Raw genomic sequence first — 121,896 nt, forward strand, 5'->3', positions numbered from 1 at the left:
GTGATGGGGTACTACTGGCGGGACTGCCGATAAACAATGCGGCCCCCCAGATTGATTGTGGACATTTTGTGGCCCTCACCATATACAAAGTTGCCCACCCCTGGCCTAGATGCAGAAAAAGCTTTCGACAGTGTAAGCTGGATATTTCTATATAAAGTATTGGAAAAATTTGGATTAGACAAAAACGCTATGAAAACAATTAGGGCATTATATCAAGAACCGACGGCTAGGATTAAGGTAAATGGTAGTTTGATGGACCGGATTAAACTAGAGAGAGCTACCAGATAGGGTTGTTGTCTTTCGCCGATGCTCTTCGATGTATTCATCGAACCACTGGCTCAACTAATTAGACAGACCAAAGACATCAAAGGGGTGGAGATAAGGGGAACAGAACATAAATTGGGACTGTTCGCAGATGACGTGATAGTGTATATGAGGCAACCAGACACAAGCTTTCCGACACTGATGGATTTACTGACAGAATATGGATACTACTCAGGATAGACTCAACATGACAAAGACACAGACTTTAGCACTGAACTACACGCCAACAATAGAGATCAAAGAAAAATACTAAATTAAATGGGACATGGACAGGATCAAGTACATAGGGGTGAACATTACAAGAGGGATGGAGGGGTTATATGATGCAAACTATACACAGATCAATCAGAAAATCAAGAGACCTAGAAAGATGGACAGTAATGCCCCTAGATTTCAGCTCAAGGATCGAAATCATTAAGATGAACATGTTACTATACCTATTTCAGTCTCTACCTATATTAATACCACAAAAACAATTCAGGGAATGGGACACAGATATCAAGATTCATATGGGGGGGGGGGGGAAGGCCAAGGATCAGATATGTGACTCTACAACTACCAAAGGAAAAAGGAGGGATGGCAGTACCCAGTTTAGAAAGCTATTACTATGCCGCACAGCTTAAAACAGTAGCATGCTGGTGCAATGTGAATTATGAAGCCAAATGGAAAGATATAGAAACCAAAAGAGAGGGATTCAAAGTGGAGGCACTGATAGGAGATAGGGAGCTGTTCAGAAGACAGGAACAACTACTAGACCCAATTACCAAATTCACTATAAACATATGGAACACAATAGTAAAGAAATACAAGCTAGAAAAAGAATCCAAGATACTGAGATGGATAACACACGACAACAAATTCAAACCAGGGATAGAAGACCATGGGTTTAAAAGATGGGAACGGGGGGGATAACGGCAATATGTACAATGATAGAAGGAGGGGAGATGCAGACTACAAAAATTGAAAGAAAGATTCGGACTAGAGAATAGGGACCACTTTAGATATTTACAGATTAGAGACTACTATAACAAGGAAATAAAGCAAGACAGATACAAAGAACAGAATGGGGTAATTAAGATAATGGTAAAATCATACAAAGGAAGGAAGGGAAGGGTGATATCAGCACTATATCAGGCAATAATGGACAGTAAGGGAAATACAACATTGTATATAAAAGAAAACTGGGAGAAAGAGTTAGAAATAGAGATAACAGAGGAATGGTATAACACATGTAAGACACAACAATCAACCACAGGATCAAGGATATGGAGGGAGTTTGGGTGGAAAAACATAATTAGATTATTTATAACACCAGAAATACAGGGCAATTACACACCAGCAAAGAAACTATGTTGGAGGGAGTGTGGACAAGAAATAGAGAACCACACACACATATTCTGGAGATGTCAGAAAATAAGGCACTACTGGGAAGAGATAGGAGCAGGGCTTGACATTAACTTTTTGGCTCACTAGCCACTGTGGCTAGTGGTTTTCCAAAGTCACTAGCCACTCAGCATTTTCACCAGCCAAAAATCACCACACTAAATAATTTTTTCATCAATACGTTCCCATTTTATAGTATCATGTTCCACCATGAATGCATGAAAGGAGGGGGGGGGGGGGGGCGGGGGACGTCGTTTCTGATTATTGATTACCAATAACGGCATTCGTTATTGTAGCATCATACACTGATCAGCTGGTTGGCTAATGCTAACAAGGCCTGATCAGCATGAAATCTACGTGAAATCGTTCTTACCTGTGGCCGGTTGGATCCCAAAAAGGATTTCCCAGTTATTTATCGCCATCTGGTAGATCGTTATGTCCATTGGCTGATGCTATATTCCTTTACTGCATACTGAATTCGGCATCGCAAAAGGTATTCCATGCGATCTGATGAAGGCATAGCTTCAGGCTAATAGAAAAAGTAGGCCTGAATGAATTTTTTTTACATCCGGTCTGAAAACAAGGAGTACTCCATTCTCGAGACAGCACCACTACCAGGATCTGGCCGGTAATGCACTTTTCCGAATTGTTGTAGGAGTTGTAGTATTATGTAGTATCACTTGGATTGACTTAATTATTGCCGATGCCTTTTGTAGACTACAATGTATTTTTTTTTTTACCCACCACAGCCGAATTCTACCAGCATTTGGCGGGTGGCGGGTGTTAATGTCAAGCCCTGGATAGGAGAGATAATAAATGAAATAATAGGATACGAAATACCCTAGGAAGGCCAAGTGTTGTATCTGGGGAACCTATCACAGGAAGGAATTCAAGGGGAAGACAAATACTTGATTAAGATACTAATAGTGGCAGCCAAAAAAGCTTTAACTAAACTGTGGTACAGGGTAGAAGCGCCGACGAAGAACCAATGGATAGATAGTAGAGGGGATACAGGAAATGGAGAGAATCACACATCTGCTGAGGCTGCAAGAAGAGAAGTTTGAATTGAAATGGGAAAAGTGGGAATATAGGAGGGGAAGGAACGTATATGTGGAAATGTATTGTCTAGAGCAGGGGTAGGCAACCCTAGGCACGCGTGCCTGCATAGGCACGCGGGGGCATTTGCATAGGCACAGGGGGCAGCAGTAAAAAAAAAAAAAAAAAAAAAAAAAGTACAATATTTTTTTTTTTTTTTTTCTGAGATATTATAGTGAAATATTTTGCACTGTTGTCGCATTTATCTTGTTGAAATCCTCCCACAGGTTCTTTTTACTACCACATATTTAATTGAGACCCTTTATTTGTTTATTATTTCAATTTAGCTGGAAATACATTGCTACATCATTCAGTAACATTTGCAGAGCCTTATAACAAAAACATTATTACGGTCACCATTGTGACCAGTGGGATTAATCAACAATTTTTATTATTTATTTTTCTATTTCATTGAACATTGCACATGTTAAAAGCCATTTTTTTTTACTCAAAATGTGAGTATTACCAAGTCAACTTGTGTTCTTAAAACAATGTCAATAAACATAGTTTTATTAGGTTGAAATAATGTGGTTGTGTACTTATTTTTCTGATAACTTATTATGGATTGAAAACTGAAAACCTTAAACCTTAAAAACTGAACTCAATATTTTTAAGTTCTGGTAACTTATTATTATTATTTTTTTACAGTGTAGTCTTGCGATCAATCAAAACTTATTTACACGATATACCTCACATTCACCCTCCATTCACATCCTGGTGTTCTCCTGGTGTTCTCCATTAGGCCTGTAGGTGGAGCTATGACAGCACACGTACAGTACACACACCGATGGTGTGTGATGTGTCAAAAAATGAATGGGCAAATGTGAGTGAAATGGTCGCACTGTATGCAGCTGTTTGTCTGCATTGCATCCCCCCCCCCCCCCCCCCCCAACTCAGATTTAGGGTTGATACAACCATCATAATAATATTGTTAATAATAACAATAACAATAATGATGTAATAATGTAAAAAGTATCATTAAAAATACCTGATTATCAGAAAAAAAATTACGATGCATGGAATATTGTTGAGGCACACTAGTTACAACTATATTTCAAACAGGCACTCCATGTCAAAAAGGTTGCTGACCCCTGGTCTAGAGTGACTATGTATGTAAAAAATGTAAATAAAAACGTAAGTAAATATTTTTTTTAAAAACTCAAGAAACTTTTCCTGACAAGCGGCCAACGAGTTTTCACGGCGTGAGAGGGACGAGGATGGTGATGATGAGTCCAAGACAATAAACGCCCGCTTTATAAAGAAACCGACCTGTGTCCGTGTATCGTTGGGGAGAGAGCTACATATATATTTTGTATGATCTCTTTTTACTACACAGTTCTGTATATCTGCTTTGTCATAAATGTCATGATGAATTGAAAATGGGGGACCCCGATGTAAACAAGACAAACATATTTTTCTGGTCTGCATCCTCTTAGCAGTTTGTTTTGTATTGAGCCGTACTGTATTGTACTCATTCTGCAATCTGTTAATAAAGTTTTCAATCAATCAATAAATCAATCAATCAAAGTGGCTAGGCTCCCTGGCCGCAAACTAACACCGGCTAGCCACTGTAGCTAACACAGATAAAACGTTAGCTAGAGAACAGAGATCACACCCAGTCAGGGAGAGCTAGCTAACGGTTAAGTCAACGGTTAAGTCACACTAAAAGCGTGATTTCTTTCCATAGCCTTTGTTTGCGAAGACGCTCTCTGATTGGCTAGCCCGCGTACAGCGAAGACCCTCTCTGATTGGTTTAGCTCCAAAGGGCTCTGGGATAGAAATGTCCGAATTGTACATATATATTCTCTGCTTCGAAGTGGTTATGCTTTGGCCCTCTTTCGAAGTGGGTTATGCTTAGAGTTAGAGTTAGGGTTAGCGGCCAGCTCTCTCACCTCTCTACCACCACCTCTAGTTTGACCAACTCGACTCCCACCACAGAGCTAGCCTTCCTCACCTCACCTCAAGAACAGCTTGCTCTGTCCTTTCCTGTAGAGGGCCTCTGTGTTGTCCGACCAGTCTAATGTGTTGTTCAGGTGTACTCCTCACAGGCAAGGTTGTCATTCAAAAGTATTTCTACCTGGGATTTTGTATCTTGGATCGAGCTTCTTCACCAGTCGCTTAAAGCCCTCCTTTTTGACCATTTGGATTGGCATCATATCCTTTCACTCCACCGTTTGCCTTTCCTGCCATGTGGACTGCCCACCTGCGAGTGCTCCAGCTATGCTTGGCTAAGTTAGCGACTTTTGCCTTCTTTTGTGCTGCACATCACCAGCTGCTAAACTCTCATCACACTACTTCAGACTCTCCCCCATACTCACATGTGCTTGTTGTTTTGTGCAACATGCTTGTTGTGTTTCCACCTTTTAGCCATAACCGTTTCCTTATTAGTGTGCTTTGTTTGAGGTGTGATCTCTTGTAGCCAAACCACTTCCAAATGACCGAAGTATTAGCATAAATGAATGGAAGCAGATGCGGGCCACTAGCCTATTTTAAAACAGTTTTTGGCCAACATCTAGGCTATTTGGTCCGTATCAGCTTCCATTTATTTGTGCTAAACTAGTTTTCTACTGAACACACAGAGAGGACATTGGTATCTATCTTCTTGTCTGACTCTGGAGAAGACAGTAAGTGTATTTCCCATAATGTTGGCGTGTTCCTTTTATGCTGTTGTGAAAGGAGGACATTTAATTGGATAAAACGTACCAACTGCATCTTGAGTGCTCGGCCCATAGAAACTTAGCTAGTTCTAGTAAGTCACGTCTCCTGTTTGCAGAGAAGATAACCACTTCGAAGCAGAGAATATTATGTACAAGGCGGAAGAGACCCTTCGGAGCTAAACCAATCAGAGAGGGTCTTCGCTGTACACGGGCTAGCCAATCAGAGAGCGTCTTCGCAAACAAAGGCTACGGAAAAAAATCGCGCACAACAAACCGGCACAGAGGGAAAAACAACACAATGGGGACGAACAACGCATATATACATGTTTCGATTCCACCCGTTGTGGACAGAAGCACGGATATATCCGTGGCAAGTTGTTTTGGCTTTTATTCCATTTTAAAACTCTTCAGAGTTGTGGGATATTTTCAATGTTTTAGCTCATTTTGATTTAAATTGTATAATTTTAAAATGTTTTACCATGGTATGTTTGGTATCCTTTTTTTCAGCACAGCCTCACATATATGACCTGACAGTTAGTTTTCATACTGTATATACTGTATACTGTATAATGTACAACACAAAATCGGATTGAGAAAATGTGTTCTTTTTACTATGAACCAATGCAAACATATTCAATCAAGCATATAAAACAGTGGAAATGCACCCTCAGGTAGCATATTTACATAAACAAAAGAGAACAGAACAGAATTCAATTTACAAAGCATTATTTTCTCCATACACAGGTAATAAACACAGACGAAATTTTGATTCTCAACTGGAAATTATCACCAGCATGCTTTTTTTTTTTTTTTTCAAAAAGTCAGTAAAGTCAGTAAAAAAAAGTTTTACAGTAAAAAAGTAAAAAATAAGTAAAGTGGAATATTCAATATACATAGCACACATATGACTAGAGTGCAGTCATATAGAGTGCAGGATGCCTGAGGCGGATCCTAAAAAAATAAATACACTACACGTGTGTGTGTGTGTGTGTGTGTGTGTGTGTGTGTGTGTGTGTGTGTGTGTGTGTGTGTGTGTGTGTGTGTGTGTGTGTGTGTGTGTGTGTGTGTGTGTGTGTGTGTGTGTGTGTGTGTGTGTGTGTGAGACACTGCTCAATTGTGCCACGCAGTAAAACAGTTTCTGTCTATAATGAGACAGAGGGTGACATCGCAGCTCTTCATGCTCATTTCACCATTGATACCATGGAGACCCTGTGTATCAACACGAATAAATATGTTGCACTAAACATTGCAATGGGGAATATTCCATTCTGTATATATTGCGTACAAAGTCTGCAAACCTAGTAATAATAAAAAAAGCAATAAACATCCATAATAAGTCTCTCACCTGTCTGGGTCATTTCTTGACCTGGACCGGGCTTGGGCACGCCCTGCCCCCCTAGATGTCCCAGGCAAATCATTGCTGTAGACAATGACATGTAAAAATACATTATTTTCAACTTTTATGAACAGTTATAACTAAACAAAAGCACTAATAATAATAATACGTCTCTCACCTGTCTTGGTTAGCCCTCCTCATATATCATGTACATTAATCATGTACACCTATCATGTACATTTATCATGCACACTTATCATGTACACTTATCATGTACACTTATCCTGTACACTTATCATGTACATTCATCATGTACATTTATAATGTACACATAGCATGTACACTTGTCATGTACATTCATCATGTATCATGTACATTTATAATGTACACTTAGCATGTACACTTGTCATGTGCATTCATCATGTACACTTATCATGTGCAAGCCTTTCTTTGCAAACCCAACAAGTACAGTAAGAGTGTGACTGACTAAACAAAAGCAATAAATGTCCAAAATAAGTGTCTTTACCTCTCGTTGTTGTCATCTACAAAAGATGGATCGTCAACATCTGAATCATCTGAAGATTGGCACAGAGCAGACACGCTCACCTCATGTTAGCACCGGATAGCTACTACTAAAACTACTACTACTACTACTACTACTACTACTACTACTACTACTACTACTACTACTACTACTACTAGTACTACTACTACTACTACTACTACTACTACTACTACTACTACTACTACTACTACTGCTACTACTACTACTACTACTACTACTACTACTATTACTGCTACTACTACTGCTACTACTACTGTTATAAGTCGAACTACTAAAGCAAAAGTTTTACTGGCTGGAAAAACGTGTGTTCCTTCTACTGTTCTTTTCTCACAGTCAACTTCCGCCTCTCTCTGCACTTCCGTCCAGTTCTTTCCATTTGATTCTAGCACAAGAAATGGCCAAGATATTGATAAAAATGCAACACCTGTCAAATTAAATCTGGCACATTTTACGCATGCGTAAAAGTTTATTTAGCATCGAATTGAAATGAAAAACCTGGAAAAAGACTACAATTCCGAGCAGACCACGTCAAACAATTGACGTCATTCTATCGCGCCCGCGATATCAGCGTCGCCGTAGTTTTAATAACCTATTCAAGGTCGCCGAGCGCCACTGCAGATGTACCCTACCCTTTGAATTCGCCAACGTGCAATACCGGCCAGATCCTCTTAGGGGCGCTATCGCGATAATAGTGTTCCCTGTGGCAGACGTTTTTTTTTTTTTTTTTTATCTCTAATGTAGTTTTCTACTCATCTAAAGCGATAGCTATTGTCTGTTGCACGGGATACGTTTTGGATTGCGGATTTCACTATGCAATAAGGGAATTTATCATCAGCCAATGGACATATCGATCTACCAGATGGTGATCGATAACGGGGAAATGCTCAGGGGGATCCAACCGGCTCATGGTAAGATCTTTTTCACGTAAATTACATGCTGATCAAAGCTTGTTATGATACTCAACCAGCCGACCAGCGTATGTGGCTACTTAGACGAACACGGTTATTGGTAATCAATCATCAGAAACGACGTCCCCCACCCACCCCCTTTCATGCATACATGCTTGAGGATCATACCGATCATATGCAGTTTGAGTTTTAACTGTAGCTTTTGTATAACGGAAATGCCATTGGATATAACGTTAATAGCAATTAGCCCTTTATCTCGCCTTCCAGGAAATATACTAGACCAAATGCCGTATAACGCTTATATTCACGGCGCTATAAAATGAGAACGTATTGATGAAAAAATTATTTGAGAGAAGAGACGGTATCCCACCAGAAATGTACCTCTCTTGTTGGGACATAATTGGACCCTTATTACTAAATATGATTTTATACTCAGTCAAGGAGGGGAACTTCCATAAGAACGACAATATTGCACTCATAACAGTACTCCTTAAAAAAGACAAAGACCCCACCGAGTGCGGTAGTTATAGACCCTTAAGCCTCCTCGGAACCGATATCAAACTGTACTCTAAGGTATTAGCCATCAGATTACAAAAGCATATGACGTCTTTAGTTCATCCGGACCAAACTGGCTTCATTAGAGGCCGCTTGATCACTGATAACATAAGACGATTACTGCACGTACTAGATGCTGACAAGGACGACACCACGCCTAAGGCGATGCTGTCCCTGGATGCAATGAAAGCTTTTGACAGGTTGGAATGGTCGTATCTATGGGCAGTATTAGAAAGGATGGGGTTAGGTAAAGGTTTCATTGATATGATTAAAGTATTATACAAAGACCCATCGGCCATGATTACAACAGGTATAATCACATCCGGAATCTTTCCGGTATCACGCTCATCTAGACAGGGTTGCCCTCTTAGTCCCGGACTATTCGATCTATCATTAGAGCCTTTAGCACAATATATAAGACAATCCCAATCCATAGAACCAATCGTAATCAAGGGCACACAACATAAAATTAGTTTATATGCGGACGACGTAATACTGTTCATGCAAAACCCCAACACCACATTGCCTCATCTGCTCAAGTTGATTGAGGACTTTGGAGATTTATCGGGATTTAAGATAAATTGGCCGAAGTCGGCTTTCCTTCCACTTAACGCCCCTGCAAAAAGAAACATAACCCTCCCAGAAGAGATACCTATGGTAAAACACTTTAGATGTTTGGGAGTGGAAATATTCCCCACCATAAGACAAACGGTGAAGCACAATTACATAAAAATCCAAAACAAAATCAAAGACGACCTTGACAGGTGGTCAAAACTTAAAAACTCAGTACAGGCACGGATATCAATAGTTAAGATGGACGTACTACCTAGAATCAACTTCTTCAGCTCAATGCTACCGTTACCCCCTCCAGAGGGTTACTGGAAAAAATTACACTCCTCCACATACACATTTATTTGGAATAACAAACCACCACGTATAAATCCACGTATCCTCCACCTCAGACATTGACCCTATACCTACAGCTTTCTTCAAACGGGTATTTAATAGTGTTTCAAGTCCTGTGCTAGATATCATAAACACTTCCCTTAGGACTGGTATTTTCCCGGATGCCTTTAAAACAGCAGTTGTAAAGCCATTACTAAAAAAACCTAACTTGGATAGTAATGAAATGGCAAATTATCGTCCAATATCCAACCTACCATTCATTAGTAAAGTACTTGAAAAGATAGTTTCAGTTCAAATAAATTCCTTTCTTGAAGAAAACAACATCTTAGAAGAATTTCAGTCAGGATTCAGAAAATATCATAGCACTGAAACTGCCCTCACCAAAATAATAAGTGACCTCAGACTAAACTCTGACGAGAATAAGATCTCCATCCTTATCCTGTTAGATCTCAGTGCAGCATTTGATACAATCGATCACGATATTCTAATCGATCGTCTTGAAAACCATGTCGGTTTCTCAGAACATGTGCTGGGCTGGTTTAAAACATACATCAGAGGGAGGAAATTCTATGTTAAACTAGGAGATCACATGTCTGATATATACGACAACAACTATGGAGTTGCACAAGGGAGTTGCTTAGGTCCTTTACTCTTCTCCCTTTACATGTTACCGCTGGGTGATATCATCAGAGAACATAATGTAGATTTCCATAGCTATGCGGATGATACACAACTGTACATATCTGCTGAACCAAATGCTACAGCGATTAGCTCCATTACAGACTGCTTACTGGCAATAAATAAATAAATGGATGAGTAAGAACTTCCTGAAACTAAACGAGAACAAAACTGAAATTCTAATTATCGGCTCCAAAACTAGAAAAGAAACATTAATAAAGAACCTGGGGGGACTAACCCCTTGGATCAAATCTGAGGTCACTAGTCTTGGGGTTATCATAGATTCAGAACTGAACTTCAATTCTCATATTAGCAAAGTGACGAAAACATCGTTCTTCCATCTCAGAAATATAGCAAAAGTACGACCATTTATTAATCAGAACGATGCTGAGAAGCTAATTCATGCATTCATATCTAGCCGGTTAGACTACTATAATGCACTTTTCACAGGTCTCCCTAAGAAAACCACAGAGAGGCTTCAGCTAATCCAAAACTCTGCAGCCCGACTGCTAACTAGAACCAAAAGGAGAGAGCACATTAGTCCAGTCTTAGCTGCTTTACACTGGCTTCTTGTAACATTTAGAATTGACTTTAAGGTCCTTCTCCTTACATACAAAGCTCTAAATGGACAGGGACCTAGCTACATCGCCAACACTCTAATAAATTACACACCAGCAAGAACACTGCGATCATCAGCTGCTGGACTACTAGAGGCTCCCAGAAGCAGTCAAAAGAGGATAGGTAATGCAGCCTTTATCAACTATGCCCCAAAACTATGGAACAAACTACCCCAAAACATCAGGGAAGCCAACTCGTTAGACATCTTTAAAAGACAGCTTAAAACCTATCTCTTTGCTCAGGCATTTCACTGATAGATATCTGCTACCACCTAGTGGCAAGAGGAAACATCAGGGATATCCTGACACAACTTGTATTTACCTGCACTATTCTTACCCTGCCTACTCTTATACACTGCCTATCAAATTCATGTGTCAGTTATTGCACTTTTTACTTCTTACTGATGACTATTTTTAAACTGAATAATTTTAAACTATTTTTATTATTTGCTAGATCCAAATGTGAAACACTGTGATTATTTGTTCATGCAATAGGTCCCACTATTTAGTATGGGTTCGAGTCCCTGTGATCTAATATCACTAAAGTTACAGTGTGGGTTCGAGTCCCTGTGATCTAGTATCACTAAAGTTACAGTGTGGGTTCGAGTCCCTGTGATCTAGTATCACTAAAGTTACAGTGTGGGTTCGAGTCCCTGTGATCTAGTATCACTAAAGTTACAGTGTGGGTTAGAGTCCCTGTGATCTAGTATCACTAAAGTTACAGTGTGGGTTCGAGTCCCTGTGATCTAGTATCACTAAAGTTACAGTGTGGGTTCGAGTCCCTGTGATCTAGTATCACTAAAGTTACAGTGTGGGTTCGTGTCCCTGTGATCTAATATCACTAAAGTTACAGCAATATGTACTGGGAAGTATGTTGGGAATTACAGGAGTATTACTGAATAGAGAGCCTATTAGGATGCTAGATCCAAATGTGAAACACTGTGATTTGCCATATCTTGCTATGCTCGCTCATGCCTGTATTTTTTATGTCCGTTCTATTTTATAATTTGTTTACTATTTTTAAACTGAATCATTTTAAACTATTTTTACTATTTGTGTTACTGAAAACTGTAAGCGGAGAGCCTATTGGGATGCTAGATCCTAATGTGAAACACTGTGATTCTACCTGTCTATCTTTTTATGCTCGCTTATGCCTGTATTTTTTACTGTTGTGAAGCACTTTGAACTGCAACCTCTGTATGAAAAGTGCTATACAAATAAAGTTATTATTTATTATTATAAAAAGATCCACCGCACAGAGAAACAAAGCAGATGGTGGTATGGCATTTCCAGATTTTTTCCACTATTTTAAGGCGTACACTTTAAGACCATTGACAACATGGTTTGATCCCCAAGCATTAGTATCCTGGAGAAATTTTGAAGAAAATATAGTAGCTCCACATAGACTGAAGGACATAGCATACACTAAAATACAAAATTATCAATTAAGCAATGCGAACGGAAATTTGGCCCCATAATTACTCATGCGATCCGGATATGGCGTGAAACAAAAAAAATATTCTAACCCACATAAATGGCATAATCATACTCCCTTATTCAATAACAATGCACTCTTGATTGGAAAACGACCTATAAGATTCCCTATATGGGAAAAGCAAGGCATACACTCATTAGGTGATGTTTTCAACAAACAAGGTTTTTGTAGTTATGAAGAAATACGCAAAAAATGTAATCTCACCGAGTCCACACATTATTTTTACGCACAGTTATTGTTATGTTTGAAGTCTCACAGTGTTCCATTAAAGATACCAATTGTACACCACAGATACCACAAATTCTTCTATGAAAGAGACTTTGAGAGGTTTTGTTTCAGATTTGTATCATCAATTACTAACGTCCTCATATGAAACCCTCCACCTAGACTCAGTCTGGAGGAGGGATATACCAGACCTGGAAAGAGATTTTGACTGGCAAGAAGCCTGGGCAAATGTTCGATTTACATCAAGGAACCCGGACCATCAACAAATCAATCTTAACTATATTCACAGGACATACTTGACTCCTATAAGACTGAACAGAATGGGTCTTAAACAAGACTACAAATGCTCCTTATGTACAAATGATGACGAGGGGACATTTATGCACATGTACTGGGACTGCCCACCAGTTAAGATATTCTGGAAAGAGGTGACCCAGCAATTATCAAATCTCTTAACTCTGAATATACCTGTACACCCCTCTGTATTACTGCTGAATGATGTTTTTGAGTGTGCAGTACATCCACAGCTAAAGAGATTGGTTTTATCGGGTATCACAGTGGCTAAAAAGCTGATAGCATCACGATGGTTCCAACCGGAAAAAATGTGCCGAAAGGTCTGTATTATTACATATCTCGAAGTGATTTATCAAGAAATATCTACAGCAAGAATTTTGGGTCTCAATGAATCCAAAATGACAATGTGGTTAGAAGTGGTGGAGAGAATAAAAGCTATCATATAATGGTAGTGTCTGGTTAGGAGCGAGGGATAATGGATGGATATCCAATGGGGGGTCCGGGAGGGGGGGGGGTAGGAGCTGGAGCATATGTGTGTAGGGTATTAGATAGCAGGTATTAGGGGTATATCCTGTATAAGTCATTTAACTAAATGGTGATTTCATTGGATGTGCACTGTTAATAATGCTTGTATATCTTATCGTGTGTTGTCATGTTTGTTTATGTCTGTTTAAAAAATAATAAAAAGATTAAATACAAAAATGAGAACGTATTGATGAAAAAATTATTTCTTTAATCCATTTTGAAGGGACGGTTTATGGTCCCAATTGACAATGAGAATGGACAGATAGCAATACTATAAAGTATAGATTTAGCTCTACAAACAGCCCCAAGTCTGTTTACATTTGCCGGTCCTCTAGAGATTTATTAGACGCCTCCCAATGGCCCTGAATGTGTTAAGGGGAGGATATCACAAAAAGCAGGATTGTCTGAAGAACGGACAGGTTCAGAAATAACACTGACTCTAGAATATCCCCAAATAACCAGTGAACAAACAGCATTTCTCACCATCAATGTCCTCGATCATCATATCTCTCGATACCTGTCAACCCTCCCGTTTTTCCCGGGATTCTCCCGTATTTCAATCTTCTCTCCCACCGTCCTCCCGTTAAAATATGTTCCCGTATTTTTGCCGTTTTTATTTATTTATACAAAATGGCTGCAATTCCCGTCCGTGACTACAGGTGGCAGTGTAGATTAGACTGTTAGCACAAGATGTAAGACCGGAAGACGGTTGTTGACAAACTTCTTCTTTCTTCTTCTGATTTTTATTGGCGGTTGGCACAGGCAAAGTGGGGTTGTTCCCAGAGAGCTCACTCTCGGCCGTGGTTTCTCAGTGTATAATGTATGGTGCTCTCCCTCAACATGCGAGTAGGGTGAGACAACACCATTCTTTAGTCCAAATAATACCCTACTTTATACTATATTATTGTCATTCGTTTAATGTAAAGTCAGTCTTACATTGTTTATTTGTTTATTAGCAAAGGATCCCCATTAGCTGACGGCCAAAGAAGTCAACTAGTCTTGGCACTGCTTTAACGTTGCATTTAGCCATAATCCATTGCTGTATTAGACCCATGTGCCAGTATAACTTTTGTAAAGTAATGAAGCGCATGTAGTTAATCAATACACAATGAAACAATATCTTTATCTATATGACATGTCAAAACTACTTTAATAAAACAAGATTTCCGTTTCTCATTTCTACTCATTCATCCAAAACAAGACAGCAATTCTACTTCTGCATGCACCGGGAGAATTGAGCTCATAGCACAGATTTGGAGTTGATAGAATGGACATTGCTATTCTTAGGAAATGTTGCAAGATGGTGGAAATAATGGAAATGAACATTTCTAACATTAACATTTAGTGTATGTTTAAACTTGATACATTGAGGCATGGTAGAATTTCACTTTATATTACAGCAGTATCTGTTTTTAACATTACAATTAGTGTCTGACACTATAGACACATGTTAAAAGTCAAAGTCAACTTTGTAATTTTACAATATGTGCAAGACATACAGAATTACGTGCCCCCCTTCCCACGGTGTATAAAAAGAGACAATAAACACAAAAGTAACATATAGGACACAATATACAACACACAGGACTATGTACAATATAAACAATACCTACAATTAAATTAATGAATTAATTAAATAAGAGGTCAAAGAGAACTTAGTGTAAATATTCCTTAATTTGTGTCAACGTTATAAAAATCCTATTGTATTCAACAAATTAATTATGATACACCACAATGTGCCCTTTCTATCTATTCTAAATCTATGGCCTTGCGATTCCACGGCTGTGCAGTGCTGACAAGAGCAGGCGTTCCATCTCCTCTACAGAAACACTGACACTTCCATTCATTTAATGCAGGGATGTACACAGCATTTCACTTTCAACCAGGTATCTGATTAATTTAATGTAGCAATTAGTAGTTCACCCAGTTCTTGGGTACATACAGGTTTTGACCAGCAGATGGCAGCGACGAGGCAGCTCAGCAGAGAGCAGCTGAGCTCTCCCATTTTTTCAAATCCCAATGTTGACAGCTATGCATCTCTCAGCTCTGGTCTTGACAGTGTCCGGAGCTGCTGCTGCCACTAGCAACCACTGGCCTGTCTGAGAAGCCGCATCACGTGCCAATATTCAAGCATTTCATTGGCCGTTCCTGTGCGGGGGTAAGTGTATTGTTTATTGTGAACGCCAGGTGGAGCGCGAAGCACAACCTCCAGTTCTCCATGGAGGCAATTATTCTTCCCAAAAAAGAGAATAACTTTTTAATATGCGTAACTATGTGCGCTCGACTTGAGCTGTTGTAATAAGATTCAGATTCATATTATTTTATTGTCACGTCGTTCAGTACCTTACAGCAAAAAATTGTGAAATTCACTTTGTTGTGGTTCCTCGACCATAGCAGTGTGAGGATGGGGGTTGGCGGAGCCCAATAGCAGAACACAGGAGAAGAGAGAATGGAGCGTTTTAGGGTGTTTTAATGGTATTCCCCAAGCAGACAGTGTAACAGCAGGAATGTGCAACACACAGGTATAGGAATGTTTCTTGGGGGGTGAGGACAGGTGCACTCCCTGTGCAGCACGGGGCAGAAGACACAGGTCTGTGTCGTGGGTGAGAGCAGGAGCACTCCTTGTGCAGCACGGGATGTCCAGGTAGCTGGTGTACTGGAGCGGAGGACCTGGGCACATAGAGAACAGGGGTTAGGTCAAGGAATAACAACAAGAACAGGTTTGCAAGGCTTAGGTTGCGTCGTCGTACCTAGGTAGCTAGTTTAACACTCCGACAAGGTTAGGACAGGATCTGCAGACTGAAGTACCATCTTGTTGATCAGGGGATGAGTCACAGCGGTGTTGATTGATGAGCTTGGCAGCGTGTGAATCCGGGGAACGGATGCTGCCCATATTTGTGAGAGGATAAGGGGCGAGTGAGGCTTCCGTCGTGAATGTGGGGGAGGATGAGGAGTGAAGAAGGCTCTCGCCGTGATTATGACAAGCAGCATCCAATATAATATAAATAAAATAAAATGTGCATAGAATACAAATAAAATAAGATAAAATAACAGCAAGATGACTATATACAGTTCTAAATAAGTGTGCAGTGCAGATAACAGGATGTAGATATTATACTATATCAAATTTAAATAACAAAAAGGCTATGTACAGTTCCAACAAGAAAATTATGTTATGTGATGATGTGCAATGAGCAATGTGCAATAATTAGCTGTGGGTAAAATGCAATGTGCAATACAGTTTAGCAGCAGCAACAATTTACAAATATACACCATATCAAGCTGAGTAAGTTAAAGAGACATTCCACCAAAGATACCACCACTGTCTCATCTATTCTGTAGGTTACAGTTTAAAGTGACTATTAGATGTAGGCCTGTGTTTCTGGGGGATTTCTAGCGTATTTCTATACAAACATTGTGAGTCTGAGATTCTAAATTGTGACAAACGAATCCTTATGGAAACAAACACAGAACAAATGTTGTCAATGCTCAGAATTTCCAAACAACCGCATCTCAACAAAGAACACCACTTGGCACTTATACATTTTCTCTGGGACATGGTCTGTGGAATTTGAACGTCACACTTCCACTGTAAACTACTGTGGAAAACCATATACAATTGATGTTACATGAGCGGCCCTTGAAAAGGCTCTATGGCAGACGTGCCCCTTTTTAACCCTTTCACTAGTGCACTACAGACGGTTAACCCTTTCACTACTGTTCTGAAGGTCCAGATTAACACTGAAAGTCTGCGTTTATTATTTTGTATAACTTATATATTGTTTATATATATAAGATATATATTTTCACGTCATCTGTTTGCCTAACAGGATTCATCATTCTCTTATTTGTATATGTCCCATTCTTAACGCCGTAGGCGCCAGTGCGCGCGCCCCTCTAGACATGTTTCAGAACATGTTCAGACATGCCCGGACAAGTGAGAGAGCGTATTGATCTGTATGTGTGAACAGGCTCAGACCAAAGGAAAACTAACAGAGTGAGAGAGAAGTAACGTTTGGCGCAGTTGTAAACAGGACGGCCAGGCAACGTATCGTTATTAGAGAGCCGCACGGCTAATTAGATACAACCATAATATTGTCGAGCCCTTATTGGCACAGTATAGTGACTTGTGTAAGTGAAGTAACGTGGAGAGACTTATAGTTGAACCCAGCGACGTTCTGGACATAACTACTCATTGAAGACCTCCTGCGGGTTAGCTTTAAGTACAAACGGAGCTAACTAGCTATCATCCATGCCAACGGGCTTTCGGACTAATAGCTATTAATCCTGCCATCGGGCGCTAGGAATACAAGGACCGGTCCGTACGAGACCCTTTCCTCCCCAGCGACGACCGGATTATCCTAAGTGTGTCTGCAGCCCTCTGGAAGTAGGAACTCCAGAGGACCACCGTCTCCAGCCACCATCTTGCTTTTCCCTGTGCCGCTTCGCTCCGTCTCACTCCATTCAGAGCTCCACCGGTCGGGTACCCGTAGTATAGGAACTATCGTTACCTCTGACGTTGTTGCACTGACATTCTATTATTAAAGGAGAGCTGTGATATATAATATGTATGTTTACTATTAACATTAAAATGCTTGTTCAACTTGTATCCCTGTCCCCACGCCGTTAATAGAGTGTCCGCCATTTTGTGTACTTATACTGTCTGGCCATTAACATTCTTTAGCAGTGGTTTAATCTAAACATCTAAATACAGTCAGGGTTGTGTAGCCCCTTAGCTACAACTACCACACTACATACAGTTAGTGTGTTCTCAAGTGGGGGGGATTAGGGGGGCTCTGTTGACGAGTCTGAAGGCTGTAAAAAATTTAAACTGTAATGTAGCTGCTATTCACTATGAAAATGTACAATTGATTAACAACCTACGCCATTTCAATGACGCATAGGCCTAATATTAGTAAATTCTTACCTCTGATTTTTTTTACATCAGTTTATAATCGACTATATGGTGGGCCTATTGCAGCCCAAACACCTGCCTTCGACTTGACTTGAGCAAACAAGCTGAGGCTCCCGTCCCATGTTGACCATATTGAATAGTAAATACATGTCTGTCAGTTGAAAGGAGTAATTCACAGCACGATGGCATTACACCACAATAAACATGTGTTACTTACTGTAACTGCTGCCCCACGCCTCTGTCACAAGTCTGTCTGTCTGTCTGTCTCACACACACACGACGCACATGCGCGTACACACACACACAAAGGAAGAGGACAATAATTGTTCTGTCTGTTTTCTGTTCGACGTCTGACCATTTACTTCTCATTATAAAAAAATATCTATATACCATATAGTGCTGTGACAAACTGTCAGAAAGGGCTTACGTTTTTTTTAGATACCCCTACCGGAGGTAGAACAAAACACAAGTATGTTTTTCCTCATCTCTAAGGTCTCCCATATATGAAATGGATTCTTGTATAAAAATATTTTACTGCAAAACTTGTTAAATTGATAGATATTGTTATACACCACCAAAGGAAAAAAGAACCAAAATATAGCCTGGCCGTATGGGAGTTGAGACATATAAACTCATGTAGATTAATAATACAAGCTCCAAGAGCTTTCAAACTTGACATGCTAGCAGTCAGACAGTTGCTTAACCTAATAGAAAAACCTGGATGTGAATATCTTTATGCATGTAGGAAATATATACCTATGTACACATACTTAAAATAAGCGGAAATGTAAAAAATGAATATATATGCAGAATGTTCTCTACTTTGTAGTAGCTCTGCCATTGTCATAGAAAGGTGTGGTTGTGCTGAATCCAGCAATACCACATGTGTAAATATAGCATGCATGCATGGTCTGGGAGTTACATCAGTAAATGTATGAGGTGTCCTAAATGAAAGACAATTCAACATTGACATAATGAAGTATTCAGTCCAAAGCCCATTATCAGTGGTGAGAAGCATGTTGACAAATTCAATGTTACTGCAAAGTAAAGTCACTTGAGGTAATGTTCTGGTCTATAATGTTAATATATTTATGATACATTTAATAAATTATATATTTCATATGATACATTTTATGATACTTCATATGGAAACAAAGATCCAATTGAATCAGGTTGAAATTGAAATAAAACACCTTTATTTCAATCTACTGCGTTCTGAGCCCCCTGCTGTATTCACTGTACACACATGACTGTGTGGCCAGGTTCAGCTCTAATGAGCACACACACACACACAACACAAAAGGAAAGAACAGATGTGGTTCTTGTATAGTATAGTTTAGATATAGTAAGTAATACATAATAGTTAAAATTGTATATTGTATAGTAGTGTACATAGGAAAGTGGTCTGCAAGGGCCTTGAAATGAAGCCCGTTCCCAGCCCGAGCCCATGACGTTCAGGCCCTGCCCGACAATAAGCCCGACTGTAATGCAACATTTGAAGCCCTAGCCCGAATGAAACGTCAAAAAAAAAATTATTTAGACTTAAATTTTTTTAATTTGTTTTAAATATTCGAAACACGTTTTATATGAACTTAATAAATAAAACAAAAAAGAAAATGTCCAATAGGTCTACCTAAATAACATAGGCGCATATCGCGCTAAAAACTAACGAAGCATTATTATATAGCCAAATATAAATTTTTGTTTTTGTTTTAGATATTCGAAACACTGTTTATATATTAACTTAATAAATAAACAAAAACGAAAATGTCCAATATGTCTACCTAAATAACGCATATCACGCTGAAAACTAAGAAGTATTATATAGCCTGTTTCGCTCTTTCTTATTAGAATGCAGTCTATTCCCAGCGCTCGCGTTAGATTGACTCACACGGCAGCCTCGTAAAACGCATTGAAGGCTATATGGAATCTTCTTTGACACACACACACACACACACGACACAATAGCCTACTCAGTCACTATACAAACAGAAAACAGAAATCAGATTTCGAGCAGAGCAACATTTATATAATGAAAGCACAACAGAACAGGGCAGCGGCGACCCCACACCAGCAAATAATAATAAATCAGACTCACCACTTCGCTGTTGATGTCAGCAACGTGTTGAACAACGTTAACAAAACTTCGCCAACCGGCTACATACATCCAAGAACAAATTAAAACGTTCGCCAACTGGCTATATTCCAACTTCAAACAACCAAAGAACCACTTTGGTCCGTTTCATTTGTTCATCATCCACCTGATGGCTTCATCACTGTTCTACTCCCCTCGAGTTCTCCCTGCGGTAATTACATGCAAATGTTTCCAAAAATGCAGCTTTCCCAGACGCATTGGAAACTTTCAAAAGCTCTCCCTTTCCCTTTACTATTTTATCTGTTAGCTTATACATCTTGACTCCTCAGACACGAGGCTTTCACTCTGATGAGAGCACTATACTCAAAACAGAAAGTGAAAGCAGCGTGAGGTGCACGCGCAATGAAAAAAAAATAATAAAAGAGGGCACTGCGCGGCCCAGCCGAGCCTGAATTATTTATTTAAAAACAAAGCCCTACCCAGCCCGAATCCGTCGGGTAGGGCCCCGTCGGGCTCGGGCAGGGATGCAGTGCGGAACCAGTGCCTTCTCAGGAATTTAGCATGTCTATTTTTATCATGCACATCTTATGTCTTACCTGTTTTTTTTGTTTTTATTATTGTATTATTGCACAATCGATGCGGGCATGACCACCCACATTTCACTGTATGCCCTGGTATGTATGTGACAAATATACGATTCTTGATTCTAGCAACACATCACAGTCACTCATCCACATTATCATCAGTGACAAAATGGATCATATTTGGGCAGTCAGGGAAAGAGCAAGAGCAAAACTCAGTGCAAGTCAAGCCCACTGAAAGACATTGGCATTTGCTGACATCATTGCAGTTTCCATCTTTACAGTACAGGTGGGTGATGTCTCAAACTTACTTAGGTGCCGGTGCTTTCTGGAACATCACAGGTTCAATGGTCCCATCTTCTCCGAGCCTCCACCCTCTACCAACTGGGTTCCAGAGAAGAGGCTTGGCCAGATGACTGTGACGCCACACTGCTGTTTGGTACAAGGCTCTCAACACATGTTTCTGGAAGGCATCTTCTGTTGGGGGTAGATTTGCAGCTGATGAATCTGTGGTAGATGCTAGTGTGTACCTCTGCTCATCAAGGTTGGTGCAAGGACGTCCATTCTTCATTTTCTTTTGGCCATATCCCTTTGTTCATTTCTTACAACCTTGTCCAAAATCCAAGCTTTTAGTTTCTATGCCCCCTCTCTCTCTCTACTTCCTCTGCTCTTGCTTTACAGTTAGTTAGGGAATTTTAGCAGGATGTTTGGACCATCTGTGAAAGAATTTATTACCAATAGCTTTCTTCACCAAAGTGTTCCTATAGGGGTCTACTAACACCTCTCAATTTATTCAAACCCAAATCCTCTGGGAAAATTCTGGAGAGCCAATCAAAGCCCAGGGGGCTTGGGGCGAAAAATATGAAAAAAATAATAATCAAATATTAACGTGTGGGGTGACTAACTAGGGGTTTTCAGGGGTGCTGAATCTATTCCAACCATTAGTTTTGAGTAGGAATGGCTCCCTGGCCATAAAATATTATATATATTATATTATATAGTACAATATATTTTAAGCTATAATGTACAGCAAAGGGTATAATCAACGGTATGGGACTGAGGTGTTGTTGGTTTGATTCTATTCTGGAAAATAAAATGAAAATATTGCAAAACACTAATAAGTGTTCACCTACTGTGCACATGCTCAGTAGGATACACTGTCAGCATGTGGGGAAGGAGCAGGAGTGCTGCATCATGGCTAGGTTGTATGTACAGCTGATGCAGCAGCGACAAGACAGTCCAGCGTACCAGGAAACTCTTACCAAGTTCACAGCGTATGGCAACCATGCAGTCAGGTTCTCAGATCATGAGTGGTCAGGCACGTGGACTGACATCACAATAGAGACCACACTCATGTGTGAGGCAGAGTCCTCCGGCGGGCTAAACAGAGGGCGTTTCCGGAATTAATCTGCTCATAAGTCTTGGGTTCAGACTCTGAGCCATTTCTCATTCATTCACCAGGAGCTGGAAGGCCAGAACAAATGTGGGGTACCTGTCCATACAGATGTCACAAGAGCCCAAATACAGAAAGACAACGATGCTGTCAATGCCATAGTTGGATGGTTGGAAGAAGTAAACCCCTTCGATAACACACGGGACAGGAAGACCCTGGTGTCCTTCTCTACAGGGTTTAGCAGCTCTCCCGGAGACCCAGTAAATGCGGATCAGGCAGAGGAGATTGGCAGAACCATACAGGCCAAGATGGATGGGAAAACTGTTAATGATACAATGCAAACAAAGTATTAGTCAAGTCATTAGCAACCCTCAGATCTGGACCCAAAGTCAGTGGGGAGAAGCTGGTTATTGACTCACTCAGGCTCTTCAACCGCCTCATCATCATCAGTGAGCGTGAAGTCAAGACCAAAGAAGCTCTGCTATTTGAGTTGACGCCAACACCAATGTCTCTTTTTGACAAAAACCAGAAGATGCGAAAGCCAGATAAGGCTGCCCTAGAAAAGTTCCTAAAGACATTTGTGGAACCCATTGGGCAAACCCCATGCACAAGCCTTGTGATTGATGGTGGGTGGCTCCTGCACAATGTCAAGTGGGAGGTTAACCTCACCTGGAAGGACATCGCTGAGAGCTACCTCCGGTTTGTGAAGGCCATGGGAAGTCAGCACCTCCGGATCACTGTGGTTTTTGACGGATATGACAACTCGACCAAGGACCATGATCATCTCAGACGTACAAAGCATCCATGCTGTGACATCCAGATTCGCCCAGACATCCAAACCATTATTCCTAGAGAAAAGTTCCTTGACAACAAGAACAAGGCCCAGCTTATCCTGCTTCTAGCGGAGACATTCGGTAGTAATGGAATCCGTGTACATCAATGCTCTGATGATGCAGACTGTAACGTCCCCAGGCCCAGCCCTTGCTGGGCCGGTTATGATAAAGACATTAGACATTCCCTACCTCCTGACAGTGGTCTCCTACCTGGTCTCCTACCTCCCTCTAGTGGCCAGATGAGCCAGATGGTGCAGGCGGCCATTTTGGTCTGGTTTAAAATAATAGTTAATCTCCCCTGCCTTTGTTTAATGTCGTCTCCCTGTCTGGTTGTTGTGTGTGATATTGCTTTTTGTGTCTAGTTTGGTGTTTATTTGATTCTGTGTTTTGGCCTGGCCTTGCCAGGTGTTGCTCATTGTAATTAGTCCTTGTATTCAAGTGTGGCCTGTACTCACTTCCTTGTGGCGTCATTTCCTCCAGTACCCTCCTTGTTACCCCCACTTACCTCCGTGTTCCCTTGCCCATCGTGCCTCCTGTCATCTCTCCCGTGCCTTGCTGTGTTGTCTTGAGTGTTGTAGTTCCGTTTTCGTTCCTCTTTTGTTTTCTCGTGTCTCAGTTCGTTTTGTATTAGAGCCAGCTCTGCAGTGTCATTTATGTTCCATTTTGTAACGTGTCGTCTGCCAAGTAAAGTCAAGATATATCCATGTTACCCTGCCGTCTCTGCCTCCTCTCTTCCTGGTCTGCAACTGTGTTCTCACCTTCGTTAGCACCCCCAATCGTAACAGCAGACACTTCTATCGTCCAGGCAGCTCGAGAGCTGAGGATACGGACATCCTGGTTATGCTCATTCATCATGATGCAGACCACTCAGTCTTCTTCACAACAGCAAACAATGTGTCTTACGATGTTGGAAAGATACAAGAGGCCCTCCCAGAGAAATACAGGAAATATCTGCTCTTTCTACACAGCTTCTCAGGATGCGATACCGTGTCTGCAATTTCTGGCTTTAGCAAACCAACTTTGCTACACACACTCTGCAAGACGGACCAAGCTGAGAAGGCCATGGACGTTTTTCTTGACATCGAAGCCCAGAAAGATACCATCATCACAGCTGTCTGTGAAATATTCAAACTCTTGTTCCATGGGAAATCACCCAAAAGCTTGGGGGACTTGAGATTTGAAATGTTCAGCAAGCGGGCAGCAGCAGGGAAAATCAGCCCTGAGAAACTGCCTCAGCAGCAGCACAACATTCTCTCCGGGCATATCTCCAAACCAGAGACTGGCTTCTACTACAAAGTCCATCACTGGATGTTCTGGACTATGGCTGGAAACTGGGAGAAGAAGGCTATGCACCAGTCCCTACCACAGACCCCATTGCCCCAGACTATCTCCTGAAATTCATCAGCTGCAACTGTGAGGGAGACTGCAGTACACGCAGGTGCTGCTGTAAAAAACAGGGGGTCAAGTGCATATCTGCTTGTGGCAAGTGTAAAGGAGAGTGCCATATCAACCAGACAGATGAGAAAAGGAGTGATGAAGATGGGGAGTTGGCTTAGTAAAAAAAACTGAAACCATGTATCAATAATGCACATTAATGTAACGTTACATTTTTCTTGGAATAAAGTAAAAATATATGTTCTTATGGAAAGAAATTGTTTTTTACTAAAAAAAAACAAATGGTTAGACACCCCACAAGTTTATATTTGATTTAGATGTTTTTTACATTTTTCGCCCAAGCCCCCTGGGCTCCTTAACTTTGATTGGCTCTCCAGAACTTTCCCAGAGGATTTGGGTTTGAATAAATTGAGAGGTGTTAGTAGACACCTATAGGAACACTTTGGTGGAGAAAGCTATTGGTAATACATTTTTTCACAGATGGTCCAAACATCTTGCTAAAATTCCCTTCTCTTCTGCTTGCTCTCCTCAGATGCACATCCTCCTGACGCCGCACTCGCAGCAGAATTTGGCAGATTCCACAGGGTACTTGGTCCTGCATTCGTGGCAGAACTTGGTTTTCACTCTGTCATCCACCTCGTTACCACTGTTGGCAGAGAGAAAGAGAGAGAGAGAGAGAGAGAGAGAGAGAGAGAGAGAGAGAGAATATGGTCATGCGATTGCTTAAATGGGTGGTTATGAACCTTTTTGGTGTCAACAACCCCCAGATTGATACACACCAGGCCCACAGACCCCCATTTGAGGAGATCTAGTGATTCCATGACTGTCTATACCAGGGGTTCCCAATTAGTTTTCTGCCCGGTCCACTTTCTAGGATTAAAATGACTTGGCAGGCAAACCCCTGACCCCCTCCCTTATTCAAAATGCAGACATAGGTTACATGAGAAGAACCAAGTTTATTTTGAGCTTGTCATTTCAGTTGCATGAAAATGCCTTTCAGTTGCATGAAATGCAAGTCCAGATGTAACATTCAAGAGCCATTTTAGTTTTTTTGTTGTATGAAGGAGCATACAATTTGCGCAATTATAGCCTACTGCTGGAAACACTTTAACGCAGACCTAGACTCATGAAATAAAAAAATGTAATTGTCCATGGCAGAGAAGCGCAACACTAGTTTTTTTAACACAAATAAAAACAGGCTATTAACCGAATTGAAACTAGATATGCAGGACCACTTCGAATGTAACAATTAGCATACATTTCAAACACCTTTGAAAACAACCAAAATGCTCATTTAAATGGCACTGGTGAGGGTGTTAGTTCGTACTGTTTCTTTGTTGACTTTTGATTAAGTTCATTGTAGAGAAGCCAGACTCGCAGGTGTATGTCGATCCAAACATGGCCAGGAAGAACATTGCCAGCCTTTTGATGTTCTTCACGTTGGACATGGACACGATGTTGGACCAGAAATCACAAACTGTCGCGTCATGGTGTTGTGCTTTCAGCACTTCTGAAGTGGAGAGCTCCTTCATCCAGAGAGGGAAGCAAGGCCTTTGCTCTGGCCGTCCACTCTCCGTCGGAAGAGAGGGAAAAGGGTCGGCGGATAAATAGAAGGTCAATTGACAGCTCAATTCATAAGCCTGCACCATCCATCATCGCCCCCTCCCATGACTCTATTGGTGAGGATAAAACCACTCTACCATGGGCTGGCGGCACTGGACACCACTGTGAACATATACTGCCTCCCAGGTTCCAGTTAAAGGATCCCTGGCAAGACAGTGGTGGCTGGGCTGGCGGTACACTACACAGGCGCTGGCCTGCTCGACTCCGCAGATAGAGGGCTGGTCTGCTGTAAGAAGGAAGAGGGCTTCCTGCCGTGCCCCACCACCCTCGAAGGAGGTCCTACAGCTCTCTGTTTAGCACCTTGGCGCTGGAGCCGGTAAGTGAACACCCCTCTTCCCTCTGCCTTGTCTGCTCCCCCTATAGCTGCCCTGCCTACTGCTTCCTCAGCTGCCCCACCTGATGAAGCACCGGCGTCGCAGGGAGAGGCCTCAAAACTAGACCTTGTGTGCCAACCCCCCCCCCGCCCCCCGTGCTTGTGGTGGGGTCCTCTATGGCCAGGTATGTCACTGTGCCTAACGCTGAGACCTGCTGCTACCCTGGTGCAAAGGTAATGGACATAAACAACGTCATCCCTCCTCTGCTCTGTAAATTTACCTTAATAAACACTGCCAACATTCACGTTGGAATTGTTGACATCAAACTCCAGCAATCAGAACATCAGAAATCTGACTTTATAACCCTCAGCAATACTCTCTTGGACTCTGGTAAAAGAGTCATCATCACAGGTCTCCTCCCTCTCCCTGCTTCGGGGATGCCATGTTTAGCAGGATACGCAGCCTCCACGTCTGGCTGAAAGGTTACTGCTGCTTATCAGGTGCTAGGTGGACAACTTTTCACTGTTCTGGGGTAGGGATGACCTCTTCTGCACATAAACTGGACTGGCTCATGCTTCCTGTCCTTCAATATGGACCTTGCCCTTAGGTCGGCCAAGTCGTTCTGTGCCTGAAGCGAGGTGAGTCCGACCCGTTGTGATGGCTGTGGCACTACAGGTCCTAAAAATCTGACCATAAATGTGTTTATAGGCAATAGACTTAAAGAATGTATCCTAAATATGGTTAAAGGTCCTGGTAACTTAGAAACAGTTTAGACTTCAACAAATTCACTGATACACCATATTCTCTCCACTCTTTCCACTCGTAATGTTAATGCTTCAAATCTAGTCACAATTCCTCTACAGCCTATTAGCACCACTTCTGTCCCTGTCCCTAGGCCCCAACTTGACCCAACCAGCTTTAAGGGCAGGAACGGTCTGGGTATAATCCAACTAAATATCAGAAGCCCAATCCAGAAACTAGACTATGTGAATACATTAATTTTGCAATCTGACCCTAATAGCCTTGTCCTTAGTGAAACATGGCTTAAGAAAAGCATTGTTGATTCAGATATAGCCCTAATGGCTATATCGAAGGGTTTCAATCTGTACAGGCTGGTGGGGGGGGGGGGGGGGGGTGGAGTGGTCGGTATATCTGTATCCATTTTTGATTCAGTCTCCATACCAAAGAAATTTGAATGCATTACTTTAAAGATCCAGTTGAGGCCCTCCTCAATGTCTGTAATAGGTATGTATAGACCCCCAGCTGCTGGCACAGAAACTGTAGACATTCTAGCAAACCTAATTTCTTGTTTTTCTGATAATTGGTGTTGGGAGATTTTAACTTGAACTGGCTTGAACTGGAACTCGGGTCACCTAAAGGAAGTCAGTGGTAACCTAAAGCTAACCCAGATGATAACAGAACCAACTAGACCCAACTTGAAAGACTTCTCAAAATCCACACTAATTGATCTTGTATTTTCCAATAGAATTGACAGAATTGTGGCCACTGGTGTTTTTGATCTAAGTAATAGTGATCACTGTCCTACTGCATGTGTGAGGAGTGCGGAAATGAAAAAAAACGAGGTCACATACGGTCAAAGAAATTTTAAATGTTTAAATGAACAAGCTTTCATGAATGATATTATGCATAGCAACATCCTCTTCACGGCAGAGTCTGCTGATGTTCAAGTGACCCTTGACCTCTTCACAAAATACTTATTTCTCTGATCAATAAACATGCTCCTCTCAAGTGACTCAGAATTAAAGATAGAATAGCACCCTAGTTCTCGCACGAGTTGTCAACTCTGCTTAATGACAGGAATAAGGCCTGGCCACGTGCTAGACGCTCAGGTGATCCACAACAACACTGGCTTGCCTTTAAACAGCTCAGAAACAGATGTACCACAGCTATGAGAAAGTCAAAATCAGATTACTACTTAGATTTAATTACAAGTTCCTACACAATTCCGGCTCAGTTTTGGAAGGCAGTTAACTGAAAGAAAAACAAGACCTCTAATTCACTACCTGCTCATATTAGGGTGCTTTCTCACTAGCCATTCGGGGTCGAATCAGCTCCGCTCCGTCCTTGGGTGCGAACTTCCCCCCTCGCTCTCCCCCCTCTAATTTGCGTACACACTGCAGTCTTGGTGCGCTACGGATTTTGTTTACGGTTTGCGTTTTGAGCGTGTAAGCTGCCGTAGGCGATGATGTCACGCTCTAACGTCAACACAGGAAGAGTTTAACACACGGTGGTGGAAACTGGATGCTGATATAAAGAAATAAATAACCAATAAATATGAAGTTATATTTGAACCTCTGTTGTCAAGCCTTGTCAATATAACCCACCCCCTTTTCTCACGAATGGAACTGGTGTCGTGGAGTCCGCTTTAAGCGTTTTCCAGGGTTAACGCTAACGCTAGCTTAGCCTATTTATTACTAGTTAGCAGCTAACATTAGCCCATTGCTTGCGTCAATTATATTGCATGTCATTGATCTACCGGTCGATCACGGCCGACTGGTTGGGCACCACTGGTCTATAGAAATAAATGCATTCGAACAAGAAACCAATGTATAATAGACATAGCAATGGCAAAAAAATTGCCAGGCCTAATGCGAGCCAGGGAAGTCTTGTGCTTGTAACGTGGCTTCATCTCGAAGTTTTCATCCACTGAGCCGTGAGGCTCAACATGCTTGTTTGGTTGAGGTCTGAACTCGCCAAATTGCCCATAAATATAGTTTTTGTGGGTATTGTCCAGTTGTTGCTGTATGTTTTTATCTACCCAAAATTCAAGCAAGCATGAAAGCATTGCACACCACGCCCCCCGCTCCCACTGGCGCGCACCCGAAACCACTTATTCCAGCGGTCCAGGTTTGGAGCGAATCAGCCAATAGTGTCCAGCTGCAGCGCCGGAGAATCCTCTCACTGGCATCCTGTGGCAGCCACAGGACGTGCGCTGATTGGCGGAAAGTACGGAAGTATCTTGAAGTACGTCTGCGCTGATTGGTGGCGAGGGACGTCACTCTACATTGGGCCTAGCCCCTCCCCCTTGACCAAGCTCGGTTGAGACGTGCGGTTGTAGAGAGGGTTGCAGCCTGGAATTGATTGATTGAAAACTTTATTAACAGATTGCAGAATGGGTACAATACAGTAAAATACTTTCGTCATCTCTTTTTACTACACAGTTCTGTATCCCCTTCGGATGTATATATTTTTTATGATCTCCTCTTAGCAGTTGTTTTGTATTGAGCCGTACTGGATTGTACCCATTCTGCAATCTGTTAATACGTTTTCAATCAATTTGCTTTAGAATTTTTTTTGAACGTCATTGCCATAAAACAGAATGCAGTGTTTCTCTACTTTTCTGTGAATGTCTAGCAAAAAACGGTGGTGCAATCTGATGACAAATTTCTGATATTCTATAATCATATTTCAAATGGCATATGCCCGGATGGCAGAATTCAGTACTGTATCTTGTAAAAATAATCTGATTACTGATTACTCCTTTAAAAAGTAATCTAGTTACTTTACTGATTACTTGATTATCAAAGTAACTTGGTTACGAAGAAGAACTTCCGTACTTTCCGCCAATCAGCGCGCGGCCTGTGGCTGCAACAGGTGCCAGTGAGCGGATTCTCCGGCGCTGCAGCTGGAGCCTACTCGAATCAGCGTCCCCGGGGGGGGGGGGGGAGCGTTCTCATTAGGACGCTCACACCCTATTTTGGTGCGATCGCGCTGTGATTCTACCCCAAAAGCCCCTTTAGTGTTGACGATTGTGTTATTTCTAGCAAAAACTAAATATGTCTTTGTCGTGTATTTAATAAAAACGTTTTCTAAAACTGGCTGCTCCTTTAATTACAGAGCAATTGATGCATATTTTTATGCGGGGTGGGGGAAACTGTACATTGGAGGGGGTTGGGTTTAGACATTTACAGGGGCCAGTTTCGAATTGCAGTCTCTCGTAGGTGCTCTTTTAGAGTGGTTTTGAAAGTGGGTAGTGATTCACATTCCTTTACAGCTGTGGGTAGGGCGTTCCACATTGATGTGCCATAATTGCGAAACGTGTTTAGTCCCTTGTTTGAGCCGAATCTGGGTTTAACATGATTTGTGGAGCTCCCTCTGGTGTTGTGTGTTAACATGTAATCTCTTTCCGTCTATACTACTGGCCATACGGTAGTATAGGTTGCCCTCTTGAGGCTGGGAAACGCATGCGCAGTTAGTCTGTGTCGACCACGAGCAGGAGGTCCACTGTTCGTTAATGTCTCTGTATTGGTGTTTGCAAGTTGATCAAATAAACCAAGTTAACAGAAGATAAACGTTGTGTTTATTTATAGTAGACGAACATTGTGGTCGTGGTATTCACTGACCTTTGGGAAGTATTTTGACATGTACATGGGTACCTTAGTGGTGTAGTGTATCTTGTAGACCAGGCCCATTGCAAGTTGCTGTACTCTGTCGTCTACTCTAAGCCATCCTAGGTTGTCAAAGTGGGCAGGGGTGAGGTGGGTTCTGGGGGTAAGGTCAAGCAGTAGTCTGACCAGTTTGTTTTGTGATGTTTGTAATTTTGTTCTTAGCGTCTTTGAGGTGGTTTGGTACCATGAGGTGCAAGCATAGTCGTAGTACCCTTGAATGAGTGCTCCTGCCAGTCTTCAGGGTATTCTTGTTTACCAGAGGAGATCCGGTACAGGAATCTAGTTCGTTTGTTGACTTTTTTTATTACATTGGATGCCATTTTGTCACAGGAAAGATTTGCCTCTAGGATGGAACCCAAGTATGTAATTTCATCTTTCCTTGTGACAATATTATCACCCACTGTAACTGAGAAGCCGTCGGTCTTGCTGAGTTTGTTATTTGAACCGAAGAGAATGGACTCCGTTTTACCCAGGTGTAATGATAGTTTGTTATCAGCGAGCCAGGTGCAGATTTTGCCTAGTTCCGAGCTGAGGGTTTTTTCAACCTGTAACTTGTTCTTGTCAGAGACCAGCAGGGCTGAGACGTCCGCGAACAGGAACAAGTTGCAGTCACAAGCTGACGTCCTACCGTCATATGGGCAAGTTACCCTGCTTAGCAAAAGTCTTGGAGTCTTTAGTGAATAATCAACTTAAGTCTTTTCTCTCAAATCACTCTGTACTAAGCCCACACCAATCCAGGTCCAATCATAGCACATTATCAGCCATCGCTTTAGTTACAAATTACATAATATCAGCTTTAGACAAGAAAAAACACTCTGCTGCCCTCTTTATTAATCCGTCAAAAGCTTTTGATACAGTCGATCACCATTTACTCTGAAAAAGATTAGCTACTATTGGTTTGGATAGAAATGCATGTGATTGATTCCAAGATTATCTGTCAGGGAAACGTCAGTGTGTAAAATAGAGTTATGCCCAATCATTTTTTTATTATCAATAACTAAAGGTGTGCCACATGGTTCAATTCTAGGTTCTGTCCTCTTCACTACTTATATTATAGATATTGTGTCTTCACTGAATGGTTGTCAACCAATCAACCAACACAATGCAGATGATACGGTTGTGTATTGAATTGCTGACACTGTACAATTGTCCATTGAGAACTTACAACTTTCCTTTGCAAGATCACGCAGATCATCTGGTGGGTCAGGTTAGTCTAGTCTAGGTCTAGTGTCAAATTAAGTGAATGTAACCTGTCGCTCTACCTGGAGTTGTAGCTGTCTGTGTTATAGACCTTCTTCTTGTTGAGTCCTACTCCAGGCTGTGTCGTGCTCCTCACAGAACCATACCCAGAGGCCAGTGGTCTGGCCCTACCCACCCTGAGAGAGACAGAGGTGATAGAAAGAGAGAGCAGGGAGGATAGAGAGATAAGAGGTTGAGAAAGAGACAGAAAGGAAGGTCAGTGGAGGGGGGAATAAGGACAAGCGGAGGAATGTGACCCTGTGTCAAATGCAAGGAAGCTTCCTATAGGTAGCATTTCTAGGTAGGATGTCTGTCTCAAACAGGTCGGCTGCAGCAGGAAGCTTACTTTCTAGCCTGAGCTCCTGCCTAGAACTCAGCTGGAGTCAGTCACGTGATGCTGCCTGGAAATGGTGTCTCAAACTAATTATTTTTCTATAAGGTACCTCATTAGGAAACATTCCTAGTTAGGTAACAACATGATAGGAAGCTTCCTTGCATTTGAGACAGTCTATATATGTGTGTGTGTGTGTGTGTGTACTGACCCTGAGGGAGGGCTTGTGAGGCCAGATGGAATGCTCGTCACTGAACCTGCAGAGCTCTTACTAGATGGAATCCCTACAAAGAGAGAGAGAGAGACTTTGTTTTGATTTCTGATATGTTACACATGGCTCTTGGTATCGGATTCTAGCATTGGGGGAAATTATCTGATACCGATCCCCTGTTCCAGCCTTGACCTCGGCTTGGTAGTTCATGATTCAGGAGAAATCCTGCCACCAGGTTTGACTCTCACCAGTGGATTGTCCTGAGCCAGATCTTTGTGGTAACCGAGACGAGGCGGAGGGGATGGTGGAAACAGCTGGAGAACTGCTCTTCATCCCTGCAGCAGGGGACTTCAACTGATGACACAAAAGAATGACGGTTAAAGTGTTTCAGAGCTATTTGCACAGGCATAGAATCAGAAAAAGACACACAATCCCTTTGTGAATTCGCCCCTGTGACTTTTTAAGACTTTCTTATGGCTGACTTACTTTCACAAGTATGGCTTTCAAGTACTTTATACACCACTGGTCATTATCTGTGTGTCTGTGTGTGTGTCTGTGTCTGTGTCTGTGTCTGTGTCTGTGTCTGTGTGTGTGTGTGTGTGGCCTTACTGGTGTCCGTGTGGCAGGCTTTTTGGTGTCGGCTAACTTCTTCGGCATGCAAGCTGCCTTCTCCTTGCAGAACTTGATGTGTCGGTCTGCTGCGTTCTCACCAAACCTCCGCTGACAATGTGGACACTGGATGTAATCTGCACACAAACACAGGAAGATAATACCATGAAATTAAGTTTAACCTCTTAAGCCCTAGCCATATTTTCAGAAAAAGTACTGAAAGTACATACCCAAGTAAATGAAAGATTTCTCCACTTCTACAAGGGACATTTGCATGTTATTAGGGACATCTATGGACCTCAGGGAATGTATTCCCAGTGTCAGAAATATTGTGCTTGAGTAAATTGTAATGAACCAATATAAATTACTATTATACTTTTTTTATTTTTTTTTACGGTGAATAACACCATGCTAACATTGACCAGACATGAAAAATTGCCACTGAGCTCATTCAGCACACTTGAGATCAAGTGTACAAAAGGTCTAAGCAAATTAATAAAGGGCAGATGATTTACAGGGGGTTTTATAGATACAGTACTGAATTCTGCCATCCAGACACATGCAATTTGAAATATGAATATAGAATATAGAATATCAGGCCTATAAATGACCTTATTATGCCAAATCATACATCTATGGATCGGGTCAAATCTCCTCTTTCCAATGGCAGAGTTCAATCTGTATTTAGTACCCCCAGGCGCCTGTAACAGGGCAGCAAAGGCCGTGAATGAAATCTGTAAGTACAGTTACAGTTATAGCTCTGCCATTTTTCATCAGATTGAGACTGAGACTTTTTTTCTAGACGTTCAGAAAGGTAAAGAAACAATCTACATTGTATTTTATGGCAATAACGTTCAGGTTTGTTCGACCCGTGAGATATAATCACGAAAATAATGTGAGAATTTTTCGCAAAGAATATTTTCAGCAGCTTTCACAGAGGCTGGTAGTGTAGTTTTATGAAATTTCCCTGGGTCTCTTCTGTTTTAGGATTTCATGACGCGTTCATGACGCGTTATTTCCTCACGTCTAATTCATCCGGTTTCCACCGGGACGCGCCGAGATATTTATGAACTCATATTTCGCTAATAACACTTAAAATCATTGGTAAACAAATGTAGTGCTGAAAATATACACTTTGACTGCTGTTTTGATAGGGTTTTTACTAGGTCTTTACTCTTGGCTACATTTGAAAAAGAAACGCAACATTACTTATTACGGACTGTATTGATATATTTATGACATGAAATAAATCTTAAGCTTAACACATTGAGTGCCACGGACGCGTTTTGTCGTTAGTTCATGCCGCCCTTTGAGTGCCCCTGACGCTATATAGCGTTTGTCTTTTTTTCGCTGTGATCTGAACAGCGGTAAACTATTACTGCGACCTCGGTATAGCGACCGCGAATGGTAAACTAATTATCTTAACAAAAGTGCGCTGGCAACGTTACATATGTTGTCTAAAGGGGGACATATGGTACAATTTAAGATTTTAATGATAATCGGCATATAAAGGACAACATAAAGCATCGTTAATTTGTAAGAAACCTCAATGAAAACGGTAATATTCGCTATTGTTATGAAAATGTGCTAGAATCCTATAAAAATGTGGACGCATTTGGTCTACGTTCCGTTACCCCTTGCAGCAGTTTGGAAAAAGTACAAGAAATTAGACAATTTTGAAATTAAATAGCACCATGACGATTGTATTACAATATAATGACGAAAAAAATATGACATATCACATTGTAATTTGTACTGGGACACGAAATACCGTCAAATACAGCTAAAACAAAGAAAAAATACTGTCTGAGATATAGGGATGGGTACCGAATTCGGTACTTTTAAAAGGTACTTACCGAAACACGTCGGTACTACCGAGTATCGATTCACGTGAGATACCGAAAACAAATATATATATATATATTTTTTTACACTTTTAATTTGAACCTTTTTTCTTTTCATGTCAACGTTCACACGAACAATATACGCTTACCTAGGATTTGACTTGATTCAACAACAAAGCAGTCGGGGCAATGGCAAGCCGAAAACGGTCGAAAGTGTAGTTATTTAAGTTTGGATATTTTTTTTCACGGCTGAGGTAGGTAGATAATTACATTTTTAGAGACTGAAGTACCGTTGGGTACCGGTATCGATTCACAGGTACCGGTACCATATCGGTTCAAATGTGAAAGGTACCCATCCCTACTGAGATATAATATTTTGGCCATATCGCCCAGCCCTAGTGTAAGTGCTGCTGCATAACTATTCTATATTTTATAATTCATTGATTAATGATTTATTTCTTATTTTCAAGCATAAAGTAATAATTAGATAAATAATGTGATACATAAATAATTTGTTGTAAAAAGCTAAATTCATTGGTCAAAAGTTAAAACGTGATAGGCACAAGGTCACGAGTGTCACATTTAACCGGAAATGTCTACCTCATGTTGTGCAAGTGTTCAATAGACAGAGAGAGCAGGTGCGCTCTGATGGACAGTCGAGCAAGACTATACGCTGCTTGACCGGTTTAGTTTGATATTTATGGACGTCTGGCGCTTGTAGCAGACGGTCAAAACAAAGGTATTCCATAGGACAAGAATTCAAGAAACTCTTTTCCTGACAAGCGGCCAACGAGGTATTATATTTCTTTGAGTAAATGCATTTTGATGCGCCGTTGTATTATTGTAACCGTTGCAATTGTATTGTAACTATTGCCTTTTGTACTGTGTCTGTGTTCATCCAATAAATATAGTTTTCACGGCGTGAGAGGGACGAGGATGGTGATGAGCCCAAGACAATAAACGCCTGTTTCAAAAAGAACCGACCTGTGTCCGTGTATCATTGGGGAGAGAGCTACAGTGAAAACTCGACTGCTCTACGCGGGTAGGAGAGATGAGAAGACCGCAGCCGGCGCAGCGCAACGGCGTCGGAGACCCAGCATCAGATAAGCTGTCGGCATAACAACCGCCAACTGCAAGCAAACGTAATTATTAGACTGTGTTGAAAGCGCAAGTTTCAAGTCAAAGCCAAGAAGTGCTCTACCACTAAAGTCAAGTCAAAGTGGTGTGAGAAGTGGTTAACTGAAATTGCAACTAAGGACTCAGATCTATTAACGTTACTGTGCCACTGCTTAGTCTAGACGCGAATGTGCTGCAAAGCGGAATTCCACCCCAAAGAAGGATATTCCACCCAAAGCTGAAATTAAGACAATTTTGTGTTTTGTGATTGTAACTTAGTTTAAAGGGCAACTTAAGTGCATTTAAATGGTAACTCCATCGATAGAAGATGAAATAAGGGATTTAAGGCATTTCTGGTCATATTCACTCAGATATTGTGTTTTATACTTGTATATTTTGTGTCAAAGTAATTTCAAATCCTATACTGTTTTTGAATTTAAGTCAACTTGAAGTCTAAAAGTTTAAATGCTGAAACAGTTATTTGATGTAATATTGAGGTCTTCGCTTAGAAGGTATTTATATGGTTAACAACCTTTATGGCTACTCACATTTGACTTACTGCATACATTTATAAATACAAATCCAGTTCAAGCTCAATAGTTACACACAGCCATCCAAGTTAAGTCAAGATGTCCGACACTGAGACCTGCCGTCAAAATGTTGAATCACATACTCAGCCTGAAGCTAAAGACACTGAATCTACAGAAGAAGTGGAACAGTTACGTAGAGGTGAAAGAACCCGAACCCTTACAGAAAAGGGAATAGGATTTCAAGAAGAAAGGCTGAAGAGTGTAAACCGTCGATACATAATCCTCTATGAGAAGTGGAGGTGTCATGCCAGAATATGCAAGAAAATATTGTCTGATGAGGCCTCTGAGGAGGAATTGCATGAGCTGATTAGGAACATAAAAGACACTTGTCATGATGTAAAGATAATTTATGAAGAGTTACGTGGAACACAAACTCCTGAACTAGACCTGCGGCGCAGAGTTGACATGTGCATGTTTCTTTCAGAATTCATTATTCAAAAGGCAGAAAGGCAACTCAAAGGGCATACAGCAGTTGAAAAGGAAGAACCTTGGCCTGATGTTGGATCAATCCTAGACTCAACAGGTTCTTTATCAAGGTCAATGACTCAGCGATCAGGATCTGTCTCCATCCACTCTAGCATCAAATCATTCAAAAGAAACGAGGCTGCGGCTGAAGCTGCCGCATCCCAGGAAGTTTTGGCAGTGTTGGATGAACAGGAGAGGGAGGCAACAGAACTTCAAAGGCTAGAGTCTGAAGATAAACAACGGCTGGCAACATTTGAATCTGAGAACCTAACTAGACAACAAGCCATGCAAGACAAGCGTAGAAGGCTTGAACGTCTAGAGGAAGTCAAGAAGTTCAATGCTGCAAGAGCTCGAGTTAAGGTCTACGATCAAGTCCAAGACCACTTCGAAGTTGGAAATTTGCTGCAGGAAGCTGAACCAGCAGGAGAACTAAAAGTGTTCAACCTCACAAATTCATTCATCCCTCAAGCCGTGCCAAACACTACTCAAACCCTCCATGCTTCAAGTCCACCATTCATTCCTCAATCTCTAGGAGTTATAAGTCAAGCTCCTAGTCTCCAAGGTCTGCAATGGACACCTCAAGTTCCACCAACGTCAATGCCCATGCCTCAAATGCAGAACAGCTCTGATTGGGTCAACATGCTAGCAGAAGCCATAAGTGCCAGTCGCCTTCCAACACCAGAGCCTGCATTATTCACTGGAGATCCTTTGAAATTCGATGACTGGCGACTGTCTTTTGAAACATTAATAGACAGGAAGAACATCCCAAAGAATGAAAAACTGTACTACCTAAGAAAGTATTTAGGTGGCGCTGCAAAGAGAGCCGTCGAAGGATTCTTCCTATTAGGCACTGAAGCAGCATACGACTCAGCCTGGCAGCTGTTGGAAAAACGTTTCGGAGACCCATTCATAATTGGGAAGTCATTCAGAGACAAGCTGCATGGATGGCCAAAGATAAGCTCTAAAGATGGTTGTGAACTAAGAGACTTTGCAGACTTCCTGAATTGCTGTGAGGCCGCAATGCCCCACATTAAGGCATTGGAAGTTCTCAATGACTGCAATGAGAGTCAAAAAATCCTGCTGAAATTACCGGATTGGTTGGTATCCAGTTGGAACCGCAAGGTGATTGAAGTCAGGCAAGCAAGCGGTGAATACCCACCATTCAAGAGGTTCGTCGATTTCCTATCAAAGGAAGCCGATCTTGCGTGCGATCCCATATCCTCACTACAAGCGATCAAGAGTCTGGAAAGCGAGAAACCAAATTATCCACGAAGTCAGACCATTCAAGCAAAGACACTGTCCACAAATACAACACCGAGCAACATACCGTCATGTGTCTTCTGCAAAAGAATAGGACATGGCCTCACCAAGTGCAGAACGTTCAGTGAAAAGACTGTTGAAGATCGTGTCAAGTTTGTGCAGGCAGAGAAGCTTTGCTTTGGATGTTTGAAAACTGGTCATCAGTCAAGAAACTGTGATAACAAGAGCACATGTGAAGAGTGTCAGAGGAGACATCCGACATGTTTGCATGACGATATGTTTAAAGAACGTCAAAGGTCAACACCTCTAAAGGGAGATGACAGGGCAGACACCAAAGACATGGCCCCAGCTGCAACAGCAACTATCAACAGAGTCATACAAACAGGGACCGAAACTAAAGCCCGCCGCCCGCTAGGGGCGGGCTGTTTTTACCTTTGGCGCATGACACTTAGAGGGCTGCCCGCCGTGTGGCGTGTAGACGTGTAGTTCATAACTTCATAACGATACTCTTGTGCGAGTACAGATTATAGCCGCTCGTCTTTTTTTTCTCCGCCGCGAGATCGTTAAAAAACTACAAGTCCCACATCGCACTAGGTCCAATCACAGTAGAGTGACGTGACTGGTTTCATGAGAAAAAAAGCAAATGACCAATCGGAAGCTATCTGGCTTGTTTACTTCATCTGCTCTAGTCTATATCGGACCTCCAAGAGCTAACGTTACTGTTTAAACAATGACCCAGTCAACTATTCACTTTTAGTTTAATACATGACGAGGCATTGTCTAACGGTATCTAGCTGGCTAGCTACTGATAGCTGCTGATATCAACAAATGCTCCAGCAATAGTCTACTCGAGTGCATAATACCTCCGGTCCCTCGTTAGCTAGCTTAGCTAGCTCACGTTGATCCATATGTCCCAGTAAACTAAATTGTCTTAACGTTATCTACCGGGCTAGCAGTAGCTACAGATAGCTCCTGATATCAATGTCTTATAACATTGATTGAATGCGTATTCTAGCTGAGGGCATGTTGAATGTGATTTGACAAAAGAACGGTAACGTTATAAATAGGTCCAGCTGCATCGCCGGAGAATCCTTGCATGCTGAATGTAGGGTCTAGCTGAATATAGGGTCTAGCTGCAGGGCCGGAGAATCCTTGCTGGAGCTGGAGGCTACTCAAGTATACACACAGACAGTGGAGCTGTTTGCAGATAGCAAGCATTTTGACTTATTGCGTGGTGGCGATGTCTCGCAGATAATACAACTACAAGTATGATTATATAATATATATTTTATTAAAAAAAAATTATATAAAATATATATATATATTTTTTTTAATCAAAAAAAATTTGGCAGGTAAGAAATATGCTTGGCGGGTAGACTCTTCCCATCTACCCGCCACTGGCCGGTGAGTCAAAAAGTTAATTTCGCTCCCTGCATACAAAGAAACCTAAGCACACAAACATCTTCAATTATACCAGTCTGGGTTTCATCCACGACACAGCCAGATCAAGAAATCCTTGTCTATGCGCTCTTAGACACGCAGAGCGACACAACTTTCATCTTAGACGAAGTGGCCCAAGACCTCAACACAAACAAGGAGAGTGTCAGCTTGCGGCTATCCACAATGTCTGCAAGATCAACAGTCATACCCTGTCAGAAACTGAAGAATCTGCAAGTAAGAGGATACAAGTATACAACTCAGAGAAACTGATTCCATTGCCACCAGTTTTCACACGAGAGTTCATACCAGCAAACAAGTTGCACATTCCAACTTCTGAAACGGCTCTAAAGTGGCCTCACCTGGAGCAATTGGCAGACAAGATTCCACCACCATTGGATTGTGAAGTAGGCCTTTTGATTGGCTATGACTGTCAACAAGCTCTTCTCCCGAAGGAGATCCTGCCCGGTGAAGAAAATTGTCCGTATGCACAGCGTACTGATCTCGGCTGGAGCATCGTCGGCTGCTCGACCCCAGTAAGTGACTGTAGTGATGCAATAGGAACCAGTCACAGAATCATAGTGCGACAAGTAACACCTGCTGTGCATCCATCGGTTGATTTAAAGAGAGAAGTACACTTTGTGTGCAAAACTCAAGTCAAAGAGAACAATCCAGCCGACTCTGCTTCAAGAGGACTGACAGCAGTTCAACTGAAGGAGTCTAACTGGCTGAAAGGGCCCGAATTTCTTTGGCATCAGAATATTCCATGCAAAGAGGACATGGTGGGAGAAGTAGAATCGACGGACCCTGAGCTTCGCAATGCTTATGTGCATGCAGTCGCGACGAAAGAAGTTAAATCAATGGTGAATCGCTTCACTAGATTTTCTAACTGGTCCAGAGCAGTGAGAGCCATCGCCAGACTCAAGAGATTTGTCAAAGAATTCAAGGGACTTCAGACAAGAACAAACACAGCAACTAACCTTGAAGAAAGAAGAGAAGCTGAAATCTTCATAGTCAAACTTGCGCAAGAAGAAGCCTTCGCTGAGGACATCCAGAAAATCAAGCACCAGAAAGAAAGCAACCTAAATAAGAACAACAAGTTACACAAGTTGAATGCCTTCATGGACAAGAGCAATGTCCTCAGGGTGGGAGGACGGCTATCCCAATCAGCCTTGCACCACGACGTAAAACATCCCGCAATACTCCCGAAGAAATCTCATGTGTCAGCCCTGCTCGTCAAACATCATCATGAGCGTGTACAACACCAAGGAAGAGGCATGACCATGAACGAGTTGCGTGCAAATGGAATATGGATCTTGGGCTGTGGAAATGTGGTCTCCTCACACATTTACAAGTGTGTAAGATACAGAAGAACTACAGAGGTCGAACAAATGGCAGATTTGCCAGAAGAGAGAACAGAGACATCCCCTCCTTTTACCTACTGTGGTATTGATTGTTTCGGCCCCTTCATTGTAAAGGAAGGAAGAAGGGAATTGAAACTATACGGATTGTTGTTTAGTGTTTACCTGCTTGTGCTCCAGAGCAGTACATATAGAGACACTAGAGGACATGACAACAGACGCCTTCATGAATGCACTTCGAACCTTCGTAGCCATCAGAGGTCCTGTACGACAACTAAGATGCGACTGGGGAACAAATTTCATGGGTGCTAAGAGAGAGCTTTCTGAGTTGCTTAAAGGAATGGTGCGAAAGCTGAAGTTACTAGTCACTGACACTACACTTGATAAGGGAAAACCACTCACCAGATCAGTTCACCTTGAAAGGCCTATTCACAAGGTAGTTACCTTACTTGAGGCCAACTAAGTCACATACTTAGGTTCACATTCATTGAACATTTTATTTGGGTTCTTTAATATTTTCGTTTGAAAGAAATCCCACATTCAGAACTAATGAGTGATTTGGTGGGAGTGTAAGTGCTGCTGCATAACTATTCTATATTTTATAATTCATTGATTAATGATTTATTTCTTATTTTCAAGCATAAAGTAATAATTAGATAAATAATGTGATACATAAATAATTTGTTGTAAAAAGCTAAATTCATTGGTCAAAAGTTAAAACGTGATAGGCACAAGGTCACGAGTGTCACATTTAACCGGAAATGTCTACCTCATGTTGTGCAAGTGTTCAATAGACAGAGAGAGCAGGTGCGCTCTGATGGACAGTCGAGCAAGACTATACGCTGCTTGACCGGTTTAGTTTGATATTTATGGACGTCTGGCGCTTGTAGCAGACGGTCAAAACAAAGGTATTCCATAGGACAAGAATTCAAGAAACTCTTTTCCTGACAAGCGGCCAACGAGGTATTATATTTCTTTGAGTAAATGCATTTTGATGCGCCGTTGTATTATTGTAACCGTTGCAATAGTATTGTAACTATTGCCTTTTGTACTGTGTCTGTGTTCATCCAATAAATATAGTTTTCACGGCGTGAGAGGGACGAGGATGGTGATGAGCCCAAGACAATAAACGCCTGTTTCAAAAAGAACCGACCTGTGTCCGTGTATCGTTGGGGAGAGAGCTACACCTAGTCTATATGGTTCATCATTGCAAGGGTTCAATTAAAATGTCTCTTGGACAGTGGGTGTCACCTGGGTTAGAGGACGGTGGGGGCGGTGGGGGTAAGGGCCCCCCGTCCTTCAAGAGCTGGGTGAGGCCCTTGGTAGCGCGGATGGTGGCGATGAACTCTTCGTGTTTCCTACGCCAGTTGGACGGCTTTTTATTGGCCTCCGGCTCCGCCTGGCAGGGAGAAAACACAAGACAAGATGATCTCATTAGAAAACACTCAAGAGTCCTGCTTCCAGACTGAATGCCAACCAGCAGGGATCAGCCCTGGTGCCCTACAGCACGCTTCAACAAACAAAAAACACATTGTGTGCATTTAAAAATGAAGAATTCAGTCACAAGTTTCTTTTTCATCAAAGGGTAGGTTCAAAATGTTTGCTACTGTTGCATGTTTCTTGAGAGTTTGGCTCACGCCCCTGCTGACTACGCTATTATTGTGAATTTCATAATAATATTTTTTACACAATAGGTAATAATAGTCATGCTGTAACCGCAATCACACTTTTGTCATGTCATTGTCCACTGATCTGACTGTGATTGATTGAAAACGTTAACAGATTGCAGACTGGGTACAGTAGAGTACAGCTCAATACACACAATTGTTAAGGGGATGCAGACCAGAGAAAAACTTTCGTATTGTTTACATCAGGGTCCCCCCTGTCAAATTAAATGTAAATGTAAAAGGGGACACAACTAGAAACAGAAGTAATTTTTTTTCTTTTTTTTATACTTTTTCTTTTTCCCCCCTTTCTTTTTCCGTTTTTCTCCCATCCCAATGTTAGGCGTTATGCCAATTCCCAATCCCCTACCTGGTCGTTGCGTGCGTTGCCCCCTATCGTCGGTCTGGGAGGGCGGAGACTATCACATGCTTCCTCCGACACATGTGTAGCCAATCCCCACTTATTTTCACCTGGCAGCACGGACTCTCACTGGGGGAGTGTAACGTGTGGAGGACACTACCTCCCCCAGGATCCAACCTCGCTGTGCAGGCGCCCCGACCGATCTGTAGGAGTAGCTGTTTTACAACGACCAGGACCCACCCTCGCCGGGTTTTCCCACCCTCTAACACTGCCAATTGTGTTAGTATGGACGGTCGGCCAACCCGGAGGTACCACAGCTGGATTCGATCCCACTGTCTCTGTGGTGGTGGGCAGACGCTTAGACCGCTGCGCCACCCGGCCGCCCTCAGAAGTCATTGTTATTCCAGTAGTGCAGAGAGAGAGAGAGAGAGAGAGAGAGAGAGAGAGAGAGAGAGAGAGAGAGAGAGAGAGAGATCATTGTTTCTCTCATTTGTGCTGCCATGCAAAAAGGTCAGTCAGACGGCGCAGTACAAATGCAGTGGAAAAGGAGTGGCACTGGTGACTCCTGGTTAATCTCTATTAGGAACGACATGACGGGCATTACCGAGGGGTACTGCCAAATAGCACTACAGCTCTGAAAACAACTTGGCAAAAATGAGTTGAGAGATTCTTGTTAGGGATGCACCAATACCGCTACTGGTATCAGAAATCGCTCCGATACCAGGCTAAAATAGTATATCGGTACCGGGAGAATTTCTGAGAGTACTAAAAATCCAGTAGAAATACACATCTAACATGCCAGAAATCAAAGCAAAGTGACTTGATTTGCTGTGTTTTTGACATGAAACCTCTCTCTACAATGAGGAAAATGTATTACATCTCAATATTTATTTTTTGCTAGAGTGAGGGAGAGTCTCTGATAGTCTAAGGGAGGGTGTTCCAGAGTCAGGGTGCAGCACGTGAGAAAGCCCGATCACCAAAGCTTTTAAATAAAAAAAAAAAATTATCCTCTCTTTCTCCGATTTTTCTGTTTTCTCCCCGTCCCAATTTAGTCGTTGTGCCAATTCCCCCCCTCCCCTACCTGGTTGTTGTGCGCATGTTCTCCTACTGGTCGGTACAAGGGAACCCTGAAGTCATCCGCACGCTTTCTCCGACACGCGCGGCGACAGCCAGTGACTCTTTTTTCACCTGGCAGCGAGGACTCTCATTGGAGAAGTGTAACGCGTGGGAGGTCACGCTGCCTTCATCAAGTCCTGCCTCCGCTGAGCAAGCGCCCAGACCTGACCTGTAGGCGTCGCTGTCCACAACGCCAGATTACCACCCATGACTTGCCCTCCCCCTAACCCAGCCAAACGAGTTAGTATGACGATCAGGCCAAGCCTCAAGCAATGCTGACTCCGAGAGTCGAGACCAAAGCTTTTTAATTTTGATGACGGGACGGTGAGGGAAGCAGTGGAAGAGGACCGGAGGGATCGGGTGGGGCGGTACAGGAGAAGGAGGTCAGTCAGGAAGGGGGGGCAGGCTATGGAGGGCTTTAAAGGTGAGGAGTAGTAATTTGAACTGTATGCGTTCCTTAATCGGGAGCCAGTGGAGAGAGTGGAGGACAGGAGTGTAAACGGAGACAGGCAAAGAAAAAATAGACACGGAAAACAAGTAACGTAGACTGTGTTAAGGTAAAAAATAAGCATGGAAAACAAATAAAGACTGAAAATAAGTTCACAGACACGGATAGAAGCGGCAGTCAAACGCAGATGCCAGCAATGCTCTGAATCCAAACAAAAAACAACGAGGTGACGCAAGACAAACGAGTGCGACTAATTAATAAATTAACTCGCTGCATAGTGAGTTGTGTGTTTCTTACCCAGGGCTGCTTTGAGCCCTGAAAAGATAAGATAGCAGTGAGGGAGGAGGGAGGGGGGGGGGACAGGTTTGGGCAGGGTAAAAGGAAGATAATAAATGTAGGCAATACATTTTCTTTATATCTGATGTCCACAGGTGTCTCACCTTTGATTTGATGGATTTGATAACAGGAATGTCTGTCCCCTCGGCTCTCTGTCTGCTGGAGTCAAACACCTTCCGCCTCTTGACCGCTGCCTTCTCGCAGATGGGAATGTGCTTCTTCTACAGAGAGGAGGCAGAGAGAAGAGAGGCTGCTATAGGCTCTCATAACCACCGTTTACAGAGGATGGACTCTCAAAATGATTTTGTTTCGATTTATGATGACCTCAGATACAATACTATGAATTGCAGGGTCTGCAAATGTAGGCTAAACACATCTCTCTCCCCACATTGCACACTAGTGCACCATTAACACATTGAGTGCCACGGACACGTTTTGTATTAGTTCATGCCGACCTTTGAGTGCCCCCGACGCTATATAGCGTTTGTTTGTCGTTTTTTTATTTATTGGCGATTTGAATTCATATTTCATCAATCAAGCCTCGGGTTAGTGCTGCAGTCTCTCTGAACTCAATTGGGAAGATACCGCCCCCTATCGTCTCTCCCTGTGTAACTGTACTCCATTACTTTACACCAGGGGTGGCCAACCCGCGGCTCGCGAGCCGCATGCGGCTCTTTGCCCGTCAATGTGCGGCTCTTCCATCCATAAAAAAAAAATAAAAAAAAATAAAAAAAAAATATTTTTTTTAATTTTTTTTTTACCTTTTTTTTTTTTTACCTTTTTTTTTTTTTACTTTTTTTTTGTATGTCACTCATTCCATAAGGACGTAGAATAAACATTTACAATTTTTTTTTTAATGGTCCATTTGCATGTTCTTGGTATCTGAATCTAGGGACATATATGGATCAGTGTCAGAAATAGTGTGTCTGTTACTAGGCTTGAGTAAATTGTAATGAACCAAAGGAGAATATCAATTCTATTTAAAAAAAAAATTATCTTTGACTGTAAATAACACCATGCTAAAATTGACCAGACCTGAAAAATCTAAGCAAATGAATAAAGGGAAGATGATTAAACAGAAGGTTTTGTAGATACAGTACTGAATTCTGCCATCTTTTTTATAATGTAAATTTCTCCACCATTTTTCATCATATTGCAACACCGTTTTTTGCAAGACGTTCACAGAAAGGTAGAGAAACGAACTGCGTTCTGTTTTATGGCAATAACGTTCAGGTTTGTGGGAGATAATCCCAAAAAATACGAGAAATTAAAAAGTAAATCCAGAAGTCAGTGTGAGCTGGGTAGGGTAGTTTTTCGAAATTTGAAAGCCCTGAGTCTCTTCCTTCAAAAGACTACACTCACTTTTGGCTGTGCCACTTCCTCCTGTCAATATGCGCCGGTTTCCGACTCAATGCCCTAAGATTTCTATAATCTTATATTTCACTAATAACAGTTAAAATAATTGGTAAACAAACATAATGCTAAAAATATACACTTTTACTGTATATCTCGGGCTTAAGAGGTTAACCCTGTGAGGCCCAAATTAAAAAGAAATTAGCAACTTCAGAGGCCAGAGGGTGGGACATATAAACACATTTACTATCAAATAGCATTGTGAGGCTGAACAACAGGACCAATTGACTATACATGTGCTTAAAGGGGAACTATCTTATAAATGGCTTTTTTCAGTGTTTACCATTGTTTCTTAGCTATGTGGACTTATATTAATAGGATATATGTCTCTAATTCTCATATTGGCGAATTCTTCCAATTCTCCTCTCACAATATTCACCCTCACTGAACTGAGTCATCTGAAAATGTGCATATCTGTGATGTCAGAGATTTCTCAGCTGCATAATAATGTGGCAGTTGATGTGGCAGTTGGCACCAGGCCACACAGTGGTTGGAGCCCAGCCTCAAAACGGCTTAAGATCTTGAGGTAGAAAAATGCGGTTTTTAGTACTTGATTAGAAATACAAAACAATGCATTTTTTTTGAAAAAAACCTAGGTGTTCCATAGACTCACAGGAATTGTGTAAAAGTGCCCAAATAGTGAAAGAAATAGTAAAATAGTTCCCCTTTAAATTTTTTTAAATAAACATTGTTTTTTTAAATGGCTAAAAGTGATTTTGTAATTTTGCAACCGTGGGTCTCACAGGGTACTTTTAACCCTGTGAGGCCCAAATAAAAAAGACATTAGCAACTTCAGAGGCCAGAGGGTGAGACCTATAAACACATGAAGGGTGCCGTGACTGAAAAAAAAGGTTGAGAAACGCTGGTATATGGTGTGGCTCTTTGTGGTACCACAGTCATTTTTTTGTGGCTCTTAGTCTCTGACTGGTTGGCCACCCCTGCTTTACACTGATGCAGGGGGAGTGGCCAGTTTGCTCATTTAACTTTTCCGTCAAGCCAACTGAAGGATCGATTGTGCTCGCCGGCCCGGAAAACGTGTGGATTATGTATTTACAGGACCCAACACTGTAATCAATAAGCGTGATCGATATTTGGAATGGCAATCAGGAATTGGAATCATCTTTTTGGATAACATCTGATCTCCGGTATGGAATTTATTTGACCAGTTTTAGGATAATCATTGGTTTTTTCACAGATATATCAGCGTTTGCCCTATGCGTGTGTGTGTGTGTGTGTGTGTGTGGCTGTGATCGCTGATGACGAAATGAGAGAATAGATTTTTCAGCCCGCCTCTATAGCGTGCATAAGTACACATATACTATCGATAATCTAGCGTTTATTTGAAAACGATTCATAAATAGGCCGAAAAATTACAACGTTTTTGTGTATGCTAGAATATTCCAGTAAATGCCTTTTATCACGGAATCTATATATTTTCCTGAAAAACGAGGGCTTTTCAAAATGCTATAAAACGAAAATGAAACGATTAAAAAACAATCCGTTTCGACAATGTTGACTGCAAACAAGTCATTGATAAACGACAGGCAGATTAGACACATAGCCATAATTTAAGAGAGAGATTATGCGTTCACAACGCTATCATTGAAGTGGGTCCTGGCATTTAACCATGTTTCCCATGTTAACACTTTCTCCGCCAGAAACGTCATACAACGGGTTTCAAGTTCATGCGAATTCTGCCAGATCACGGCGTACAACGTTATTCTGATCATATTTCATATTTTCGCCATGGTATTCATATTTCACTCACGGAGCCTCGTCAGATGCTGTCTGAGCCAGCACAACTCTGCAACGCTTCAATACTGCCACCTGGTGGCTGATCGGCGAGTTGCCAAACCGGATATGCTCGTTGGAGCTCGGTCCGTCCCCTAAATCCGTCCGGCCACTTGTTTATCGTCGCGGGACTCAAGACACACACCGTGGGATCGTTGTCATAACTCAATAATCGACATGATTTGGGCGTATATTAGTATTATACAAACCGGAAATGGATCGCCTCGATCCCCATCACATAACTGGGATCTGTTTGCTCCAGTATCATCCCCCATCGCTAAGAGGAAGCTGCCGTGAGTTTCAGCGTTTCTGATTATTATTATCCATACAAACTGCTCTGATCTATATATCACCCATACTACATGAAGCATTTAACGATGATCATGGAATTATAAACGACCCCCCCCCCCCCCCCGTTCACCCGCGCATGATCAGTCATAACGTTTAGGACCATGTACAGTTGACATTTTTAATATAGCGTCAATCGGTATCAAACGGCATTTGATAATCTAATATATGCATTTATGCCTATATCTCACGTTCTAGGAATTACTGCAGAAAACGATAAAAACATATTTATACTGAGTCTAGACGGTATTTTCGTATGAATGTGTGAATGAAAAAGTAAAACGCTCCTACATCCTGAACGATAGATAATCGATGTTGAATGGGCCATAGTAATGTCAATTTAGCAATACAATTTAAAAAGTTATAGCCCTGCAAAGAAGGTGAACATCTCCATAGACTTACAGTGCTGGCAGTGATCAAACATCGATGAATATAAGCGTGGCAGGGAATGTGTTAATGGCTGGCACTGAAACTGTTAACACACGTACACAGAAACAAGCATGGACACGCATGATTAGCTCTAATTATGCCTAGTGTGTGAGTCTGTCTGTCTCTGTGTACTGTGTGTGTGTGTGTGTGTGTGTGTGTGTGTGTGTATGTGTGTGTGTGTGTGTGTGTGTGTGTAGGTGTGTGTGTGTGTGTGTGTGTGTGTGTGTGTGTGTGTGTGTGTGTGTGTGTGTGTGTGTGTGTGTGTGTGTGTGTGTATGCTGTAGGATTTCGCTGGTCAGGTCACATCATCATACAAATGTCTCCATGGATTACAAGCAACTGGTTAGGTTAGGTTCTTTACTCCGAGAATCAATCCCTGTCCATCCCTGTTGAGATCCCTGCTCCAGGAGTGTTATACATGGCTGACTCTGTGTCCTGGCTGATAAACCAAAGATTCACAGATACCGACATTATGAATCTCTTACCGATCTAATTCTGCCAATATCAATATGTTAGGTAAATGTATTACTCCTGTGTTGGAGGGATATGGCTGTTTCATTTTGTGTCCCCTTTAATTAAACTGAATGTACAACAACCAATCACATGTTGACAGACAAACATGTTGACAGAGGGCCAACACGGTGGGAAACTAGTTATTTGTGTTTTTCAATACAGGAGAGCAAATGTGACTTGAGAGATACTGTATTTGTAAGTTTACTGTACAAAAAGCTAAGAAAACGATTAAAAGGAGATGTATTTCTATTGTTGGTGTTAACCTATGGAACCATGCTGATATACGTTTATGAATGGGTAAACCCCCCCCATACACACACACGCATCACCCAGCCCTGCTATGAAGGATAGGATAGAAGCGCTTGAACTCTGGGCCACATGAACTGAAAACGTGACTTTTCTCCTCCTTACCAGGACTTTGGGGCGGAAGCTCCTTTCACAGATGTTGCAAGTAATCAGTTCCTCTGCAGGAGGTGCCTCAGCATCTGTAACAAATGGACGAAGAGGCGGTAGAGCTGCAGCTGTGAACCCTCAAATTGATACACATCAGGCCTCGTGGATCTGATAAGATGTTGTCTCAGGGACCCCCAATCTGAGATCTAGTGATTCCATGACTGTCTATACTGTAGGTGGGCAGATTGATTGATTGAAATTGATTGAAAACTTTATTAACAGATTGCAGAATGGGTACAGTACAGTACAGCTCAATACACACAATTGTTAAGGGGATGCAGACCAGAGAAAGACTTTTGTCTTGTTTACATCAGGGTCCCCCATTTTCAATTCATCATAACATATATGACACACACGACATACAGATAGACAGTACTGCTACATATATACATTTATGACATACCAGATTTGCAAATACAGTACCGTTTGTGATACAGAAAATTTCCAGAAAAAGAGTGTATATACATTTGACGTAGAAACTGTACATTGGAATGGGTTGGGTAGGTGGGGTGGGGTTGGGGGGGGGGGGGTGCTGTACATTGGAGGTGTGGGGGGGGGGGGGGGGGTTGGGTGGGGGGGGGGGGGGGTACACTGTACATTGGAATACTGACAAAGCCATACTTGGTCATTTACTGTACAACTGGGTTAGGACATTTGTAGGGGCCAGTTTCGAATTGCAGTCTCCCGTAGATGTTCTTTGAGAGTGTTTTTGAAAGTGGGTAGTGATTCACATTCCTTTACAGCTTTAGGTAGGGCGTTCCACATTGATGTGGCATAATTGCGAAACGTGTTTAGTCCCTTGTTTGAGCCGAATCTGGGTTTAACATGATTTGTGGAGCTCCTCTGGTGTTGTGATCGTGGTATCCACTGACCTTTGCGAAGTATTTTGACATGTACATGGGTACCTACCTACCTCGGTCGTGTAGTGTATCTTGTAGACCAGGCCCATTGCAAGTTGCTGTACTCTGTCGTCTACTCTAAGCCATCCTAGGTTGTCAAAGTGGGCAGGGGTGAGGTGGGTTCTAGGAGTAAGGTCAAGCAGTAGTCGGACTAGTTTGTTTTGAGATGTTTGTAATTTGTTTTTTAGTGCCTTTGAGGTGCTTTGGTACCATGAGGTGCAAGCATAGTCATAGTACCCTTGAATGAGTGCTCCTGCCAGAGTCTTCAGGGTATTCTTGTTTACCAGAGAGGAGATCCGGTACAAGAAGAGTTCGTTGGTTGACTTCTTTTATTACATTGGATGCCATTTTGTCACAGAAAATATTAGCCTCTAGGATGGAACCCAGGTAGGTAATTTCATCTTTCCTTGTGACAATATTGTCACCCACTGTAACTGCGAAGCCGTCGGTCTTGCTGAGTTTGTTATTTGAACCGAAGAGAATGGACTCTGTTTTGCCCATGTGTAATGATAGTTTGTTGTCAGCGAGCCATATGCAGATTTTGCCTAGTTCCGAGCTGAGGGCTTTTTCAACCTGTAACTTGTTCTTGTCAGAGACCAGCAGGGCTAAGTCGTCCGCAAACAGGAACAAGTTGCAGTCACAAGCTGACGACATGTCATTTGCATAAATTAGGAATAGTAGCGGTCCTAGTATGCTTCCTTGTGGGACACCACAGCTCACTGTGAGGGGGGGGGATAGAGTACCGTTTACCTCCACCATCTGTTCTCTCCCCTCCAGGTAGGATTGTATCCAGCTCACCGATAGACTATCAAAACCAATTGCTTTTAGCTTGTCAATCAGAATGGTGTGATTGACAGTGTCGAAGACTTTTTGTAGGTCCAGCATGACCATGCCGCAGTATTTGCCCGCGTCCACCTCTTGTTTGATGTGGTCGTTCAAATAGAGAAGGCATGTGTCAGTGGAGTGGGATGTTCTGAAACCACATTGGAATTCGTAGATTAGATTTTTTTCCGCGAGGTACTTTTCAACCTGTTCGTATACAATTTTTTCCATGACTTTCGAGATGGAGGTAAGAATAGAAACAGGGCGGTAGTTGCCTGGGTCTAATTTGCTGCCCTTTTTGTGCAGGGGTGTTACTCTCGCAATTTTGAAGTCCTTGGGGACGTGTCCCTGTTTTATAGAGAGGTTTATTATGTGTGTGATGACTGGGGTGATGGCGGCTGCTGAGTCTCTGAGGAATTTGGAGGGGATGTTGTCATGGCCAGTGGCCTTGTTAGGTTGGAGGGCGCTCAGTTTTTTGAGTACCTCATCTGTAGTTACCATTTGCAGTTTGAAGTCGTCTTTGTGGACGCCTAGGTTCTTGTAGTATGCTACTATGTGTTCTACCCCATACTGCCCTGAGTGGGAGGGTAGTTTGTTTACCAGTGTTGTGGCTATGTTTGTGAAGAAAGTGTTTAAGTAATTGGCTACATCCAGCTTGTCAAGCTGGTGATGATGAGCCCAAGACAATAAACGCCCGTTTTATAAAGAAACCGACCTGTGTCCGTGTATCGTTGGGGAGAGAGCTACATATTTTTTATGATCTATTTTTACTACACAGTTCTGTATATCTGCTTTGTCATAAATCAATGTCATGATGAATTGAAAATGGGGGACCCCGATGTAAACAAGACGAACGAACGTATTTTTCTGGTCTGCATCCTCTTAGCAGTTTGTTTTGTATTGAGCCGTGATTGATTGATTGATTGAAAACTTTAACAGATTGCAGAATGGGTACAATACAGTACAGCTCTCAATACACACAATTGTTAAGGGGATGCAGACCAGAGAAAGACTTTCGTCTTGTTTACATCAGGGTAAAAAAAAAGGGTCACCCATTTTCAATTCATCAGGACATGACATACATCATGACATACAGATAGACAGTACTGCTACATCTACATCACCGTACTGTATTGTAGTTTTCAATCAATCAATCAAGGTGGCTAGGCTCCCTGGCCGCAAGCTAACACCGGCTAGCCACTGTAGCTAACACAGATAAAACGTTAGCTAGAGAACAGCGATCACACCCAGTCAGGGAGAGCTAGCTAACGGTTAAGTCAACGGTTAAGTCACACCAAACCGTCGCCGAGGGAAAAACACGACGTTAAGGGAGGATATCACAAAAAGCGGACTTGTCTGAAGAACGGACAGGTTCAGAAATAACACTAACTCTAGAATATCCCCAAATAACCAGTGAACAAACAGCATTTCTCACCTTCAAATTCCTCCATCTTCATCTCTCAGCTCTTGTCTTGACAGTGTCCGGAGCTGCTGCTGCCACTAGCAACCACTGGCCTGTCTGAGAAGACGCGTCACGTGCCAATATTCGAGCATTTCATTGGCCGTTCCTGTGCGGGGGTGAGTGTATTGTTTATTGTGAACGCCAGGTGGAGTGCGAAGCACAACCTCCAGTTCTCCATGGAGGCAATACACCTATCTCAAACCCTGCCCCTTTTCTTGATCCTCCAATCACAGCTGTCGCTTACCTCGGACAAACTTTGTTTGTACGAGGAAGTCAGAGGTAAGCGACAGCTGTGATTGGAGGATCAAGAAAAGAGGGCAGGGTTTGAGACAGGTTCATTATTCTTCCCAAAAAAAGAGAATAACTTTTTAATATGCGTAACTATGTGCGCTCGACTTGAGCTGTTGTAATAAGATTCAGATTCATATTATTTTATTGTCACGTCGTTCAGTACCTTAAAGCAAAAAATAGTGAAATTCACTTTGTTGTGGTTCCTCGACCATAGCAGCATCCAATATAATATAAATAAAATAAAATGTGCATAGAATACAAATAAAATAAGATAAAATAACAGCAAGATGACTATATACAGTTCTAAATAAGTGTGCAGTGCAGATAACAGGATGTAAATATTATACTATATCAAATTTAAATAACAAAAAGGCTATGTACAGTTCCAACAAGAAAATTATGTTATGTGATGATGTGCAATGAGCAATGTGCAATAATTAGCTGTGGGTAAAATGCAATGTGCAATACAGTTTAGCAGCAGCAACAATTTACAAATATACACCATATCAAGCTGAGTAAGTTAAAGAGACATTCCACCAAAGATACCACCACTGTCTCATCTATTCTGTAGGTTACAGTTTAAAGTGACTATTAGATGTAGGCCTGTGTTTCTGGGGGATTTCTAGCGTATTTCTATACAAGCATTGTGAGTCTGAGATTCTAAATTGTGACAAACGAATCCTTATGGAAACAAACACAGAACAAATGTTGTCAATGCTCAGAATTACCAAACAACTGCATCTCAACAAAGAACACCACTTGGCACTTATACATTTTCTCTGGGACATGGTCTGTGGAATTTGAACGACACTGTACACTGTACATTGGAATACTGACAAGGCCATACTTGGTCATTTACTGTACAACTGGGTTAGGACATTTGTAGGGGCCAGTTTCGAATTGCAGTCTCCTGCATGTTCTTTGAGTGTTTTTGAAAGTGGGTAGTGATTCACTCTATGGCAGACGTGCCCCTTTTTAACCCTTTCACTACTGCACTACAGACAGTTAACCCTTTCACTACCACACTACAGACAGTTAGTGTGTTCTCAAGTGGGGGGGATTAGGGGGGCTCTGAGAGTCCCATAGCTGTCAACCAACCAACCAGCTATGCTTAGTGACATATGATCGAGGGGTGAGTCCTTCTCTCAGCCTGTGATGACAATAAACAGGTAGCGTGTTCACATATTAACAGGGCAGTACCTGTTCAACCTGGTCGTATCAAGGGTAAGGTGGGGAGGGGTGATTTCCCCCCGGTTTCCCTGGGGCTTTCCCCCCTCCTCTCAAACATGTTTTGTTTACAATATATTGTTTCACTATGTTTGTGGGGATACGGTGTAATCCCTCAGCTTCTGCTGGGGTTGTGCTCCTGCTTGAGAAAACGATTTTTTCCTAGGGAAAAGATTGTTTTGGTCGCTATCATGTGGACTTAGCAAGGCCTGTGGCCAATACATAATCGAGGACTTGTGTCTTCTCTCGTTATGAAAAACGGCGTTCCTCTTACGGTAGTGAGAGTGTACTTTTGCCTTTTTTGTTGTGATGGAGGGTTGCGTGTGTTGTTAAGATCCACAACTGGGTTAGGTGTTGGCCTACATAAGTCACATGTGTAAGCTCTGGTACCGGGGCTCTTAAAGGGGCCCTCTCTGGGTCTGTGATTTTCTTTGTAAAATTCAGATGGCAGGTGTCGCACATGAGTATGTGAAGCTGTTAAACGCTTCATGTAGCATGCTATGACTGGTGTCATGGCTCTACTTTGTCATTACATCGTATCAGGGGTGAGGGGTCATAAAGGGGTGAACTGGTAAACCTTCCTCCCCTTTTTATGATTGGTCAGGGGTTAAAACCCCCTGTCCTTCGGGCTTCCTGTCACGTTGCTGGATCACCACGTTACAGGGTAGGGGGGGGGGGAGGGAGTTTCCTGGTCCCACGCCATATTGGGCGGTGGACCACGGAAATTCCCCCGCCATAGAGTATGTCACTGGGCGTGTTTCTATTGGTAAGACTTCCGTGGGTTATTCAGGCTCCATGTTATGGATCTCTGTTACAGGGAGTTTCAGAGCCTCCTCCTCAGGGAGTTTCAGAGCCTCCTCCTCAGGGAGTTCAGAGCCTCCTCCTCAGGGAGTTTCAGAGCCTCCTGTGAGTTCAGACCCTCCCTCCCAGTGAGGGAGCCTCCTCAGAGTTTCAGAGCCTCCTCCTCGGATTGTCAAGGTGAGTAGAACTTAAAAAGAAGTTCTGTTCTGTTGTATGTATATTGAGCTTGGTGGGTGATGCAACGCAGTAGAGACGTTTGTTCTTCTGCTCTGCTCCCTACTGGTAGTGTGTGTATTGGGTCAGAGCCTCCTCCTCAGGGTGTTTCAGAGTCTTCTCCTCAGGGAGTTCAGCCTCCTCGGTGAGTTCAGAGTCTCCCTCTCAGTGAGGGAGCCTCCTCAGAGTTTCAGAGCCTCCTCCTCGGAGAGTCCTAATCCAATTGTTACATAGCTCAATGTTGCAATATGTCTTTTCAATCTATTGCTCACGTGGGAAGTCTCTCTGGGGGTCCCCGTCAACCTGCTCCATAAAGGAGAGGACGGGGACCCCCATATTGTTAGGGAGTTCCCTGACTCCTCGCCGGTAATGGTCTGTTGAGTCATGGTTTTTCCCCCCGTCATAGGGTACGTCGCTCTCCGTCCCCTCTTTTATGGAGCATGGTTGACGGGGTGTTGTTTTCCCTCAGCCGTGTCCGTATTTTTTTCTGTGAAAAAACCGTCTTCTTGTCGTTCTCCCAGGCGGCTTGGAGGAACGGTATCTGGTGTCTTGTTAGACTATCCATTGATGTGTTTTGGGTCTCGACGTGTACATAGTGCTGGCCCTGGGTGCTTCTGATAGGAATCACGCATGGGCTTGCGCGCCTTGGTTGCTCATCATTAAAACAGCGTTTTTATGGGGCAACTGGGATGGAGTTTGTCTCTTCCGAGCGCCAGTGTTGTCTCGATGAATTCTCGTTCATATCTGGGGGATGTTAACGGAATAGATCAAAGCATAGGTAGAGGGGTCTCACGCCCTTGGGGTGGGCCACCGAGCGCGGTACGAAAGGGATCGTCTGGGTGGCGCCCTCTATAATGTTTTGGATCGACACGCGTACCTACCCCCCTCCTAGAGTCGGGGATGTCGGCGTGATTAGGGCACGGGACTGGTTCTGGTCGCGCCGGTCCAGGTCAGTTAACCCGTTGTCCGCCGGGGACGCAGATCTGCTGTTCTGGTACCCTGAGGGAATTGTGCTTTTTTCGGGGGGAAAAATGCAGAGTCGGCCCGGGTGTCACAGGGTTTGACGTTATGGAGATGTTCGTGGTTGTGTTACTACGTATTACCCCTCACTGTTGCTTGGTCCATGTTGTGTTGTACCTGGCGCTGTGCTAAGGGGGCCTGGTCCTTCTCCATTCTTTTCGCCCCTCTCTTCTCCTGCTTACGCATGGCTGGGAGGGGGCTGTTGAGGTGATTCTTATGGAACTCCTCTGGCATCCCTGTGTACGTTCCGGTCCGCCGGGCCCAGTCCGAAATTGTTTCGTCGACCTGCTTGGATGGGTGACTGCCTGAGTATACCAGGGTCAGTGAGTCAGGCGGCGTGCTATTGGGGGGAAGGGCCTGCTCTTGGATGGGCCCTGTCCGAATACGCTGACGATGTGGGGGGCGGTGTCACTAGTGACCGCCTGGTGAGATCTCGATGCTGTGGCGTCATTGGCCTCTCCAGGCCCCCCTTTTTCCGGGGGGGTCCTGTCCCTTCTGGGTCTGGGTCCTCCTTCGCGCTCCGCTGCTACGGCCTTGCCACGGGGTTGGGCTTTGCTCTTGACCCCGTGATTTTAGGGGTGGTAACGGGGGTTTGTTCCTTTTTCCGTTTGTTCCCTAGTGGCATGCGGGTTGTGCGTTTGTGTAGTCATGGGTACGCCCCATGGTCTGCTCACCCTGTGCGTTGAGTTGCTCAAGCTCCACTTCGCACAGTCGGATCCGTCTCCCTTCCGTCCTCCACTAGGGAGGGTCGGGGGGGCTCGGGTCCTCCCCGGTTCTGATGGTTGTGGGGGGCCTCAGCGGGGTACATTTGTCGAGCTTAGGCTCTGCTCAGCTCCTGTGTTGCAATATGACGCTGAGCAGAGCTATACGATAATATAACGTATTATCTTACATTGGCACTGCTTTAACGTTGCATTTACCCAGTTGCATTCACCCTTCACCACCTGGTAAACAAGAATACCCTGAAGACTCTGGCAGGAGCACTCATTCAAGGGTACTACGACTATGCTTGCACCTCATGGTACCAAAGCACCTCAAAGGCGCTAAAAACAAAATTACAAACATCTCAAAACAAACTGGTCAGACTACTGCTTGACCTTACTCCTAGAACCCACCTCATCCCTGCCCACTTTGACAACCTAGGATGGCTTAGAGTAGACGACAGAGTACAGCAACTTGCAATGGGCCTGGTCTACAAGATACACTACACAACCAAGGTACCCATGTACATGTCAAAATACTTCCCAAAGGTCAGTGAATACCACGATCACAACACCAGAGGGAGCTCCACAAATCATGTCAAACCCAGATTCGGCTCAAACAAGGGACTAAACACGTTTCGCAATTATGCCACATCAATGTGGAACGCCCTACCCAAAGCTGTAAAGGAATGTGAATCACTACCCACTTTCAAAACCACTCTCAAAGAACACCTACGGGAGACTGCAATTCGAAACTGGCCCCTGTAAATGTCCTAACCCAACCCCCTCCAATGTACAGTAATTTACCTAGTATGGTTTTGTCAATATTCCAATGTCCAGTTTTGCTTGTTTGTACAGTGTTTCCCCCCCCCCAACCCCCTCCAATGTACAGTAAATTACCTAGTATGGTTGTCAATATTCCAATGTACAGTTTTGCTTGTACAGTTGTACAGTGCTCCCCCCCCCCACCCCTCCTATATCTATCTATCTATAAAGCCATAATTAGAGATTGTCCAAATTATATTAGTTCTTTATTGGAATGGACCACTGGACCCTGTCGTACACAATCCAGTTTTTGGCTTACACTTAGAGTGCCTAGAGTTTGTACTGAACTTGGTAGATCTGCTTTTGGCTTTTTTGCCCCTACATCATGGAATACCCTGCAGGAAACACTGAAACTAGATACTCTAGTGTCTATGGGTCGGTTTAGAACCTTAATGACCAATCAGGTCACCACAATATGTAATTGTTTTTAAATTATTACCTCTGTTTTAATTTTGAGCTATTTTATTCTTTTTAAAAGATTTTTTATTATTTTTTTTAATGTATTTTAAAATGTGCTCTCAATTATTCTGATTGTCTGATGTCTGATGTCTGTATGTAACATCTCGACGGCACTGTAAATGAGTTTAATTACTCAGTGTATTATCGAGTATAAATAAAGATTGAATGAATGAATGAATATGTCCTGATGAATTGAAAATGGGGGACCCTGATGTAAACAAGACGAAAGCCTTTCTCTGGTCTGCATCCCCTTAACAATTGTGTGTATTGAGCTGTACTGTATTGTACCCATTCTGCAATCTGTTAATAAAGTTTTCAATCAATCAATCAATCAATCAATCAATCAATCAATCAATCAATCAATGACATTTATGGCATAGGGACATACATGACATACAGGTATTTACAGGTATCTACTATTTATTATGTTACTATCCTCATACTACTATGCACCCAGAGTGTATTTGGCGAATTAAGTCTGCTTGCATGAATTTAAAAACATTTAATAATTGTATTTATTGGGGGGGGGGGGGGGGGGGGGGGTATTTTTCAGACCGGAAGTCTTGTATCTTATTTCAGCTGGCTGTGCTCGTAAACATTGGTCTCGTGTGTTTACAGCGACTGAGGGACATTTCCACTTGGACTTCCATTTCTCTTGTGTTGTTTTCCACAAGTCTTTCTGTGGAGAGTAATACGGATTTATTTATTTTGACAATTAAAGTCTCAAGGTACCGAGCCCTTCTTCATGAATCCTATATAATTTAACCGCATCACTGGACAGAGAAGAGAGAGAGAAAGGGACACAGTGACACACACTCAGTTATTTAGTCCGGTCTGTGGTCACAACTTCAAGTGACCAACCCGCAGATGCTTCGACTTAATAATCAGTACGTTTTTCCTATTTGGTTAAAAGGTTCCCTGTTAACTTCACGTCGGTGATACATAGTGTGGTGTTACTGCATGTTCCCAGACCTGCTATGGGAAGTAAACACTCAACATTAACCACATATGCATTTGTGTGTATTTCATTCTAGCGAGCTAACGTTCCATGATCTGACTTGACTAGTGAGTGTTGGTTAAACCTGCTGTTGTTGTGGCTGATTATCTGAGCTAGCTAGGCTCACGTTAGCTCCAGCTAAGCCTTTAATGTAAAAAGATAATGTTAGCATGTGTTGTTCAATGTATATAGAGCTAACGTTCGTTGGTGGTAGGAAATCTGTTCGTGTTGCTGATGATGTTGTTGTCTAGTAGACTGATGGTTGCTGTAATCATTGATTTTTGTTTCGGTGGAAGGCCATAGTGGTGACCGCTTTCTGACATTACAGTGTGTTGCATTGACCTGGCTGTTATCCGCAGTGTGCCGTGGGGCAGAGAGAACGCACAAATACGGTGGTCAATACTACAGAGTCAGACATTACATGGGAATGATTTATCTGAAGAACAGCTGTCAAAGCAATAATGATGCTACACAGGGAATGGAACCCCTAACCGTGGCAGTGTTAGTGCCTTGCTCTACCCATTGAGCTACACAGGGAAGGGAACCCCTAACCGTGGCAGTGTTAGTGCCTTGCTCTACCCATTGAGCTACACAGGGAAGGGAACCCCTAACCCTGCACATTATGTTAATTGTTCACTTTAGTTGAGCTTTAGCTGAGGACAACTCTAGAAAATTCACTCTTTCCAATACACATAATAATGTATGTTTAGTTTAGATATATATTATGTATAGTGGAGATGTATGTATATAGTAGAGATATATTATGTATAGTTGAAATATATTATGTATAGTTGAAATATATTATGCATACCGGTATTAGATGTATAGATGTGTGTAGACGTATAGTGTGTATAGTTGTCTAATCTAGTGACTAGTGTATAGTCTAGTATCCATTTGTACCATTGTTTAGGGAAAGCCCTGATTATGTATAGTAGAGATATATTAGACTATGTAGTAGACATGTTATGTATAGTAGAGATATATGTTACATTAACATATAATTAGATACATTATATTAGTAGAGATATATATTTATAGTAGATATATATATTATGTATAGTAGATATAGTACTACTAGAGATTATGTATAGTGTGTAGACATTTAGTGTGTATAGACTAGTGTGTGTATAGTCTAGTGTCTAGTCTAGTTACTAGTGTGTATAGTCTAGTGACTAGTGTGTACCTTGTTACTATACCTCAGGGACATCAATCATTGATGACTTTTAGGAGGTCATATGACACAGAGCCGTTGCTGCTCTTACTGAATACCTGACTGAGGTAACAATACATTGTCTGTTTTGTTGGTCTAGTTACTAGTAGGCTAGTAGATTATTAGACTATAGTTAGGTCCCAGATCGACATGGCCGTAAGATGTAGCATTGTGTTGTTGTCATGTGTCAAGAGACGGGTTCCTGTCTCTGCAGTGCTGACTTCTCTTTGTCATCCATTAAAGAGGAAATTATCTGCTATATCGTATTCCCATCAGCACGGAGCGCTCGCCATGTTTTTAGAGCTCAGAATATTAGAAGTTAGTTATTTGAACTCTTAAGCTGTGAAGCTCTGGTGGTGGTTGCTGCTGTTGCTAGGCAACTAAGCATAGTGCTCTTTTGCTTAAAGTTGAAGTATTTGGAACTTGTAGTAGGGCTGGGCGATTATCAAGTTGAAATTCCAATAGAAATGTTGGCTTCCCACGATCATGAAAACAAGATAATCGAGATAAAACCTATTGTACAGCATGCCGTGTTGCTCTCATTGTGGCTTGTGTTGTAAATTCAGCGCACCCTTTCTACACAGGCACAGCGTGTCTCCAGTTATTTTGAAATGTCTTTGGTAACTTGTGACCAGAAGGGCAGTCGTTGTTGAGAAGGAAGGTAAAACAAATCGTCGTCATCCTATGATGTTCTCTAATAATCAATGAGTAATCATGTTTAATAATCGTGATTTCAGGGCGGTTAGGTGGCCGAGCGGAGATTGCGTTCGTCACCAGCCCCGGAGCTGTGAGCTCGATTCGCCTGTTCGAATCCAGCTCACAGCTCCGGGGTTGTCACCAGCTTGGCTGGCCGTCTGCACTGATACAATTGGCTGTATCAGAGGGTGGGAGAAGCTGGGTCCGGGTCGTTGTAAACAGCGACTCCTACAGTTCGGTCGGGGCGCCTGCTAAGCGCGGATTGGACGTGAGGGGGATAGTGTGGTCCTCCCACACGCTACGCCCTCTCAATGAGAATCCGCGCTGCCAGGTGAAAAGAAGCGGTGATTGGCTGGACGTGTGTCGGAGGAAGCACGTGGTAGCCTCCACTCTCCCAGATGATCTGACTGTGGGGGGTAAGTGCGCAGCGATCAGGAAGGGACTGGGAATTGGCATACGACTAACATTGGGATGGGAGAAAATCGGAGGAAAATGGAGGGGGAAAAATACCAATAAAAAAAAATAAAAAAATAATCGTGATTTCAATATCTTTTATATATATATCTTTTATTGGTGAAACATAGGTGGTACGGAGAAGCGAAGGTTGGATCACCATAAAATAGACAAAAAGAAAGTTTAAAAAATAACCAAGATAAATAACTAAGATACAATGGGTCGGAGTTTACATCAGAGTATCTGAGGTGCTCACCTCAGCCAAGGAGTATTTCTTTAGGATCAGTCTGGGTTAAGGGATGTGAGTGTTTATGAATGTGATTAGCGGTTGCCATCTAATCTATCGTAAAAATGGGCAATTGAGCCTCTTGGAGAGTACTTTACCTTTTACGATGATAGAAATTACATCAAGTCCTTGAGCCAGGAGGTGGTGGAAGGTGGGCTTGGGCTTTTCCAGGAGGATACGTCTCTACGGGCTATGAGTGAGGCAAAGGCTACAACGTCTAGTTCCTTCCTGGAGAATTAATTTCAATATCCATTAAAATAATCGTGATTGTGAATTTTGCCATAATGGAGCAGCTCTAATTTGTAGCTCTTGACCTCTGAACACTAAAGTCATGATTCTCTGTCGATGATGATAATGTCTAAAACCATCGTAATATTATATAAAACTAAAGATATCTTAAATCAGAACTCGGTACAGTGTTTCCCCTATATGCATTCAGCAGCGGGCAGCGGCGCTGCCCCACTGCTGAATTAGGACTGCCGCTATGAACTAGACTATTAAAAAAAAATAAAATAAAAATATATATATATATGTATATTATATTATTTATAATTAAAATTTTTTTTTTGTCATTTCATTTCGGCTGTGGGGGGTGCTTAATGTAAAAGACTGACCTGAGGAAAAGGCTGCAGGGAGAAAGCACTGCAGTCTAGTCGATTTTGTGGCATGGGGCAAATGTTTTTCAGGGGAAACACTGCAGTATATACTCATCAATTTCATTTGATGCACATATTAAATCAGTTTTGTCAGACCTCACCTTTCCACCTGAGGAACATCTCGAGGCTATGACCCTCTCTGACTAAACCTGACGCAGAGAACCTGGTTCATGCCTTCGTCACCTCCCGTATCGACTACTGTAACCCTCTGCTTGCTGGTCTCCCAGACGTTCATGCCTTCGTCACCTCCCGTGTCGACTACTGTAACCCTCTGCTTGCCGGTCTCCCAGACGTTCATGCCTTCGTCACCTCCCGTATCGACTACTGTAACCCTCTGCTTGCCGGTCTCCCAGACGTTCATGCCTTCGTCACCTCCCGTATCGACTACTGTAACCCTCTGCTTGCTGGTCTCCCAGACGTTCATGCCTTCGTCACCTCCCGTATCGACTACTGTAACCCTCTGCTTGCCGGTCTCCCAGACGTTCATGCCTTTGTCACCTCCCGTATCGACTACTGTAACCCTCTGCTTGCCGGTCTCCCAGACGTTAATGCCTTCGTCACCTCCCGTATCGACTACTGTAACCCTCTGCTTGCCGGTCTCCCAGACGTTCATGCCTTCGTCACCTCCTGTGTCGACTACTGTAACCCTCTGCTTGCCGGTCTCCCAGACGTTCATGCCTTCGTCACCTCCCGTGTCGACTACTGTAACCCTCTGCTTGCCGGTCTCCCAGACGTTCATGCCTTCGTCACCTCCCGTATCGACTACTGTAACCCTCTGCTTGCCGGTCTCCCAGACGTTCATGCCTTCGTCACCTCCTGTATCGACTACTGTAACCCTCTGCTTGCAGGTCTCCCAGACGTTCATGCCTTCGTCACCTCCCGTGTCGACTACTGTAACCCTCTGCTTGCAGGTCTCCCAGACGTTCATGCCTTCGTCACCTCCCGTATCGACTACTGTAACCCTCTGCTTGCAGGTCTCCCAGACATTCATGCCTTCGTCACCTGTTTCCAATTCTCCCCTCCCCTGTCTTGAACGTTTCTCGCATATTCCAAGTCGGTTCTAGGGAGGATAGAAGCCTTGCATCACGTGTCCCCTCCGGTACACGAGGAGGCAGCCTGTCACATATTTTCCCCTGCTGCCAGCGCGGACTCTCATTGGCTAGGTGTAACGCGTGGGAGGCTCCGCCATTTCCTGTCTCTGCTGTGCAGGCGTCCCCCAACCGACCTGTAGGAGTCGCTGTCCACAACATCCAGATTACCATCCATCGACTTCCACCCGCTGACTCTGCCAATTGAGCCAGTATGACGGCCGGCCCAAGCCGGAGGCAACGCCGACAGCCGGATTCTAACCCGGTGTCTCTAGCGCTGGTGACGAGCGCAATGTCTGCTGCGCCACCCAGCCGCTCCAGTGTATCACTTTCAAGACACTCCTGTTGGTATTTAATAGGCCATAAATGGCACCGGTCCGACGTACCTTCAGGAGCTTCTCACCCACCAAACCTCCCGGACAAAGCTGAACTAGGGCTGAACGTGCCTTTTCAGTACTGGGCTCCCAGAAACAAGGCCTCAGACTCAATTACTGTTTTTAAATCAAGACTGAAGACACCTCTCTTCCACAGTGCTTTTCTGGGCTATTCAACTGTTTTAATTGATCTGCTTTTTAATGTTTTATTATGATGTATATTTTCATTTATTATGCTATGTTAAAAGCACCTTGAGACAAAATCTTATTTTAAAGTGTTCTTTATAAACAAATTTTTGTATAATATACCTAGTAGTGAAAGGTTTGCCAGCCTATTAGATTATGGTATGCAAGAGTAGGTATAATAATATTATGTAAGAGTAAGTATAATGTAATATGTAAGAGTAGGTCTATATGAATTGAAAATGGGGGACCCTGATGGAAACAAGACAAACGTCTTTCTCAGGTCTGCATCCCCTTAACAATTGTATGTATTGAGCCGTACTGTATTGTACCCATTCTGCAATCTGTTAAATAAAGTTTTCATTCATTCATTCATTCATTCATTCATTCATTCATTCATTCATTCATTCATTCATTCAGGTATAATAAGCTAAAGCTATTTGAATATCTTATGTAAGAGTAGGTATAATGTAATATATAAGAGTAGGTATAAAATGTTATGTAAGCGTAGGTATAATATATCAACATGTTTTGTTTTCCTTTTTGATTTAATTCCTTTATTTATTTCTATGCATTCATTTAGGACATTTTGTGAAACTATACTACTTATTATTTTAACCCTCTCTCTCTCTCGGTCTCCCTCTGTTTCTCTCTGTCTATCTCTGTCTCTCTTTCTCTGTGTAACTCTTTCTCCCTGTCTCTTTGTTTCTCTCTCTCTCTCTCTCTGTGACTTTCTCTGTCTCTCTGTGTGTGTCTCTCTCTCCCCCTCTCCATGTTAGGTATATACTATAGGAGGATGTGTGCTGTGCCAGCATGGCCAGTGTGACGCTGAGGTATTTCTGTTATGGCTGCCTCTTCACCTCCGCCACCTGGTCCCTCCTTCTCTTCCTCTATTTCAACCTGGGGGTCGACCTCGGCCGCGCCCGTACACCCCTACAGCCCCGCAACAATGGACCGCTCCGCCAGGGTCAGCACCGACCAATCACCAAGGGCCCTACTGGCCAGAAGGCGGGACAAGGGGCAGTGGGAGACAATAAGGGAGTGGAGTTGTCACCAGAGATGGGTGAGTTATAGTGCCTTCAATTTAGTGATGAGTGACAGTGATGAGGTGCTAGTTAGTCAGGACCAATCGGACCCAAGGCAGCAGATTCAGGACCAATCGGATCCTATGTGTACGACTACATCTGTACCTCTCTAAATGTGTATACTAATACTACTATATCAGTACTGCCCTACAAGGGCAAACTATAGTAACTGAAGTTAAGGGTTTTTGCCTTTTTGTAGGGCAGAATAGGTGAAAGGTCACTGATATGTCACAACTCGTAAACTCTGGTATCATAAAGCTAGGCTGAGTTCACCAGGCCGGCAATCAGGAATTGGTCGGCCATTCAAGTGCAGCATTGTTTTGGTAAACTCATACGTTTCTGGGTGCATGCTGAACTGGATACGATGCTGCTTGGTGTTCTGTCCTCTCAGCTGTTTTTACATTGGTTGAGCAGAGATGTCTTGTGATTTTTTTAGGTCAAAGTTGAGCACATGTGAGCTTTGACCAAGTGAATGAGGCGAAGCAACAGAGGTTGACTGGTGCTGATGCCACAAGGTCCTCTGGTTTTTAATGGTGGTGAATGAGACAACACTAATTGATGCTGCAGTCACATTTACCTCCAGGTGTATATGTGAAGCACATACACATAATATTTTAAATGAGCCAAGACAGTGAACTGTAGAAATTCAGATGAGTCAAATTGTATAAAAAGAACATAGTTTTATTTCTGTGGCCACAGAAAATTATCCTCAGTTTACAATCGGAGACAAGTCTAACATGAGCGTCTGACCAGAGAAGTGAGAAAGAGCTCTGGTCAGACTTACAATAAATACCAGCTGGGAATGACGAATGAAAACAAAGATGAGAAAACAAAAGATGGGTTTAGGGGTTTTGTCGTGTCTCACACAAGACTGATAAGAAGACTTAACAAGATGTGATTCTTCTTGGACGTGTCATCTAAGTCAAGCTGCCCTGGGCCTTGGCCTTTGTTTTAAGAACACTGTTAACACTATCAGTGCAGCCTTGTTTTCCTTTTTACCCCCTTGAATGCCATCATCCACTTAAATGTTAGCGTTAAAAATGCATAATCTATGTTTTAAATTATGGCTGTGTCTAATCTGCCCGTTGCTTATCAATGACTTGTTTGCAGTCAACATTGTAGAAACAGATTGTTTTTTAATCGGTTCATATCCTTTTTATAGCATTTCGAAAAGCTATCGTTCTCTCAAAAATTTCCGGAAAATTGAAAGATTCCCCCATAAACAGCATTTATTGGGATATTCTCGAATACACTAGACACGTTGTCATTTGACGGCCTATTTATGAATCGTTTTCAAATAAACGCTAGATTATCGATAGTATATGTGTACTTATGCACGCTATAGAAGCGGGCTGAAAAATCTATTCTCATTTCCTCAACATCACACACACACACACACATAAACACACACGGCACATGCTGATATCTCAGTGAATACAGCTCTGATTATCCTAAAACTGGTAACATAGACTCCTTACCTTAGATCAGATGTTCTCCAAAAAGATTATTCCAATTCCTGATCGGCATTCCAAATATCGATCGCGTTTATTGATTGATTATTATCCCAACAGTCTACGGTTTCTCTGGAGCCGGAGCTCTAGAGAGAACCACCGTTTCCAGCCACCATCTTGCTTTCCCTGTTCTGCGTGCTTCGTCTCAATCCACTCCATTCAGAGCTCCACCGGTTCGGGTACCCGTAGCATAGGAACTATCGTTACCGCAGACATTGTGACACTGATATTAAAGTATTAAAGGAGAGCTGTGTTAAATAATATGTATGTTTACTATTAACATTAAACTGATGCTTGTTCAACTTGTATCCCTGTCCCCGCGCAGTTAATGGAGTGTCCGCCATTTTGAGTAACTGTACTGTTACATTAATATTCTTTAGTAGTGGTTTAATCTAAACAATCTAAATACAGTCAGGGTTGTGTAGCCCCTTAGCTACAATACTGGTTAAAATTACTTACTCGTGAGTAGTACGTTCGTTGATAAAGAGAAATAAAGTCCACAGCCGCTCCAGTGTAAAACAAAGATATCCAAATGGTCTCTTCCACAGCGAAGTCTTTCTTTACAGAAGTGGTCCTAAATCGGGCGGTTAGGTGGCCGAGCGGAGATTGCGTTCGTCACCAGCCCCGGAGCTGAGCTGGATTTGCCTGTTCGAATCCAGCTCACAGCTCCGGGGTTGTCACCAGCTTGGCTGGCCGTCTGCACTGATACAATTGGCTGTATCAGAGGGTGGGAGAAGCTGGCGGGGTGGGTCCGGGTCGTTGTAAACAGCGACTCCTACAGTTCGGTCGGGGCGCCTGCTAAGCGCGGATTGGACGTGAGGGGGATAGTGTGGTCCTCCCACACGCTACGCCCTCTCAATGAGAATCCGCGCTGCCAGGTGAAAAGAAGCGGTGATTGGCTGGACGTGTGTCGGAGGAAGCACGTGGTAGCCTCCACTCTCCCAGATGATCTGACTGTGGGGGGTAAGTGCGCAGCGACCAGGAAGGGACTGGGAATTGGCATACGACTAACATTGGGATGGGAGAAAATCGGAGGAAAATGGAGGGGGAAAAAGACCAATAAAAAAAAATAAAAATAAGTGGTCCTAAATCTATTTACCTAAATATTCACATCACTACTACAAGGTAAGAAAACTGTATTTTCCCAGTCTCCAAAATCACAGCCGACTCGACACATGAAAATTCCTCCACACTGGAAAGCCGAAAATCGATGTTGTTTAGTCTATCTGTTTAGTACCGCTCAGCACGGTTTCAAGATGCACACTGACCTGGTTGAGAGAATTGCTGAATATATAGATACACAAATGTTCTAGAACATAGGTGTCAAACTCACGGCCCGCGGGCCAAATGCGGCCCGCCAAGTCATTTGATGTCGCCCCCCAAGAGCTCTAGTTAAAAAAAAGATTTTTTTTTTTTTTTTTTTACATTAATCTTGGGTTAAAAAATAGCGGTGTTAAAATAATTGTGGGTTAATGCGTTAATAAAGCTTTGACAGCCTTAGTTATTACACATTCTTACACATACATGTGTGTTGAACATCTGAGGTATTGATGAAGTAACAAAGGAAAAAAGCCAAAAGCACTTACTCCTCAGACATTCTTTGACAATTTTACAGCCCAAAATACAAAAAAGATCCAGGCGGAATAGGTAACAAAGGGTTGAAGAAATATTGTCTGAACTGTCAGATGCAAGCTGGCTGTGTGACATAACCGAGCATCTCGCTCAATTGAATAAGAAGCTGTAGGGACGCAAACAAGTCCCACCCAAAACTTGACCAATATAGTTGTGAACTGAGACAACCCTTATTTTGTTATTTTTGAGTACAGTTACAGTTGTGTGTTCATGCAGACACATAATAGCAATTTCATTACGAATTGAAAATGGGGGACCCTGATGTAAACAAGTCGAAAGTCTTTCTCTGGTCTGCATCCCCTTAACAATTGTGTGTATTGAGCTGTACTGTACTGTACCCATTCTGCAATCAGTTTAATTAACAATCTTCCATTAGTTGGATGTATGGCCTCTGCAAGGTTGTGTGCAGCCATTTGTTTTTGTAACATCTGCTACATCTGTCCCACGTGTTCTTTGCAGCTCACAGGTGTTAGTTCTGCCCCTCTTGACTGTGACAAAAAGGTTTTGAACAAACTTAATGTCATAGCTTGTATTTGATGATATTCTTCTTTGTTATTTACTTGAATGGTTTGATCATTGATTGATGGAGTAATATGGGGTTCTGATAAACTAAAATTATTTGTTAAAATAACATAAGCTAACATATATTTTTACATAAATGCATATGCAATATGTATAACTTGAATAAGTAATAAATACAGAAACAACATGTTTAACAATATGTAAATGAGTAGCTACATTTATTTTACATTACATTAACATTTATACGGTCTTTGGCCCTTTGAGGGCAACCATAATGCTGATGTGGCCCTCTGTGAAAATGAGTTTGACACCCCTGTTCTAGAAGGTTCGGTCATGACATCACCACATCTAGAATGTCAATGTTCTAGAATGTTCGGCTATGACATCACCACAAATGTTCTCGAATGTTCGATGTTCTAGAATGTTCGGCTATGACATCATGACAAATGTTCTAGAATGTTTGACCATGACATCATACTGTGACATCACAAATGTTCTAGAATGGTCTATTATGACAATTATATAATACAATAACCTAAATATATCTTTGGCTCCTACAAGTACTGAATTCTGCCATCCGGACACATGCAATTTGAAATATGATTATAGAATATAGAATATCAGGCATAAAATGGTAATGCGATTAATTAGATTAATTAATTACAAATCCTGTAATTAGATTAATTTTTTTTAATCGCCTGACAGCACTAGTTTCAATATAAATAAGATGGCAAAGTTTGTTAACTGAAATAATACAAAATGTTTTGCCTTCATGGCAAATACATTTTATTTTTTATTATTTGGTCACATTTGTGGTGGCCTATTTTGTTTTCAACCAAATGTTGATGACATAAATGTTTATGCTCATAAAAGTATCACAACAAAGATTGTCAATCACAAATGTAATATAGGTTAAAGAAAAAATATCTCCAACAAAAAAAAAAGTCCATCTGTCATCACCTTCAGCTCCTCAAAGCACGCCTGGATGATCAGCTGCCTTTGAATGAATGTTTTTTGTTATTACCCTAATGGGAGTATTTTTTTAATTACAATTCCATTATGATTTTATGTCCTTTATGTATTTAACAATATAATTAGACATTATAGATGTCTCTTGCAATGTGGTCTCTTGTCTTCCTTGTATTCTTTTTCATATCCACTAGATCGGTAGGATTAAAGGCAAAGCACTGATATTCATGATCTAGTCATCTTGAAAAGTCTGAATCTGGATCAGGGTGATCCTATCCTGGAGTTGTCTGATCCTGGATCACAAACAATTTGATTTCAAAATCTGATCAGATCAGATGGGGATTAAAAGTTTTGAACTCCTGGGCCCTGGAGAGTGGTTTTATTATCTGGTATCACCTCGAGAATGGTTTTATTTTCTGGTATCACCAAGAGTGGTTTTATTATCCGGTATCACCCAGAGAGTGGTTTTATTATCTGGTATCTCATGGAGAGTACTTTCAGGTAATTTGGAAAACGGAAAAGATAATTCATGCAGAATGTAGATGAGGTGTCTGCAATGCGAACATTCAGATTCAGATTACTTTATTCACCATATTGTATATACAAATGGAATGTGATTCGACATTACAGTGCATGATTTTTTTCACAAATAAGAATAACATAATAATAATAAATAAATAGTTATAAAAGTGCAAAACAGGACAGAACAATGATACAACGATAAGACAATGAAGTGCAGTGGTTGGGGACATGTATACAGTGCAGCACAAAGTTCAAGTCCAAAAGTCCAGCCCTAGCAGCTCGCCATAGAGGGGGGGGAGGAGCAGGGGGACACCTGACTCGTTTACCAGGCGAGCTGCTGAGGGGAAGAAACTGAGTCTATGGCGGGACCTAAGTGTCATGGAAGGAGAATGAGTAGATAGCCTATATATGAGTGGATAGCCTTATAGCCTATACTGTTTGGGTGGAGAGCCTATATATGAGGGGATGGCCTATATACTGTATGAATGGATAGCCTATATATGAGGGGATGGCCTATATATGAGTGGATATCCTATATACTGTATGAGTGGATAGCCTATATACAATGAGTGGATAGCCTATATATAATAATAATAATAATGAATTGCATTTTATAGCGCTTTTCTAGACACTCACTCCTTCACCACCACTGGTAGCACCCAACCTTGGGATACGCAGGCTCAATGGCTGACATACACTGGCACCAGGCGCGTTATTTTTTTCCGTAGCCGCATTTCTGGCAAGACGCTCTCTGATTGGCCGACGCCTGTTTCTACACTGGTTAAGCTTAGGCACTCTTTCGAAGTTGGTTAAGGTTAGAGTTTGTCTTAGAGCGTGACGGCAAGTTCTTTCGACGGTTAAGCTTAGGCACTCTTTCGAAGTTGGTTAAGGTTAGAGTTTGTCTTAGAGCATGGCGATAGAACGGCAGGTAGTTTGCAGGCTGTTCGACGCGGAAATGGGCAAAGACACAGCTCGTCACGCGATTGGGCAAACATGTCGGTGGCCAATCAGAGAGCGTCTGCCAGAAATGCGGCTACGGAAAATTTTACGCGCACCAGGCACACATTACAATGGCTGAATGGCTCAGGGGACAGGGATTGAGATCAGTCAATTAAGGGGAAGGGATGATTAGGTGGCCTTGATGTCAGATACCTGATTGGGAATTTGGCCAGGAACGTCGGGCAACCCCCTACTCTTTTTGCGATAGGCGTCCTGGGTTCTTTAACGACCGAATTCAGTCAGGACCTCGTTTTAGCGTCTCATCCTAAGGATGGCACTCGCAGCTGTACGGTGTCCCTATCACTGTAACGGGGGCATTGTTACTGACTAGTCCTGCTGGACAACAACACCACTTTCCATCAGCAGCCTTGACCGGGGCTTGAACCGGTGATCTTCCGATCATGAGTCCGGAGCTCTACTCATGTAGCCACGCTGCCATATGAGTGGACAGCCTATATACTGCATGAGTGGATAGCCTATATACTGTATGAGTGGATTGGATACCCTATATGAGTGGATACCCTATATAAGTGTATAGCCTATATATGAGTGGATAGCCTATATGAGCGGATCTATACTATATACTGTATGAGTGGATAGCCTATAAGCGGATATACTATATACTGTATGAGTGGATAGCCTATATATGAGAGGGAATCAATCAAGACGAGCAGCGCATAGCATTATAATGAAAATCATAACTGGGTGACACCCCTCCATTTTCACTGTTGGGAAGCATTTGAAAAGTTGTGTAGTCTCTCCAAATTAAAGGGATTTCGCAGTATACAGTAATATTGTGAATTGTAATGGAAACGACTGCATGCGCTCTTATTATATGATAGAATTTGTCTTTAGTGATTTAGGCGGAGGGAGGCCCAAGTGTTTATTTGCATACGGAGTGGGGAAACAAGATCCGATCACAAGTGGTCACTTGAGAGACTCAAGATTAAAGATTAATATACACTGCGTAAAAACCTGTTTCTGCACTGTACAGAACACCGTTGGTTGCTTATTTCACTCTGCACGGAATACCATTGACCCTTATTTCATTTCAAACTTTTATTTTATATACGGTATATATATCATATTTTAAATGATTATCTTCCTACACAGGAGGTAGGCCTTGTGCACCATTTGCTCTACCTAGACGCCAACCCTTGCATAAACCAAGAGCAGTATTTCCATTATGTCTGAACACACCTGCCCCGGATAATTATAGGCCGTGTGTTACAACTCCAGGTCAATGCCCACACCCAATTACCAGTGCATTATTATCCTGAGTGCATGTCCGAAAAAGGGCTTTAGTCTTTGTGTCGCTAGGGGAGGCGGTCTTGCTCTGCATGGTGAAGTTAGACTCTGGTCTAGGAAAGGTTTTAGTGATTGAATGGAAAAATAAAATGGCACTTGAGCTGAAAGGAAACTGCCAATCAAGCGTGATCTGACCATGCCTTCACAAAGGCAAGTGTGGTGGCTGCCCCGGAGGTATCATTCTCTTGGTGTCAGATGGCTGCTTGTTACAAGTTATTAGGTCAATAGGAGAATTGGCTTAGAGGGGACCCCGTAATGAGTGCCTCGAGACACAGACTACATCGATATTTATACAGGACGGGAAAGGGGTGGGGCCATGTGATTAGGGGGGAAGGAGGATGTGATATTGGGGGCGGGGTTGGGTGCTTCAAGGGGAGGGGCTGAATCGGAAGGGGGTAGGAGGTTGAGACGCACAGGAAGGGGCCGGAAGGGGGATTGTTTAGGTGTTGGAGCGTGATATTTTTTTTTTTTTTTCGTAGCCGCAGTTTGCAGAGACGCTCTCTGATTGGCCACTGACGTTTCTGGACATTTGCGCCCAATCGCGTGACGCCTGTGTCTTTGCCCATTTCCGCCTCGAACAGCATGCAAACTACCTAACGCCTAGTTTATCACTGGTTAAGCTTAGGCGACTCTTTCGAAGTTGGTTAAGGTTAGAGTTTGGAATCAGAGCTGGTGTTCTATCGCCCTGCTCTAAGACAAACTCTAACCTTAACCAACTTCGAAAGAGTGCCTAAGCTTAACCAGTGAAAGAAACGGGCGTCAAACGATTGGCCGCACACATGTCACACGACCAGAAACGTCAGTGGCCAATCGGAGAGCGTCTCCGCAAACTGCGGCTACGAAAAAAAATCATGCGGTGTTGGCGGTGAGAGACAAAGGGTGGTGACTGATGGATCAGGGTACAAAGGGATTGATCAAGGGAGACGGGATGTGGGTATCGGAGACTATAGTGGGTGTGGGGGGGATGATGCATGGGAGGGGGACATACAATTTCCACTACAAAAGCCTTACATATGCCTTCAGTAGTGGGAAGGTATTCTTTAAACTCCTGTAACTAGTTTAATTTCTTCACTGTTGCTCAGTGCTGTCTGGGGCCCATGTAGATGTCCTGGTATGTTGATAAACTTTTTCTTATTCAGATTTTTTCTTATTGTTGTGGTTGTGGTGTGATCAGGGGTTTTGGGGTTTGACTGTGAATACAGTGTAATCTCTACTAATGTCTCCGTCTCTAGGTATGATCTTTAATGAGGCGGACCAGGAGGTGAGAGATATGGGATACCATAAACACGCCTTTAACGTTCTCATATCCAACAGACTGGGTTCTCACAGAGACCTGCCAGACACCCGCGACAGACAGTAAGTACACACACACTTTCACTCTCTCTGCCCCCCCCCCACTCTCTCTTTACCTCTTTCTCTCTCCTCACTCCAATCTGTTTATCTGCTCCATCTCCTCTCTCACTGTGTTTCTGTGTGTGTGTGTGTGTGTCTCTCTCTCTCCCCCCCCCCCCCCCCCCTCTCCCTCCAGGTGTAAAGACAGGGTCTATCCTCTGGCCCTGCCTTCTGCCAGCGTAGTGATCTGTTTCTTCAACGAGGCGTTCTCCGCCCTGCTGAGGACTGTTCACAGTGTGTTGGACCGAACACCGGCCTTCCTACTACATGAGATCATACTGGTGGATGACTATAGTGAACTAGGTAAGGATGCAGGAAAGGAAAGGAAGGGAGGGAAGGAAGGAAGGAAGGAGGGAAGGAAGAAATGATGGATCTAGGTACGAATAGAGTAGAGAGGGAAGGATGTAAGGAAGGAAGGAAGGGAGGAGAGAATTAATAATAAAACATTCAATAAAATATTCAAAATAAGCTTTATTGACATAACAGGTGGGGAACCTCTATGTTGCCAAAACAGTAGGTAATATTGTAAATGTTACATTATAATGAGGTTTTATTTAGGGATGGGGGCCGATCACATGATTTTCAGAAGATCGGGATCGGAAAAAAGCTAGAGTAAAAAATAAATAAATGTTTATTTTATTCAACAAACATGACCATGTTCACGTCTTAAAACTCATACTGAGGCCTTAGTTTTTAAATGACATATCATCATTCATTTATTTATTGTCGCACAGAGCAGAAACATTTGCCAAAACAAACGCATTTCCTTTGATTTACACAGTCGCACGACGTATGCCGAAAATAGCAGACCTCACAACGTGTCGCTCCCGCAACACCGGCAGGTCCACCTGATGACTCGGAGCAGCTAGACAAAATGTCAGAAGTTTGGAAGCATTTTGGCGGATGTTCCGCGTGGAGGAAAGAACAGAGCTGCGTTCAACACGACCAATTTATTACGTCACTTTATGTGACTAGAGCGAGCAAAGGAATGGGGGACTCGGCGGCTGGTGCTTTGCCAAACAGCTGTATTGATTGCAATGCCTCGCTTGAATGAAGAACGTTCACCTGGATAACGACAACATTCGCTTTGTGGGGCGGTCAGGTGGCGTAGCGGAGATTGTGCTCGTCACCAATGCAAGAGGCTGCGGTCTCGACTCCCGGAGAGTCAGCATTGCCTTGGCTCGGGCTGATCGCTATACTAACTCGTTTGGCTGAGTTAGGGGGAGGGGAGCCGTGGGTGGGTCCTGGGCGTTGTGGACAGCGACCCCTACAGTTCGGTCGGGGCGCCTGCTCAGCGAAGGTAGGATCTGGTGAGAGGTAGTGCAGCCTTCCACACGTTACACTCTCCCAGTGAGAATCTGCGCGGCCAGGCTGGCTGCCGGCTGGCTGCACATGCGTTGGAGGAAAGCATGTGACAGTCTCCGGCCTCTCGGACCAACAGTAGGGGAAAGTGCGCAACAACCAGGAAGGGGGTTGGGAATTGGCATAACGACTAACAGTGGGATGGGAGAAAAAATCGGAAAAAGGAGGGGGGAAAAGATTTAAAAAAAAAAAAAACATTCGCTTTGTGAGGATTATTGTTGGCGTTTCAGACAAATGGAGCAAATCATTACGTAAGTCGTACACAGTGAATGTATACTAATGTGCAAACAGATTGAAACTTTGAATATTTCTCATATGAAGCACATTCTCAGGGTGAATGTAATGTGAGCCGCCGCGCTCGACTGGGGCTATTGAGGCAACAGAGGGGCTTGTCTCGCTTCGCCAGTTTCAAAAATGCGTTAAATTGGTTACTAATGTGAAAGATCCGATTGGGAAAGATCGCTATCGGCAGATACTCAAAATCACATGATCGGGATCGGATCGGGAGGAAAAAAATACGATCGGGACATATTATAATATCTTTCTTTCTCTCTCTGCCAGAGGACCTGAAGGAGGACTTGGACAGTTACATGAGGGAGAATCTTCAGGGTAAAGTCAAACTGGTCCGTAACAAGAAGAGAGAAGGTCTGATCCGAGGGAGGATGATAGGAGCTTCACATGCTACTGGTATGTCTAATACTAGACCCCTACACAGTACACACTAGTACCCTAAACCCTAACCATGGTGGGAGCTTTCATTGCTTTTTATACTCGTTTACAAGCTGAATGAGTTTCTTGAAAGAATGATAATGATCTCTAGAGATCTAGATTAGTTAGTAGGGATGTCCCATTCGGAGCCGATCATGGCATATTTTAACTGATTGGGTTTATTATAGCCGATACCAATCAAATTCAGGTTAATGAAATAAATGAAAAGCATTAAGGAATCGGCCCTTGAATCATCCCTATTAATCATTAAATCATATGACTATTATTCAGTTAAGAATTTATATAATGTCATTCAAGTGTGTGTGTGTGTGTGTGTGTGTGTGTGTGAAGGAGAGGTTTTGGTGTTTTTAGACAGTCACTGTGAGGTGAACCAGGCGTGGTTACAGCCATTACTGGCTCCCATCCAGAGAGAGAGCCGCACGGTGGTCTGTCCCGTCATCGACATCATCAGCGCCGACACGCTGGCCTACTCCCCCTCCCCCATCGTACGAGGAGGCTTCAACTGGGGGCTCCACTTCAAATGGGACCCGGTCCCACCGTCTGAGCTCAGCGGACCTGAGGGAGCCACTGGACCTATCAGGTGTCCCTCTGTCTAGTTTATTTAGCACATTATTTAAAAACAGTGCTAGGAGGGAACGAAGCCCAAAGTACAAAGTTCCACTCCCGTTCCATCAAGGTCCATAATCAAATATGAACGAAATACATATAAACATGGTCAAGAAAAGAAACACAAAACAAGATCAGAGACATAAGGCAAACACTATATAACAAAAGAAAATGGAAGATAGACACTGATCGATATCATGTTCAAAACACAGCAACAAGAGCCAGAGTTTGTCCCTCTGTCCCTCTGTGTCTCTGTGTCTCTGTCCCTCTGTCCGAATGAAAAACAATGACAGATTCTTAGATATGGATGACCTCCCATTCAAAGAGACAGGGGTCAGATCTTGTTAGTCCTCATTATCAAGATGGCAGCAGCAGAGTGAACCAACTTCTCTTTAGACAGACATTAACTATATCCTCTCCTCTCCAGGTCTCCCACCATGGCAGGAGGTCTGTTTGCTATGAACAGGAAGTACTTCAATGAACTCGGCCAATACGATGCTGGCATGGACATCTGGGGTGGAGAGAACCTCGAAATCTCTTTCAGAGTAAGAGCATGCATTGCACACACATACACACACACACACACACTTTCACTCTCTCTGCCCCCCCCCCCCATATATATACAGACACACCTACAGCAATGTTTTTTTAAACATAAAATATATTCGAAATGTGTAGGATTTTTTGTGATGTTTATTAGATGTTTATTAGATATTTAATAGAGGTTTATTAACACTTTGATTGCCTAAGGTTAAATTCATGATATACCATCCGTTGCCAGCTCTATTTAACATGGAGAAGTTCCCCTTCTTTGCAGGGCTATAACTTTTTTAATTCTATTGCTAGATTGCCATTATTAGGGCCCATTCAAGGTCCTATATGTATTGTTCATGGTGTAGCAACGTTAAACTTTTTCATTCACATATTCATACTAAAATATGGTCTAAAGTATAAGTATGTTTTCATCTCTTTCTGCAGCTTTCTCCAGAACGTGATTTATAGCCCCAAATGCATTATATTGATGATGAAATACAGTTTGGTAGAAATCTGTGCGAGATAAAAAATTTCAATTGGACGTACTTCTAGAATTTACTACCCGTCATCTGATGTTGACCGGATGGGCGAGGGGGCGTTTATAATTCCGTGGGCAACGTTATACCATTCATCTAATGTTCATCATAGCAGTTAGTATCGAACACGGTAATAATAAACGCTAAAACTCACCCCAGTCTCCTCGGGCCGTTGGGCGATCAGCGTGGAGAAGACAGTTTTCAATTATGGGATGTCGAAATACCGGATCTATTTCCAGGTTGTATAATAGTATATACGTCCATATCATGTTGTTTTTTCGAGTTATTTGCAGCGATCGATGTTCACTGTGTGAAGACTGAGTCTCTCTAACATTAGCGAGTGCCCGGACGCCGGTTACTGTTCCGCAACTATAAGTTACTTCCGGGGTAGGCCTGATTGGCCCCGACAGGCACGTGACAGGCGCGGCCACGCTCCCGCGGCAGCCTCAGGACGCGCAACTTTCTCTGCCCCGCGGCACGCTCCGCGGCAGCATTATGTAGTAATACGCCCTTTTTCACTATCCAGAAATAGCTCAATTGGCAGTGTTGCATTGGTGTGGATCCTACCGTCCGTTGCTGGCGAGTTCGATTCCCTTCAAATTATTATTATTTTTTTTAACGTGCATTCGTTCGCCGTTAAGTTTAGGCATGTTAACTTTAAGCATTGTTTCGGAGTTGGTTAAGGTTAGGCATTGTTTCGGAGTTGGTTATGGTTAGAAAGGTTAAGTTTAGTTTAGGCGCTGTTAAGGAGCTGGTTAAGGTTAGAGTTTGTCTTAGAGAATGGCAATATTCTTTCGGAGTTGGTTATGCCTTATGGTTAAGGTTAGGCATGGTTAAGGTTAAGGTTAGGCATAGTTTCGGAGTTGCTTAAGGTTAAAGGGTTAAGTTTAGGCGCTGTTAAGGAGCTGGTTAAGGTTAGAGTTTGTCTTAGAGAATGGCAATAGACAGCCTATTTCCGCGCGACAGCTCTCAGCAGCCTCGTTGCGCGTCCTGAGGCTGCCGTGGGGCGTGGCCGCGCCTGTCACGTGCCTGTCGGGGCCAATCAGGCCTACCCCGGAAGTAACTTATAGTTGCGGAACCGGTACAGGCTGCCCGGACCACATATGGAGTGAGTCCTGCCGGGTTAAAGGTTGACATCCGGTTTTTCGATCTGCCGATCGGCCACCAGATGGCGCTCTTGAACCGCTAGAGGATTGAGAGGAGATCAGAACTGTGTGTGAAGGCTGCAGAGGGGAAATATGATTCCGATCACAGATTTCTGAAATATTGATATCAAAGACGAGTTCCGGCGTCCTCGGCAACTTGAGCATGGCGGGGAATGACGAGTTCCGGCGTTTTCGGCAGTTAAAGTGTTAAGATGTTTATTTAAATGTTCATTAGATGTTTATTTAGATGTTTAAATGTTTACATTTACATTTAGTCATTTAGCTGACGCTTTTATCCAAAGCGACTTACAAGTTCTGTATGACAAGTCATCAGGAAGGCACAACTCTTATCAGCTGAGTAACAATGTTCATCAAAGTGTTGAGTGCTACAGTGTAGTGTAGTTTATTAGGACAAGTGCATGACGGTAAGGTTAGTTAGGGTTAGATCTTTAAAAAAAAAATGTATAATGGCTGTGTTGTTTGTGTGTTTATGTTTATTTAGATGGTTCTGGTTTCTGGACCCATAGCCCTATTTCATACTTACCAATGATGATGATATTGATTGGTAGAATCCTCTCTCTGTAGATCTGGATGTGTGGAGGTCAGTTATTGATCATCCCGTGCTCCAGGGTGGGTCACATCTTCAGGAAGAGAAGGCCATACGGCTCACCAGGAGGTCAGGACACAATGGCCCACAACTCCCTGCGACTAGCACATGTGTGGATGGACCAGTACAAGGTACACACACACACACACACCTCTATACACACAGACTGCTTGATTTACCAAGTGAATTTACTTCTAACTGATTCCACCTGCTGTGTCTCATCCAATCAGGAGCAGTATTTCTCCCTGCGTCCGGAGCTTCGTGACCGGCCGTACGGTGACATCAGTGAGCGTTTGGCGGTGAGGAAACGGTTAAACTGCCGTTCGTTCAAATGGTACCTGGACACCATCTACCCCGAGATGCAGCCCAGCGCCGGGCACAAACAAGGACAACAACAACCTCTGTTTGTCAACAAAGGCCTGAGACGACCCAAAGTACTGCAGAGAGGACGGGTAAGACGGAGACAGATAGATGGACGGGGTTAAAGGTCAGCACTACGGGCCACACTCTGCCCTACACCACCACCACCATAATGAATCCTAGCAGATGAAGCTGTATGTCAATCTTTTCTATCTGCTGATATGTAATAAGTGTTGCCTTAAAAAAAACTAGAAACGACAGAAGTCGTCTTTTACCGGGCGTGACCAGGCAATGTCTACCCCACTCACACTTCTTCCCGTCATGTTTGTGTGCCAGAATGGGGTCGTCAGGTCCCATTGAGTGTGAATGTCAAGGTCTTTCACTCCCCAGACAATAGATGAAGAAGAAGAAGAAGAAGAAGAAGAAGAAGAAGAAGAAGAAGAAGAAGAAGAAGTCTTTATTCATCATGCAGTGACACACACATGCGATGGGTGGCACACACAGGAACACACACTTTTTTGGGTCGCCGATGAAATGCATCCTCCTGTCGTCCTTCCCCCCCAAGGGCAGCTGGGAGCAGATAGGGGCTGCACCCCGGGGACCAATCCAAGTTAGCAATCTGTTGTGCATGTTTTTCCATTGGGTTTATCTTATCGGGAGGGGAAGCCCTTGCGAGCACGGGGAGAACATGCAAACTCCACACAGAAAGACCTGGGAGATACCCCACCTGGGTACCTGGCAACGCAGAAACCTGGTCCCCAAGCGGGAATCGAACCCTGGACCTTCTAGTTGTGAGGCGACAGTGTTAACCACTACACCACCGTGCCGCATGTGACCTTCAACAAAGAGCAGCAATATGGTCCACTGTACGTGTGTTTTTTTTTTTTTTATAATAATAATAAGTGTTAAATAGCTCTACATTCCAACAGCCATCACTGATATATAGTGTTGGTCAGTAACATGGGCCTCTCCACTCTGCAGTAAACAGATTTTTGTCAGACCAGTTTTGCAGTTCTCAGTTTGATGGCTGTCGGAATGTAGAGCTAGGATTTTACATGTAGTCTTGTAGACTACTTATTTCATCTTTATCTTACAGCACCAAATGGCAACAAACTAGGCCAATTACAATAAACGATACACATCAATATCAAAACTACAACATCTGCATTTAACCTCAAAACATGTCTTTAGGTTACTTGAAGTAGACATGGGCCATGTTTATGTAACACTGCGATTCTCAATGACTTATGAATTTACAGTGAGCTAAAAATGTGTTGTGATACTTGGGCCAATCTCCTCTAGGTTTCCACTCGCGTGAATGACACATGGCTAATACGAAGTTAAAGAAAATTACTTGGATTTATTCTAACATTTAAACAGAATAAATACTTAAACCATAAACCTTTACAGCAAATATGCATTTTTTTTTCTTTTTCTCAGTCTTTTGTCAGTCTATAATCCCAGTTTAGCCCCCACAGTTCAGTCCTTTTTCACTTCTCCTCAGTTCAGGTGTGTGTATATTATTGGTTTATATTCTATTCCATTTGGTTGTAAGAGCTCACACAAACATTTTATAGCCTCATAAATTCAGAGCCCCATCCATTGGAGTAGTCTATGGAGTAGCCCCAAAATTTGAAGGATTCTCTCTGATTTCTAGCTTTAGGAGAGAGTGCTGCTTGTTCACAAGAGTTGTCCTGGGGCACAGGAAGAACATATGAGAATTCTTAAATGTGTGGTATTCCCCTTTTAAAGAGCAGTCCAGGCTGGGTGGTTCAGATAGTCTCCTGATATTTGAGAACTTTTCCTCTGCCATGTCATCTAGTACCCTTCGTTTAACAGTAATACACAGTAATGGTTGGATATAGGCAATTCTATTACTGACACTTTATAAATGTTCAACCTTGTCATTAGGCGGCACAGTGGTGTAGTGGCAAGAAGGTCCTGGGTTCGATTCCCACTTGGGGACCAGGCTGCCGGGTTGCCAGGTACCCACTACCCAGGTGGTGTATCTCCTGGGCCTTTCTGTGTGGAGTTTGCATGTTCTCCCCGTGCTCGCAAGGGTTTCCCCCTTAACAAAAACAATGGGGGACTTCCGGTTTGCGACGTTCTGGTGAGCAGCCACATGAAAGCGCTCCCGGTCAATGAATATCAAAAAAAGGAAGTAAAACAATTCAAAAACGAAATAAAAAGTGAATATTCGAGGACAAAAGAAAGAAGGAAGAATGAACACGAGGACAAATGAAAGAAAAGCAACCCCAGATGAAGTAAATACACAGATGGAAAAGACTCAACGCGAGGCAATGATGCAACAGGTAGAACAAGCTAGCGGGACACTGAATGTCAGTGCAGAGGAGCTACAGGCTAACATACAAACTAGCTTACAAGCTAACATAGAAGCTAACCAGACCACCACGCAGATTGGATTAGGAGCAATGCGGAGCATACAATGCAACACTGAAAAAATCCAACAGAGGTGGCAAGGAAACGTCAGAGCTATGTAGAAATAAAGAAAATTCAGAAAAAGAAAGGAACCAGGTCCCAACAACGTGCAGGAGGCGGTGAGGGACACGGCGTGGAGAGTATGGAAGGAGCCGGGAGGGGAAGGAGAGAGGCTGATGCAGAGGATGGAGAGGGCGCGCAGGTGGACCAGAACCGAGAGACGAGGACGAGGAGAGGAGGACTGGAGGAGGAAAAGAGGGGACCTGAACCGATTCAAAGCAGATCAACTATGAAGAACGACAAAGGGACACGAGAAAGGGGCATGAAGGGACACGGTGATCCAAGGAAAGATGCAAGACAAAATCGACGTGGAAGAGTACCCAATACAAACATACACACGGGGGACCTGGGGATGAGAATAGATACAACAGAGGAAAGATAATTGAACAGTTACCCCAAGTAGTACAAACTATAACACCAGAATTTAGAATAATTAACACTATGATTTAAAATACACTAGGGCTGTCTTAAATACTTTGAAGCTTCGTTCGATGGGTATGGGATTCGAATATGAAAAGAAATGCGATTATTATTATTTTTTTGGTGCAAAATCAACTCTGCCTCTCTTTGTTAACACTTTCTTCGCCAGGCTTATGTACATCATTATACCATCCTCTGCCAGCTCTATTTGTCTATGGAGAAGTTCCCCTTCTTTGCAGGGCTATAACTTTTTAAATTGTATTGCTAAATTGACATTACTATGGCCCATTCAACGTCAATTATCTATCGTTCAGGATGTGGGAACGTTATACTTTTTCATTCATACTAAAATACGGTCTAAAGTATAAATATGTTTTTATTGTTTTCTGCAGCATTCTGCAGAATGTGATTTATAGCCCTAAATGCATTATATTGATGATCAAATACAGATTGATAGCGATCGGCGTGAGATAAAAAATGTCAAATGGACATGCTTCTAGAAGTTACTACTTATCATCTGATGTTGACCGGATGGGGGGGGGGTCGTTTATAATTCCGTGGCCAACGTTAGATGATTCATCTAGTGTGGGTGATATAATAATAATAATAATAACTTTATTTGTATAGCACTTTTCATACAGAGGTTGCAGTTCAAAGTGCTTCACAACAGTAAAAAATACAGGCATAAGCGAGCATAAAAAGATAGACAGGTAGAATCACAGTGTTTCACATTAGGATCTAGCATCCCAATAGGCTCTCCGCTTACAGTTTTCAGTAACACAAATAGTAAAAATAGTTTAAAATGATTCAGTTTAAAAATAGTAAAATAAAAATAAAATAAAATAAAAATTATAAAATAGAACGGACATAAAAAATACAGGCATGAGCGAGCATAGCAAGATATGGCAATTGACAACAATGCATAAAGTTTACAGACAATCCATGCTGATTGATCTGCCATAAGCAAGTGAAAGTTTACAGACAATCCATGCTGATTGATCTGGCATAAGCATAAGATTACAGTCTGTTCTAACAAACCAAACTGCCATGTATTAAAGTTTACAGACAATCCATGCTGATTGATCTGCCATAAGCATAGTGTTTCTACTAACAGCCAGGACACAGTTAACCTGGTTCTACTACAGCCAGGACACAGTTAACCTGGTTCTACAACAGCCAGGACACAGTTAACCTGGTTCTACTACAGCCAGGACACAGTTAACCTGGTTCTACAATGCTACAGCCAGGACACAGTTAACCTGGTTCACATTAGGATCTAGCATCCTAATAGGCTCTCTATTCAGTAATTAAAAAGTGCTACTACAGCCAGGACACAGTTAACCTGGTTCTACAATGCTACAGCCAGGACACAGTTAACCTGGTTCTACAATGCTACAGCCAGGACACAGTTAACCTGGTTCTACTACAGCCAGGACACAGTTAACCTGGTTCTACTACAATGCTACAGCAATGCTACAGCCAGGACACAGTTAACCTGGTTCTACAATGCTACTACAGCCAGGACACAGTTAACCTGGTTCTACTACTACAGCCAGGACACAGTTAACCTGGTTCTACTACAATGCTACAGCACTAACCGACGGACATAAAAAAAATAAAAAATAAAAAATACAGGCATGAGCGAGCATAGCAAATAATAAGAATAGTTTAAAATGATTCAGTTTAAAAATAGTCATCAGTAAGAAGTAAAAAGTGCAATAACCGACACATGAATTTGATAGGCAGTGTAAAAGAGTAGGCAGGGTAAGAATAAATACAAGTTGTGTCAGGATATCCCTGATGTTTCCTCTTGCCACTAGGTGGTAGCAGATATCTATCAGTGAAATGCCTGAGCAAAGAGATAGGTTTTAAGCTGTCTTTTAAAGATGTCTAGCGAGTTGGCTTCCCTGATGTATTGGGGTAGTTTGTTCCATAGTTTTGGGGCATAGTTGATAAAGGCTGCATTACCGATCCTCTTTTGACTGCTTCTGGGAGCCTCTAGTAGTCCAGCAGCTGATGATCGCAGTGTTCTTGCTGGTGTGTAATTTATTAGAGTGTTGGCGATGTAGCTAGGTCCCTGTCCATTTAGAGCTTTGTATGTAAGGAGAAGGACCTTAAAGTCAATTCTAAATGTTACAGGAAGCCAGTGTAAAGCGGCTAAGACTGGACTAATGTGCTCTCTCCTTTTGGTTCTAGTTAGCAGTCGGGCTGCAGAGTTTTGGATTAGCTGAAGCCTCTCTGTGGTTTTCTTAGGGAGACCTGTGAAAAGTGCATTACAGTAGTCTAACCGGCTAGATATGAATGCATGAATTAGCTTCTCAGCATCGTTCTGATTAATAAATGGTCGTACTTTTGCTATATTTCTGAGATGGAAGAACGATGTTTTCGTCACTTTGCTAATATGAGAATTGAAGTTCAGTTCTGAATCTATGACAACCCCAAGACTAGTGACCTCAGATTTGATCCAAGGGGTTAGTCCCCCCAGGTTCTTTATTAATGTTTCTTTTTTAGTTTTGGAGCCGATAATTAGAATTTCAGTTTTGTTCTCGTTTAGTTTCAGGAAGTTCTTACTCATCCATTTATTTATTGCCAGTAAGCAGTCTGTAATGGAGCTAATCGCTGTATCATTTGGTTCAGCAGATATGTACAGTTGTGTATCATCCGCATAGCTATGGAAATCTACATTATGTTCTCTGATATCACCCAGCGGTAACATGTAAAGGGAGAAGAGTAAAGGACCTAAGCAACTCCCTTGTGCAACTCCATAGTTGTTGTCGTATATATCAGACATGTGATCTCCTAGTTTAACATAGAATTTCCTCCCTCTGATGTATGTTTTAAACCAGCCTAGCACATGGTCTGAGAAACCGACATGGTTTTCAAGACGATCGATTAGAATATCGTGATCGATTGTATCAAATGCTGCACTGAGATCTAACAGGATAAGGATGGAGATCTTATTCTCGTCAGAGTTTAGTCTGAGGTCACTGATTATTTTGGTGAGGGCAGTTTCAGTGCTATATTTTCTGAATCCTGACTGAAATTCTTCTAAGATGTTGTTTTCTTCAAGAAAGGAATTTATTTGAACTGAAACGATCTTTTCAAGTACTTTACTAATGAATGGTAGGTTGGATATTGGACGATAATTTGCCATTTCATTACTATCCAAGTTAGGTTTTTTTAGTAATGGCTTTACAACTGCTGTTTTAAAGGCATCCGGGAAAATACCAGTCCTAAGGGAAGTGTTTATGATATCTAGCACAGGGCTTGAAACACTATTAAATACCCGTTTGAAGAAAGCTGTAGGTATAGGGTCAATGTCTGAGGTGGAGGAGTTACATTCTGAGACAGTTTTGCAGAGTACATCTAATGTGATGCATCTCATGGTTACATTGCACGGTTTGCCGCAATCAACTTTATTTCCATCATGAGTAATGCTGGCCCTGATCAAGGTTATTTTGTTGTTAAAGAATAGTGCAAGTTCTTCACACTTAACCGTTGATGACCGAGGAGGTGTAGGGGCAGTGTTGAGTAGTACATTAATAGTGGAAAAGAGGATTCTGGAGTTTCCAGCATTTTCTGTAATGATTTTAGAGAAGTAATCTTTCCTTGCTAAGCGGATGGTTTTATTATAAGCAGTTAAAGCATCTTTGTATATATCACAGCATATGGTGGTTTTTGTTTTTCTCCATTTTCGCTCCGCTGCACGACATTTCCTTTTTTCTTCGTTGACCGTATTATAGTTTAACCAGGGCGAGGCTCTAGTTTTCTTCTTTTTCGTTTTTAATGGGGCGACAGAATTTAATATAGATGACATTGCATCATTGAGATTTTCTACCATTTCATTTAGAGAGCTGTCATGATTGTGTGCAGGTTCATGTAGTCTGTCAATGAACTTTGATTCAGCTTTGTCGTTTAGGAGCCTCTTTTTAACTATGATTTCTTTTTTTGTTTTAGTAAGGGTTATTTGAGTATCAAAAAATATACAGTGATGGTCGGAGAGAGGTAATTCAGTTATTGAGATATTTGTTATGCTTAGCCCAGTTGTTGTTATAACTAAGTCTAGTGTATTCCCAAGCCGGTGAGTTGCATTTGTTATATGCTGTATTAGGTCAAAGCTATCCAGTAGATTTTTTAGTTCCATAGTTTTGGAGTCTGTTTTCTTATTAAAATGTATGTTCAGGTCTCCATTTAGGATCACCTTATCATATCCGGTAACACATAGTGAGATCAGTTCAGAGAGCTCCTGTATAAATACTGGTGAGTGTCTAGGCGGGCGGTATATTGTGACAATAATAGTTGATTCTGTTTTTAGTTCAATGGCAAGATATTCCATTGACATGAACTCGCCTAGTTCTGTGATTCTAAACAAGAGTTTTGAGGAGAAGATTGCTGCAACTCCTCCGCCCCTTTTATTTTTTCTGGGTATTTGAAAAAAGTTATAGTCTGGTGGACAAGCTTCTATCATTATTGATGTAGCTGTGTCATTATTTAGCCATGTCTCTACTAGGCAGATGCAATCTAAGTTATTTTCTTTAATCAGATCATTTACTAAGAAAGTTTTATTATTCAGTGATCTGACATTTAGGAGAGCTAATTTTATTTGTTGGACTTCTTTAGAGGAGGTCTGCTTTGGCTTGACCGTGATGGCCCTGAGGTTAATAGCAGGTAAACGCATTGATGGTGTATATTTTTCACCATGCCATTGGCTGGTTAGGATTACTTGTATGTTTTGAGAGATGGCATGGCAATTGTGCTATTCTGTACCGTACTGACTGTTCTGTGCTTTCGGGGACATTTGATCAGACGAGATGGCCTTGTGTGATATGGGGGGGGACGGGGGGGACGGGACGTCTTGTGCTGCTGTAATCCGTGGTGAGATTGTGTCCTTCATGATTATCTCTCGTGCTGGTGTGAGCTTAATATTCTTGGAGGCCATCAAGGCATGACGCATGTTTGCTGATAGGAGCTTTGAACCTAAGCGATTTGGGAAGAAGCCATTTCTTTGAAAACGTTCTGGGTTATTCCAGAAAACATTGAAGTTGTCAATGAATTTCAGGTCGTGTACGAGACATGCAGCCCCTAACCATGAATTAAAATTTAGGAGTCGACTGAATGCTTCCTGTCCTCTGCGAAAGCATGCAATTGGTCCACTGATGGACACATCAGTGTTTGTGTACACAGACTGATGTTTGTCTAGTGTGTTCATTAAACGTGTGAAATCGTCTTTCAAAGTCTCTGTGCCAGTCTTCTTTCGCAGGATGTCAAACGATCCAGAGTGAATGACAATTTTTCTTATTCCCGGTCTGATTAGTGTTGGAAGTTTTTCGGCCAGCTCTTTGACAGATGTATTGTCTAGACAGATATTTTCTGTGTTTGCCATCTCCACATACCTTGTTGTGGAATCTCCAATCAGTATACAGTCTATTTTCTGTGTGAGGTTAGCATTTTTCTTTCCAACAGTTTTGGGGCCGTTTGTTTTTGGGCTAGGCCTAGTCTGCCGGTTCTTTCCACAGTCCTGTGGCCTTGGTGAAGCCTCGTTAGCCTTCTCAATAGCCGGCATGTTAACGCTGGTCCCGTACCTTCGGCGTTGGCTACCGCGACGTTCTCGGCGCATGATAGTCTCTTCGTTGTTAGCCGTTCGCTCGGTCTGGGTCGTGTTTGCTAGCCGTGTCGCTAGTGGCTCTGTTTTCCTCGTCGTTAGCGTGTGCTCCGATGTGCCGGCTGTTAGCTTCGCTAGCATTAGCGTGAGCTCCGGCATGCCAGCTGTTTGCTTCGCTAGTGTTAGCGTGAGCTCCGGTATTCTTGCTATTAGCGTCGTTAGCGTGAGCTCCGTTTCGCCCGCTGTTTGCTTCGTTAGCGTTGTTAGCCACGCTTCTATGTCTCTTTGCTTTGGGTGTTGATATGCATGTTTCTGAGAGTAGGTTGAAACTATTTCTTGGCGGTACCGGGGGTGAGGTCCTGGTTCGTTTTTTTCTCTTTTTTTCCTTGACTGTGATCCACTGCTTTGGTCTAGCTCCTTGGTTGTGCCAAGGACCGTCTTTTGGGTGGTGCTGTTCTGTAGCTGCTAGCATAGGCCAGGTTTCAATCATGGTATTGTTGGCTATATTTGTAGTAGCTTCAAGCATAGAGTCAAGGAATTGCTCATTCTGCTGTATTTGGTACAGGGTAGAAACCCGAGCCTCCAGCTTTACAATCTTCATACGCATCTTCAAGCAATTAGTACATTCTGTGGGAGAGCCGAGTCCCGGCATATTCCCTTATTTCCTGTCTTTTCAGGTTAGGCTAAACTGAAGCTAAGTTAGGTACTTAGCTGGTGGTGGTGGTGATGGTGGTGGTGGTGATGGTGGGTCACTCACTTCACATCCGGGGTCTTTATGAAATATCATACAGGAGAGCTGTCTGTCGCTCTCTCCTAAACGGGGCAGCTTCCGTCGCTCTCTCCTACACGGGGAGTTCCGTTGCCCTGGAGCTGTGCTATTACTCAGACAACCAAAACCACTGTCGTCTTCCGTCTCGTTAAAACTCAAAATGAAGTATGAAGTATTCTCGCCTTTCATAAATATCCTCGACTTCAGCAGTGCCCGACATAGTCCTTTGTGTGTAGCTGATAAGACGGAGACTTCTTCATTTCGCCTGTCCTCCCATGGAGAGATCTCGCTACTCGTCCTTTCGGTGAAGTACTGCGGTCATAAATCTAAATAAATAAATTCACAGTTCTGGAGAAGTACCATGGAACTGGGAGTTAACATACAGAGTATTTAGAGTTGAAAGGGCTATAATAAATCATTAAGGTAGCGATAGGTAGAAAAACACGGAGCGACAGTGAAAAGCAGCTTGCATAGCAGAAGCAGGAAGCAGAATATGATCATTAGAGCAGTTTGTATCGAACACGGTAAAAAAAAACGCTGAAACTCACCGCAGCTTCCTCGTAGCGTTGGGCGATGAGCGTGGAGCAAAAATATTCCTATTATGGGATGTTGAAATATGCGATCCATCTCCAGGTTGTATAATAGTATATACGTCCAAATCATGTTGTTTATCGAGTTATTGGTAACGGATCACTATCCATTGTGTCGCGCTCGAGTCCCGGGACCTATAGCGAGTGATCGGACCGAATTTGGATGAGCACCAGTTTCCGTTTCCGGTTTGGGCGATCCGCCGATCCGCCACCAGATGGCGCTCTTGAACCGTTGGAGAGTTGAGAGGGGATCAACAGTAGATCTCAAGTCTCCGGGGGAGAAATATGATTGCGATCACAGATTTTTGAAATATTTGATCTCAATGACGTGTTACGGCGTCATTGGCAGAATTAGCATGGTGGGGAATGACGTGTTTAGGCATCCTTGGCGATTAAAGTGTTAACACATTCCCTGCCATTGGTTATATCCATCAATATAGCCAGTCTGCCACCACTCTAAGCCTATGGAGATGTTCATCTTCTTTGCAGGGCTATAACTTTGTAAATTGTATTGCTAAATTGACATTATTATGGCCCATTCAACATCGATTATCTATCGTTCAGGATGTAGGAACGTTATACTTTTTCATTCAAACATTCATACAAAAATACCTTCTAGAATATAAGTATGTTTTTATCGTTTTCTGCAGTAATTCCTACAACCTGAGTTATAGGCATAAACGCATATATAGGGATCGATTGCCGTTTATTCCCGATACACGCTATATTAAAAAATTCAACTGTATATGATCCTATACGTTATGCGTCATCATGCGCGGAGGAAAGGGGGGGGGGTCGTTTATAATTCCGTGATCGTCAGTAAATGCTTTATGTAGTATGGGTGATATATTGATCAGATCGGTTTGCAGTGAAATGAATAAACAATTGGGCTGAAAATGACGTTAGCGTCCTCTTACCGTTCGCCAATGAGACTGCCGGTGAAATATCCCAGGTATACGACGCCGATCGCCTAGGTCCATTTCCGGTTTGTATGTCGCAATAAATGCCGAAATCATATCGATTATTAAGTTTATAAAGCGATCCATTATGTACATAGTGTCTGTCGGGAGCCTTGCGACAATATCTGACGGCCGAATGAATTTAATCGACGCACAGCAGCCATATCCTGTTTACCAGTGTAACTCGCCCGACCATCCACCAGGCGGCGGTATTGAGCCGTCGTTGTATTGAGCCGTAGGGTCCAGCTGCAGCGCCGGAGGTGTATATATGAATTATGAATGCCATGGCGAAAAAATGAAATATTGATCTCAATATAGCTGTACAGCGTGGTGTGGCAGACAACGCATGGCGGGCAATAACGCTGTACAGCGTGAACGGCGGTGGATGTATTAATTACAACAAGCAATGCTGTTTGTTATTTAAGATGAGGTCGGACTCTGCACTGACAGATTTGTGTTCATTGTGCTGCTTTTATAAAGCCTCAAATGACGGCTTACAATATTTCATGAAAGCAAAGTGTTTTGTTTGTCATTTAAAAAGGTTTAAACTTTACAGCACTGACAAAGTTGAACAAAGTGCTGTACAAGTCCCACAACATAAAAGAAAATATATATATAAAAAATAAATAAAAAAATCAGCCCTACAATACACACGTTATAGACAAACGATTTGAAATTTATTTAAAAAAAAGGGACACGCTGAAACATATTGTCAGGGCTGTACGTTAACTTTTTTTGCACATAGCACTGGTACTACAGAGGTTGATAGTTTTGTAGCACAGGCCAAAATCTTGTAGCACAAGTATAAAACGTTAGTGTTATATTTGTAACAGTCACAAATGTGCCTATTGTATTTGTGTTATTTAGTTGCAGTGCCATGTTTGGCTGTCATTTTCATGATGACAAGTTGACGTCACACAGCCAGACACATTACGTGTAAGGAATTATGGGATTTGGTGTTGGGTGTATGGACTCTACTAGGGGTGGGAATCACCAGTTTCATCACGATACGATATAGATTCTTTGGACAACGATACGATATTTGCCGATATCTGCCACGATACGATACAATGCAGGTGCCTGCAATCGATATGAGATGATATCATAAGCCCATTTAACACAATCGGTAACATTTAGATCAACTCACAAAAGGTAACGAAAATATAATTAAAAGAATATATATTTGAGCTCTTCCAGACATTTAAATGAAAAACTATTTATTGTTTTGAATACAAATAGACCTCCTGTTCACTATAAAGTGCCACGTTTTGATATATTGAGCTTTAAACTTTAAGTAAAAAAAAATTGGAACACGCAACCTAAAACCCTTTCCTCTCCCAAACCGTTCCTGCAATTGTTTTATGTTGCATGATGATCATGAATACATTTATTATGTATTGTATTTTTTATGTTTAAATATCAACATTATCTGTCCACCCTCAGTACATTTAGTATCAATATAACATACTCGTCTGACTTCATCTGATCTTTTCAAACGCACACAGAAGGGAGAATGCCCCCCCCCCCCCCTCCTTCCCTTCCCCACTCTGCTGTTCTCTATCGCTCTGAACAGGGTTTTAGCTTGTTGTTAGCGTATGCTAACGTAACGTTAATTCCGGTCTTAAACACGATGTGGTCATAAAGGAATGGCGAGGATTGCAAAGCATGTTATATGCATTTGACCCGTTGCGGAATAAAACAGCAGGGATTTGTTTTGGGTGGCGAAATAGGCACACTATCCTTGCTCTGTTTCAATGTCCGCGTTCCAGACGCTATTGCTGCTACTGAGACGCTACTGCTGTGAGCCGAGCGGATATGAGTCACGACACAGGATTTTCAAAATAAGAGTATCGAAATGAACTGAGCGTTGCTAGCTGCCGGAGCCATAGTTATTATGGCTGGAGCTGCGCTTAGGCGGAAATGAGACCCGCCACAGGATTTTCAAAATAAGAGTATCGATATGAACCGAATGCCTATCGCACCAGTGCTACTGAAGTAAATCCATTCATCGCACAGACGGATGTAGCATGTGCGATATATATCTCGCACTGTACAGCCCTGCATATTGGGGAATAATACACAATGGACTGGTATGAAGGAACTACAGGATTACACGTGACACACAATACAAATGAACATGAGCATAAGAAAGACAAATTCAGAACATTGACCAGGAGCTCTGAGGCCATCCACAGAACGAATGTTGGACTTATATAGTGCGCACTTCGCCACTAGGGGGAGCCCTCTCACTAGGAGAGCCATTACTCCTCACCCTTCCAATGGGGAACAGAGGGATACAATTGAGATAATAATAATAATAATAATAATTTAATTTAATTTATATAGCGCTTCTCAATGACCCGAAGTCGCTGAGATCCTCTAACACCATGGGAGCACCAATGTTGTCTTTTTTCTTTGAGTTGTGTTAGAGTCTGAGTTATGTTAGAATAGCAGTTGCTTTAAATGTGCACATGGACATTTGTGAAGGACAGGAATTCAAAAGATGTTGGACAATGATAGAGGCTTGGAGAATCTCCATCGGGGATATTACAGTAATTCAAGGGGCCCATGTCTGTATACTGTTATGTTATTGTAGGTATTGTCTATGTGTTGTATGTCTATAAATGTTAATACAAATTTTAGTTTAAAAAAAATATAAATAAAAAAACAATGGGAAAACATGCAGAACAGATCGCTAACGCTCTTTCGTCCCTAACGAAGACAGACGGGAGCACTTTGATTGGTCCCCGGGTGCGGCCCCACACCACAACCCATGTGCTCTCGGCTGCCCTTGGGGGAAGGACGACGGGATGGGTCAAGAGGGTACATTTCAACGGCGACCCAAAAAAATGCATGTGTGTCTCCACGTGTCGTCCATCTCGCATGTGTGTGTTCGCTTCATGACGATGTAGCAATGTGCTACAAATAAAGACTTCTTCAAAGTCCAGTTTCATTCATTCATTCATTTGTTCGTTATCATGTGTTACCATGTTGATGAGTGGGTTAATTTACATGTTGTATTAGCTCAAAGAAATTATGTACATTCACCCAGGCCAGGGGTGGGCAATTGTTTTTCCCGGGGGGCCGAATGAGCAACTGAAAATATGTTGGAGGGCCGGGCCAAAATTCCAAACTCAATTATGCATAATATACATTTATTTCTATATAAAAAGCAGTAAATGGCATTGTTTTGACCCCTGGTAAGAGTGTATGTTATTATTTGGCAATTAAAAGGTGAGGTTAGCTTTCAAAAATATCATTTATTCAAATAGAATTTATTTCAAAAATGATAAACAAAATGTGAAACATTAATAACAAAGGGCATGTATGAAAAAGTGCTATACAAATAAAGTTATTATTTTGAGTTTCATATACTATTGAAACAAGGATTTTCTTAGCTTTTTAAAGACATCACATCATCTTATAGCCAAAATAAACAAGACATGTCACTGAACTGTGTAAAGAAAAGTGTCCCAGTAGCCTTTTTTACTTTACATGCCTATATTAAACATTTAATGTTTTCAGAACTGTGCAAAAAAAAGAAAAGAAATATCAAGTGTCCCATTTCACTTATTATATTTCCACATTTTAGTGTTCTTCAGTTCTTTTTTTTTTTTTTCATTCAGTGTGATAAATCCAGTCTCTGTTGAGCTTTAACAAGTCCATCAAAGTCAGGTTGCATGTCTGAGGTGGAGATGCGAAGCACAGCTGCCAGATGTTCATCAGTGAGAGAGGATCTGTACCTGGACTTGGTAAATGTCATGACTGAGAATGTCTGTTCACATATAGGTGGATCCAAAGAGAACCAACATCTTCTTAGCATGTCTCCTCATGTTTGGAAAGTTCTCCTCCTTGAGAGCAGAGTAGAACTCTAGCAGTGATGCTGACTTAAAGTGCTCTTTCAGTAGTGAATCAGACTGCAGGTCAATGAGTTCAAGCTGAACATCAGTGGGTGCACTATCGACACTGCAGGTAAAGGGAGAGGAAACCAGCTGCATTTCATCCTCAACCTTTTTGAAATCTTGAAAATTCATCATGCAGTGCTCCCAACATGGATGAGTACCTGTGCCGGTGATCAGCTGATGGTTTGACTTCTTTCAGGGTTTTCATGTGTTTGAGATTGTTGCTGCCTAGTTGCCTTGAAATTAATTGCAACTTTGTCATGAAGGCTTTCACATGGCTATGCATTTCATGAGCAAAAATGCCCTTGCCCTGCAGTTGTGTGTTCAGTAGGGATGGGTACCGTTCACATTTGAACCGATACGGTACCGGTACCTGTGAATCGATACCGGTACCCAACGTACCTTTTTTCTGTACTTTAGTCTCAAAAAATTGTATCTACCTACCTCAGTTGTGAAAAGAAATCCAAACTTCAAATAACCACACTTTCGACCGTTTTCGGCTTGCCCCGACTGCTTTGTTGTTGAATCAAGTCAAATCCTAGGTAAGCGTATATTGTGCGTTTGAACGTTGACATGAAAAGAAAAAAGTTAAAAAAAAAATTTAATTTTTTTTTTATTATCATGTAATCTTTCGCGGGCCGGTCAGAATCATCCCGCGGGCCGTACAATGCCCAGGTCTGACCCAGGCCAATTATGTACTACTAACCACCATGATACAATTTCTAACCTCTCTCTCTTTGCCTTCCCCAGCTCCGTAGCCTGGCATCAGATAGGTGTCTGGTGGCGCAGGGCAGACCCAGCCAGAAGGGAGGGGCAGTGGTATTAAAACCATGTGACCCCAGAGACCCTGAACAGGTACTCTACACAGACGTCTTCTATACAGTGTGTGTGTGTGTTGGTTAGTGGTTAGTGATGTAGTTAAGATGTCTCTAATTAAAGCTGGCATGGTTAATGTCTAGTTAAGCTGTCTCTAAAGTATGGTTAGTGTCTCTCTACCTGTCTCTCTCTCTCTAACTGCCTGTCTTTCTACTTGTCTGTCTCTCTCTCTCTACCTACCCGTCTGTCTGTCTAGGAGTGGTCTTATGATGAGGACAGTGAGTTGATCCTAGCAGGTCTATTGTGTTTGGACATGTCAGAGATTCGCTCTTCAGATCCTCCCAGGTTGATGAAGTGCCATGGGTCTGGCGGGTCACAACAGTGGACTCTGGGGGTAAGATATTAACAACAGTGGACTCTGGGGGTAAGATATTAACAACAGTGGACTCTGGGGGTAAGATATTAACAACAGTGGACTCTGGGGGTAAGATATTAACAACAGTGAACTCTGGGGGTAAGATATTAACAACAGTGGACTCTGGGGGTAAGATATTAACAACAGTGAACTCTGGGGGTAAGATATTAACAACAGTGAACTCTGGGGGTAAGATATTAACAACAGTGGACTCTGGGGGTAAGATATTAACAACAGTGGACTCTGTGGGTAAGATATTAACAACAGTGGACTCTGGGGGTAAGATATTAACAACCGTGAACTCTGGGGGTAAGATATTTTTAAAGGTCCTGTGTCTTATAAATGGCATTTTCCAGTGTTTAGCATTGTTTTCTAGCAATGTGGGGTTGTATCAATGGGGTCTGTCTCTCTAATTCTCATTTTGGCTCATCAGTCCAGTCAATGCTAAATTGTCTTTTAAAATTGACAAATGTCATACAGTATGTGCAATTCATGGCGTAACTCATGTTGAAAAAATAAATGGTGGGAGGGACTTCGCCTCTATTGGCTGGCTTACTGCAGACTAGGCTCTATTCGGCCCAATGAGAGATGTAGAGATTTTGACAGAATATAATTTTTTTTTTACATAGAAATGGAGGTAAATATTGGACCGTATCTTACAAGTCGATAATATAATACATTACTAGATGAAATTCAAGGTCTTTCAGACCTTCAAGTACTCTTTGTGGGTGTAATGTATCAATACAATTTAATTACAATGAAACTATGATTAAAATAAAAAAATCTTGTCTCTCCACCAGAAGTCCAATCGTCTGTACCAGGTGTCGGTTGGTCAGTGTCTCTCCGTCCTTCAGCCAATCGGACCCAAAGGTTACGTTGCCATGGCAATATGTGACGGCTCCCAGGCCCAGCAGTGGCAGCTGGAGGGATGATGTCATCTGTTATGTCACACAGACACAGCCGCCCAGCCAATGGCACAACAGGCAGACAAATGGCTGGACTCTACAGCAGGGGTAGAAGAATGGATGGACTGAACAGACAGAATGAAGGATGGAAGGTCCTTTCATCTGTCCATCGCAGCCTTTTAATCATGATGTCCTACTGTACATTGCTACTAGTCTTACCAATGTTCCCTCAGCCTAATGTTCCCTTAACTCTGTTCCTCAGCCTATTGTTCCCTTAACTCTGTTCCTCAGCCTAATGTTCCCGTAACTCTATGTTCCCTTAATATTATGTTCCCATAACTAGGGGACTTCACGGTACGGACGTCACGGTTCGGTACATCCAGCCATACGACGAATACGTCTCATACGACACTATAGGTGAAACTAGTGTTGCACGTTTTACAAATGTGTGCTCAATATCTTTACTTTACTTTACACCGACTTAATAACAGTCTTAACACAGAAGGTCATTAATTTAACGTTGAATATCAAGCTTGTATTTCCACATTTCGATGAATAAAACGTTGAAGCGTGTAAAGACATGATGACGAGCTGACAGAACAAATTAACAACCGCGCACTGAGCTGTTTCTCCCCTCCTCCCCTCCCCCTTACTACAGGTGTCCCTGAAACAAAACCATGAATGAATAGGCTGAAAATGTTAATCGTTTTCTTGTTCGCCTAATAATGTTAACCAATGGAAAGACACACACACACACACCAACATCAACGTTCTTCCGCGCAACTTTCCCCTCACAGCTGATCCGAGAAAAAACTAAAACAACGCAAACATACTTTTGCTGATCTGGACCCTCATTTATCAATGGTGCGTACACACAGATATGTGCGTAACCCGTGCGTACGATCATTTCTAAGCAAAGTGTGGGACTTATCAATTTGAACGTGTGCTTGACTTTGTGCGTATATCTACGCACAGCTCAGAGCATGCGTACCTGGCGCCCAGCGGTAGAATATGAATACTGCAATGCGTAAATAAGCTTTTGTGCATTAGTTTGACTGACGTGTTCGGTATGACCCGTAATTCATTATAGTTAATTGTAAAATAGCGAGAGTAGTGTAATTATAACGTGCTCACACGCGAACAAGAGGTTGGCCTGCTTGTTTGGCACGGGGGGGCAGACGCAGAAGAACACTCTCCTCCAAACGCGATTAAATATTGTTTAAAATAAAAAGCGAAATACTATTATTTTGTGTCATGTTTCCAAATAAGATTGGTCACAACGAAATGCTTTCTACTTCAATTTGTTGGTTAGAATAGATGACCTCCGTTGAAACTTCACTGAGACTAACAGTCTATTTGTGAGCTCCCGCACAGACGTGATGATAATAATAATAATAATAGCTTCATTTTATATAGCGCCTTTCAAGAGACCCAAGGTCGCTTTACATAGGGGGAAAAAATAACAAAGTAACAAACATAGTGGACAGACACAACATATAAATATGATGATGGAATTCAAGTTCGCGTTTTTATTGATCACATAGGCAGGTATACATGGCGTAGGCTACATGGCAGTGAGATTCATTGTTCTTGTATATGCTCTCGTATTGTTATATTATAATGCTATTGTCAAGAAGGAAGTACATTATTTTCAATCGTGGCTTTAATTCGTAGCCGAGAAGCAGTCTCCTATCCGCTTCATTAATCCCGACCCATCTCAGCCACAGCATAACTGAGACCGCTATGGAAACAAATCATAAATAGACTACTGTAAATAAAATAGCCTATAACATTATAAAGGATAGGCTATAGCAGGGGTTCCCTTTCTTCCCCGAGCCCCACGATTCCTTGGAGACATAGGAATATGATATAGGCTATGGGTCCGTCAGCGAGGAGATAGCCCACAGCGGATAGCCATTAAATGCCAGAGAATAGGCCATTATGGCCAAACGAGGGCATATAGCCTATAAATATTATTAAATGTTTTCATAAGCTAAAGATACAAGGACAACAGTTATATTAACGATCAAGTTAGTTTACTGTATGCAGGCTTCGCTGGGCTCCGTGTGACACGTCTGTGCCATGCTGCGTTATGCGCAAATTACTGTTGCATAATGTGGGCTATGCATATATAATTTATATAGGCTATACCTAATACCGACATCAAAATAGATTGTATGCCTCTACAAATCATATGAAACCATGCAGGTAGAAAATGTATGGAAAATCCGTCGCGATTTGGAATCAAATTGACGGAGAACTTTAATCCCTGGGTAATCGAACTTTAAAAGAACGAAACGAAAAAGGGCATTCATATTCCAGCATGGTTATTATTAATGACACCAATGCCAAACAGTGGTTAATGGTCTTTATTAGTGCTTGCGCTGCCCAGGCAGCAATGGTCTTTAAGTTAATGGATATCATATCCGACATCACCGTGTACACGTCTGTCAGCCTGTCTCATATTTCTCCCATAACACGCGTTCGCTCGGTTTAGTCCACTTTTCCACATTTCATGGGGGTGTTTCATTACCGTATATGGTTAATTACGGGCGGTTCTATATGCAAATACTTAAAATCGTGCACAAGCGCGGAGCGTAGAACAAATGGTATTTATCCACACGGAGTGTGTAGGACCCGTGTACGCACGGTTGATAAATCCCGATTTTTCTGTGCGTACACACATTCTAAATTCTGTGCTTAAGAACGAAAATAGAACACTTTCTACGCATTGTTGATAAATGAGGGCCCTGGACTGGTCCTCTGAGCTCCTCTCCAGCTGCTGCGATGTTTAAATCCAAAATATTGATAAATCATCTGCCATTGTTGTGTAACATGGCATCTCTTCTCTAGAGTCTTCTTTCTCTGCTTCATGTGAAGTTAATCTACTCTAGAAATTGAAACTATACACTGGTGGGGGGTGGGGGCAGTAGGCAATTAATTTACTCAAGTGGATTCCTGAACACAGAATGACACCGTTATCACTGATTGACTACCGCAGCAAACCTAGGTGGAACTAAGTATAACTTAATAAAAAATATTTATATTTAAAAATAATTATTATAATAATTATAAATATATATAATAATCATTATAAATGTTTTCCTGTTGTACCAAACTCATACCAAACCGTGACCCCAAAACCGAGGTACGTACCGAACCGTGGCTTCTGTGTACAGTTACACCCCTACCCATAACGCTATGTTCCTCAGGCCAATGTTCCCTTAACCTCTTAACCCGGTGTTCTCTCAGCTGTTTGTCAGTTTGTTTAGGGAATCGTATGGCCTTAAATTATATTGAGAGAACTTTGAGCTGAGGAAACATCGAGGTGATCCTGAACTAAGGAAGGAAGAGGACAAAGTATGACCATGTGACTCCTGGTCTGTAAAGAAGACTGATCATGTGACTCCTGGTCTGTCTAAAGAAGACTGATCATGTGACTCCTGGTCTGTAAAGAAGACTGATCATGTGACTCCTGGTCTGTCTAAAGAAGACTGATCATGTGACTCCTGGTCTGTAAAGAAGACTGATCATGTGACTCCTGGTCTGTAAAGAAGACTGATCATGTGACCCCTGGTCTGTCTAAAGACTGATCATGTGATTCCTGGTCTGTCTAAAGAAGACTGATCATGTGACTCCTGGTCTGTCTAAAGAAGACTGATCATGTGATTCCTGGTCTGTAAAGGTCCTTTCGGATACAATGCGACAGCGGCACTACCATGCTTAAACCTTTCTTCCCATAACCTAGTAAAGTATGAACAATGAGCAAAGCATGCACTCCAAATGCACAATGCCAGGTATGTTTAAACAATGCAATGTAGATTATGTTATGTTACCTATTGTTCGGCTCAGATGTACACTAAACCCAGCGGTGAGCGCAGATCAAATGGCGTATCGGAAAGGACCATAAAGAAGACTAGTCATGTGACTCTGGTCTGTATAATGAAGACTTACCACTGGGGCTCCATTACAAAGGTTAATAGGTGTGCTGCTCGCGTCCTGTGCTGCTCGCGTCCTGTGCTTCCTCATGTCTAATCCTCAACACCTCAGTGAAACATCACAGGGAAATATCGAAGAGATGTGAGGAGAAGCACCGGTCTGAAGGAATGGAACGTCATTCTTCCTCCCAGGTAGTCGTGTGACCCTTCCTCCCAGTCCCAGGTAGTCGTGTGACTCTTCCTCCCAGTCCCAGGTAGTCGTGTGACTCTTCCTCCCAGTCCCAGGTAGTCGTGTGACTCTTCCTCCCAGGTAGTCGTGTGACTCTTCCTCCCAGGTAGTCGTGTGACTCTTCCTCCCAGGTAGTCGTGTGACCCTTCCTCCCAGGTAGTCGTGTGACCCTTCCTCCCAGGTAGTCGTGTGACCCTTCCTCTCCTCCCAGGTAGTCATGTGATCCTTCCTCCCAGGTGGTCATGTGATCCTTCCTTCCAGGGCATTTTAGAAATCTTTATTCACTCTGTACAATGATGATGTACTTTTATGAGATTTTACAATCATGTTTGAGTTGATTTTGAGAAGTGATTTTTATCCAGTTTGCACAGTGGCGTTATTCTTGCATTTGAGACAATTCAGATGTTGTTTTTAAACAGTTGATCCGAGACATAGTATTAAAGAGATACTTTGAAATTTTTTGAGTTGTGTTGTGTAATTTAACGTCTTGAAAAGGTAGAACTTGCACATCCACTCTGGTGATCAGCATAAAAAACTATGGAATCCATACAAACTTGTTAAACTGGCTCACTCTGTATTTATTGTGATCAATGTACACTCGTATATATGGGTTGGGAGAGAAAATTACAGGCCAGGTGCAATCACTTGACCCCATAAAGAACAGTCAAACGGTAAGAACATTACATACAATTGGTTGTAATAGTCAAATTCTACAGAGTGCACTTACTTCAAAGATCAATAAATACAGGCGGTTGGGTTTTGTAGAGGTCTAAGCACTCTCCTTCAATTCCTGGCAGCGGTACCTCCAGCTTGGTCAGTTGTCCCTACAAACACAATTGGCAGGTGGGAAGCCGGTGGGGTATGAGTCTTGTTAAGCAGGACTGGGGAGATGGAGTGAACCTTGCTGTCAGGTGAAAAGTAGCAGCTGGCGACTCCACATGTGGTAGTCTACACCCTCCCCAGACGAACAGAGGAGACATGTGGTAGTCTACCTGTACCCCCCCCCCCCCTCCCCCCATGCTGCTATGATGCCTGAATTTCCCCAAGGGGATCAATAAAGGAATATCTTATCTTATCTTATCTTACACCCTCCCAGACCAACAGGTGAGACATGTGGTAGTCTACACCCTCCCCAGACCAACAGAAGAGACATGTGGTAGTCTGCACTCTCCCCAAACCAACAGAGGAGACATGTGGTAGTCTACACACTCCCCAGACCCACAGAAGAGACATGGTAGTCTGCACTCTCTCCAGATCAACAGAAGAGACATGTGGTATTGTCTACACTCTCCCCAGACCAACAGAAGAGACATGTGGTAGTCTACACTCTCCAGATCAACAGAAGAGACATGTGGTAGTCTACACACTCCCCAGATCAACAGAAGAGACATGTGGTATTGTCTACACACTCCCCCGACCAACAGTAGGGCAGCACAATGACCACAGGGGGAAATTGGCATAATGACTAAATTGGGGGAGAAAATATGATCTAATCTGTCATGCAATAAGTTAATAACTAACAATATTGCAATTTAAGATGTCATGAGCATGTACATTAGAGCATGGGAAATGATCATCCTACACTACAAATATAAGAGAAAGTGCTACACTTCACCAAAACCACTAGTAGTGGATTACACTGGGTAACTTCAACAACTTCAATTAACATGCTGGTTAACCCTTTCACTGCCACACTACAGAAGGTTAACCCTTTACTATCACACTACCGACGGTGCAGTGAAAGGGTTAACCGTTTGGTAGTATGGCAGTGAAAGGGTTAATGCAGTTACTAGAAAACGTGGGTAAATCTCAAAGATACCGCAGTAATAATCATAATAGAGGAGTGTTTCGGCACTGACACGATGGAGGTGGTTCTAAAGTCTATAATGTTGGGATCAAATGTGTGAAAATCTACCCTCCACTAGGCAGGGCCGGATTAACGACCGGGCCGCGGCCCGTGGGCCTCTAGTGATGAGGGGCCTAAAAAATATATAATAATTAATTAATAATATATATTTTTTTTTAAAGGACATTTTTAATTTTTTTGGAGGCCCCTTGTCACAAGAGGCCCCAAATTAGTATTATTATTTTTTTAACTTTAATTTTTAATTTTTTTGGAGGCCCCTCGTCACTCGAGGCCTTTTGGAGGCCCCTCGTCACTAGAGGCCTTTTGGAGGCCCCTCGTCACTAAAGGCCCCAAATTATTATTATTTTTTTTTTTACTTTTATTTTTTTTTTTTGAGGCCCCTCGTCACTAGAGGCCCCACATTTTATTTAAATTTGTTTTCTTATTTTGGAGATCGATGTCATACTGTGACACTGAAATGAAAACATATTTCATCAACTAAAATATTTAGTCAACAAAAATATTTCATCAACTAAAATATACAGTACGTCACACCCTGCCGTCTGCAAGTGGCTAATCTTGAGTATTTTTTCTCCTCTTCATAAGAGTTTGAGGTTTTCCGTTTGAGGTAAAAACAGCAATAAAAAGTCAAAACTTGCATCTCCACATCCCAGCCCCGACGCCTGAATACTTTTACCAACGGATTTCCAGTTCTGCGTTCTGCACTCTGATTGGCCACTGACGTTTCTGGTAGCGCCAATCGTGTGACGCCTCTTTCTTTCACCGGTTAAGCTTAGGCATTCTTTCGAAGTTGGTTAAGGTTAGAGTTTGTCTTAGAGCAGGGCGAAAGAACACCAGCCCTGATTCCATACTCTAACCTTAACCAACTTCGAAAGAGTCGCCTATACGTCAGTCAATATTTCTATTGTATTTTTTTTCTTTTATACATACATACATACAGCCCCACCCCCACCTAATAGACAGTCCCCTCCCCACCGTCAGTGGTGCAGTGCTGGGCAACCGCGGTCAAACGGCGTTTGGGCTCCGAAGTGCGTGCATCCTATTATTATGCAAAGTCTAGGTGATAAGTGCCTAGACTTTGCATAATAATAGGATACCGTTTGGCCTCCGCCCATATTACGACTGCACCCCTGCCCACCGTATGTAATGTATATATTCTCTCCCCACCGTATGTATATTTCTCTTCCACCCACCCACCCCTTCCTAATGTACAGTCCCCTCCCCATCATATGTATATACTCTGTCAGGATCTATGGGTAACAGTACTGTATATTTGCATATCATATATGTCACAAATGTAACAGTACTATATACCTGTATGTCATGTATGTCCCTATGCCATAAATGTCATGATGTCATATATGTTGTGCATGTCATACATGTCACTATGAATTGAAAATGGGGGACCCTGATGTAAACAAGACAAACGTCTTTTTCTGGTCTGCATCCCCTTAACAATTGTGTGTATTGAGCCGTACTGTATTATTTGTACCCATTCTGCAATCTGTTAAATACAATTTTCATTAATTCATAGACAGTAACACAGGACAAAAACACATTTCAACCCCCTCCCTTCCCTAATTATAATTTAAATTGACATTCACGTAAAAGTAAGCTTACTATTCTAATATTATATTCTTGTCTCCAAAGTGTGTGCATGTTTTTTTTCTTCCTGAGGATGGCGCCATCTCCCCATCTAAACATGATGTGTTTCTTTTCTCTTCTTGATTGATTGATTGAAAACTTTATTAACAGATTGTAGAATGGGTACAGTACAGTACAGCTCAATAATTGTTAAGGGGATGCAGACCAGAGAAAGACTTTCGTCTTGTTTACATCAGGGTCCCCCATTTTCAATTCATCATAACATATGACATACATGACATACAGATAGACAGTACTGCTATATCTATACATTTATGACATACCAGATTTGCAAATACAGTACTGTTTGTGATACGAAAATAATCCAGAAAAGAGAGTATATACATTTGACGTAGAAACTGTACATTGGAGGACGTTGGGTAGGTGGGGGGGGGGGGGGGGGGGGTGGGGGTGACTGTACATTGGAGGTGGTTTGGTGGGTGGGAGGGGTGGGTGGGTGGGGGACACTGTACAACAAAACTACATTGGAATATTGACAAAACCATACTTGGTCATTTACTGTACATTGGAGGGGGTTGTGTTAGGACATTTACAGGGGCCAGTTTCGAATTGCAGTCTCCCGTAGGTGTTCTTTGAGAGTGTTTTTGAAAGTGGGTAGTGATTCACATTCCTTTACAGCTTTGGCTAGGGCGTTCCACATTGATGTGGCATAATTGCGAAACGTGTTTAGTCCCTTGTTTGAGCCGAATCTGGGTTTAACATGATTTGTGGAGCTCCCTCTGGTGTTCGTGATCGTGGTATTCACTGACCTTTGGGAAGTATTTTGACATGTACATGGGTACCTTGGTCGTGTAGTGTATCTTGTAGACCAGGCCCATTGCAAGTTGCTGTACTCTGTCGTCTACTCTAAGCCATCCTAGGTTGTCAAAGTGGGCAGGGGTGATCAAAGTCCTTTTAGCTTGGCCCTCAGAGCCCACCACTTCTAAATATTCTATATATTTTTTAAAGTGACATATAAAAACCCCACTGTGCGTGCGTGCACGTGTATGTGTGTGTGGGGGGGCCTCCACAAGAATCTGGCCCAGGGGCCTCTGAAGTCTTAAATCTGGCCTTGCATATACCTCATTCACATTTACTTTGTTATAAGGTTATTCTTCAGTGGTATGGTTTTGTCGCCCATTCTGTCTGCTGATTGATTGCATATGATTGATTGATTGATTGATTGATTGATTGATTGATTACACCGACACAGTGATGACTTTTGTTGACTGATGTCCAGGGTTCGAGTTATCACCTGAGAGCTATGGGGGGCCCGTAGCCCCTTTCGTGACTGCGGTGTGCAAGCCTGGGGCTCTAGTGACCGCAGTCACTCTCACGTAGACCGCGACCAGTTTCAAAATAAGGTACCAAGCGTGATCGCGGGGCTCGCAGTGGGTCAAAAATATATCAGATATGAATTTCAAAGATACCCAGCGTACAATATGGGTTTAACACAGCTTTACAGTGGGGTCTGGAAGCTCGGAGTTGCTAATAAACAGTTTAAATCATTGTTACTCCACGAGTGGTACTTACAGAGCGAGCCGTGTATTTCCGCCTGTAATGCCTGGACCAGGCAGCCAAATGCCTGGTGCGCATGCGCGGTGACACCAATGGCGGAAATAAACGGCTCGCTCTAATTAATAACCCTCACAGGTAATGTGCCCTGCTGGACTCTACATACTACCCGAGCTACCAAAACATCACACTGTTTGGAAATGGAAGTGGAGGGTTCCAGCATTGCTGCTGCATAATCTCCCCACCTGCTCTGGACCTGACCCAAATTAATAATTTCACTGCGTGGGGGCACCAGGGTGTCAGACTACACTACGACAGCCCGAGGCTCTAATGATGGGTTAGGGTCAACCAGGGGAAATTTCCTGCCCATTATCTGACATTGTTTCTTTCCCAAATCGACCACCGCACCATATGTTGAAAGAAAATCAAATCCAAGCAAGATCTCATCAGAGGGAATGTCAGCAACCAAAAATGTTGCTACCAGCGAGAGTGAATCCAGTTGACACACCGTCTGCCAGCACCCTAGAATGCCCATCCCCCCACCATTAGCTGCTGTAGCCTGCCCAACATAATCTACCAGATCACATCCCCCTTTTGTAGCAGAGAGCCACAGTTGTTTTTAGCTTGAAGATATCCCGAACCACCTTTTAAGCTGTCAGGGGCCACAGTAGACTCAGGAATGGGGGCGGGCATTGGACCCTCTGTGCACACCCCCTCTAGTTTTCCTGTAAATAAGGGCAGTCACGTCGGAAGTGACGATTACACCCACATTCCCAGCAACCCCTTTCTCTTTCTCCCTCACGTCTAGTCGTGGGAATGGGGGCACTAACAGAGTATGGAAGGGGAGCAGACACTGTAGGTGTAGGTTTAGGAACAGATTGATTTTCAGAGACTTAACTTCCTGCCGTAGGCCCTCTACGACCCCAAGCAGCGTATCCATTTGTTTATCACGCCCAGATTGCTCAGTGACTCCACGCACCTGTGCATCAGAGGCCAATTTACTGCCCTCCAACTCCCTAATCAGCTCCAATTCTGCAGCAAGATTAATGGCAGCCTCTAAGGTTGTAGGTTTGGCACTGCGAAGACTAACTCGCAATTCCCCATTCCCAACATTGGAAATAAAATGGTCCTTAGCCAACAAATCTTGGGTGTGGGAGTACGCTGAGGGGTACGCTTTAACAACCAGCCTCCGAAGCGCAATACCAAATTCTCTGATATTCTCCTTATGTAGCCTCTTACGAGAAGAGAAGGTAGCCCTGCTCCAATCATCACTATCACATGGTTCTAAGAATCTACCCATCGCTTCTTTTAATAAGACATAATTAGCTTTAGCTGTCGCAGATAACCCACCATATACCTCTCGGACTCAACCTGACAAGAGAAGACTCATGAATTTTTGTCTCAATGATTCGCTCCAATTATTAACACCAGCGGCCATTTCAAACTGTTCAGCCCAGTCAGACCATTCCCGGCCTGCACCAGTGAAAGTCTCAGGCATAAAAATGGGTCGGGACATAGCCAGATTACTACTAGGGGAAGGAGACGTGTCTGATCGACTTGTGCTTGCCTCAGCCGGCGGTTGGTTATTTCCAGGCGATGACATTTTAATAACTATCCCACCGCTGTCACCAATGTAATAAAAACGTGAGTTATACTATGAGCAGGAGAAACTGCTCATTTAGCAGGGGAAGCTGCTCTTTTGTCAAAGCCCGTCAATGAGTCAACAGCACAACCAGTTTACGAAAGATACAAGGTTTATTAATTAAAACTAGTGCTGTCAGGCGATTAAAAAAATGTATCTAATTAATTACAGGATTCGTAATTAATTAATCTAATCACATTTTAATCGCATAACCATTTTATGCCTGATATTCTATATTCTATAATCATATTTCAAATTGCATGTGTCCGGATGGCAGAATTCAGTACTTGTAGGAGCCAACGCTATATTTAGGTTATTGTATTATATAATTGTCATAATAGAACATTCTAGAACATTTGTGATGTCACAGTCGAACATTCTAGAACATTTGTTATGATGTCATAGCCGCACATTCTAGAACATAGAACATTCTAGAACATTTGTGGTGATGTCATGGCCGAACCTTCTAGAACATTTGTGTATCTATATACAGTATATTCAGCAATTCTCTCAGCCAGGTCAGTGTGCATCTTTAGACCGTCCATTTGGATATCTTTGTTTTACACTGGAGTGGCTGTGTACATAATTTTTCATTATCAACGAACGTACTACTCACAAGTAAGTAATTTTAACCAGTAGAGTGGAACGTCTGCCCTCATAGTACTGTATCTACAAAACCTTCTGTTGAATCATCTTCCATTGATTAATTTGCTTAGATTTTTCAGGTCTGGTCAATTGAGCATGGTGTTATTCACAGTCAAAGATAAAAAAAATTGTATTGATATTCTCATTTGGTTCATTACAATTTACTCAAGCCTAGTAACAGACAGTATTTCTGACACTGGGAATACATAGATGGCCCTAGAATCAGATACCAAGAACATGCAAATGGACCATATAAAAAAAAGTCTGTAAATGTGTATTCTACGTTCTTATGGAATGAATGAGATTTAAAAAAAAAAAAAATGTTGTAATTAATTGAGTTAATTTTCATAACGCGATAATTTGCTGTGTAATTAATTAATCTAATTAACGCGATAAACTGACAGCCCTAGTTTACACACAATCTACAATATTTATGGCATAACAGCATGGAGACAATCTTTATTAACATTGTATTTCCAATATTAACCTCAAATTGATCTCGTCCGATGGACTACATTTTAGTAAAGTGGGAAAATAGAGATGTGATCTAAACATTTTCAGCTTTTTTTGCATTTTCTTGTCCTGAAATAGAATCAAGATGTGTTTGAATCATAAAAATAACAATTTTACTGAATTCCTTGGGTCAATATTGTTTGGGGAAATGTTTTAATTTTTTTCCCTTCTTTTTCAGGTTTTGGTTCAGGATATGTGTAATAAAGGGTTAAAAATAAACACCATGGGACATTATTTCAACCTGTTACCTGGCAGAATCTTAAGGATTAAGAAAAAACAGGTGGTGAAAAGAAATCCACCCTAGTCTAGATGTTTCCATCTAGACTAATATAAAGACGCACCAAACTTTTCTGCTGCCGACTATGTTAACAGGCGCTTCCAGCTGTCTTGATATACGGTGCGCCATTAGGGACAGATTTATGTAGGCCTACGGGTATCGAAATTCCACATGTCATTTCAAGGCACACAAATATCAAGTGGTCCGTTACACTTATTGTTAAGTGTATAGGCCTACTACCGGTATATACTTATTGTTTATGTGTCTTGTAAACTCATATACATACATCCATCCATACATCTGTAAAAAAATCAATCAATCAAATAATCTATAGGGTACAGTTGGCATTGCTGCTTTAAGTGGTTCAGTGAGTGTCTTATATCTATGTAAATATATGATATAAGTATAGATGCCAATATGAGGAGGTATACAAGTCTTTGTAGCTCAGTGCACCAAGACATACTGTACCTTGTATTTAGAACTTTGTGGGTTTGATTTTGACGTTACTTGTGTTTGGTGTCTTTACTTTATATGATCTATTAAGGTCATGAAGTTAGTGTTGCTGGTCACTAATCTAGAGTCAGATTCAGTCTGTTAGTTTGAATGAGGAAGTGTTCTTGGGTCACTGACCCCAAATCAATACTCCTACTCTGGGAAGCTTTGTCATATATGGAAGATCTGAGTTAACATTCAAGCATTTTCAGATTTATTTTCTCTGAACTGATAATTACACTCTTAAAAACAACACAGTTAAATATTCTTCTGAGAAATGTTTTGCTGTTTTTAAGAGTGATCATTCAGACAGTTGGCAAAGTGGTTCAATGTTGTTAGATCGATAAAGTGAGCTTAAAAAATGTCATATACAACAGTTAGTTCTGCATACATTAATTTCTTTTTTTTTTATCCACTTTTTCTCCCATTTTCTATATTTTCACCCATCCCAATTTCGCATCATCCAATTCAACCCTCCCCTGTCACGAACGCTGTTTCTTGCCTCCCACAAGCCGGCTGCAATGTGGACTAAGTCATACATAGCACAAGTCCCCTCCGGTACTTGAGGTAACAGCAGTCGGCATCTTTTCACCTGCGCAGCTCGATCTCTCAGTGGCGAGGAGTAACACGTGGGAGGCTCACGCTGCCCCAGACACTTCCTGATTCTACTGCGCAGGCGCACCAACCGACCTGTAGGAGTCGCTGTCCACAACGCCCGATCCCCACCCATCAGTTTCCCACCCCCTAATACGGCCAATGTGTATTAGTATGAACGACCAGCTAAACTGAAAGCAATGTGGAGCGCTGGGCTCGAACAGGCGAGCCCAGCGTCTCTGCATTCGTGGCGAGCGCCTTGCCCACTACGCCACGTAGCCGCCCTTCTGCATACATTAATTAAAGACAATAAACATTTTAACCCAGCATGTGTTGATAATCCACGTGTTGAAATTAAGTAACATCAATTGAAGTGTCCTGAGTCTCATGTAGGCAGCAACCTCAGTCTAGCTCCTCAGGTCTGATCTGGATTTCTTACCAAAGCCTTCAGCTGGGGTGTGTTCGGTTCAGAACCAAAATGTTCCCTTTGACACTCTCCACCTCATCCCCAAAATACCCGGGTGTAAACTAGAGCCCGACAGATACTGTATTTTTGTGGCTGATACCGATATTAGGGAGTCAAATATTCTGATATCAATATATCAGCCAATATTCTTCATATGACTATGAATAAATAGGCCTAATCTGTAAAGAAAATTATGAATAAATTTTTTTTTAGTCATTAACTGAATTATATTTGAGCTGGAACCAAACTAGTTTGCGTTACATGTTCTATTCTATTCCAAATAGCAAAACATCTGATGTCCTCTACTAAACTGTAAACCACTTTTTCCTACTCAAGCTAGCTATGAGATTCATGCAGACAGTGCTGCGGAGTCTGCTAATGGTATTGTAAACGATTAGTACAAACTCTGTTGGACAAACCGATAACACCATTTTTTTTTTTTTTTTTTTTATTGGTCTTTTTCCCCCTCCATTTTCCTCCGATTTTTCTCCCATCCCAATGTTAGTCGTATGCCAATTCCCAGTCCCTTCCTGGTCGCTGCGCACTTACCCCCCACAGTCAGATCATCTGGGAGAGTGGAGGCTACCACGTGCTTCCTCCGACACACGTCCAGCCAATCACCGCTTCTTTTCACCTGGCAGCGCGGATTCTCATTGAGAGGGCGTAGCGTGTGGGAGGACCACACTATCCCCCTCACGTCCAATCCGCGCTTAGCAGGCGCCCCGACCGAACTGTAGGAGTCGCTGTTTACAACGACCCGGACCCACCCCGCCAGCTTCTCCCACCCTCTGATACAGCCAATTGTATCAGTGCAGACGGCCAGCCAAGCTGGTGACAACCCCGGAGCTGTGAGCTGGATTCGAACAGGCAAATCCAGCTCAGCTCCGGGGCTGGTGACGAACGCAATCTCCGCTCGGCCACCTAACCGCCCTGATAACACCATTTCTAAATTACCCCAACATTTTCCTCTGCATTATGTTCTGTGAAAAACGGTTTTCATGTCGGCCAACATATCAGCCGATATGATATGTCTGCGACAGGCCAATAGCGGCCAATTAAATTGGCCAACCGATGAATCAGTCAGGCTCTACTGTAAACATCGCAGCCAGTTCTGAATGAACCTAGTGGCAAGGCCAGATTAAGAATTCAGAGGCCTGGGCGGCTAGGTGGTGTAGTGGGCAAGGCACTCGCCACCAATGTGGAGACGCTGGATTCACGTGTTCGAATCCAGCTCTCCACATTGTTTTCAGTTTAGCTGGTCGTCCGCAGTAATACACATTGGCCGTATTACGGGGAGGGAAACTGAAGGGTGGGGATCGAACGTTGTGAACAAGCGACTCCTACAAGTCGGTTGGTGCGCCTGCGCAGTAGAATCAGGAAGTGTCGGGGGCAGCGTGAGCCTCCCACGCGTTACTCCTCGACACTGAGAGATCGAGCTGCGCAGGTGAAAAGATGCGACTGCTGTTACCTCAAGTACCGGAGGGGACTTGTGCTATGTATGACTTAGTCCACATTGCAGCCGGCTTGTGGGAGGCAAGAAACAGCGTTCGTGACAGGGGAGGGTTGAATTGGATGATACGAAATTGGGATGGGAGAAAATATAGAAAAATGGGAGAAAAAGTGGATTAAAAAAAATAAAAAATCAGAGGCCTCTGGGCCAGACTCTTGTGGAGGCCCCCACACACACACACAAATTTGGAGGCTCCTCGTCACTAGAGGCCCACGGGCCGCGGCCCATCCGGCCCTGCCTCCCATCCCGTCGCCCTTCCTCCCAAGGGCAGCCAGGAGCAGACAAGGGCTGCGGCAAGCGCCACGCTCGGGGACCAATCCAAGTGCTCCTGTCCGTCTTCGTTAGGGACGCGACAGCGTTAGCGATCTGTTGTGCATGTTTTCCCATTGGGTTTATCTTATCAGGAGAAGAAACCCTTCCCGGGAAGAACATGCAAACTCCACACAGAAAGGCCCGGGAGATACCCCACCTGGATAACTGGGAACACGGCAACCTGGTCCCCAAGTGGGAATCGAACCCACAACCTTCTAGCTGTGAGGCGACAGTGTTAACCACTACACCACCGTGCCGCATATTTAGAGCCTAGTTAGAGCAATGCAAGTCTATATTAGGGCTGGGCAATTCATCAACATGTATTTCAATAATGATTTTGGTTTCCAACGATTATGAAAACAATATAATCGACTTTCAGCTCGTCAAGTCAAGTCGGGTCATGTTTATGAGTCAGGGGACCAATCCAAGTGCAACTCATGTTTTTGAGTCGGGTCATGTTTTTGAGTCTGGTCATGTTTTTGAGTCTGTCATGTTTTTGAGTCTGTCATGTTTTTGAGACGGGTCATGTTTTTGAGTCGGGTCATGTTTTTGAGTGTCATGTTTTTGAGACAGGTCATGTTTTTGAGTCAGGTCATGTTTTTGAGTCGGGTCATGTTTTTGAGTCAGGTCATGTTTTTGAGTCGGGTCATGTTTTTGAGTCAGGTCATGTTTTTGAGTCAGGTCATGTTTTTAAACACGGTCAAGTCAGTCAGGTGGCACAGGTGTAGTGGTTAACACTGTCGCTTCACAGCAAGAAGGTGCTGGGTTCGATTCCCGCTTGGGGACCAGGTTGCCAGTTACCCAGGTGGGGTATCTCCTAGGGGTGGGAATCGCCAGAGACCTCACAATACGATACTATCACGATACTTGCATCACGATACGATAGTATTGCGATACTAAATATATGGAATTAAAAAAGAATTGTTTGATCAAATTTAATTTATTACCTTTTTTCAACTGCAAAGTAAAACTTTGTCAACATGTTTTATCTAATAAAATAAAGTTCAGTCTGTTCATCTCACTTCAATCATTTGTATTGCAGAACATGGTATTTTCTCAAGCAGACAGATGTAAACACTGTAATCCGTGTTGCATGTACCTGACAAACTGAACTGTTTGTATTACAGTCATATTCCAACTTAATTGAATGCACATGTGTGCGTGTGTGGGGACTACTGTACTATTACAGGCATTGAAATGAACAATGCAACTTCCTTATACAATTTATTTTTTATGAATAATTAAACATCGATACTTGGCGTCCCTGTATCGATACAGTATCGCCACGCAAAGTATCGCGATACTACGTATCGATTTTTTCCCCACCCCTATCTCCCGAGCCTCTCTGTGTGGAGTTTGCATGTTCTCCCCATGTCATGTCCCTGACTGAAGACAGACAGTTGCAATTGGATTGGTTCCCGGGTGTCAACCCAGGTCTGCTCCCGGCTGCCCTTGGGGGGGGGAAGACGGGCTGATATATCTCTCTGTGTTCCAGGTATCTGAACAGGCAGATATCTCTCTGTGTTCCAGGTATCTGAACAGGCTGATATCTCTCTGTGTTCCAGGTATCTGAACAGGCAGATATCTCTCTGTGTTCCAGGTATCTGAACAGGCTGATATCTCTCTCTGTGTTCCAGGTATCTGAACAGGCTGATATCTCTCTCTGTGTTCCAGGTATCTGAACAGGCTGATATCTCTCTGTGTTCCAGGTATCTGAACAGGCTGATATCTCTCTGTGTTCCAGGTATCTGAACAGGCTGATATCTCTCTCTGTGTTCCAGGTATCTGAACAGGCTGATATCTCTCTCTGTGTTCCAGGTATCTGAACAGGCTGATATCTCTGTGTTCCAGGTATCTGAACAGGCTGATATCTCTCTGTGTTCCAGGTATCTGAACAGACTGATGTCTCTCTGTGTTCCAGGTATCTGAACAGGCTGATATCTCTCTCTGTGTTCCAGGTATCTGAACAGGCTGATATCTCTCTCTGTGTTCCAGGTATCTGAACAGGCAGATATCTCTCTGTGTTCCAGGTATCTGAACAGGCTGAGGGGGGAGGATGAGGCCTGTCTGGAAGCCTTACAGACTGGTAACGTCTTCCTCTACCACAAGCTGGCTCCTCTGCTTCAGAACACAGAGAGGGGGGTGTTGGAACTACCAGCCCTGAAGACTAAAGGTACTGGAACACAAATACTAAAGGTACTGGAACACACATACCTAAAGACTAAAGGTACTGGAACACACATACCTAAATACTAAAGGTACTGGAACACAAATACTAAAGGTACTGGAACACATACCTAACGACTAAAGGTACTGGAACATACATACCTAAATACTAAAGGTACTGGAACACACATACCTAAAGACTAAAGGTACTGGAACACACATACCTAAAGACTAAAGGTACTGGAACACACATACCTAAATACTAAAGGTACTGGAACACAAATACTAAAGGTACTGGAACACATACCTAACGACTAAAGGTACTGGAACATACATACCTAAATACTAAAGGTACTGGAACACACATACCTAAAGACTAAAGGTACTGGAACACACATACCTAAAGACTAAAGGTACTGGAACACACATACCTAAATACTAAAGGTACTGGAACACACATACCTAAAGACTAAAGGTACTGGAACACACCTACCTAAAGACTAAAGGTACTGGAACACACATACCTAAAGACTAAAGGTACTGGAACACACATACCTAAAGACTAAAGGTTATCGAACACACATACCTAAAGACTAAAGGTACTGGAACATACATACCTAAAGACTAAAGGTTATCGAACACAAATACCTAAAGACTAAAGGTACTGGAACACACATACCTAACGACTAAAGGTTATCGAACACACATACCTAAAGACTAAAGGTTATTGAACACACATTGTAACTGAGGGGTACAATTCCCTGACTGTATTGATAAGTATGGTATCATTAAACCACTACCGCTTTATGTACTTTAATTACTGGCCATACAGTACACGATATCTAAGTATGATGAACACTTTCCCACATATGAAATCAGGTCCACACAAAGGTAATAGTCAAATATTTAATATATAGCAAAAGGTACATATAATAGTTACTTATTACATTTATGATTTGAATTGAATGCTCTTGTAAGGCAAATGAGTACTCGTAGGCAAATCAACACTGAATGTCCAATCTCTGGTTACGCAGGAAGCAAGTATACAACCTGGCTCTTAGGGAATTATAACGATGGCACTTAATGATTATAGCAGGATATACTGTAAAGGGTCCTGCCGGTTGTAAGCCAGTAGGGGGGGTAGGAGAGCCGTCGGCTGTATCCCGTCTGGTCAACGATTTCTAGGGAGAGTTCAGGTACAGAACACAGTGCCCGTAGAACCTTGATCCACAGATGAATACACTTGGGCTCTCTTGTAGACGATAGCTGTAGCTGTAGCTGTAGGTCCACAACGGAGAAGAAGCGAGGCGACCTCAGTCTGGTCTGAGCGCCGTCTCACCTTGGCTCCTCTCGGGGTAAATCCAACACTCACCGGTGTTGGCGATTATCCGCTCCACAAATCAAAGCACCAAAGCAAATAGATATTCCATGCCGTATAGGGCTCAGCAGTCGTCGGGGTAGGTAATCCAATGTGCAGGTCCACTCGTCCTCGCCTAGAACTCCTTGGATGAAAGCACCACGTGTGGTCTGCCCAACCTGGTTAAGACTCTAGATAACGCGAGGAAGCGATGGGGTTGCTGCTCACTTTAGAACTCTAACAGTACGATGCACCATACATAATAGACTATTATTACTTAATAGAAATACGGTGCCAAACTCTGGCAATTCAGCTATTAATTCGCACGAGGTCTCACTGCTATTCTAAGGCCAAACAGGCCATACTACACCGCACGCGGTATCGTGGGGTGAGGCTTCACGTCTTGTTACTTAGTTGGGTAGAAGGGTAAAGGACTAAGAGGAATTCTACATTTCTTGCGCCATATTTATATGCACGGTGGACAAGTAGTGCCGCTCTGCTTTCGGTAGCCGTATTCCTGCGCGGAGCTGGGGCTAGTAAGGGCATGTCTCGTCGGTACCTTTGAACTTGAACGCCAGGGGCCGGTCCCTGGCACCTGGTCCTTTTGTCCAATAAGAGAATGAACTATTATGGGCTGTAGTAGAATAAAGGGATATTCCGTGTATATGTACAAGGAATATACAAGGGATATCAAACGATATACAAATACTATTAAATATATATCCATAAATAAATATATATATTCGGTTTAATCTGATCCTTCACAACACACATACCTAAAGACTAAAGGTTATCGAACACACATACCTAAAACTTAAGGTACTGGAACACACATACCTAACGACTAAAGGTACTGGAACACACATACCTAAAGACTAAAGGTACTGGAACACGCATACCTAAAGACTAAAGGTACTGGAACACACATACCTAAAGACTAAAGGTACTGGAACACACATACCTAACGACTAAAGGTACTGGAACACACATACCTAACGACTAAAGGTACTGGAACACATACCTAACGACTAAAGGTACTGGAACACAAAGGCTCAAGGTTATGGAACACACATACCTTCTTCTTCTTCAGACTTGATCTTAGCCAGATTGTTGTGAAGGGCCAGATTAAAGCTGAGAATCTACCTTTATTGTTTTATATACTTTGTATATTATTTATATATACACGGTATATCCCTTTACCTGCGTTCGAACCATAGTAATATTCGCTCTCCTTATTGGATAGCGCCCTAGGCGCCAGCCCGCAAGCCCCCAACGTCAGGTTGAAAGACAAGCTCAGGCATGTCGTAACATGCCCGGAGACAGCGTATTGATCCCAGACAAGAACTGAGGTTTGGGACTAGATAATCACTTAAGTATATATACGGCGCAAGGTGCGCACAGCAGCAGTTCGTCTAAACAAGCAGTGTGGCAGTGCATCTAAAGTCTGTCTGTGTGAAGTGAACAGTGAAGCGTCTAACAGAGCGTTGAGAACCATGTGTGAATAGAATAGTAAAGTGTCAGAGTTTAATGCAGTAACGTCAAGTTCGACCTAGTTTAATGTGAAGTAAATAGTCGTTCATTTATTGTATATCGTGCAACCCAGTTTGTTCGTGTGTAGCATTACCCAGCGGTTCGTCGTGTTTAGCTAGTGAACCTTAGCCAGGGTGTGTGGCCTAAATACGTCGCCAGCACCCGAGGAGGCCTAGTCGGAGAACCGTTGGACATGTGCACAGGAGAACCAGCGGCGGCGATTGCAGAACCATTACTGGTTGGATTATATTGATTTGGAACGTGTTACCCGGAGAAGAGCCTCGTTGATTTCCACTATCGTTTGGGATTCAACCTCGTGAGGATTACACTCGGGCTGGCCTCATGGACAGAGGCTGGCTAGCTGTCATCGTTTGCTATCAAGCATTTGGATTACAGTTATTGCTTTTGCTGCTGATCGTTGGATTTACAAGGACTGACTTCTGTACGTGGAGTCCCTTTATTCTTCATTGAATCAGACTGAGTATCCGAACATTCCTCTATCCTCTAGAACTTACAACTCTGAGAGGAACCCAGTGTCTCCAGGCGGTACCAGCGTTGCCTTCTATAATTGCTATTATACGCCAGGTGGCGTCAACCTAGACCCATTGTAGGAATCCTGCTATTCCCAGTGACTCATGCTACTGACTGACTTTATGCATATTCTTCGCCATACAAGCGCAACCCTAATTCTCATTCTGTAACCTAATGTTGCATAATAATAAAATACCCTCAAATACTATTTCTTTGTCAATGCCGTGTTCTTATGAGTGTTCACCATTTATATTCGATGTACTGTCTGGCCAGTAATTAAAGTACATACCTAGCAGTGGTTTAATCTATCACAATCTTTAATACAGTCAGGGTATTGTAACCCCTCAGTTACACAGATGTTAATCATCCTGCTAAAGACCTTTTCAAACTGAACAACATGAATGTTCTAAATTAATGTATTTCCTGTTGCAGTGTTTGCTAATATCAATAGGTAGATGCTAGATCTCATGGCTTGGAATAACATTTTTACATTCTGCCTCACAGCAGTAAAATAAATATAAAATTAACATTAAAAAAAACTATGCAGAGAATAAGAAAAAGGGTCAAATCAATGCAGGTAATAACAATTCAAATCCCAACATCTTGTGACCAATATCACTTTGTCATTGTATTTCTTGTATTGTTAATCTTGATTTACAGTCATCCACTGCTCTTGTGTCCTTATCAGTCTTTATGTTCAAGGTCCCAGACCTTTTCTTATTACTCTTATTGTGTTCACATCTGAAAGTCCAGGGATAGTCCGGACTTTCCGTGGATAGTCCGGACTTTCTGGTGGACCAAATGTGAAAATGATAGAAGCAGCATAGAAGCAGCTCGAGATGCGTTGTTGTTACAGAGCTGGTCCACGTTGCTATTATGAAATTACCCAAAAAGTATGTAAGCTTTTTTTTTCTTTATCTGAGAGAATGTCCGCGAATGTCCTCCTCACGCAGGAGAAAGTTGGGGGGTGCGCGCGGCGCGAGTCTATATAGAGAGAGGAAGAGAGAGACTGCGTCTAGAGAGGAGAGAGAGAGAGGGAGGAAGAGAGACTGTCCGCGTGCGGCGCCAGTCTAGAGAGGAGTAGGCTACTTTGCTTCCTGGATTAGGTACTATAGTTCGATTGAAACGAACCGAGTCCCAACTTTTCAAGAGGACCATGGTTCGGTTGTTTGGTCCTCATTATAGTTCGGTTTGCGTTCACACCTGTACAAACCAAACGGACTATCGATCTAAAGGGACCATGGTCCACTTAAAGTGGACCAAACAGGGTAGGTGTGAACGCGCCCTTAAAGTTAAAGTCTGTTGTAATATAATAATTACTTAGGGCGCGTTCACACCTACCCAGTGAGCTGGATACAATCCTACCTGGAGGGGAGGGAACAGATGGTGGAGGTAAACGGTACCCTATCCCCCCCCCCTCACAGTGAGCTGTGGTGTTCCACAAGGAAGCATACTAGGACCGCTACTATTCCTAATTTATGCAAATGACATGTCGTCAGCTTGTGACTGCAACTTGTTCCTGTTTGCGGACGACTCAGCCCTGCTGGTCTCTGACAAGAACAAGTTACAGGTTGAAAAAGCCCTCAGCTCGGAACTAGGCAAAATCTGCATATGGCTCGCCGACAACAAACTATCATTACACATCGGCAAAACAGAGTCCATTCTCTTCGGTTCAAATAACAAACTCGGCAAGACCGACGGCTTCTCGGTTACAGTGGGTGACAATATTATCACAAGGAAAGATGAAATTACCTACCTGGGTTCCATCCTAGAGGCTAATCTTTCCTGTGACAAAATGGCATCCAATGTAATAAAAAAAGTCAACCAACGAACGCGATTCTTGTACCGGATCTCCTCTCTGGTAAACAAGAATACCCTGAAGACTCTAGCAGGAGCACTCATTCAAGGGTACTACGACTATGCTTGCACCTCATGGTACCAAAGCACCTCAAAGGCACTAAAAAACAAATTACAAACATCTCAAAACAAGCTAGTCAGACTACTGCTTGGCCTGACTCCTAGAACCCACCTCACCCCTGCCCACTTTGACAACCTAGGATGGCTTAGAGTAGACGACAGAGTACAGCAACTCGCAATGGGCCTGGTCTACAAGATACACTACGCGACCAAGGTACCCATGTACATGTCAAAATACTTCCCAAAGGTCAGTGAATACCACGATCACAACACCAGAGGGAGCTCCACAAATCATGTAAAACCCAGATTCGGCTCAAACAAGGGACTAAACACGTTTCGCAATTATGCCACATCAATGTGGAACGCCCTACCTAAAGCTGTAAAGGAATGTGAATCACTACCCACTTTCAAAAACACTCTCAAAAAACACCTATGTGAGACTGCAATTCGAAACTGGCCCCTACAAATGTCCTAACCTAGTTGTACAGTAAATGACCAAGTAAGGCTTTGTCAGTATTCCAATGTACAGTGTAAAATGTGTGTGTGTCCCCTACCCACCCCCCCCCCCCCACCTCCAATGTACAGCCCTCACCCCACCCAACCCCACCCCACCCACCCAACCTCCTCCAATGTACAGTTTCTACGCCAAATGTATATACACTCTTTTTCTGGACACGTTTGTATCACAAACAGTACTGTATTTGCAAATCTGATATGTCATAAATGTATAGATGTAGCAGTACTGTCTATCTGTATGTCATGTATGTCATATATGTTATGATGAATTGAAAATGGGGGACCCTGATGTAAAGAAGACGAAAGTCTTTCTCTGGTCTGCATCCCCTTAACAATTGTATGTATTGAGCTGTACTGTACTGTACCCATTCTGCAATCTGTTAATAAACTTTTCAATCAATCAATTTCAATCAATGCTGC

At 42.6% G+C, this 121,896-nt stretch overlaps 2 protein-coding genes across 4 annotated transcripts; one reads left to right on the forward strand and one right to left on the reverse strand.

Moving 5' to 3' along the window:
* Window positions 1–25,228: 25,228 nt before the first annotated feature.
* Window positions 25,229–53,685, reverse strand: zc2hc1a (zinc finger, C2HC-type containing 1A). 2 transcript variants are annotated; one of them, XM_084326627.1, is made up of 9 exons: window positions 53,613–53,685; window positions 50,415–50,488; window positions 45,614–45,730; window positions 42,836–42,983; window positions 33,512–33,648; window positions 33,151–33,256; window positions 32,903–32,975; window positions 32,384–32,497; window positions 25,229–25,421 (listed from the first exon to the last, which is right to left on the reverse strand). In XM_084326627.1, the coding sequence occupies exons 1-9, from the start codon at window positions 53,632–53,634 to the stop codon at window positions 25,304–25,306; spliced, it is 909 nt and encodes a 302-aa protein (XP_084182753.1). In that variant the 5' UTR covers window positions 53,635–53,685; the 3' UTR covers window positions 25,229–25,303. The 2 variants fall into 2 exon arrangements, with proteins under 2 accessions (XP_084182753.1, XP_084182754.1); XM_084326628.1 differs by lacking the exon at window positions 25,229–25,421 and adding an exon at window positions 29,673–29,804.
* A 6,094-nt stretch (window positions 53,686–59,779) lies between these two features.
* galnt11 (UDP-N-acetyl-alpha-D-galactosamine:polypeptide N-acetylgalactosaminyltransferase 11 (GalNAc-T11)) lies at window positions 59,780–102,431 on the forward strand. Of its 2 annotated transcripts, none has more exons than XM_084326626.1 (12): window positions 59,780–59,904; window positions 65,899–66,182; window positions 74,900–75,023; window positions 75,196–75,362; window positions 76,983–77,108; window positions 77,481–77,730; window positions 78,184–78,301; window positions 80,557–80,709; window positions 80,809–81,030; window positions 96,430–96,534; window positions 96,752–96,889; window positions 97,711–102,431. In XM_084326626.1, the coding sequence occupies exons 2-12, from the start codon at window positions 65,933–65,935 to the stop codon at window positions 97,840–97,842; spliced, it is 1,785 nt and encodes a 594-aa protein (XP_084182752.1). In that variant the 5' UTR covers window positions 59,780–59,904; window positions 65,899–65,932; the 3' UTR covers window positions 97,843–102,431. The 2 variants fall into 2 exon arrangements, with proteins under 2 accessions (XP_084182752.1, XP_084182751.1); XM_084326625.1 differs by having other exon boundaries at window positions 59,816–60,063.
* The last annotated feature ends 19,465 nt before the right edge of the window (window positions 102,432–121,896 follow it).

This window comes from Notolepis coatsorum, assembly GCF_963971535.1.
Source record: "Notolepis coatsorum genome assembly, chromosome: 12".
NCBI lineage: Eukaryota > Metazoa > Chordata > Actinopteri > Aulopiformes > Paralepididae > Notolepis > Notolepis coatsorum.

Excerpts from the sequence above, each read along its gene's own strand:
- zc2hc1a (XM_084326627.1), bottom strand. The coding sequence starts at position 53,634 with ATGAAGATGGAGGAATTTGAAG. Across the intron at positions 45,731-50,414 it reads GCTTCCGCCCCAAAGTCCTG|AAGAAGCACATTCCCATCTG; the intron begins GTAAGGAGGAGA and ends TCCTCTCTGTAG. Across the intron at positions 33,257-33,511 it reads AGCCTGCCACACGGACACCA|TTGAAGTCCCCTGCTGCAGG; the intron begins GTAAGGCCACAC and ends TTGTGTCATCAG.
- galnt11 (XM_084326626.1), top strand. The coding sequence starts at position 65,933 with ATGGCCAGTGTGACGCTGAGGTATTTCTGTTATGGCTGCCTCTTCACC. Across the intron at positions 80,710-80,808 it reads TGTGGATGGACCAGTACAAG|GAGCAGTATTTCTCCCTGCG; the intron begins GTACACACACAC and ends TCATCCAATCAG. Across the intron at positions 81,031-96,429 it reads AAGTACTGCAGAGAGGACGG|CTCCGTAGCCTGGCATCAGA; the intron begins GTAAGACGGAGA and ends TGCCTTCCCCAG.